Consider the following 122,110-nt stretch of genomic DNA (forward strand, 5'->3'; position numbering starts at 1 on the left):
AGGGACACGTGGGGACAGGGTATGTCCAGCCCTAAGACAGGGATCACTCACTTTTGGGTGGGTAAGTAAAGGTGCTAAGATCTGGTAAAACACAAAGATAAAATCCTGAAGTACCTACATAGGTGCTTTGTAATTCTGAATTCTGCAAGGCCAAAGACTGTAAGCCTGTTCATTTGTAGCCAAACCTGCTTGTATTATAACATTTTACACCTGTTTATATTATATACTGCACTGACAACATTTAAATGCTGTATTAGCAACAAGTCTAATCATAATAATCTACATAATCAGTGTCATATTGCTTGTGCCTGACCAAGAGTCTTCTCTCTATCACTCTGCTACACATACATATAAGAAGGTCATATCCATTAATAGGAGGATTACTCCTTTACAAATTATATTGACCAAATACAAACATTCAAAACTTAAAAAAAAAGCAAAACAAAACCAAAACCCATGAACAAACAAAAAACAACACCAAAAAACCCAAACAAACAACAACAACAAAAAAAAAAACCCACAAAAAATACAAACCTAATTCTTTTTTTCATTTAAGAATTTAAGTTTAAAATTAAAAACTAAAAGTGGCATGGTTATTGTATTGCTGCTAGGAAACATCTGACTGCTGTCAGGCATTTTTTTCTTACAAGATGGATCAGGGAATGTTACGTGATTCATATAGGAGTCTTTCATTCTGATATGAATTTTTTTGAGAAAATAAATTAAGAGTTAGATAGTATTGTTATTAAGAGGTATTGCTGAAGTTATAACACCTGAGAATACACAATATCTGTGCTCCTTACATGTTGGAAGAGGTTGTCTATGCCTGTGATGTTTTTTACATTTTGTATATTATTTGTGATTTACCAGCAGCATGTGGTGATCTGACAGCCCTCTGATTCTGGCTTCAGTGGACTGTGACAGAATTTGAATCTCCTAATCAGAACTTTGTGATTATCACACATGGTCTTTAGGCTTCCTCTTTTGGCTTCATAGTCCACTAAAGCGCCACAATGAAAGTCACCAGGCTTACATTCTCTGAGCAGTGAATAAAGGAAATAGAAGACGTAGGAAGAATGGGGAGTCTCATTGTTAGAGAAAATGCTGTAGATGAAGAAGCCTTTGTCCTTGTCCACAGACACAACTAAAAATCAGGTCTGATATTCAAAGCTGGTTCAGTGCCCTTTTATATATGAATATTTTTCAGTAATAAATTTAGTTCTAAATAAAAATAATACTAGGTCAAAACACCAGTTCTTCTTGTTTTGGAGAATGTCTGACCTGTATTTCTTACCTTGTAAATCTATTTCACTTTGCATATGCTGTCAAAAGCAGTTTACATATTTAACTTATGTGAATTTAATGAGTGTTAGAGTTATTCAGCACTTTCTTACATTCTTGGGCAAGTGAACCTTATTAGTCAATTCAGAGAATTACGCAAACAAGATGAATGCCTTTCTGTAACTGAAAGTTTAATTGGCTAACCAAGTTGTGAATTCCAGACAGCTTGCCCTGCATGAATGATAAAGTAGGAATTAAAATAGCTGAAGTAGGAAGTGATACTGTATGGGTTTAGGTTTGTTTTTTTTTTTTCCCTAGGAGAGAAAGTGCTGTTCTTCCAATGTTGAGAGGATATGGAAATATAATTCCTTGAGATATTCTATCTGGTAGTTTCCACAGTATTCTATTATAGTTTATCAGTATGGTTACCAAGACTTTCATAGTCATGAATTAGGTGTTAAGCTAAAATCCAATAGAATTACACAGATATAAGTCTGTAAGTAAAAGGAAAATTAGGCCCATCAATTCTTAGCATTAACTCAAGAACCCATTTAATTATAGGATTTGGAAAGTTTGTAATTATCTTCTAAATGGGATATTTACTGATAAATTATTATCTAAGTGTCATGTGTGTGTGAAATTTTACTGACATCTGATTGCTAGTTCTACAACAGGGGCATCTACAGTCAAGAGGAATGCCACTGACACAGAAATGGTGATTTATTTTTCCCTCAGGGGTCTCTGGGCCTTTGTAGTTGCTGGGAAAAAAAACTTCTATTTGTACAGGCTTTGAGGAGGTACTTCAATTTACTGACTTAGGAACATATTTTTAAGAAATGAACTCAAATTTATGTTCCTATAAAAATCTTTCCTCTTTAAATAATTATTCTCATTTTCATTTGCTATTTTTCTCTATAACATGATTTTCCTTAGTGAAATGGCAAAGTCTGAGAACTTTACCTGAAACAAATGTCTTGCTTTAAATATTAAACAAGAGATAATGCTGAGATTTTTCATTCCCTATGATGGATGGTGTTTTCTTTTTACATAAATGGTATACATTCCTTTTTGACTAAAGGTTGAGAACATTGTTTTGTAAACACGGGAATGCACATGACCTGTACCTATTAACTACTTATTTCAGACTTTTCCCTGAAATGTAATGGAGGAAAGGAAAATCCTTTAAAATGTCAGACTGTATGTGTAGTTTACTTTGGTAGTCATATGGGTGTTTTGTTGCTAGGACACCTAATTGACTTTTTAAAAAACTCGTTCGTGGTCAGTAATACTGTTCAAATACTGTTTTCTTTTGTAATTTTGTTTGGGGTTTTTGGGCGTATCCTGTCTTTGCTGGAAAATTCAGGCAAGGAAAGAATGTATACTAAAGGAGCCATATTCAAAAGATCAGCAAAGCTGAGATCTAAGTTAATTCCGAAAGACTTTGAGTTTTGCATTTAGTAAAGCAGCATGATACCAAATGCAGAATAAGGAATCCATTCCCATTGCAGCTGGTACACGTTCCAGGGAAGCCTTTTTCCTTCCTTTGTGTGTAAGCCTGTGCCATCCATCGCACCATCACAAACGGAACCCACCTCAGGGGGAACTGAAAAAAGCACAATAGGACCACGTGATACAAAGTGCTATTAGCCTTTCAAGGCACACATTAAGAAGACTATTAAATTATCTCAGAATATTGCTCTGTATTTGCTGAGGTATAGAAATTGTATGAGCATTTAATTGCCACGTGCCATATTCCCCATTGTGCTTTTAACACACTTCTTCCAGCCCGTCTGGCACGACAAGTGCATGGTAAGTAATTTTAACGGGGGGGTGCTACAAATCCTTTGTTGTCATCCCTACACAGTCTGCGGCACACGCTCGGGAAGCTCGTTGTATTGCCAAGCCTTAGATCGAGCTGTAGGATCCCTGCAATTGTGTGAGCCGCGCGCAGGAGCAGGACAACACCTGGAAAACCAGAACTGTCAGAATTAGCCTTCTCGCCAGAGACACGGGATTGGCGGGGCAGCAGAACTCGGGTGCTGTCCGCTCAGAGCCCCGTGCCGCAGTCCAGCGAGCGCCGGGTGCCTCGGCAGCGCTGTTCTTTTGTGGGCAGCGGGAGCCCCCGCCTCTGCCCGCAGGGCGCGGGGGTGTGGAGGGGGGTGTGCCCACCGGTGCTGTCCGCGCCCGCTGCCCCGGCGCCGCCGCCGCCCTGCAGGGGTCAAACCCTCTCCTCCGGGGGCGGCTCCGGCGGGACTTGGCGACAGCCGGGCGGGCGGGGGTCACCGGCGGGCAGAGGGGCCGGGAGCGGCCAGGGCTCGGGGAGGAGGGGCCGGCGGCGGCGGGAGGAGGAGCGGGCGGCCACACGTCACTTTCCCCGGCCGCGTGTTTACGTGGAGCTGAAGATGGCGGCGCCGGTGGCCCCGCCACGGCAGCTGTCGTCGCTGTGAGGCGGGACGGGACCGGACCGGACCGGACAGCGAGCGTGTGCGCCCCGGCTGAGGGGAGGGCGCGGGGCGAGCCCCTGCTCCTGCTGCTGGTAACACCCTGCTCTCCCGCACAGACGCCATGGAGGACGAGGAGCGGCTGAAGAAGCTGGAGGCTGGGAAAGCCAAGGTAGGAGGAGGAGGCGGTGGCGTGGCGGGGAGACAGCAGGGTGAGGGTGAGGGCTGGGGAGGTTGTCAGCGGGGCCGGGCCGAGCTGCGCGGTGCGGCGGCGGAGCGGGGCTGCGGCAGGGGCTTGGCGCGAGGCCCCGCCGCGAACAAAGCCGCGGGCGGAGGAGGCGCTTTGTGCCGCCCGCCCCGCGCTCCCCCGCCCGCCGCAGGGCCGGGCTGCGCTCCCGGCCGGGCGGAGGGTGCCGGTGCCCGGCCACACCGGCCCCCGACACCTGGCATGCCACAGGTGCCGGTCAGGGGGCCGGACGGTGACAGCCCGGACAGCGCCCGCTGCGGCGCCGGACGGAGGAAGAGCCAAGGAGGAAGGGGAGAAGGAGCCTTAACCTCATTACCCTTCGCAGCCGAGGCGCGAATCCCGTTTACCTCATAAGCCTGGGAAACCCTGTGAACCCTTAAGGAAGTTTATGAAACCGACAAGCTGTTCTCAGTGTGGAACTAATGCCGTGAGAGAGGATTAGCGGTGCCTCCAGTGGTGCGGCGCGGCGCCCGTGCCGGCGGGCTGGGAATGCCGTGACTCCCCCGCGGGACCCCGCCGTGCGCGCCGGCACCCCCGGTGCCCGCAGAGCTGCGCGCAGCCGTCACCGCCTCGGGGCTGTCCGGCGGCTCAGACGCTGCTCTGCGGGCTAACCCAAGGGTTAGTCGGGGAGTTTAGCATTTTCTTCTAAGAATGGCTCAGTACACGCCGGCTACACAGCATTTTGCCTTCTGGGCAGCAGACCAGACTACACTTCAGGAGGACCTCTTTTTAACTTCAAAGAAAGCTTTGGTGTGTTCAACGAGATAAGCTAATTAATGGCATTCTAGATAAAATTAGTGTTTTGGCGTTAGGTATCATCTATTTCCTTCCTGTAGTCATAGCTAAATGATAAGAGTTCAGTAGTTGGTCAGTCATTCATGCTAAAGATACGCATGTAACTTGGCAGGAGCTAATAGCAGAGGCGAAACGAAGACAGGCTAAAGATGAAACTATGAAACATCATTTTCACGTCTTATTTATGTGGACTATAGAAAAGATATAGTTCAATCTGCAAAGTATTGAATAGGTATTTTGCTGTATTAGTAAAATCTTCTTTACTTAGTGTGTTTCTATTGGAGTTCAAATTGTCTGTTGGGAAAATCTCCTAGATGGAGTTGTATGCTTATATAGAAAAACCTGTTCCTTAAATGCTTAGTGCAAGAGTTCTGCTGGCACAACATTATATAGTACTCATAAAAGGCACTGGGACAAATTAGATCCTGGTGGCAGTACATTCTGTCACAGACTGGCTAATTCTTTTGCAGAAAATTAGAAAGTAGTTCATAAATGAAATGGTTGAAGTAGATTTGCCAGTATTGTAAAGCACAGTGAAGAATTTAGATTTTTCTGCCCATGTTGGCCTGGGGTTAACACAGAAAATTAATGACGATTACTGAAAATTGAACCAAAAGACAGTACTCTAGCAGGAATTCAGTGGCTTCCTTCAAACTTTGAGAAAAGACATGTACAGTTTACTAATTTATTCTGTATTTTAAGAGTGCTGTCATAACTTTCACTATTGTTCTAGTCTTTTCTGTCTAAAACCTAATGCTGTTCATGTAAGTTTTTGCCTGAAGACTTTAGTATTCTGTGCTTTTAAATGTCCCCTGTGATCTAAGTCATTATCACTCTTTAAAGCTATACATGGTTTATGTGAAAAGGGACTATAAAAGCACTGTGAGTTTTTTCAGATTTTTTGTTTGTGTTCTGTGTTGCATTTACCCCATTTTTACATGTGAATGTAAAAATGTGTTGTGTAGTGGAGATTAGGTCACAGTCTTTTAGTGACAAATGTCACTGATAAAAGCAGAGAAGAAGAAATTGTGTTAGCAGAGAGTGAAAGCAGGAGTTGATCCTGCCGTTGCTTTTCTCATTTTCAGGCACATTTGCAGTAGTGTAATAAGTGCGTCCCCTAAAATTGCTTGGCTCCAGTGGGTATTTTCTGCATACCACAGCAACATGCATCGAGAAAACCTTTGCGCTTTATCACTTGAGAGTTATTTAAATAAAGTAGCTGAGAAAATGTGTTTAAGTGTATGTTGTTATTGTGCCAAAAAGTGAAGGTACTGCTATACTGCAGATGCCTTAAACCATCCACCTGAAATTACAAACTTCAAATAAGATGTTCCATAAACTGCAGGATGAATGTAGGTAATTGGGAATCTGGTAAAAGAGCCTAATAGATGCCATGAAGGTGGCTAGTACACTGCTAACTGTGGAGTTATTATACACTGTGGAGTTATTATTCACAATTGAGACCACGATTCTGGTTTGGTTTGGTTTGGTTTTTTCCTTGTAAAGTCGGCACTGCTAAATCTCAGTGTCTGCATATTAAGCCATATGAACTCTCTTGTAAAGCAACCATTTGGTTGTTTTCTAATATCAAGTAGACAAATGTAGCATTTGGTTTTGTGTGCATTGATCTACAATGGAACTTCTTCTTGATGACTTCTAAGACACTGTCCCCCCACATAGATCTTTTACAGAGAAGTGTATTAAAAGTGGATTTTCTGCAAATTAATTTTCTACTGAGTCCTCCTTTCTTGTTACTGGAAATGAGAAGCTCTCTTGTGAATCTTACCTTGACTGAATGGTGCTAAGTGTACTCAAGCCTGGCAGAATAGGTCTCAGTGTGAGCACACAGCCTTTGCCAGTACATGATTTGAAAATTGAAATAAAAAGTCTTGATGTAGGCTCACCAATATTCATGTGTCCCTGCTGATCTTCGGGGACTACACCCAAGCGTGCATGATGAAGCAGTTTGCACCATGTGTTGTTGTTCTGTCTGTTACAAGTCTGCAAAGGCAAGGGAGGCACAAAGTTAAATTCAGTAAATTACATGCTCCCTTTTCCAGACCTGTAGTCATTAATTTTCTTTTGCCGTGAGTAAATCTGCTGAATATTAACCCAGCCTCTCTAAATGTCTGTCTCCCTTCCATTGAAAATGATGTCTCAGTTCCTCTGTAGAACTCCCTTCTCTCCCAAACAGGTCGTTTCTTTATCTTATCTCATGCTGTCATTATGGAAGCAAGAAGAGTGTGTTAGAAAGCCACTTAAGGCAAACAGTGTTGACTGTGGTGGAAAGTGGAAGGGAGAAGATGTGTGCCAGCAACAGAAATATAGATGCATGCTGTAAGGTTGATCAGTGCCCTAAAACACAGTGACATTAGAAACACATCAGATGTGTTTTGTGCCTTGCTGAGGAGATTTTGTTGGTGGCCTGAGATAGTGAATGTGTATCTGGGGTTAAAAAAGAACTACGGAGGATGGTGGTTGAAGGTCTTGATGTGGCATACTATGTGTGGATTCCTGTGTGCATCAGTTTGCTTGGAAAGCTCATGTGACATTAAAGATTATTTATTGTAGTTGGGTTGGGTATTTTAATTTCATGTATGTATTTAGCAGCTTAGCAACTGGCTTTTCTTATTAGGGTGTGGGACTGTCTTGATCAACTTTCAGAACTACAGAGAGTAGTTTGCTAGCTTCAGAATGAAACCATGGTGATTGGATTCCCTTGTCAGAAAGTGGCTGAGGATATTTTGGTGCAAAGCTTTTGAAATTTACAAAAATATTTTAATTTCTATGCACACAGATGCACATGAAAGGCACAGCTGTTTTAACTGGCAAAATTGAGATGAAGCTATCAATAGCAAGTTTTATGGAATGATCCGTTTTACAGTACTGAAATTTAGTTAACAAAGTATTTAAATAAGTGTTTAAATTTCTAGTGAGCAAAGGGCACTCCTTGGCTGTATGCTTGTTTTTCCTATGGGAGGGGCAAACAAGTGAACGACACTAATAAACTTCATAAGTTCTCTTGTGTTGGTCTAGGATTTCAGGTCTAATGTTAAAAATACATAATTTAGTGTTTTGTTTTTCAGAGCTTTTATGAATGTTTGAAATGCATTGTTGCAGAGTTTTAACAAACTGTGTAATTGTTGGAGAACCTGAAGAAATTAGTGAACTGGTTTCGTTTAAACACTTGAGAACAGAGGCTGTTACTGCTTTTGATCTGTACCAGAAAATCACTGAGCAGATGGAGCAGTGATGTCGGCTGGGGAAGCTCTGATGGCTCTCAGTGGACAAGTATTACAGGTTGTATAACTAATTTGGCAAGTTATCTTCACAAATTGAATAGTCAAAAGAAATAATTGCATATTTTGTCATCTGGTCATGCATGTAAATATTTCAGATGGCTGAAGATGAAAATGATATGTATTATTAAAATAGCATTGTCTAAGAGTCTGGCAATGTTTGGTGTTTGCATTGCTATGTCTTTCTTTTTTGAGGGGAGAAAGAGATTTTCCTCACTCATCTCTAGCCTCTTTGGACTGAGTAGTTTCGGAAGTCTCAAGGAAAGGGATTGATACATTTAGGGCTTTTTTTAAATAAAACACTCATGCAAACATGGAATAATTATGTGATTCAGTGATTAAAGCTGTAATTTAAATCCCCCAGAAGTATAGATTGTGTGTAAAACGCAGTCTTTTTAAACTCCCTGTGATTTACCTGAAGAGGAAAAAGGCAGTATCTCAGTAGTTATTAAAGGGTTTTTCATCACTGAAGTCACAGACCTCAGAATATTCTGTGTTGAAACGGACCTACAAGGATGATCAAGTTCAACTCTTAAGTGACTTAAGACAGTTACATGTGGGGATTGAACCCACAGGAGTGGTGTCAGCACCATGCTCTAACCAACAGAGCTAATTTAAGGGTCAGTCAAATTAAATAGATTTCAAACTTACATGTCATTAAATAGCTGGGCTATTGACACATCATCTTTTGCTTTCAAGTGTAGACTGTTCATTTTGTTTATCCTATCAACCTCAAATAACTTGAGCAAAAATAAATTATGGAAGGAAGAATTTACTTTTCAGTCTGCATTTTCCTACTCTCATTTTCTCTTAAAAGAAATCATATTTGCCATATCACAAGTGCTGATTTCATCATAAAGCCCTAGTTATTGTGGTCGCTCTTCATAAATTAAGGACAGAAGAAGCTTTTTGAGTTAAAAGTTCACAGCATGGCAGTGGTGCTTTCTATATCTGAAAATGCTGGTGTGTATTAATGGACAAGACAGGAAGCAACTGGATCTTTCAAAAGTTTCCTGGAAAGATGTGGGAAGGCTTTGGCTTGAGAGTACAGTGAAACTGAAAAAATACTATAATGAACAGTTTATTTTAAGGAACTCTTTTTCTTGCACATGAAGATCCTCAGAAATCTGTATCAAGTCTCGTTCCTAGGCATTCTTTTGTTCTACTGCAAAGCTGTTTCTTTTTCTAGGCCCTTCTGAACTTGTGGGGTTTGACTTCTTTTTGTTTACAGGCTTCAGTCTGCTCTCCAGTCTGCATCTCTGTCAATTTTAAATGCAAATCATAGAAGGTATATGGAATTGCATGTGTATATTTTGATTATGAATATGAGTAAGCTTAAAAGCTTACTTTGTGTTGCAGAGAAAATCACAGATATAAGGACTGAACATTGCCCGGGAGAGAGCACATGTGGTTTTAAAACTTTTTTGAGTAAAAGAAGATAGGAAAGAAATGGAGTAGAGGTGAGGAAGGAGCAAAGTGTGAGGTGTTAAGCTTGTTGTGCGTGCATTTATTTTTGTTCAAAACAGTGTTTATCTATGTTGTAGAAAAAGAGATTTTATATACATTTGAGATATAAATATATTCAGTCTAGATAATTGATTGCTACGGGGGTGGTACATAAGCTTGGGTGAGAGATTAAATGGAAATCTCTGAGACTATTTTCAAGACATTATATGCCTAATAGCAGAAAAATTGGAATGACTAGTGTAATTTTTCTTTTGAGGATAATAGGACTATCAGCTCATTACAGTTTACTCAGTGTTCTTTTTTTATGCTTTGAAAAAATAAAATTTAATTTATTTTTCACATGTTCAAATTTTTATCGACTCTGTTGGGTATTTGTTTAAAAAAATGTACTTCAACTGAAATCTGGGATTTCAACTCTGTTTCAAATTGAAACTACTAGAAGTCTTCCTGTTTCCGAGTGTGCGGTTTTTTTTCATACTGTTGTTTTGATGTCCATTTTCCTCATTCCAGAGGTCTGTTCTTGCTTTTGATACAGGGCTTGATTATTGGTTTTAGATGTTATTATCAATGTTGCCTTTTATTCAAGTCTTTAAAGTAGCTCTCTACTTTCCAATGGTGGTGCAAGGTAGAACAAGCTGCAATTTATACTTCTTTTCTTCTGTGAATACAGAGAAGTACCACTTCAAAATAATCTTTGTTCTTTTGCCAGTTTAGAGAGAATTGTTCTTTAATCCAAAAGGCTAGTGAATTTCACAAAAATAGAGAAATAAGCACAGTATTGTTGATAGCACAGTGAAAACAATAAATGGCATTGCAAAACTGCAGTTTAAAATGTTTTCTTGTTCCTTTTGTAAGGAGAAGGAATTACAGAAAAGAAATCACAAAGTTGCTCTTCGCCTACTTTCAAGGCATTCTTAATTTTTGTGTGAGTCTCTCTCATTTCTGTGGTCTTTACAACTACTTATTTTCTTAGTATGTGTGTTGCAATAGCAAAACAGAGATGACTGCAACATTTGTTTCCCTGTTATAACTAGAATCTAGAAAAGTTTGTTGGTACTTACTTGAAATAAGTAAATAAGCTTGATCAACACCACAAATTAATTCTAAAGGGCTTTCAGTAAAGTGTATCTGATACTCCCAGGAAATTGGACTTTGTAGGTGTTGCCAGAAAATCCTGTATTTTTTCCTGACAGGGAATAACCAAACAACTAGATGCTTTTAAATACTGATGTACAAAGGTATTGACTGTAGAATAATACATGGTTACTCCAGCATCTTAGAGTTTGGAATAGTGAAAAATCTGATAAAAATGAGGGCAAAAGAAAATAAGGTTGCTGAAGTAGGTCCAACTTTGTTGAACCTACCATATATTGCAACATAAGATTATATACTAGTAGCACAATTGTTGGAAATCCTAATTGAGGATCTGAAAGCTCTGTCTTAAATTATCTGCCCCACAGAGAGAGATTTCAAGGTATTTCTAAGTATTTGTTTCAAAATTATTTTGTTACTGATACATGCTAGCATGTCGCTTTGAATTTGGAATGATAAATGTACCACAGTTCAGCAGAACACAATTGATAATCTCAGTCTTTTAACTGCTCTGCTGAAACATAAATAGTTCTTGAAATTTATGTTGATGAGATGCTTGTCTGTTGACTGCAAAGAGTTGGCACACCCTATTGTGTTGATGGTTGTGGTGTTCCTGTTTTTGAAGGAAACCTTGATCTTCGTTTTCTTGTGATTTCTTGAGAAGCCTACGTTTTATAACTACCTTTCCTACAACCAGTGGAGAAAGGACTGAACAATTAATAAAAATTTCTTAGAATTCTTAGTTTCTTGGAAGTATAGAATGAGTTCTCCTCCTTCTTTCCTCTTCTGAAAAGGAGCCCCAGCAAGCTCCCAGATGGAACAAATTCAACAGTTGTCAGCTGGCAAAGGAATGTGAGACTCTAGATAGCAAACACTAAGTTGAGGGTAGTGAGGGAGTGATCAAATCCCAGTTGTAACAACACTGAGTTGTAACATCATGGCAAAACAAAGAAGAGGTGGTCTATTGGACTATGCTTCTAAATCTCAAAACATGAAGAAATTTTAAAATTCTTGACAATGGGAGATAATAATGATAAAGAGAATATATACCATTTTTGTGATATTTTTAGAGGAAAGCCTAGATTTGATGAAAACTGTGCTGCCATGGCAAAATTACAGGATATCTCTAAAACTACAATAGCAAGCAAGACCCAAGAAGATTGTTGGAGTTAAAGAGATGGAGTAAATGGGATTGTTCTGGCACTGAACATGTTTCTGTGCAAATATTGATAAAACAGGTGTTCCAGAGAATAAGCAGAGTAAGTCGCATAACATTTTATTCAAATCTGCGTTCAGTGGTAGGCTGTGATTTGATAGAAGAGGTTATCCCTTAATCCTGGCTTTGTTTGCTGACCTTTTTACTTGTCATTAAACTCTTCTCTGTGAAGAAACCTCCAGTATCCAACCACAAAACAAGGGGAAAATATTTAAGTATTTCTAAATCCATTTAGATTGTTTAAGGGAGGTAATCAGTTTGATGTAAAACCTGTATATTTGCATTGAGAATATATATTTTCAGTTAAAAGGTATATAGGAAAAATGTCTTGCTATAACAGGTAATGCTCAATAGCAATGATAAGAAAACCTTGTCTGAGTCTGTTCAGTTGTATGCTCTGTTAGCTAGCCTGATTTGCTGTGTTAAAAGAAATAATGGATATCCTGATACAAGACTCCTTAAAGATGGATGTGTTAGATTTTCTTCATTATTTGGAATATATTCTAGGAATTCAATTTAGCTTTCTTAAAAAAAAAATCAAACAAAACCAAATAAAAAGCAAAAACAAGACTCCAGAGACAAGTGTAGTTTTGTGAGCAATATCAGTGTCTTTGTGAGCTTGCTTTTCTCATAATTCAGCAGCGTGTAAAAAGTGATAAAAGCCTGTCAAAATAGTACAAGCCTGTCAAGCCTTGCACACTGAGCATGAAATTCATACAGTTGGTTCTTCCCTTATGTCTGCTCAGCTCCTCTCAGAGCTGTCTCTCTCTCACAAGCTGCAGTTTGTGGGCTTTATTCTCACTCTGTCCATTCGGTGCCAGACGTGCCACATGGTGGGAGTTAATGTAAAAGTGATATAAACTAGGTGGGAAAATGGTGAAGTGCAACTGAGTTTGACTTGTTCTAAAAAAATATTTGCAATTTACTAGAAAAATATCAAAACTATAAACTTTTCTTAAAATGAAAATTTAAGTTTTGTTCATTTTCTATATGGAGTTGAAGCACAGAGGTGGCCAAAATGCGTATGAATAATAGCTTAAAAATGTATTGAAATTCTCCAGAATTTCTTCTTTTGACAACTGAACACAATGTTCCTGAAAAGATTGCATTGACAACTGGATGGAAGTCATCACATCACTTGTGTTTATTGACAAGGAATGGCTATTAGTTCCTGCTTAGCATGAACTGAATTTAAACAATTGATCTGTAGCTGAAAAGCTGATTGTCTTATTGACAAAGATGTAACCTTTCCAATTCTGTGCCAGTTGGCGCTTGTCAAGTTGAAAAAAATTATGATCTTGTGTTGGTTATTAATAACGCCTTATTTAGACATAGTCTGTTCATTCTAAAGGTGCCTCTTTCTTTCAGACTTCTTGGCTAATGAGAAATTAGATGCAAACACTACTCTTGAGATCTTGCTGTGCCTTTACATGTTTTCTCTACCTGTTGGGTTTTATTTCTCTCAGTTTTTGATCTTTAAATATCTGTGTCGTAGCTACATTTTTACTAAAGAGGACACTGTGGAGAGGAAAAATGTAGATCTATTCTACATAAATACAACTAAATTGTTTCCTGTTAAGATGAAAAAGTTAAATTTACATGGATCAGGATAATGTAAACAGTGCATAGAGACTTAAAGCAAATCAATAGTTTATGCTTTTTCTAACATCCAAAAATACTTTCGTCGGCCCTTCTCAGCCAATATCTAATAAACTCTTCTTCCTCTTTTTGTATAATGACTAAATGTTACCATGCAGGAGGAGGGAAAAATATGCATTGTTGGGCAGTGCAGGACTTCTGCTGATCAGGAAAAACATGCAGTGGGCTGCAGCCCCTTTCTTGAAGCATCAGCACAAATGACAAATGCTTTTGTCATTCAAGTTTTCTTCCATTAGTTACCTAGAGAAGTCTGGGCAAAGCCTCTTCAGATACAGATTCTCTCCATGCAATTCTCTATGTGTTGCAGTATTGTTGCATCTTTAAACCCTTTGCTCTAGAAATGGTAGTTTTTTAAAGTTAACTGTTTAGAATTTGCAGTTGAATAATTGCAGTGTGTTGTGGAAGGAGGAACTATGGGAGCTGGAATGGAGTATTTTATTAGGATCCCACAGGATGTAGTAGTTGCCTGACTACAACTTTCTGTAGATGTGTCAGGACTTTTGTTGTGGGATTCTAATCAGTATTCATGATTTTTGAGAAGCAGTTGATTATCCCCAAGCTTGGGTCGCTGGAAGCCACGCTGATGCTTGATACATACTCTGTAACCACAGCTGCAGTTATCAGTAAGACTCTGTATGTGCTCAATAGGGAGACTCAGAAGACTGGCAAAGACTGCTCTTTAAGCAAAACAGACTTAAACAAAACAGACTGCTCTTTAAACGAAACAAAACAAAACATTAAGGTCCTTGGAGATCTGCACAACTGTTAACAGGAGACCCCCTTTAGGTAACTAGGGCTGGTGTGACAGAACTCGCTGAAAGTGTTAAAGATTTTTGTCACTGTGTGATACCATCTTATAAGCAAACTAAAGACTTGGTTAAGGTACAATCATCATTTCATGTTACAAATGAATAGTGAATGCAAATGAATACAAATACATTTGACTTAGTGTTATTTGTTTTAATGGCTTACTCTCAAAGTAGGTGGTCATTCAGTCTTCCACAAAGCCTGTGTCACTCAGTATTTACATTATTAGCTGTGGAAAGAATGTGTGTATGTACACAGTACTAAACTGAAGTGGGTGGCAAACGCGGTGAAGAGGCTTAGACTTCAAAATAATCTGGTGCAAAAGGATGTGGAAGCAGCACTCAAGGCTTTTTTTACTTCTTTGTGGTAAGGGCTGTCCTTGGGCTTTCCAGGTCCCTGAGTTTAATGACAGAACTGGAGGGCTGAACTGTACAGATCAAACTGGGGAACACTTAAGCAATTTTGATGTATTGACATTTATGGGACTGAGTACAATGCATCCCAGCATCCTGCAGAAGCTGGGTGCTATTGTTACAAGGCTATTCCTTCGCTCATCTTTGAAAGGTCATTGCCTTCAGAGATTTCAAATGAAGCAGGAGGAAAAAAGCAAACATCAGCTCCATATTCAAGGAGGATGAGGAGTATCAGAATCTGTAGGCAGGTCAGCCTGGCTCTGGTGTCTGGGAAGATGATAGAGCAGATCTTCCTGGAACCTATGTTCAGGCACAGAAAGACCAAGAGCTTGACTGGAATTTATAAAGGGCAAGTCAATTGTCCTCTGTGATAAATCGAATGTCTCATAGATGGGGAGAGAATGGTGGATGTTGTTTACCTTGACTTTAGGAAGGCATTTGATGTGATCTCTTAGAGGCTGTTTGGACAAACTGGAGATAGGTGGCTTGGATACATGGTCTGCAAGGTGGGCAGAAAATTAGCTGGACTGCTCTGCTCAGATTGCTGAAAAGTAGTGTTCTTCAGGTGTCCAGTTGGATGTTTGTAAATGACCTGCATTGGAGGGAGTGTGCCTTCTGTGTGCTCATGGATGATACTGCCTTAGGGACATTAATGAATTGAGGCATAGGGCTTCTTATCAGAGACACTGACAGTCTGAAAGAACAGGCTGGCTGAAAACACATGACATCTTAGCAGCATGAAAGATGGTAGAGGAAAGTTCACACACTTTCCCATTGGCAGAAAGGAGGAATTTTTAATTCCATTTCATTACAGGGCTGTAAAAGTAGCCTACAGAATGTTCCAGTGACTAAAAGAAAGAGGTGATATTGTGTGATTCACTTTGAAGTCAGGAAGGGATCCTGTATTTCTCAGTAGTGGCCAGCAGTATCGTTTTCATATCCTGAAATAGGAGGAGGACCCCCAAAATTGATTTCTGCCTACAATCCCAATTTTGGAATTTTTTTTTTTTCTCACAACCTCTTTAAGCCAAGTTGTGCTTTTATGACGTGGTCAACTTGGGTAGGTAATATTCTTGGGTTTTACCTGAAAAAAAAGGTAAGAATAACTTGAGGAATAGAATTATGTTATTTAACAGCATCATAGCTGTTGTCTGGATGATAATGGGCTGATGTGATCAAGCACTGATTGAGAAATTAAGGGGTTCTGTTTTATCTCTCTCCTGCTCCTCCCCATGTAATTATTTCATTGCAGCATGTATTGGGGTGGCGGGAGAATGGAGGAAATGGATAGGTTCAAGTTTATTCTTCTCAAGCAACTGCAATAAGATAATCCTTTGTGTTGGGAGAAACACATTCAAATACTTGATTTCACAGTGCCAGATTAAACACAATATAAAGCTAATTAAAAAATACAAATAAATAGGCATGTATCAGTACTATACTATATCTTAAGGAGCTGGGTTATATATAACAAAAGGCTTATAAAAAACCTGCATTTTTCTGATGTAATGCATTAAGGTGACTAGCAATTAAGATAATTTATGATACTGTTTCACTCCTTCGATGCTCCCTAAAATAAGTCTTTATTTTCAGGTGTTATCTTCATCTATTCAGTTTGGGGAAGAACACCTCTTTAACTTGGACCATAATGTCCATGTAACTAGTTGTGTGAAGGAAATGGATTTCAAGTGTTTTGCAAGAAACCCACTTGAAGTAATGTGCAGAATGCTATAAAACAAGTGAAAGTGAATTTATTCTGGGGATTTTTCTTCAGTTGAAAACATAGATTTTGCCTACAGTTATGTCTTCCATAAATGCATGTAAGCAAAATGTAAATGAGTCTGGTAATGCTCAAAATTAGAAACATGATAATTATTTTTAAAAAATCATTTAAAAAAAGCTTCTCAAAGCTTTTTATTTTCTCGTCCCATAGTTTCAGTCTTAATAGTTCAATCTTTATAAAAATGAAAAATGTCAACCTTAACTTTTAAACATGTAAGAATTAATAAACAGAATGAAGTGTCTGTGTTACATACAAACTTGCAGGTTGCCAGTAATTTGATTGACAAGCACTGTATGGAGTTACTGGAGGCAACTGTTGATTCTGCATACTTTTGTATTTTTAGAGTTGCCTTCTAACTGGCAGGCACAGATGGCCATAGGTTATGATTTTTGTGTTTTCTGAATTAAATAAAACATTTATATGGTATTTTAAATTCCATTGTCTCAATATCTTGTGTTAATTACTCTATATGGGTTTTGATATTAATTGGGAAGTTAGAGTGTGGGATTTTTAGAACTAATAAGAAGAACATTTGTTCTCATTAAGCAGTAAGTGTTATTTTGTGGTAGTAGAAGTTGTTTAAAGTTTTCTTGAAAAAAATATTCCAATTTGACACCTTTATCATGCTGATAATAAAGAATGTTCTGCCACAAAGTCACAGTAAGTTGTTTCAGTGGTGTTAAAGTCAAAAGACCATGAGGTATTTAGGACTACTCTCACCTAGAGTTTAAAATGCTTTTAGAGAAACCCTGTGAACTTCTGTTTGAAATATCAAGCTTGTTCTGCTCGTCTATGAAGTTCAGTGTGGTATGCAACTTTTTCCCCCCTCTCAGATTCCTGTTAAAAATGAGGGCTAAAGTCTGTATTCTAGGATGTGATAAATTGTAGTTATGTGTGTTTAATACAAAGAAAATTTTAATTGAGAAGAAAAATTAGCACATAGGAAATATGAAAATAATTTCTCTTTTTCCTGAACCAGACTTGCCTCTTTCCGTCCATTATTACCAAAATTTAGATTGAAATTTAGCCTTGCTTTGGGCTCAAGGAAAAGGTAGACTCACTTTTTCACTCCCTTACAGTCTCAGGAGTGTTTTCCTAAGGTTATTTTTGAGGAAGAAGGGCAGCATGGGAAGAAAATTACAGAACAAGGCAGAAGTTTGCTGACCACCTGACTGCTTCTAGTATTTAATTACATAGGTTCATTGCTTTTTAGGCTGTACCTATTCTGTAAGACATTTCTTTTGAATTGCGTATTTTTTAAGATCTAAATATAGTGGAATTAACATGCTTATATGCTTAACCATGTTACTGTATTGCAGTTATTTTCTTAAAATAGTTACCCTGTAAGAACTCCAAGAGATTAATTAAAGGCTTCTCCAGCTGTTGATTTAACTATATTTAGTCAAACAGCTGATACAACTATATACTTATTAAAGAACAGGTGTTAAACTAGTTGCTTTAAGAAGGAATAAATTGAAGTTACTACATAAGCAATGCTCAGATTGGTAGTAAATTTATTTTGGTGATACATACCAATATATGTCTGATGACTCTGCTGCTTTCCAGAAATTGAAATTTTGAATAGATTAATGTTTTAATGCTTATATTTAGCCTCTAATTTGCTACTATGCTGTAAAAGAAATGTTTGGGGTTTATTTTTTTCATAAGCCTGACTGACACTCACTATCTGTGAAAGTCCATTACTTCTTTTTGTATTTCTTGTGGTTTGTGGCATATTCATCTTTGTGGTTTATTTAAATATTTAATTGTGAACAGTTCATGAAGTATGATTCTGCAAGTAAGAATGAGAAAAATTGATCCTATGTGTAGCTCACTGGATTTCACTGGGTCTGTAGAAATCAACTGCAGTAAATGTAAAGCCTAGCCTACAATTTTGTTGAATCAAACACAATATTGAAGGAAATAGCAGATATAAAATTGCAACCTAGTACATAGTTTTAATGCTCAAGTGCTTTTTCCCTTCTGCTCAGGAGGGCAGTATCTGCCTTTTACTTTCAGAAGATAACTTGTTTCACAAGGCTGAATTCATCAAGAATTGAGTGGGAGAAAAGTACTTAAAATCTTAGACATATTTGTAATTGTACAACCTTACAAAAAAATGTCAGTGCAGAAACCTGTTAAGGAGTTCACCTTTATGAAATATTGTACTAATTATGGCTTCTGTCTAATGATTTTTCTGTCAAATGTGTTTTGTAGGCAATTATTAATCTGTTCCAAAGGCTTTAAGATGTGATACCTTTTGCAAGTTCCAGGCATTTTTGATTGTTTGTTAGTTGTTTGCTTTTGTTTTACCTGTATCTTTATCTGATCAGATTTATTGAGCACAAGCTTTGTCTTGATTGCTGTGTATGCCTTAAGCCAGTAGAAACACACAGCAATCTACCTTCCATTTGGTTGGTGTCATGTATCACGTGTACCCTACCTAATTTAGTCTAATACATGCCACCAGTGGCTTAGTTTTATTAGTTATCCTTAAGTTTTAGCACAATATTTGACAACTTTTGTTGACAAATTTTGTCAACTTTTCATTAAGATGAAGGGGTAGCATGGTGTTAGATATCAAGACCATGATAGGTAGGGTTGGTCTCTTTTTGGAGCTCAAAAATTTCATGTATTATTCTGCCTGTCACAACCTCTGCCACTTACTGTTCAGCTGTTAAGTGTTTCTAAGATATGATCATTTGATAGCTTGACTTAAAACACCGGAGATCAAATTTTCTGTGCACTTCCTAAAGTCTGTATTTTGTTTGTGTCAGCAAAACATATTACATCCTGTGCTTTCATTCATAGGAAACTGATACTAAAATCATAGTGTAGACTTACGTACACCTTTAAAACAGCAGCTGTTCCAGTTAACAGAATCTCATCAACATTTACATCTTGTTTAGGGTCCTGCACTTCCGTGAGATTACTGTTCTTAAATGGAAGTCACAGTTGAAATTACCCATAGCCTTATGTGGATACCAAAACACCCCAGAAAAGTGCCTGAAGATAAATATTTATACTTTTGTTTCTGAAGGATGGCAGGATAAGGTGTTCGTACAGTCCAATTAACAGTACTGTAACTGTATGGAAAACAACTAATGGTTTCAGAGTATCTAAATCTAATATTAGGATGACTTTTTAAGAATTAATTAATATATAAACCCATCTTCTGGGTGCAGATTTTCAAAAGACTCTTGTGAGAAGTGAAGGATGACATGGCAAAGCAGTGAAGTTTTCTAGTTCAGAAAGCAGTGGAAAACATCATATAACTTACTAAAAACTCGCAGTTTAGCAAAGTAGTGAAACTTTTATTCACTCATTCTTTTATAAAAGTTACAATTAGTTGCAACATTTGTATCACCATTATTAACATTTATTCAGTAAAACTTTAACTATGGCCTGGAATTTACTTATTATGGCAAGTTGGATTGTTTTAGAAAAGCTTAGGGAGTAAAGGAAGAAACGTTTTCCATTAACTCATTTTGTTAACATTGTGGTAAATCCTCCTACTTCCCCACCTCCCCTCCAAAAGTTGTTTCAAAAGGTTTTAGGACATTGAAGACTTGACTTTGAGCCATTTGGCGTTTTTTAAGCCTAGCTGAAGAATATTTCAGAATCCAGTTTTTAATTAAAAGCTGGCGTTAAACAGAAACCTGGTGGAGCAAGAGTGCATTTCTGTTGGTGCAAAACTCTTTTGCTCTTTTGCCTTCCTGTTTTTCCTGAGCCTCTGAAACTTGGCAGAAGTGACTGATAGACAATGCCTTTTGAGACAACACCCAACTGGTGATCCTCATCACTTAGTGGAGAGTAAATGAGGCTTGGTTTTATGTCAGTGCCTTTAGCCTGGATGGCCAAAGATCCTAATGTTTCGGGCTTCAAGTATGGATGATCTGTGTTTTTTTAAGAAAGCAGCACGAAGCTTCTGTTGCCCTCTCATTTTTGTCACTAAGAGCTTCTCCCAATCCAGTTTTTTCCTCTTGGCTTTGGGGGCATTTGGTACCAATGTGGATCAGACGATTTTTTCACCCTCAGTATCACCAGAGAGGCAGCATTCAATATAAGAAGAGTAAAATTAAAAAGTAGGTAGGATCAGTATATAAATCATTAACGTGGAAGCAGTTTAGTTAAAGACCAGTTGAGCAATTTTTTTAGAAGTTAGTTTGAGACATGGCTTTTGTTGAAGCAGTCCAGCATTGAAATGTGCTTGGTATACTTGTGTCAGTCATTGTAACCTGACTTAGAGTGAATTTTCATACACTTCCATTCTGTGTTCAGAAAATAACCCAGCTGTAATGAACTTAGCTGGTCCTAGATCTGTTCTTATTTAAACTCTTGGGACGGGGAAAAGCAGACCAGATCAGAATTCCACTAATTCTGAGGCTTTCCAGCTCACAGTGCCATCTGGCGGGGTTCATTCCAGTTCAGCGCTCTCGGTAATTAGCACTGCCAGCAGTACTCTTAACTTGATAAAGACTGGCTAAAAAGAATTGCTGAGGTGCTGTTCCTCTCATTATCCTATGTTGTCCTTCAAGATACCATAGCTATCTATAATTGTAAATTCTGGTGATCCCGTTGGTTTTCTTCAGAGGACTCCAAAGGAATGGCTGTCTCTGAAGCAGAAAGACTCTCAGACTTTTATTTAGGAAGATGCTAGGTTTTCTTCTTTGGGAATTTTCTTTTTATCATCAACTAATACTCATGAGCTACTTAAGTTTCCATAAGGGGAGACATCCTAAGGTCTTGTTCAAGCTATTTGGGAAAACCTGGCTGTGAGTGCAACATAAAAATCAGTAGATTGAAAATTCTTCATTTCTGGGTGATTATTTCATGTTCATTCCGCCTAATGTTTCCCATTTAGTAAATTCAGCATCTATTGAATAGAACAAATAACCTAAAGCTCTGTTTGGCTCAACAGATAAGCAGATTGAAACTTGCAAAGAACATTAATTCTTTACTTACAGGTTGGATTTTCAGCTATGTGACATAATATGTTTAAAGTATTTGCAGGTTGCTTGCTCATTTATCTTCTTTTTGTGGGTTTTTATCTCAGGATTTGAAAAGAGTTGTGGTACTCTCTTATTTGTTGATTAGCAGAATAGAACCAGTAGACTTCACTAGGAAGACATCTGTTTATTCTGTGTTGGCAATTTTTCATTCACCTTACTTTCAGTTATCCTTTGCTTAGTATAGACATCAGGAACCTAGAAGAAGAAGGCACTATAAACTTACCTATACTTCAGGAGTTAGTACTTTGCCAAGACAACCCTTAGTGCTTAGATCTTCTGAGAATATGACAAAATGACAAAGTGCCACTTTCTTCTCTAATACCAGTTAACTGTTCAACATCTCTTCTGGGGACAGACTAGCTTTTAAAAAACTTGGTAGCCTAACAGCAGATGAATTTTAAACAGCTCAGGTGAGATTTACTGCCTAAATCTCAGTGTTGCTGTCTCCATGACTCTCTCTTGGGTGACAGAGATTATGGCAGGTATTTTTTCAGTTGTCCAGGGTAAGGTGAGATGGATAAGTTTAAACCACAGCAAATGTCCAACTTCTAAACCATGCCAAAATTTCAAATGCAGGTTGGCTTTTTTAGTTGGTCACTACTGGCTTGCAGGACACCCCAGTCAAGAATTCTTGGGATGTATATGTGCTTAATAAATGATCAGAACAAATGCCACTTCAGAGCTCTGCTTTTTGTGTTACTGAAATCTTCTGTAGGAATAATTACTTACCTGTGGTCAAAGGGAGTAGGCACTTGCCCTATCATTACTAGGGCAGGTGATTCTTAAATTAGTCCTTCACCTTATAAGACAGTCTGAGTCTACGTATTTTGGTTTCACTTTCACTCTCAGTAATCTTTCAGAATTTATGTGTTACTGTCATTCAGTGATGGGGGATTAGTAGCAATATCATTAGAAAAACCTGAGCCTTTCTATCACAGGACTGGTTATGATCTATCGTGATGAGTTTCATAATATATCCAAGTGTTACTGTGTACTTGCAGCCAGAGTCTGTCTGGGTCTGAGATATATCGTAGTTACCACTTACACAATACAGTTTGCCACAATGCATGTTGTACATTCAAGGTGCAGCTTAAAGTGGATTTAGTAGCATTTGCTCTTTATGCAGAATAACTATACCTTTCTGAGGCAAATTTGTGCCTTTTGTGTTGGTGGAAAGTTTCAAGCAACACCTGACAAAAAATTGTATTTCACTTTTTCTTCCCCTCATTATGCTCAGTTGCAGATACTGTTCCTGCAGAGACTTTCAGTCTGCTAAATTGGAAGTTCAAAATATGTTTTCTACACTTAAATAAAGCGTTTGCATTGAAGCACTGAAGCCAGGATTTGTTTGTTAGGCTTATTGGGCTTTTTCTGCTCTATTGTAAGGCAGTCTCAGATAAACAAATAATATTATTATTATCAAATTCTGTTCTGCAAAACACGACTGCATGGGGGCTTTTCAGTCATACCATAAGTATTTAATCACCAAACTGATATTTTGGTCATTTACTGTGGTAGACATTGAGAGTCATTTCAAAGTTGAACGGTTTCTCTTCATTGCTGCCAGGGCTTGCTGCTCACTCTGGGGTAGCTTGCCAGGTGAGCTCTCTAGTCCTCTTCAGCAGAGCTACACACCACCACGGTCAGTTCCCAGCTGTTACTGCCCTGTGGGATAATTCCACCCCGGGTGCAGGACGTGATGTTTATTTTTATTAACTCACATGCAGTTCTTGTTGGCTTCGGCTTCCAGCACAGTCTGGAAATGAGGTCTCACTGTATGGTGGCTCTTCCTTCTGCTGCGTCTGGCTTTCCACCATTTGTTGTGATCCATGAGCTTGCTTAAGATGCATTCAATTTTATTATCCAGATTATCTGTAAAGAATATTACAGGGCTGTCAGTTTGTCTTTCAGCCATTAACTACTGTTTTTAGCTAGAGACCAGAAGATTCAGAAGTCCTTGTCTTCTTACATTGGGTGAGTGATCTGAATATGACGTGGTTCAGCACAGAACATTTCTCATTGGACACCAGACTGTTTGAGAACTTCTGACAAAGAATAAGTCCTTCTATGTGAGGACATGTTAATCTGAAGTTTAAGCAGGGTCTGGAACATCTTTTGAAGTGACAGCAGTTGAGAAATGCAAAATCATGGTGTGGATCCTCCATTCGTGCTCTTTTTGTACTGTGTAAAAATAAAAAAAGTGTAATTACTTGATTGTAGCAGCTTGTCTGAGGTTCCTTTTTGTCTGTAAGTTTGTGACTCATCCTTTTATACTTCTTCCTTAAATGAATATAAAAAAAGAAATAGGGGTTTGTACTCAACAGAAGCTGTGAGAGATGAACAGACCCTGCTCTTTCTGTAAGAAGTGCCTGCGTGGCAATGAATTGGAGATGAGTTTGATTTTAGAAAGTTGAAGTTTGAATCTAATAATGTTTGTGTACAGGTACATGAAGTGTGACTGTACAGCTATACTTGTACAATATGTGCTGTACCTATGAATTTCTTCACTATTAGAAGAGGTTTTTTTGACTGTAACTACAACAAATATGTTTTATCTTATTTCCTAACATCCTTCTTTGGAAGCACTGAGCACTTTAAATTTCTGTTAAATGTAATACCTCTGAAATTGAGGCTGCCCAGATCTGTTACATTATCTGAGAATGTTAAGGAATAACAAGCATTCATAAAGCAGCATCCAGTTTTAAATGGTGTAGAATGTGTTTCTGTTCTAAAAAGTATTTTGTGCATGTGAACTAAAAATATAGCTACTGATGCTTTGCAAATGTAGCTTCATTGATTTTCAGGGATGTTTTTCAGTATTGTCTTCTACTGTTATATAGGCAGTGATTAAATGTTGCAGCTTTTGTTCAGACTTTTTAAATTGCTTAAGAGATTAAGTTTCACATTATGTTGGAGCCAAATTTTATTTTACCATGGACTTTTACTCTAGAAATAGTTCAGTCAGACCATATTTGAAACTAATCAATGGACAGTGTTACCCAGCAATCCAGATTGCTGGCACAAGTGCGAAATGTCAGAATCTGCTGAAGGTAGCTGAATAAATAAATAATGCTGCTGTTGTAATTGTAGCAGTACATTAACTATCATAACTTACATGATTTGCACAAGTAATCCCCTCCACTCTGCAAGTTAGTTCCCTTCTGTCTCAAGAGTAAGTATTTAGTTCCTAACAGCAATTGATTCTTCTCTGCATTTCTGACTTTCTGCCAGTTGAAGGACAAAAAGTGAAGGCAATGTTGTACCAGGGTACTGGTAATTTTGGTGCAGTCTATGATGTGGGAATTGGTGCTAGTATATTGGTTTGGGATTAATGAGTAGGAAGTTATAATTAGAACTAGATAAATGCAGATATCATCTAAATACCTAAGTTCTTCTATTCAATTGTTCTTTTACTGTGGGAAATGATTTTTAAAAGTATACCCATTGTCAGTCTGCATGCTGCTCTCTTGCAGTCCAGTGACTCTCAGTGTTTTTCTCTTTACAAGAGACAACACCTTGTGACAGAATTTAGTCCTAATATCCATTTCCTATTTTTCAAACTGATGGAAAGCTGAGTAGCTGTTGTAAATGGCACTTCTGAAAATCTGGAAATAAATAATTCTTCCTGCGCAATTTTATTGTCCCTTTTTGTGCATTAAAGGGAAAGAAACATATTTTCATTCTCATTTCATTGTACACTGGATATTTGATAGAAATATTTCAGACAATAATTTACTTTTTTCTAAATGCTATGAAGTGAACATGCCTGTTTCCAAGGGTGTTGGGGTTTTGCCCAGAAGCAGGACTTGAAAAAACCTGTAAGCTGGGAATTGCAAGTTGTTAGTTTATTTAGTTGCAAAAGCTCAGAGTCAAGGAGTGAAATTGATTGCTCTTCACAGCTGAAAAATACAGATGAAATCTTTAACGTAATTCAGTACTGCTTGCAGGATCCAAGCAAGGTCTTACCAGCATGATGGGAGAAGCTGGAGGCAGTGTCTTGACAGATAGGTGAATAATGTTAAAAAATGCTCTGGATTGGCTTTCATATGTACTGAAAATGCATTAAGTGGATCGTGGCTGACTGTGTTCCCAATGCTTTCCCAGGGTAAGGGGCTCATTCTCTGTTGGTTCTCAGAGGTGTATCAATGGAGAGAGCCTCTTCTGAATGTCCTTCAGCTTCTGTTTCTTTGCATCCTTCCTCCTTGAGTACCTGCTGTGTTTACATACTTGGCTCTTGCTTGCAATTTTTGTAACTCAGTAGAAACTTGACATTGCATTGTTTCAAATCTGCAGATTCAGAACTGATGGAAGCAGCATTAAGTTCTCCACAGGCTTAGCTGTGGCATAATTAAACTGGTGTGCCTGGAAGACAGGATAAGACACTGTATCAGTGTGTACTTGTTTCACATTTTGTTCATGCTGGAAAAATCTATTTTTCTAGAAATACAAAATATGGAAGTATTTTTCTTTTTAATTGAAAAATTTAATTCTAAAGAATTTGTTTTCCTTGGCTTCCATGACTGCTGGTGGACTTTTCCCTGCTTATCATTGGAATAATGATAGATTCTCAACTGTAGTTAATGAGAAGGAATTTGATATCTGAGACTCCCCTGTTTTGATATGAGCATCACAGAATGCGTTTGGTCAGCAGTAGCTTTTTGCTGTACTGCTTCTCTTATTTCTAGCTTTTAAAATTTGATTAAAAATATTAATTTAAAGTTATGTTGCATTAGTAGCTGGACAGTTCTTTGTGTACCTGAATGTGTGGGGTTAAACATCTTATGATTTGTGCATGCATCCATCACTACTAGTGCAGTTATTTCCAAAGTCCTAGATTTTCATATGTAATTTGTCAGTTGAGAACTTGTGTAATAACAAGAATGTAACATTTTCTTTTTCACATGTGTTTAGCTTTCATATGTGCTCATCTTTGTCAGTGTTTAAACAGAAAAAAAATAGGATCTGCTTGTAACTGACATGGTAGATTTTAATCTGTTAATTCTGAAGAAGTGAAAGTCAACAACTTTGAAAGGAGGGAAATCTGGCATGCCCAGATGCTTCAGTTAAAATACGCAAAATACTTGAGGAGAGACAAGGCATAATTCATTCGTCCTTGAGCTACACATCTAATTTTGTAGACAAATAAAGACTGTAAAGCTGCTTTAAAGAAGCCAACTTAACTTTCTATTACAGAAGGTTTCAATCAAGTTGGGGGAGAGAGTTCTTGACTGGTGGCACTACATGTAATTTATTACTTAGTAATATAAACATTTGAAAAAGCAAAATTTCTCAGTAGTTGCACTTGAAGTCAGGTTGTTTGCTTTCTCTCATTGGGACATTTGAACAAATTCTGCTTTTCTTTTGGATAAACTGAAAATATTTTATTGAGGTAAACTTAGAGTTTTAGGAGGATGTAGTAATATACTAAGGGAACAACTGGAACCTTTACCCTTCCCATTTTTGAGAAACTAAATAATTTGAGAAACTAAATCTTTCATTATTTGGGTTTGGGCATGGTTGGTTGGCTGGTTTGGGGTTTTTTTCTCTTAAACTTTGAAGTAGAAGGAGACTTTTCTTTCTTTTCCTGTGTAGAATTTTTTAATTTAATGGATTTTTTCCGAAATAATAAAAGATACACGTTTAAAAAATAGAAAAAAAAATCACAAAGTTGAACTAATTAGAAAAGTAGTAGGGAGGAGGTAAGTATTAAGTACTTAGGTGAGCATATTTGGCTCAGCACATGTTCAGGTCCTCCTCCTGTAAACAGAGCAGGAGCCATATGCCAAGCTGTCGTCCTAAGAAAGGAGAGGAGGCTGAAGAAACCCACGAAGAAATACAGATAAAGGGGCAAAAGCTTAAACCAGCCACAAGTCAGAGCTGATCTCTCAGTGGTGTGTTTAGACTGGGCCTTCTGAGCTCTCTTGGGGCCAGATGAGAACTAGAAAGCCCTTCAGGTGACATCTTGCCCTGTAACCAAACGGTGACTGGGAAAGGGGATCCGTGTGCCCTGTTCAGTTTGGGTGTTCCTGAAGAAGTTGGATGGAAGCCTGGCTTTCTCGACTGGTGAATATCACGAGCAAATATGCTATCTTTTCTATATTTGTTTTCTTACACTTGCAGCGTATTTATTTAAGAAAACATGGTATTTGAGTATTAGTTGATGTTGACAGTTTAAAGCTTTATAGTCTTTATTTGTATGCTTTACACTGGAGCTACATTTATGAAAAGTATTGTAGTACATAATGTTGGATGCTTCAATTGGAAAGTAGTGATTCTTGTTTTCAGATTTTATTGGTAAGATCTTTTTAGTTTTGAATTTTAATTTATAAACTCCAGTGTGCTTATTTTACTTATTTGAACAAAACTTCTGTTCTTGTTAAGAAAAAAAATTAAATGGATTTCCTTGTAAACCACTGTAAAGTGATTAAAAGTGATAAGCTCTTCAAAAGGCAGTGTCTTACTGTATTTGAATAGCTTACATACTAATTGGTTTTTAAACTGTGTGCCTGGCTCACCTGTGACTTTTTGTTCATCAGCATGTTTTGCTACAAGGTAGTGTGTCGTGTAATCTGCTCACTTTCTGGTATTAGAGTATTCCCTTAATAAGTATTTTGCTACTTTGCTATTTCTTTGTGTTTTCAGTAACTTGATCAGCTTTTTGTGTTATAGTAAACTTTTTTAAAAGCTTTGTGTGATGCTTGAAGAGAAGTTTGCTTTTATCTGTCTCTGAAATAAAAATCAGAAGGAATTTCTGTAAATTATTTTAAGGTTCCTATGAAATTGAAAAGTGAGATCAGATTATTTAATTGCATTTGTCCTTTATAATGACATCTGTACCTTTACCTTTGAATGTTTTGATTTTTAGGTATCAGTCTGTGGAACAGTAACTTGCGAATATGAAACTGAAAAGGAGTTAATTAACTGAGTGTTGGTTTACAGTTAAGATTTTGTTAAAGCAAAGTATGCAAAAGGAAAAATAATCTGTGTCTGTCTCACATATGCAATATTAACTTGTTTTCACTAGTGATTAATTTGAAGCTTTATGTAGAATAGTGGGTAAAGCTTTGTAGAGGATGTCATTAGTAATGAAGAGGAAAACTTTCACCTTTAACAAGATTTTGTCTTCTCTACAGCTTGCCCAATTTAGGCAGCGGAAGGCACAAACTGATGGTCAAAATGGATCAAAGAAGCAGAAGAAGAAGAAGAAAACAGCAAGCATCAAAGATGAAGAATCAATACAAGATGGGATTGAAACTGATCGATCTCGAAGTGATGAAATATCCACATGCAGCAGTCGAAGGGGAGGCGCTGCTACTGCTGACTTTGCTATTATCAGGACTTTGCATAGTGGAGAAATTATCAAACATGCCCCAGCTTACACCATTGAGGTGAGTTTGTCTCAGGCTACAGTCACTTTTGTGAGTGAGTGGGCATAAAATAATCCTTCATTTTGAGAGTGGGAATAAGCAATTGAATGAGATTTTGCACACCATTTCCTCTCTTCTTCTGTCTGACTTAGTATGTCCAGTGAAGACACTTTCTACTTGCCTGCTGGCATAATTTTTTTATTGTAGTCAGTTCCCTGTAGAGTATGGATAGTGTGTTTGTACCGCTATACTCCTTAAATGTGCACAGATTAATTTTGTTTTATTAGCAGTTGCAAATTGAAGAGAATTTTTGATCTTTGCACTTATGGTTACACCAAAATGCAAAACTACACATCTTTCTTGTATTCATGATGTAATTTGAGTCGCTGTGGTTAATGAGGACAAGGAATGGATTTAGAAATCACTACTAAGAACTGAGTGGCTTAAGAGATTGACGAACAGTTACTCTACTTTTACTACTTAATGAAATATAATCCTAATTGCCATTGGCTGAAAGTACATGCTCTGGGAAGTTTGGAAGATGCTGTGTGACATACACTGGCCATGCAATTTAGTTCTGAGTGGACATGAATTCATGTAATGTCATTACAGATAGAAGGGACAAGAAAGACTGATATTATTTACAGAATAACTTACTCCATTTGTGAAATCAGTGATTCTAAAATGACATGAGTGGCATTCTGAGGAAGTATCTCAGTGCAGATTCCTAGCTCTGTGCAGATGAATGCAGTAATTTTTGAGAGATGTGGTACAGATGAATGCTCTGCATTTTGACTTGCCAGTCCTGTGCTGGGATAGACCATTTGTAACCATTTTGGTTCCATTATTGAATTTCCAGCAACTGAGGACTAACTGAGAAATTACACTTTTTGAAATGTTTTCTCATTTTGGTTAAAAAAACCAAACTTACTGTGGTGGAGGGGCAGACAGGCTAAATAATACATGCAAATGAAAACTTGTTAAGTAATTGATCCATTTATTTTACAGTTTTAGCCTATAATACACAAGATGATATATATCAATAATAGATATATCAATATATCAGTACACTAGACATTTTGAACCTTGTAATTATGTGCCTTTAACATGTAGCTTTTAATTCTTAGAAAACTTATGTTAGGACTTCAAAACTGTAGTAACTCAATAAAATTGTCTGTTCAACAATTTTCCTGAAGGAGGTAAGAAATTTGATAACAGAATAACTATTTTCTTCGATGAAGATATGACTTCTTTGCCTTCTAGGAAAAGAGAAAGATGTATTATATGAAATGAATCGGATTATCTACAAGTAATGAGAGAGGACTGCTAGGGAAGAGAGGAGTTTAGAGACCCACTTAAACTGTTGTTTTTATAATACAACAGCCTACATAAATATGACAACTGTATGAATTCATTTCCTTGATCAAATGTATTTTGAAGTTGCAGATGGACTCTGCTAGTGTATTTCCTTTGTTAGGATAAATGTCTCTAGTACAGCTGGAGAAACAGGGTAAAGTACAGAGTCATAGAATAACTTGGGTTCGAAGGGACCTTTGAGGTCGTCTAGTCTGATCCTGTGCTCAAGGAGGGTCTAATTAGATCAGATTGGTCCTAGTGGCCTGTGTTGGCCTCTAAATGCATACAGTACAAGACATAGATGATTTTAGAAATGGAAAAAATATCTGCATTGCAGTTGTAAAGATTGTATGCATAGATACATCTTAAGATGGGGTATAATTTTTCTGAGGTCTGTCTTATTCCCAAAGCAACTTATCTTTTGTTTAAATAAATAAATTTGGAGATGCACTGGTGTTTCTGGTTTGTTGGAGGGAGGTGGTTTGTTTCTTTATTTCTTTTTTAAAATTCTTTAAAATAATAAGCATTAGAATCATGTAAATTTGTAATTTGACTCTGTTGAGTTACTTAGTGACTTTTAAACCAGTCCACAAAAAAGGAAAAAAAACACCCCAGTCCCAATTTGGAGAGCATTTTTCTTTGTTAAATGTGGTCTGTAGCCTCCTTAGTCATATTACTTAAATAAATAATTGGTATTTTGTAGTTGGAAGGTGATGGCTAAAGTCTTTGCAATATTAAAAGAAGAGGAAAAACTCTGAAAGTGTTTCAGTGAATCTCATAATTTACTGGTTTTAGTTTTACAAGTGCAATGATTTGGACAGAGAGCCTGTATTACAGTAATTGGATTGGAGCTTGCTGGGTTGAAATGGCAGCCACTGTAATAGGCAGTTTCAGGCTAATCTCTGCCATGGAGAATTACAGCTTTGAGCTGTTTGCTTTTTCACCCAACATTAAGTCATTGTAGGTTGCTGTGTCAGAAGAGTGAGACAGGATTACTGGAAGCATTATGCGGGATCATTTTCTAGCTAAACTTTGATTCTACTTATTTATTTTATCTTTTACGGGAACTGATATTTAGAATTGTTCTTTCTGTACCACAAAATACAGACTCAGAACATCTGACTATACTGCCTGTTTATCTAAAAATCTTGGCTGGGCTTCTCTGTGGTAGTTTTGTGGGTAGAAGTTTATGTCCCTGCAGTTCTTCTAGTATGATTTTAAGTCCCCAGTGGAATTAGCATGTCCAAATACAAGTAAAAAAAGTGTTCTCTTACTCAATATGAATATCAGAAAGTGAAAGAGAGGTACTCCTCTGAGAGGTTATTTCCCTTGCGAAGGCAGAAGCGTGAGGACAAAAGCGTTTAGAGTACAAAGTGGTTTTTTTGCAGTCATCCAGCTGCCTTTTTTGTTTTTTCCTTCTGTGTTCCTAAGGGTGAATTCCTTTATCCCCCTGTGTTCTCTTCAGTTGCAGAAACTAATTGGAAGAACTCTGGAAGAACTATCATTGTTTAGCCATTACATTTTACATTCCGTCTGAACTCAATTGTAATCTCTAAGGTTTCCATCCACTGTCAGAGGAACAATGTACAAAATTTCTTAGAGAAGTGCCAGTTGGTATTTATTTGGTCTCTTTTTTCATGTTGAATGTTTTTGTCTTGTTTTCACAAAGAGAATATTTTTTGTCTTTATTCTGTTGCACCCTGATATCTTTAGGTGTTGACATCCATAGTGTCCTTTAGGTGTTGACATTCATAGTGTCCTTTTCCATATAGAGGTAAAAATAACCTAGACCACATCATAAAATGAACTGGAATCAATTAAAATATTGGGTTTAGGATTGATTTTTTTTGTGACTTCTGCAGCTAAAAATGGAAGAAAACAAAAGTCGCTTCTAACGTAGATAATTGCTGAGATCACCTTTTCTGGGAAGTCTTGAAATGATGGATTGGAGCACACTGCGTTGCAAGAATGTCCTAATGCCAGAAAAGCAAAAGAAATTAACCTGTCACAGTAAAATTGTCCTTGAGTCACCTGGGTAGTAAAAGCTATTATACAAAGCTTCTTAGAAAAGAAAAGTTCAAAGTTCTGTGATGAAGAATACCTGCTAATTGACTAAGGTTGGATTAGTAACTCGTCTTTTGGTTTTTAAAGGTCCTTTTGGTAATAGTTTTAGAATAGCTTAACTGTTAACTGAAATAGGTGGTAAAGCTCCATGTTCATTGTTTCATTTCTGTAAGGTATTCCAGTTGTTAGTTTCTGAGATTTTGACAAGGATCAGCAAGTGATTAAGAAGAAGACTCTGGATAGGATTCTTGAGAACCGATGAAGAAAAGTGAGAGAAATAAGAAAGTATGTAAGCAGTATGAAAAAACAGTGAAGATGCCTCAGTGAGAAAAGGTGTTAGTGGTGAATGTGGTAAGACATTCCTGTGATGGAAGCATGATAGCAAAGATCAACTAAGGGCTTTGACTAGAAAAGAGCTATTCTGGGATGTACAGTAAGGTGGAGGAATTGAAAAAAAAAAGTGGATAAATAAATGTGGTAAAAATTAGTCCAGTCTCTTCAGATAATACAGCACCCATTGAAACATGTTTTGAAATGGAAGAATGAAGAAAAGCAAATGTTTGTAAATAGTCTGTTCAGTAATAAAGTCAGTGCCACAAGAGAAGGGTAATAAATTCTCAGCAGCATATGGTTCTGATGGAAGCCAGTCATTCTTTCTATTCACAATCTGGCCAGAAAATTGCCAGGATAATTTGCCAACTTTATTTGATTCATAAGATAACCTCTGGTATAATGCCTTCCTTTATCTCTGTAAATACTCATATATAATAGATTTACTAGCACAGAAATTACCTGTATTGGAGAATGGTCTCTGCAATTACAGGGTATTTCACTTTAGATAAAACATTTATAAAGCCATGTTACCAAAGAATAGAAACATAATTGAATGCGTAGGTTACCACTGCTGATGGTGTTTTCTGATACCATCAGAGCTTTACACGCTGCAGAGTTCAGTACCTCGCTGCAGGTTATATTCGGCTTTATCTCCACTAAAATACACTCAGTTTAAATTTGATCATAGTAAATTGGTTTGGGTCATAAATTACCAGGGAATTTGAGTTGAATGTTTTTTGATATTAGGAGCTAAGGAAGACATGATAAGGCAATATAAAAGAATAGCCCTTCATATTCAGAATGTTTTACAAGTATTAAAGGCCCATGAGGTTCAGGATGACCTAAAGAGAGGGTTTTATGTCTGGGATATTCTGTTTACATTCTCTTTGCCTCACTTCTAGTCATGGTCTCCTTAATTAGACTTACTTGTGATCCTCTATGAATTGCTAGAAACCCATCTGAAAATGGCAAAGTCAAAATAACTTGGTCAATAATTAATCCAGCCTTTTGTAGTTACATTTTTATGACAGTTTTCACTGAGGTCATAAAAAAGTCAGTAGTTTCCTTCAGGTAGAATTCTGTTCCATGAATATTCAGTCTATGCCTTCATCCATTGCAATTCGAGTTATTTTGGAACCAACTGTATGTTGTTTCTTGCAAAACATTTTATTGTCACCTATGGATGTTTTCCAAAGAAATATGAAAATCACCTTGCAGTTTTTATGGCAAATTTTGTATATGAGTTCTTTTGTGAATCCTGGGGTATTGTTGGGCATCCAGCGTCCAAGAACATGACTTTTGATCAGTGCTTAACTGCATACAGAAACAAGTTACTCTAAAATGGGCCTGCTGTATTCTGCAGAATTTTGCAGTATTTCCTCTGATGTATATAGACAGAACTTTAAAAAATTTTCTGAGTACTGTTATCATTAAAGGCACCATCTGCAGAATTGATGGAGATAGTTGCATATACAGAGTCTTTGAGATGTCTCTTCAATGTATTTTAGCAATCAACTACATTGTCAGTGAAGAAAATACTAAATAAGGTGTTTAAGTGTTTTGCCAGAAGAGAGTAGCTGTTTGCAGCAAGAAAATGCTGTGGGACATAGTTCATAGAATACGTGCAAAACAGCTATGAGGATGTAACAAACACCTGTTTCAAATTCCTTGAAGCTTTGAGAGACCTGATAAGTAGCCTTCTTGGCATTATCCTGTCAAAGATTTTGTGTTGCTAAGAGTATGTCGTAAGAATTTTTTAAAATTATTTCCATTGAGACTGGACCCCTGTGGCTCAAATGAGCTGTGTAAAACCTAATTACTTTTGTTCACCAAAGAAGAATTGAAGCATACAGAACAGGTAGCTTGATAATGGAGGGAACTGTATTTGAAATAAAGTTGGTCAGGTCTCACTTAGGAAGTAACATAGCTGCTTGGAGGGCAAGATGACTGCCTGTAAAATGTTGACTATTTGTAATGTTACAGATTCTGATAGTGAAAGAATAACATGAAGTCTTACAGTCTGGAGTGTAATGTGTGAGCTCATAGGATTTAATTTTCTTTAACTGGTTTTTTAGCAGGGTTTGGATGATCCCCTTAGCACAGGAGACAGTGCATTTAACTGGAGTTCATTTGGCCATCTTTCTGTCCTTAAAAATCATAGAATCCGTTGGCAAAACTACTTGGTTTTAACATGCAAAGATACAGGACTAAAGTTGACAGTTTAGAAAGATTATTTATGCTGCTAATGGATATTGTACACCTAAACTGATGGAGCACTATGTGGTTTTGACAATTTTGTAAAAAAAAAAAAAAAATTTAGGCTTTTTTTTTAAATTTTATTTTAGATTGGTATGCAGAAGAGACCAGCAATATATAAACCTTTAAAAAATATCATATCTGGTAAAATTGCCATAATAAAACAAGAGAATTACTTTCAATTATCAACTTCCTATGAGAATTAATATTTTCTCACTCCAGCCTAAGCTTCAACCTACAAATTATTTGCCTTTTTCTATAACGATCTACTAGGTTTATCTGTCTATAGTTTATCTGAGGATGTGCAAATTAATTTTTCATCTTCCTTATGAACAAGAGACTGTTTTTATAATTTAAAAGCATTAAAAGGAAAACTATTGCAGAAGTGGGACTACTTGTTCCTGTTTTTTGCATGTTGGAGAAGTGCCTATATTTCATGCTGTATATAAAGATTTCTTGAAGAGTTCTTAGATCTAGCTATATATATACACATTTATAGTAACTCTTCTGAGCTTCTATAGGAATGCTTCTAATCATTCTTTGTGAAGACTCCTGAATTTGAACCATGAAAAACTGTGAGAAGATAACAACTATATATTTGTTATCTCTGTTATGAAAAAAAAAAAAGTGGTTTTCTCTGATTTTATTTCTTCCAGAGGATTTTGTCCTAGACCAAGGACATAGACTACAAACAAGATTTGTATTTCATACATATTTGTATTTCATAGCAGAAACACTTTTGTCACCCTAGAGTTTTAAAACATAATTTTGATTTCTCTTTCAGTTCGTGTCTTATTTTTGAGGCGGACCTGGGTTTATTTTTTAAAATTATATGCACTGTATGAATTTAAACTTCCAAATAAACATTTTAAGGTAATATTGTGCACTCTGTACATTAAACAATACCCTTTGCTTAGGTTAATTATATTCTCTAGCTGCATATTGGATTCAAAATATGTTGAATCAATGTTGTTAGGATTGTAAAAACTGCAGAACTTCAGGAGGTCTGAGTGGTAGATTACTTTGAAAAAAAACAAAACAAAACACAGTTGACATTCCAAATTTTATCTATGTCTACTGATTCAAAACATGCCATGTTCCTTTGAAAATAAGCCTGATAGAACTCAATATAAAATGGACACATTTAATGTGAGGCTGACTAACATGTTAAGTGAATTTTGGACAAGCTCTATTATGTGCACGTAATTTTTGCCAAAGCAGTTCTAACTCACGGTGACACTTCTCAAGTTTTCAGGTTTTTCTTTCAAGTGCACTTATTCCATGATAGTGTGCCTTATACAATATTTTATATATATATATATATAATGTATGCTATTATAAATACATAATTTGCATATTTTTCCCACAAACATTTTGGTTCTCAAACTTCATACAGTTTATGTAGTTCATCAGGATACACTGTGTTTCATTCAGGCATCTGCCATGGCACATCTATGCTTAGTTTGTTAAGGCTTTGTTCCCTTAATTCCTCTATTTCATTAGATCACAAGATTTGAGTCTTTGTCCACTTATTTTCTCTTGGTTTCCATGGAAGCTGAAGGATGAGTGTTGGTTTTAAAATATTAGTCAGCATCAAAAGTCTTGCATGTATGATAATTATGTTCTATACAAGATTGTGTTCTTAAGCCAGCAAAGTTCCTAATTAGGTAAAATAGATATAGCAGAGACAAATTCTTTTCATAGTACTTCTTAGTTCTTTTTAAAAAAAAAATAAAAATAAATCCCATAAAAGTAAGTTTAATTTTCAAAATATTGTTTTGTACCTGTAGTTATGTGAAGATTTTAGCAGGTGATTATAGTGTTTCTGTGATCATAGTTCAACAGCAAAATGACTTCGTTAAAGCTGGGGTTTCAAGCAAGTGAAGGTGACCTTTGCTGTACATAAACTCTTATTAAATTCACATACACCTTGGTGTTTTCAAATACTGTAAAATGTCTTCTTTAGTATTTTTAGAGTGCCATCATTGTAAATATTTTAATATTTTATTTTAGCCAGAAAGTGAAATTTCCACCACAGTAGAAGATTACAGTTCTGAGGTAAGACTGAAGTAATGCTTTTCCTAGCTTTTCTTTCAACCTTTTCTGTTACATGTTTGCTGCAATGCTGTGCATAGTTTGTCAGAAGGAGAAGGAAAGAAAGAGCAGACGTGATACTATGGACAAATCTGTTGCATGTTATTACTGGTATGATCAATGTACCATTAAAGCAAGCATTATGTCAACTCCATAATGGGATGGCTACTGTAATAAATAATGCAGTATATACGTGAACTGTTGTAGCAGTGTCATCCTTAAGGTCACATTAATGCTTTGCATTGCCAGGGAAGTATTGGCTGTGCGTAATCTCTACTAATTTTCTGTGATAGACTATTTAACAAGTCAATTACATTTTAATGAGTTTCAAAGCAGCCTCAGTGACTGGCTGAGTGTCGCTCTACTGGTGGGAGGTGATGAGTGATTACCTGTGCATCGTTTGTTGTTTAGCTGGTTTGCTTTCTTTCACTTATTAAGCTGACTGTATCTCATCCCATGAATTTCTGTTGCTTTTGCCCTTCCAGTTCTCTCTTCCACCCTGCTGGTGGGGGAGTGAGTGAATGGAGCAGGGGCTTAGCTGCTAGCCAGAGTCAGCCCACACATTGGCATCTACAGCTCTTCTCTGTCACACTGAAGGGTAGTTGTGTGTGTGGAATTTGGTTCCTGTCAGATAAAACAGTTATGTTTGTAAGGAGTAAACTACCTCATGCATAAATGCTGGTCGAGAACATGCCAGCAGGAAATAGCCATGGAACATCTGAATACAGTAGGAATTGGTTTTAGTTTGAAAATCTAATTTTTCACGTCTCAAACAATCACTTTGTGTAGGGACAGTCTGGGTTTTATTTTGCAGTTCTCTTTGCTAAACAGTTTAGAATAAACACACCCAGAATCTTAAGCTTGGCAACAAGTAAGAGGAGATGAAGTAAATCAAATTCATCTCATTGCTGTTTGCCATCAAGAGTGTGGCAGACATACTTTTGAAGAACTGCTGTGACTGTAGTGCACCTTTTTAGAATATGCATCACCATGGTATGTGAATACTTTTAAATGGAATTTGCAGTATGTGAAGAATGAACCCTTGAAAACAGTTGACAATGTCATTGATATTCATGTATTTTAACACGTGAGACATTACATATATAATGAAGTATGGATGAAATTCTGATCACTTCTAAGGTGGTAGGAAGCAGTGCTGGAGACTGATTGCAAAAGCTGAAGAAAACATGTCTTTGCACAGGGCAACAAGATATAGAAAACATCTGGTATAATGCCTCATGGTAATTGTGGGTGTGTTCTGATTTTAGTGTTTCAGGTTTCAGTTTCAGTTGAATTTAAAGCTATCATTTTAACATGAAGTTTCACATCTAAACACTTCATTCTTCAAAGATTTCAACAGATAACCTGCAGAGGATATTAGGGAGCAAATTTTCAAACACTGAATACAGGGAAGAGTAGAATTGCTGAATAGGAAGAGTAGGAATAGGAAGAATATCTGAATATTCCTTAAAAAAATTACAGATTTCCTAAAAAATGCAGTGGCAGATGTATTTCTAGGCAGTTCTTATTCCTGCAAAAAGACTTTTTACTTTGCTGAGAGTTATTTTCTAAGACATAAATATGCAGCACAAAACTCATGAATACTAGCATGATACTGGCTCTGGTGAACAGCAAGTTCAAGCAGTCAGATTTGTCATCTTTTCTAAACTCTTCTTAATTCCAGTTCATTACAATTAGTTGGTGTCTGAAATGGGGAGACATCACATTCAGGAATGCAGATATTTTAAGAGCTCATTTTTCAATATGTTTCATATCAGCTGTAATGTTACTTTTTACTCTGCTTCCATTCATGGACACACTGTAAATAAAATTATCTGAAGCCTTTTCAGTTGAAGGTGATAATAAATTAAATTTTGTCTGCAGTAGCATAATTATGCAGATATATAAAATATTGAGCTTATGTTTTTTTTTCAAATACGTTATTTCCTTTTCAGAACGCTAAGAAAACCCATATTTGAAGAGACATAGGCCTGGTCATCCATCTTTTTCCTTATAGATTAAACATCTATATTCTTTTTAGTGGTTTTGCCAGAAATTGAGTTGAATTGAAATTGTCATGCTTCAAATTCAAATAGGTTGTAAATAGTTTGTTTTGTTGTTGTTGATAAATTAAATCAGATGGTGTTAATTCCTCAGCCCCTTCTCCTGAGGAATTGATAAAACTAAGTGATAAGGTATTTCCCTCTTTAGGAGACTTACCTAATAAGGCAGTACAGTTAACTAGGCAAAACTGAATGTATGTTTTTATAAGAATTCTTGTATTGAAGGAAATTGATTGTAAATACAGTCTTTTGTTCCGTTTTGCTCAGCCACCTTTCTAATACCTACACTATCAAGGTACTAGCTGCCTGAAGACTGGTAAATCCTTCATATGTCTGGCTTGTCTTCTGGGACAAGTTCCTCAGTGTGAGCAGCAATGACACCTACCTGCATAGTCTTAAATTATGATGGTGGTTAGCTATTTAAGATTATGGTTTGAACTCAGAACTAAGGGAAGTTAGTCTTTTCCTTACAGTTGGAATTTTGAGGGATTTTATAACTCTGTAAGGTAAAGTTGCCCCCATACGTTTTCCATATGCCTCAGTTTTATGGTATAACTGAAAAGCTGTTCCATCTGATTTTTTTCTCTTCTTGGCTCTCTTTCCAAAATGCAAAGTATATCTCTGAAAAAATGATTAATACGAAGTCTAGGAAGTTGTCTGTTTTTATAAATTTTAGTGAAATTCTATATCTCAACCTTAACTACTGCATAAAGAATTAATATAGTAATGATCTATAATCTCTATAATAACTATTCTGTTATTATATAGAAAAATATATTAAGCCATGATATTTTAAAAAGTCATCAATGGTTCTCCTTTAGAAGTTATTAACCTCAGTTAGAGGATTGCAACTATTTTCATCACAATCTGAAAATGGCTTTTGTTTATGGAGTATAAATACTCTCCCACAAAACCCCCAAAATATGCTGAAATTCATTTTCCCAAGGTAACCTAATTGCTAATTTTAGCTAAGTCTCATATAGTCAGTTGTGACATAACTAGAAAATTCAGAAGAGGCTGAGAACATTGACGAGCGGTGATAGAAAGCTAAATATTAATTTTTAGGAAGGATTAAGGTATCTATAATGTACAAAAAAAGGTGCAGGAGGAAAGAAAACATGAGGTAAAATTGTTAATATGTTCCAGATACTTCTGTATGTTTCTACTACCAAATCAATCAAATCTTTTAAGCAGAACAGTATGTATTGATTTATGCTGAGCATGAATTTATTATTTATAGAGGGAAATCTCTGTAATAATAGTATTAACTTTGTAAGTAGCTACATGTTACATATTACTACTGCTATTTTTGAGATACAATTTCAGGTCTTCTGAGGTCTAAGGAACATTAGATAGGGTACAGTGATTTCATAAATGTAATCCTGACCTCTGGTGGCATTTGTCATGAATCACTGCCTTTATCCAGTGGTGGAAGTTGGTTTTCCTTGTGTTTCTCAGAAAGAAGATTCCTTTCATTTGCCTTAAGCCTATGTATTAACTGATGCAGTAGAAATGAAGCCTTTATTTTTATCTGTTAGACTACAGATTATATTTTACTTTATAATACTAAATAATATTTCTGTGAATTATTTTGAAAATGCAAGGAAGGAAGAACAATCAGACATAATGTCCTTTGAGACTTCCGTAACCTTCACTTGTTTTGTTTGTTCACCAAAACTGTGACTGCTGAGTAATGTATTGTAAAATTGAATCTATTCTTATTTTGTGATTATTTGTTCATGCGATTTTATCCAGAGCTCTTGTTACTTCTTGGTTCTGTTATGTTAAAATGGTATGTGGTTTGATTCTTTCAATGTTTAATTGTTTCTTGGGGTATGTAACTAAGCACATCATAAGTAATTAAGGCATAAGAATGTTTCAGTTTTAAAGGTGAACTGCAAAGCTTTTAAAGAAGAAATTGTAAGAATCTACATGAAGAGCACTTATAGACTTGCAGATCTCTAAATGGGTAAATCACTGGGACCATAAGTCAAAACAGAGGAGTCCTGCAGGCCTGGTTTAGCCATCTACTGACACTCAAGTTGGCATCTGAACTACTGAATTCATATATTTCAGATGAGTGGAAAATTAATTTTAAATTAAGATATTTTGAAGGTAGTTACTCATTGCCAGCTGTTTGTCTGCTCTTACACAGCAGAATTTGTCATGCTAGGGGTTGCCGGGCTGCTCCCAAGGTTTCCCTCAACACAGCACCCTGCTGTGGCTGTCTGGCTGGGGTTTTTTCACAGATTGCAGTCCAATTTGTTGCCTTGTCATGTTTCCCCTTGCACTTTGCCAGGAGACATTTGAAAGAAGAAGGTGTCAGATGAGAAAAGCATGGACTACCATGTTACTGTGTGGATCACTTGTGTGATGTCAAAGAGTTACACTCCCATGAAATGGAGCAGGATTTCTGATGTTCCACACAGTTGATTTGATGTGTGTAGCAAAATCTCTTAAGTTAAAGTCTTTTGTAGAATTTTCAGCTGCTGAGCAGTCTGGAACAGCTAATGAGATAAGACTTTCGTGCCTTTCCCGTTAGCTCTTGTTATAGTGTCTTTGATAGTCGCACATAGCCATGATTCATGGGAGAAGTGTATCCACTGTGGTAGATTACAGTGATTGTACACTGCATCTTTATCAATTGAGCCTGAGTAAAATGGGAGTTGCAAAGGGGAAAGGAAGGATTTCATAGTAGTTTCTATTAAACTACTAGTGTTGTTAATCTGGGACATGTGCCAAAATCAGAATAAAGATGTTGGTGCCAGGCACTGTGAAGACATTTGTGTGTCTGAAAGTAGAGCAAACATCTGGCAATACACAAATGATACACAGTGCCTCTATGAGTTGCCTGGACTGCTGTTTGCTGCAATTTTCTTTATTCCTTCTAAACTAAGGTAGTGATCTCTGTGCTGTCTTTTTTTTTTTTTTTTACTGGGAAAATCAGAAATTTAAAGGGCACTGTATCAACTCTGCAGCTTCTCTAATGCAGATTTATTCATTCGCCTAATACAAATTCAATGACTGTATTGATCCCATTTATAACAGTGCACTTATTGATTTGCTCAGGCGTGATAGTTATTTGTAAGTAAGCCCTGATCTAGGCTATGGCAGACATCTGAGCAGCACTGCTTCTTTTTTGATTTAAAGGTAATATTTGGATCTGAAATACTATGCTACCTTTCCATTTCTAGTACCATTATTTTTTGTTTCAGACTCTGATGTAATAATGAGCTCTGAGGAGAAATGCAGCTTTTCTTGCTTTCTCATTTTTGAACATTGGTCTGCTGTGTTAAAAGCATGCCTGTCTGTTTGATCGTTACTCATGTGTACACAGCATGCTCTTTCCATTTGAATTTTTTTTTTTTTACCTATAACTGCTGCTTTGGCTTGTGCTTGCTTTTTGGAGATTTTCTGGCTTTGGTTTGTACAGTCAGTAGAACCAAAATTCTCATAGAAGCTGAAAAGGCTTGCAGTCTTAGGTGAGTGAAAGAAAATTTATTTTCAAATGTCTTATGTCAAATGTATAATTTCTTTTTTTTTAATTTCATTAAATTCCTTCAAATTGAGAATTAAAGTCTTTGGTACTGCCTTTCATCCCCTATCAAGAGATAGATGACTTTCAGAAAGACTAAATCTTGTGGTGTATGAAAATCTTTCAGAAAGCATAACTATGTTTAATAATATATAAAAATACTAAAGTTGTAATTTAAAATGCAATAGTGCTGTATTTTAATGATTTAAAAGATAAAGCTTTGCATTGACCTTTAAATCTGAATTCCCTTGTTTTCTCTAGATGTTGATTGATTATCAGGTTTTTGTTTTTTGACAGTAGTTTTTATTTTTGCAATTTTGCGTGTTTTACCTGTTATCTATGCTTACTTTGATGCAATTTGCCACATAGAAAGCTATTTTTTATTTCAAATGAAATAAATTTTTGTAGCATAACAATTCCCGTGGGTCTGCAGAAATTGCCATATAAGATTCAAGTAAGTGGAAAATAAAAATCAAGCATTATTTCAAATAATGTATTTAGAAATTGTCTTTATACAGGTAAATGGTTGCAGTTTTGTGACAAGAACAGCTATACCTGCAGACTTAATCAGGGTACGGTATTGCAAATTGAATCGGAATACTAATGGAGAACACTAAACACCTCAATTTGTTTTGAACAAAACACTGTGTTGCTGACTAATACTTTATTTTGCATGCTGTGCTCTACATCTGCATTGTTTGCTATATTAATATAATGTATTATATTAAACTTGAAATGCAAACCAGTTTAGTCCATCTATTAAGGCTGAGGTTATAGAGCACAACTCGCAGAAATGTTTTGTGTCAGTGCTTTTGAGGTGTGAATTATACTAACAAAGGAGGTTACCATGGCAATAAGATCTTTGATGCTGTATTGTATGTTAATGTTCTAAGGTGGCATTTGGTACATAGTTTGATGCTTGACTTTACTGTGATAAAACATAAAAATTGGCATGTAAAGGAACTTGGATTGATTTAGGAAGAAGAATTTGGAGTTGAAGATCTTCATTCAGAACATGGAATGCAGCACTCACACACACAGCTAGAGGTGATGGAGAATCAGTTGGTTGGGAAACAACAAGAGATTGAAGAACTAAGCAGAGAGATAGAAGAAATGAGGGCAGCCTATGGTACAGAAGGATTGCAACAGGTATAATTACCTTACGTTGCTTTCTGCTTGCTATTTGGTTACATGCAAAAATGCAGAGCCTCACTGGAAAGAGTTCACAGTAATAGCAGCTGTGCAGAATGCAATCAGTGTGTGTTATAGAATTAATGAAATATAATTTCTTTCAGTCATATGCCATGTGTTCTGTTACTTTGAATGGCATTTCCATTGTGTGTCCTTTTTCTCTGTATTTTGTGACTAAAATTCGAATTGTCTTTGCAGTGGGATTCTTCAAATTAGGAATGGAAAGACAATTTTCTTCAAGAAAAGCCCTAATTCTTCTCTACTTATGCAAAGACTTTAATGTCTTCCTGCTCCTCCAAGATCAAAAAAACCTCAGGTTTTACTCCCTAAGGAATAACATAATTGAACCAAAATGTATTTGTATGTCAGACTTCACAGTGTGAAATACAAAAACGAGTGTCAGAATGTTTTAATTTAAAACACCTAATAATTTAGGTTTATAGGAAAGCATTTCTTACTTTAAAAATACCATTGGAATATAAACTTAAGTTTTAAAGTAAAGAATATTCTTCCAGTTTAAGCCAGTGGTGCAGTGCACTCAGGTCAGTGCTTTGTTGTGCGTTAAGTCTTACTTGTCTCTCTCTCTCAATTTGGATTCAGGTCATGTCACTGTATTTTGCTGGTTTTTTGCAAAGTACTGTAAAATTTTTTTTTTAATCTAATATTCAGTTATTTTTGCCATTGCATTACTACTACTACTACTATTATTATTATTATTATTATTATTATTATTTTAACTGTGGTAATAGATGTCATTTTATCCACCGTAGCACCAGTTAAGTGGTTGCCCCAGAAGAGGTGGTTTATTATTCCTTTGATAATAGATGTCATTTTATCCACCGTACCACCAGTATCCACTGGTTGCCCCAGAAGAGGTGGTTTATTATTCCTTTGTCTGGTGTTGAATTTTAATTACTGTGTCTTGAATCTGTTGTGCTAAACTTAATAGTCATGATCATAGCATAATAAAGAAAATAAGTACTTCTGATGATTGTAAGTGCTGTTATTTTTTCCTGAAAGAGTAGAAAGTGAAAATGTTTCTTAAAACTGCATTTTTAAAATGGCTATAATTACAATTTTTAAAATAAAATAAAAATTTACTTAAACAAAATTGAGCATTTTTGGGTTTGGGGCTGTGTACAATAATATTTTAATTCTTGCAGTGTATTTTTGTTTATAGTGATACAGTGCATAGTATCTCAATTGACAAATGCTTATGGTTTACTTTTCAGAAGAAACAAAAGAATTGTAAAAGGGGAGTGGGAAAGATAGTTGTGTGCTTTAGTTCTGCCTTTGTCAAGAACAAAGATTGAATTTAAAAAGTTGGAAATTATATAACATGATGTGCATTGGAACTAACATACATGCTCAGTTTCGTGATCTGTTATTAAGTTTCTCTACTATAACAAACTTTTAGTATTTTCATTAGGCCTGTGCTTTTTTTTTTGGAGTTGACTCCAGTGTTCTAAAAAGAACTTTATCTGGAAGCATTACTATGTTAACAGCCAAGATTCTGCATATAACGTGGCGACATTTTTTTTGGGAACATTGGAAACAATGCACTTAGAGGAGATTACTAATGGTTTAAGAAATTTGCAGTATGTAGAGAGGAGGCTTGCACTAGCCTTACATGAGTTCAAATTGAGAAAGAAACTTTCTACTGATACATGATGACATAAATGCACACAAAAATATTGCAAATCAATATTGTAGAATTTCTGACTGCTTGAATGTAATCCTACAAAAAATTAAAACAGTTGGCAAAGAATTTTTTTGTACTATTACAATTTCTTCATCATTACAATTTACAAAATATTCATCTGTTAAATATGCTGTATCCATTTTGCAGCTTGAACTGATTTTCTCATGTAGTTGTGAATGATTTCCCTGAGTTCACAGTGTAAGATACCGCATGGTATCTATTACCTGCTTTAGTACAATGAATGCTGTTTGTTGTACTTCAAGTGAGAGATGATATAACTTGCATTTTTGTGGGAAAAGTGTGTGAACATGAGTAGTTGTAAAAAACTGCTGAAACACTATTGGTAGATATTCTGGCTTCCTTTATGATGGTTTGTTTATGTGACCACACTTCTTATATTAAAAGCAAGTTATATATTTAACTAATTAACCTTCTTAAAAGTTCAGATTTTCTTATTTGTTAACTATATTTTATGGAGAGATCATGTATTGTTCAATGAAGGGGAAAACCTCTTTCTGAAATTTTTACAAATAGAGCTTGTGAAAAATATAAAAACTATACTAGTGATGGTATAGGTAGGAATGACTTATTCCTACCTAAAATCAGCTAGAATTTTTGACTGTGGTTTTCATGTGCATTAATAGTTTAAATTTTATCTTTTACAGCTGCAAGAATTTGAAGCTGCTATCAAAAAAAGAGATGACATTATCACTCAGCTCACTACTAACCTCCAGCAGGCACGGAAAGAGAAGGATGAAACCATGAGGGAGTTCTTGGAGCTTACTGAGCAAAGTCAAAAACTGCAAATTCAGTTTCAGCATGTAAGTTATAGAGCTGCCTACATTTACTTGGGTTTGACAATAGTTGTCACTTTGGAGGCTCCATAAATAGCTACTTCCTGTAAAAAATGGTTTTGTGCATTTTTCAAGGATCAGCCTCGTAGCATAGACCAGCAGTCATTTTCCTGGTCCTACAGTCCTATGTGTCACAGTACATAATAATTAACTATAAAGTGATAAATATTAGTCTGTTTTCTTTCCTATTATGTGGTAATAGCTTCTGATAAATGCTGAATTATTGCAGTTATCCTGGGGAAAAACACTTGGGTAATTAGTTCTCAGAGCTTTGAGCAGAAATGTTCCCTTTGAAATCAAAATGTCTAGCCATCACCTTCCATGGGCCACAGCTTCACGCTCCAGTCCTTATATTTTTGAATAAAAGCTTCCTTTGTGTGTTATTAAAAGGTCATTTAAATAACAAAGTGAAGCTTCAGAAAGACATTTCTTCTAAAAAGCATGGTGATTGAGGTGCCACAGGCACACAGAATACACCTTACAGTGTTGCAGTTGAATATTGAATATTATTCATGCTGTTTAAGTATATTATATAGCTTGTTTTGAGCTTCAAGTGGATTATATTCTGAAGCCTGAGATTTTATTATTAAAAATCTGATGGTGGGCTCTGTAGCTGCAGCTAGTTAGTTTTACTACATATTGATGTATCTGAGGCACTGCTGTCCTATGTTAGCTCACCATGAATATTTAATTAATACGAAATACCTTTTTATTGGTTGGCCATCCCAAATGAGTAAGGTTGTTTGACTTCCTCCAAAAGAACTTAGAAATCTTTGACTTGTGGTGTTGAAGAAGAAAGTAAAGATCACTATATCTGTATGTAGCAAAAGTGTTTTCTTAAAAACCTGCTGTATTTTAGGTTTTATTTCTTTCAAATTCAAGTTGCAGGCAAGTGAAGCCCTAAGGAACAGCAGCCATAGTTGCACAGCTGCTGATTTATTGCAAGCCAAGCAACAGATACTTTCACATCAGCAGCAACTAGAAGAACAAGAATGTCAGCTTAAGGATTACCGAAAAAAGAACGAAGAATTTGAAGAGCAGATTACACATCTTCAAGAGAAAATCATGACATATGAAATGGTATGTTCCTTACTCTAAAGATCTCTTTTCCTAAAGACTTTTCAGGATTTTGTAATTCCTTTGAAATAAAAAAGCCAAAGCACAAGCAGTGAGCGTGCTGCATAGAATGCATACAACGATTTTAAATTTTTGACACTGTTTCTGTTAACTAACACATAATATGTATATAATTTAAAACAGAAAATTTTATGTCAGTATTATATATTATTTTTATAAAAGTTGTGGAAATATTTAGAGCAAATTATGAAACTATGTTTCATGTGTTAAAAGATCTTCAATAAATGGCATTATTTTAGAAAAAAAATTATTTACCTGCTTGGACATTCTTCTTTGCATTAAGCAAAGACAGAATTTTTTCCTTTGTGTACTTTTTTAATTATCCTAATTAAAAAAGTATAATTTAAAAACCTAAAAAAAATCAAATATTATTAAAAGTGATAAAGACACTGGGGGTTGGAAAGAATAGGGGAGGAGCATGATGACATGGGTAGGGTAGGAGTTCTCAGTATTCCAAGGGTACAGGAAACCTCCAAATGAGGTCAACAAATAATTTATATTTATGTTTTATAACTAACATAGCCTCTCTAGACTTCAAAGAAAGACTAAATAGCTAAGTCTGTAATTGTTCTTACATATTCAGTTAATTAGCTAAAAATAAGAACATAAATTTCCTCTTTTTGTTTAAGGAAAAACAGAAGAAAGAGGGGGAAGATTTGAGTAAATTACAAGAAAAAGAAGCATTAGTTGAAGAGCTGGAAGCAAAACTTGGAGAAGAGGAAAAAAATTCATTTCAGCTAAAGGAAAAACTATCAGATGTCAGCAAATTACTTGAAGAATTGAAAGAAGAGATTTCCCTAAGGAACCAGCAGATAAGTAATATGAAAGCTGAACTTACCACCTACAAACAGAAAGAAAGACAATGTTCTGATGAAATAAAACAATTAATGGGAACTGTGGAAGAACTGCAGAAACGATGTTATAAAGACAGCCAGTCTGAAGCTGACATTGTGCAAAGAATGGAATTAGAAACACAAAGGAGACTGGCACAACTTCATGCTGAATTAGATGAAATGCACGGCCAGCAGATTGTACAAATGAAGCAAGAATTAATTAAGCAGCATGCAGTAGAAATAGAACGGCGTCTTTTGCAACAAAAAGTAGAATTGGAGCAAACTTCAAGTCTGTTTTTTAATGAGAATGTTAATAAAGATCAAATGCATTTAATGAATATTAAAATTAATGAATTGAATGTGAAATTGCAGGATGCTGATAAGGAAAGGGAAAAAATAAAACAAGAATTGTCACAACAGATGGAAGTTATTGCAACAGAGAAATCTCTTCAACAAACTAGAATTGAAGATCTTCTTCAGGAACTGAATTTTTCAAGAGAGCAGGTACAAAGAGCCAAGCAAACTATAGTGGATATGGAATGTAGATTAAATGAAGCTGAAAAATACCGGTTTGTGATTGAAGATTTAAAAACTCAGCTGGCTTCTGCCTCTGAATTTAGGAAAGACTTGGAAGTAAAACATGAGGCAGAAATCACAAATTACAAAATAAAACTTGAAATGCTAGAAAGGGAGAAGGATGCAGTTTTGGACAGGATGGCAGAATCTCAAGAAGCAGAATTAGAGAGACTGAGGACAAATCTTCTGTTTAGTCATGAAGAGGAACTTTCCAGGCTTAGAGAAGACTTAGAAAAGGAGCACCTGGTGAACATGGAAAGCCTTAAACACAACCTGAATATGCACCATAAGCAGCAGTTAGATGAAGTACAAAATGAAATGAGTCAAAAGATAGAAGCCATGCAACATGAAAAGGACAACTTAATCACAAAGCAAAATCAGTTGATTTTAGAGATTACAAACCTGAAAGATTTACAGCAGTCTATCGTAAATTCTAAATCTGAAGAAATGACACTTCAAATCCATGAACTGGAGAAGCAGATTGAAGTGCTTAGGCAAGAGGAGAAAGAGAAGGGTACCCTTGAACAAGAAATACAAGAGCTGCAGCTTAAAACTGAGTTGATGCAGGAACAAATGAGGGAGAGAGAAGATACCCTTCAAAAAAAATGTTCAGAACTAGAAACACAAAATAATGTTCTTAAGGGGGAAAATGAAACTCTGGAAGAGAAATTAAAAAATATGTTGGTATGCTCTGAAGAAAACTTACTTTGTAACAGTAATGTTAGCTCTAAGACAGAAATTTTGGACTTGCAAAAAAGAATAGAGAATCTGATTACTGAAAATGAGCAACTTAAAAACCAAAACAGTATCCTCCAAGAGGATACTGAAAGGCAGAAGAGTGCCTTTTCATTGACTGAGAAAAAACTTGAAGCTGGCTATAAGGAACTACAGAAAGAATGTGCAAGTCTTCTGAAGGCAAAAAATGAGTTAGAAGAGAGCAAGAAAAAGCAGGAAGCTGAATATAAAAGCAAACTCAAAGCTTTGAATGAGAAGATATGCCACTTACAAAGCAATAGACCAGTTTCATTTAAAACTAAACCCTCTGGTTTTGAAGGGAGTAAAGAAATAAAGGTGTCCAGGGAAGACATATCTGAGGCTGGAGAAGTTGTTGAGAAAGATGCAACAGAACTTATGGAAAAGCTCCAGACTACTCAGCGTGAGAAAGTGGAATTATCCCTGAGGCTTTCTGATCTTTCTGAACAGTTAAAGTCAAAGGATAGTGAAATCTGTCATTTAAATGAAAAAGTCAAATCCTTAAAAGATGAGAAAGAGCAAATTCTAGTAAAATGTAAAGAACTAGAAGTCACAATTAGTCATGCTCAGAGAAGAAATAGTAGTAGTAATGACTCTAAGAAAAAATGCTCTAAAGGAAAATCTCTAAAGACTGCTACTCCAGCATCTGAAAGTAGGAATAAACCGCCTGGTTCAAGGAGTAAAACTGATGGAGGAACAAATTCAAGAGGTAATCTAAGTTCTGGTAAAGACTGCAGCCAAGAGGTAACAAAAAGGAAGGAGGTCCAGCAAATGCTGAAACCAGAGCAGCAGTCTGTTGTGGAACATGTGCATGGGACGCCAGACAGGGTGACAGAGGAAGCATCATTACCAGCCATTACACAGAGTGAAAATAACCTTCAGCAGCAAGTGGATGCCTTAAAATCAGAACAGGTATGTGGTGTAAAACAGTGTAGAAAATACTTTAACTATGAAAATTTGTGGGAGGTTACCCTTAAAAATTTGCATCGTATTTTTTCCAGCTGGCTGCTTTGAAGTATAGGTATGTGTGTCAGTGGGGGAAAGGGTTGTGGCCAGTGGTTGAAAGAGGTTATATGAATGACCAGAATTATGAGCACAGTCAATGTGTATGAGGATGCTTTTTGAATGAAAAAAACCTCTTCCCTTGCATTTAGTTAAGTCAACAGCAACAACAAAAGACTACCAGACTACCAGAACACTTCATGTTTTGATACAGCATTTCACTTTCTTAAGAGAAAAACTTATTTTAGACATAACTTTTTATTCTGTGATTAGTTTTTCAGTTCTCTTAAGTACTCATTCAAACAGTATAAAGAATAATGAAATTTCATGAGTCATTTTTGACCAAACTTCTGAAATACCAAACTTGTGAAATACAAAAATTTTGAAATATAAATATTTTGTTTTAAGAAATGTATCTAGATGTGATAATGAGAATGAATATCATGCAATTCTAACTATTGTCATAAGTTTTGTTGGCACAATTTTGCTTGTATTTCTTGGTATTGTAAATTAATTGTAGGTAGCTTGGAATGAATTCTTATTTATCAATACAAATAGCTAAGTACTGAGTTACCAGTATTTAATTAGGTGGTAGAATCATAAATCTATATATAAATTTAAATTTATGTACACTGATGAAGTTCAGTAGCTTGCTGCAAGTTGCGTTCAACTAAGTGTTCTGTGGAAATAGATGTTAAGCAGACTTCTACTGGTTTTTAAACTTTTTTTTTGTTTTATGAAAGTCAACCTAACAGTGAACTAATACCACCAACTGCCTAATATTGCATTGTAGTTCATTTATTTCCTAAGAAATAAAATCACAAGCAAAGCCACATTGGAAACAGTTGTGAGATTATAAAAAAGAGCTTTAGCTTTGTGATGGTTTGGTTTAGGCTTTTTATTTGTTTTTTTTGTTTGGTTGGTTTGGTTTTTATAAGGCTGTGATAAGGGTCTTAGAATTTCCTGCCATACAACAAAACATCATTGTGGTCCAGAGGTGTCTAAAAACTTTTTCAGACTTCAGCTTTAAGTAGGTCCCAGTTGGCATATCCCAAACATCTTTTTTCTTTAGCAATAACATCCCCAAATTGCAGACTGGAACTACAAGCCTTGAAAATCAATGCTTTTAATGTCTGCTAATAACACAATCTTTTCTCTGTGTTTAGAGTGCACTTGCTTAACTGCTCCATTAATAATGATATTGCTCCTGCTTCACTGGGTTAAAATTCCTTGGGATTTTATTGCTGCGAAACAGGAATTGAAGCCTGTTGAGTTTTGTTGATTTTAATTTGATTTTTATTTTAAGTTGAATAAGTGTCCTACTATTTTGTTAAAACTGAATTTTCTAAACCATGTATACTTAAATTTACCTTATGCATACTATATATGATATCAGCATTCCATTCAACACATTACCAATCTCAGAAATTTCTAAAGATAGGTCTTTATATTTTCTTGTTTCTCACTCTTTTAAATTGTGTCTTTATATTCAAAGACTGATTTACAGCTGCAAATGGAAGCACAGCGGATTTGTCTATCCCTGGTTTATTCAGCTCATGTAGACCAGGTTTGTGAGTCCTTGAAGGCAGAAAAAGAGAGTGCACTTTGCACTCTTAAAGAGGAGCTTGTTCATAATCATATGCAAGAGATGACTGATCTTAAAAGAATGCATCAGCTGGAGCTCCAGACCCTGAAATTTCAACAAGGAGGTAAGTTGACCAAAATTATGAGAATGAAGCTCTATATGAAAAGCTGTCTTAAAAAACTCCAACCAAACAAGTGCAAGAGTTTGTGCATTTAGCTGTCCAATAAATTGTTTTTATATCATATTTTGAAGTATTTTTTTTCAACAAATTGTTTACCCAGTCTATTACTGAGGTAACTTGGAAAAAAAAGTATGTAAAAAATAAGGAATCAAAAGTATTACAACTCATTGTTTGCTGTTTATATTAGCTCAATTTATTGTGAAGAATAATATAGTAGATTCACCTATAAGGTGAAAAATAAGCAAATTCACCAGCAAAGTATTTTTGGACTTGTTCTTTTCTCTTTTCTTTGCATTGCTGCATTGACACCCTGCACACTTTAAGTAAACTTTGGTACTGCTTTTTGCCTCAGTGAACTTTTATGTTATCATGATGGTTTTCTGTCTCAGGTTTTCTGTTATACCATGTTTTGCCTTTGTTTAAATTTTTTGCACAAGTTCTTCTCCCTCCACTAGGTATCTGTATGCTTTTATCTTTCTGGAGGTCAGTAATACACAAAGCCATTTCTTATCTCTTGCTCCTCTAGAATGTGCAGCTCAGCTGTGATAATTGAAACTGTCCATGTGTTGTAAAAATAAAGAGGGGAACAAAAAAAGTGTCCTTCCTCAAGCTGAAGAGGCAGCCTTACTGAGGCAGGAAATTAGACCTTTGAAAAGTTGTTGTGCATCTAGTGTTTAAAAATAATATGAATAATTTGTATTCATAGATGATGAAGAGAAATCTACACAAAGACTTATAGAAAAACTGAATGAAGCTGTCACTGAGGAATGTTCCAGGCTCACTCAGGTGAGGCTTAACAAAAAGCCTTTTTCAAAATGAAAATTTAGAAAACAAAAAATGATGGTTAGTGAGTCATCATATTTTTCTACATTATTTTTGCATGTTTTCTTTGCAGCTTTTCTCTTTGCATTGATCTCAAAATAGCTGAGCTTCCAAAATAGTATTGCAAATGGTTTTGTATTTTTTTTTTCCTAAACTTATATTCTTGTCCAGACAAGTCTTTTGTCTTGCACACAGTCCTAATCTTCTAGCTAATGTTGATCTCATCTCTGCAAGTTTGGAAGTACTTTTTTCCTTTCTCTTTGTTTCTGGATATATCTTCTTAATTCAAGAGTCTGGTGTCACTCACAAGCATCTTGATGCACAGGACATCACCTCTCACATCTGCAATAGGATAGGAATTTCTTTCTTAGCTGCAGTTTATCTTTCAAAGACTTTAAAGTGTCAAACAATCTAAAAAAATTACTGTCCGTATTGTTTTTAGTAAATAAATATTACAATCAAAAATGGAAGCTTATATTTAGTCTTCATTCTAATATCTGCCACCTATAATAATATTTTGGCATATCTTTTTTTCTAGAGCAATAGTAATTGATGGCCCTTATGGGTGCTTTTTGACCGTCAATTGAGTTACGTATTAGACTTATTTCTAGATAAATTAAGCTGCTTTTGTCACTCACTGTAAGTTTTTAAGTCTAAAATACTTCCAATGGATGGGGTTTGGGGTTTGGAATTTTTTTCCTTCTTTGCTGGACGTTTTTCAACACCTTTTTGGGAAAGTGAATAGCAGAATTTTAACTTGAGATCTGCCATAGGAGAGATTAGGCAGGACTCCATGATAGCTCACAGAAAGTGGCAACTAAATGAGAGTGCTTGGCATGAGTTATTTCACAGCGTGAAAAATGCTGCCTGTTTGTATGATCCTTTTGTAGAGCTGTCGGAGAAATTATGGTTTTACTTTTCTAAGTTGAATTTGGGTTTTTTTGAGTACAAAATCTTTAAATAAAGAATCCCACAGTGCTTTGAGCAAGCAGTTTCTTTTCAAGTATCAGTTATCTTCAGAAATCATATGGATAAATCTTCTGTTTGCCTGCCCATTGTGAATATGGCAGTATTCTGCTGATCACATAGCACCAACAAACATAGGGTATTCTGTTCATTACTTGCTTTTTTCTGCCATACTCTTTTGTCTGATTTGTTCAGCACTTAAAGAACAAGATGAGCTGTAATTCCTATAAAGATACAAATTTCTGCTTTAAGGAATTTCTATTTTAAGTAAAATTGTAGCTTATGAGAATGAGACATTTAAAATGTAAAGTTGCTTTCCACATTAATAAAGAAGGCTTTTCTCTACAAGATTTTAATACATGGCAGTTCCAAATTAAAGACTGATTTGGAAACATATGTATTTATGCTTTAGCTGAAAAGTCTTTTCATATCTGTTTCTTTTATCAGGAGTTTTAAAGATTGTCTACATTCTTAGGATTCAACAGAACATTTATGCCATCATTTTCACAGAAGTTAATGCTCACAAAATACTACTTTTCCCTGGTTTTCTTGTTTTCTTTGTGGATTGTGATTGATAAAATAATGATCAATTGTTTACTCTTCACTTTGTTTGATTTGTTATGCAGGTTTTATGTGGCAGTCAGAATGAACATTCTTCAGCTGCTGTAGAAGCTGTTGACAGGGAACAGGAAAATTTCTGTAAACATGATGTGGAAGAAAAACTGAGTGTAGAATTACCAGTACACAGAGATCAAGCTCAAGGTAATGACTTTGTACTATCATGCTGGTTAAAAGTACTTATTTAAAGCATTTCAGACTGGCACTTTTGCCATTACGTTTTCAGGTACTAATTCATGTACTTAGATAGTCGTTTTAGAGATTTCCTCATTATTCTGAACCACTTTATTTTTTGTTATGGTTATTTTTTGTGCTGTTTCCATTTTCATGGATATTGGTGGAAAAATGTTTTTGGGTTTTTTTCTCTTCTTCCTTTTGTAGAAGAAGCTAGCAGTCCTACCAAAAAAAATACATGTGTATCAATACATACAAAAATTAGTTAATAATCTGGAAGGGCTTCATTTGTTTCAGTATTTTGTAATGTTTATCAGACAATTCTTCAGGGCAGAGCTTATGAACAAATCACTTGTGTTAAAATTTGTGGTAAAGTGTTTGTTTTCTTTTGTTAAAGTCCCTGGTTCTTTGTGTAATTTAACTGTGCAAGAACGTATGGATGCACTTCTCCAGAAGATAATGGAAGAGTACAGCAGGCTGAAAGCACTTCAAACACAGCTGATGGCAGAGTTTAAACAGGTAAACTTTTATAGCACAGGGTATATGAGCATTTGAATTTTGTCTGTTGCACGAATTCCTTCTGGATGGCTGAGGAAGTGTTTGAAAATGTGTGTATCCTGGTTGAGTGGCAGAGCAGGGCAGTGATTTGAGAACATGGGGAAAGCTGCTGTCCATGCCACAGAATCGTGGACTGGTTGAAATTAGGAAGCACCTCTGGAGTTCATCTAATCCAGCCCCTCGCCAAAGCAGTATCAGCTAGGAAAGACTGCCAAGGACTGTGTCCAGCTGCATTTTGATACTTCACAAGCCCAGTGGGCAACTTTGCCTTCTTCAGGTTATAAATACCCAGCTCTTCCACGTCTCCTAGTGCAACAAATGCTCCAAGATTCCCATCTCCTTTGTTACACTGTGCTGGACCCGTGCCAGTATATCCATTTCCCTTTCATACTGGAAGTGCAGCACTGGGTATAATATTTTTGTGCTACTGCTAGACAAATTGTTGTTAATTGCATTTACTTGGTTATTATTTAGGTCAAGGAATCAAGTCTGTCGTCTTCAGAAAGGAGGAAAGAAGAGGAACCTATCCATATGGAAACAAGAAAGGAAAGTCTGCAGACTCCTCCACAAAATCTAATGGGTAAAAAGATGTATATGCTGTTTTTAATGTATGTATATTTAGAGAAAAAGAAAAGACAATGACTTTCAATTTTAACTGATTTATATCTTACTACAGCTAGAACGTAAAAGATTTTTTCTGATTTTGCAGTACAATGCTCTGATTTTGTCAATTCTGTAAATTCTTTCAGAAGTATATTCTGTGATACATTTTTGGTTTAGTATTTTTTAGTTTTCCACAATAACAATTTGTTACCCATATCAAATATTGTTTTGCAAAATAGAAGATGAGGTTATAATTTTTTGTTACAGAAAAGTAGTTGACAGGATGTCAGAAATTTTTTTAACTACATTAATTATTCAGTCCATCACTGCTAGATATTTGTGAAGAAGTTAATATAGTTTCTTCTTTCTTTCTCTCTTTCTTTCTCTCTTTCTTTCTCTCTTTCTTTCTCTCTTTCTTTCTCTCTTTCTTTCTCTCTTTCTTTCTCTCTTTCTTTCTCTCTTTCTTTCTCTCTTTCTTTCTCTCTTTCTTTCTCTCTTTCTTTCTCTCTTTCTTTCTCTCTTTCTTTCTCTCTTTCTTTCTCTCTTTCTTTTCTTTCTTTTCTCTATATGTCCTTTTCACCCCCTGCTTCACACAACCTCTACACAGATCCTACAATTCAAGAATACTGTTCAAAGGAGATAGGGAACCTTAAGAAACAACTTGAGGAGCAGCATGCTCTAGAACTGGAACACCTCCGGTCCTATTTCCAGCAGCAGCTGAAAGAAAGTCAAGAGAGATACACTGCAGAGCTTGTCCATCTGCAGGATAAGCTTCAGATTACTGGGGTATCCTCTGACCACACAAGGTATTCATCAGTTTTGCAATGCTTATAATTTCACACTTGTTCAAGGAGTGTTTCAAATAACCATGTGTGTTCTTCTTCAGAATTGCAGAAATTCTTTATAAACATTTATATAATAAATATATATATATATATTTAATATATATAAACATATAATAAATATTGCTCTTCTGTAGTTTTGTTCCGTCAAGAGTTGTAAAGAGTCTTATGAAAAAATGACATAAACATTATGAATTAAGTAGTGTGGCATTTATAGTTACTAGAGGAATATTTTATAAATGGAATAATGTATAAAAGTAATTTCATATATATGAGCTTTATAGCAACAATTTCAAAACTTCAACTCAGTAGACTGCATTTAGTCTTCAAAACTCCAGGCACTATCCTTTACATCTAAAGACATCTTGTGCAGATGTAGTTGCCTGAAATTAATTATTTTCTAGAATAATAGATAATAATAAAGTTTGTGGTGAAGTTTAGGTCCATTTAACACATTCTGGTTTTCATCAAGTCATGGGCAAAATACTGATTTTTAAAAAAATTATTATTTCCCCTCTTTGCTTTTTGTACCTTTTTAGTGTATCCTCAGATTCCGAAAGAAGGTTAAAAGAAGTCTTCAGGAAAGTAAAGTGCACAGAAAATCTTCATCAGAGAAAAACAGATAAAGCATTAGAGGTATGATGTAACCCAGTTGATAGCATATATATATATATAAGAGTGATAATATATATATATATATATATATATATATATATATATATATGAGTGACATAATTTACATGCTTTGTCTCCTTAGATAAAATTGAAATATGGACTAATACTTAGTAGATTAAGGTAGTTATCATCTTAGTATTGTGCTGTACTATTAGACAGTCCATGTTAGGGGAAAAATACTTAATTTTTTCTGAAAAACGTATCTGGATATATATATATATAAGAGTGACATAATTTACATGTTTTGTCTCCTTAGATTAAATTGAAATATGGACTAATACTTAGTAGATTAAGGTAGTTATCATCTTAGTATTGTACTGTACTATTAGTCCATGTTAGGGGAAAAATACTTAATTTTTTCTGAAAAACGTATCTGGGAATTATGATCAAGAAAACTTGCTTTATTGATGCTGGGTTTAAGTTTATTTTCTTAATTTTATCTTTGAAACAAGACATTTCAGTTGTCTGCTTCTTATTAAAGTGGGAGACAATTCATGTTCAAATTCTGGGATATCTTTAGGAATCTTTAAAATATTGTGACCTTTCTTTAAATACGAGTTATGAAAGGAGCAATTTAAGTGAAATACCAGGATTTTTGTAGTACATGCTGCACAGTTTAGGATAAATTTTGGAAAGATTTTGGAAAAATTTTGGAAAATAGCCCCAAAGATTTTAAGAGACCAAGTGCAAATGGGACAGACCCCATGCATTCCTTCCCTAGGAGTGCTGGAAACCTGGCTGAAAAATTCTGCATTTTGCAAAATAATAATGTTTTTTATGCTGTGATTCTGTGCTTACTGACCTGGTTTCACTGCATTTGACATCTCAAATGTTGCAAACTCAACTTTTAAAATTCATTTTGAAGTAGAAACAAGGCAAAGTGGTCTACCCAGTTCTTCTGTGTTGTGATACAAAATTACGTGATTTGTATGAGATGAAGAAAACCTAACTGAGGGAAAAAATCTCTTGCTGGATTGAAACTTGAAACTGATGAAGTGAAATCACAAATACCTGATCTGAGATTTCATGTTTTTATTAACAGCTTGGTAGGGAGATGGAAATGCAGAATGATCTGGATGTTGTTCAATTACTCCAAAAACAATACCAAGAAAGATTAGAAGAAGAAGTAGCAAAGGTATTACTTCTATTTCTTTTCTTTAAAATATGTTTTAAAAATTTATCATTTTTATTTACCATTTTCAACTATTTAGGCAGTTCCTGTAGTATATACTAACATTTGTATGATTTATTTACAAAGAATAGTTTCATTTGGCTTCTGAATGAGAAAGCCTTAAAAAAATTCTGGAACATTTTGGGGTTTCTTAGTTATCAGTCCTATTCCTGACTCATAGTTTCTATTCATATGGGTTGTAGTGGTAGTGTTTAAAACTTAAGGAAATAGACAATATGCTACCATATTCTGCACTAGAATTTATTTTAAAAATTCAGAGACTTAGAGTGTATTTCTTGCTACCATAGGCTTATCAGTGGGTCAGTTCAAAAGCCTTTTACACTTAATAGTTTAATATTATTTTCTGATCATATTTTATTGTGCATATTAATATGTTGTGTAATAGTCATAGTTTTTCTTTGGATCTGCTGACTAAAACATGAAAAGTAAAAGTAAGATTTTATAGGTAGAGTATATTTGTTTATGGATTTACTTACTTTCTGATTTGAAAAAAATTTCCACTTTTTTACAGTGGAAAAAAATATATTCTCTAATCTGATGCCAAAAAAAACCCCTTCTTTGTGAGGAAGCAAATGTTGCATTGCTTAAGATCAGTTTAAGTTCTTAAGACAAACTCACATTTTCTGGAAGGGAAGAGTTTGGTGTTTTCAAGTGTAACAATTCTGTATTTATTATACTATTTTTCACACTTTTTGTAGCTTATGCTATAAATCACTGTATTCTAAATCTAGAATAGAATTACTCACATGATTGGGAAAGTGATTTATTTGTATTAGAGATATTAAGCAACACAAAAGTTATCAACCTGTTGTAACTGCAACTGCAGCTAGTTAGTGCCAGTAATTTCTTTCTGGTTAAGTAAAATTCCTGTGCTAAGTATCAAGCACATGGCACTGCTTTCTTTATACAGCCCAAAATTCCATGTCAGTCAAACTTTTACATAGGATGCTTGGCTAAATAGAAAAAGCTTAGCACAGCTGCTCCTAAGTCTGCTTGCCAGCACTTTTTGAAATCATCTAATAGGATCTTTTTAAAACAAGCAACAACTTGATATTTCCATGCTAAATAATCTATTGTAACTGAAAACAGCATTGTAGTTCATTAAACTACCTTAAATACAATATGTCTGTATTTTAAGACATGACCATTTTCAAGATGGACAAGATATCTTTGTCCTTTTATCTTTTTGTTTTCCTCTGGGAACTTTTGGTACTTACATTTTTATTGTTGATGGTCATCTGTGAGATTTCTTCAGTACTAGGAGATAATGTGAAGCATAAACTAATGCAGACTTCTCTTATTTTTTCAGGTTATTGTGTCAATGAGTGTAGCATTTGCCAAACAGACTGAATTGTCAGGAATTTCTAGGCAGAAGGAAGAAGCACCAACACAGATTGTACATCCAGAAAGAATACATTTTGGAATTAAGCAGCAGCACAGTGAGGAAGAGGTTGACAGCCTTCTTAGGAAAGCAACTGGAAAAGGCAGTAGGAATGAAGGAGGATTGAAATCACTTTGCAGTGAACTCAGTGAGGAGTCTGGAGAGACCAATTCACTTGGAGAACAGCTTCATTGTAATAGCAGCCCTGATTGCATATTAGGGCAGACGACACACAAGTCAGTGATTTCTGAAGGACTTCTTTCCCATAGCAAAGGTCTTACAGCAGAAGAAACACCAGTAAGTGTTAAAAAAAACAGCAAAGAAAAAATTAGGATGAAAATCCCATTTAAACGTTTCCTTTTCCCTTTCAAATGGTTGACAGATTCAGACCTAAATTATCTACACTTCTTTCCTGTGTGCTATGCCTGAGGAAGGGAATATGATGCCAGCTGTATTGCAGACAATAAATTGTTTAAGACTTTTTGTAAGCTAGGTTATCATTTAGTGGTTATAGAAAGAACAGATTGAAAATAGTGCTTAAACAGTTTGAGCCTCTTGTGATAAAGGATATCAACTGAACACAAAAATTATTGAAGTGATGTAAAGCATATAGTTAGCATTTCACAAACATGGGGTGGAGCCAAGCTAAAATAAATATGATAAAAAGGAGTCATAAAAAGCATGAAAGCTAATACTGTCAAGAGTAATTGGAAAAAAAAATCTTTTTAAATGCAGAATAGAATAATTCTAAGCCTGGACTGTCCAAGAAGCAGGCAACACGATAATGCTTTAATTCCGGCTACTTTCATTTATGAACGCATTTTCTGAAATTTATTTAAATATATCCTAGGAACAGTTGTTGAAAATAAGATGCTAAAGTGGTTGCACTGTTTCAGCACTCTGGTGAGGTGGTGGCCGCGGACACAGGCACAGACACATCCAGTCAGCTGCTGTTGTACGAGGAGCGCTTGGAGGACATGCGGCAGGAGCTCGTGCGGCAGTACCAGGAGCACCAGCAGGCGACTGAGTTACTGAGACAGGGGCACATGCAGCAAATGGAGCGTCAGAAGGAAAATCAAGATCAACTCTTAGCTGAGCTGGAGAGTCTTAAGGTGCAATTAGCTGAGGTAATACAGAATTCAACCAGTGAGTTAATATGGGTTAACAAAGGAACACCACCAGGCAGATTCATATTTATGCATTTATATCTATTTAGAGGGAGAGGGAGGCATGCGCGTATTTATCATGTGCATGCATACACACTTGTGCAGACACACATATCTTTTTGTGTGTGTGTTGTGTACATACAAACCCATATATGTATATATTTATAGAAGACATATTTCTTTAATCAAAGCTAAGGCTGTGATGGATTGATTTAGACTTCTGGAAACATGGAGCAAACCTGCAGTGCTGCACAGCAGCCAGAAGAGAGTGATTGTGGATGCACTGCCAATCGGGCCACCTTCCAGATACATGGCCCTGTGTAGGATGCAGGCTAGCAGCCATTTACATCAATGAAGCCACCAGCCATGACTAGAAATACTATAAAATTCTTCATTTTTCATCATTCTGATTTGAACCATATCAGTGGCTTCCTGCAACAATGTGTTTTGTCATTTTGGGTTTTTTTTTCCCCAGTTCTGGGAGATAAGTCCTTACCAGCTTTTAGAATGAAGCAATATCTGTGGGGCTTGGTGAGAAACATCAATGTTTCTTTGCCTTTTCAAACTTAACATGCTGTCACTCCATATCTATTCAGAGCCTACAGTAGGTGTGCTAATGAAACTCATTAGTTTCTCTTAATTAATAATACTTCAAAAATAATGCCATTTATAGACATGTCTTTCAAGGATTCCTTCCACTTAAAGACAAAGTAAAAAGAATCCAGAAGAATATATCTTGCTCTGATTTAATTTCAACAGTGTAACATTACCAAAATGCCCATGAAGCTAGTAATCAGTGATTTCTAGCATTCTTTGCTGTCACTGTGGAGTGGAGCTTCAGACCTTTCCAGACTTGGTTCTGCTCTGTTTAAGTTTGGGCTCAAGGTGTTCTGGAATCTAGAAAGCCAGTCACTTGTACCTTAGGAATCCTTTCCAGCAACACCAGCTGTCTCTCCTAGCTGCTTTGAAGGTGTCCTAGAATAATTTATCCTGATAATCCTTCCTTTTGATATATGTATACTTTCTCCTTTTACTTTTTTTTTTCAGTTTGTAACTGTATCTTTGTCAGGGTTGCAAACTCCTATAACTATAAAAATCACTAAGTAGAACTTAGGCTGCTGGGTTTTTTTTGGTTTTTAATACCTAGTATGTGTGTTCATAAGAACTACATACAAATGTATGCATTGTGTTTAAGCCATGAACACTTCTAGCTCTTCTAAAAGAGAATGTGTGTAGGGTTTTTATAAAAATAAGTTGCTATTATTATCTTTTTTTCTTGTGCAAAACATGTTATAGCATGTAATATTCAGAAATTCCCTCCAGTTTATATTGTGACCATTGTATTTCCTAAAGAGCATAAAAATGGTATGAAAATCTGAAGGAAGGTTTAAGTATTTTTAGAAAGCTTTCAGTGTTTTTGTAATGATTTAAAGAGATGGACTGAAATTTCGTTGTTCAGTGTCTGTAAAGAATTAGAAGTGACAGGACTCACTTGACTCAGAAGCTTAAAAAACTGTGAGCCTCTATAACACTTCTTTCTTAGCGTGTCTCAATGGAGAATGACAGCCTGGTTGCAGAGAGAGAGAGAATGCTTTTAGAAGAACTGGAATCTTTAAAACAACATTCTGTACCCGGAAAAGAGAGGCTGTTTTGCGAGTTACAAAACAACAGCACACAGACAGAGGTAAATATGGACTTTGACTTTCTGGGCAACCGTGGCATGTAAAACCAGTAAGAGATTCCTGTTGGCTGTTACTCGTTCTGTGTAATATATTTTCCTAAAAGATGTTGGGTATTGCTGGAAAAGAGCAGCTGTAAGATTCAAGAGGTGGTAGTGGTAAACATAGCTTTTTGACTTCAGGTAAGCAGAAGCTGGTTGAACAGCTTGAAGGTGGGGATTATTACTACTGCTATTTCCTTAAGTAAACTCACTTTTTCATATTGCTATAGCAACATAAACAGAAATACAACAGCTGCTTAATCAGTGTAACAAAGTTCTTTCTAATTGGCCCCGCCTTGGATTTCCTGGTTTGTTTTGTTAATATTTTTTTCCACATAGTAAGAGTATTACTTGATTTGTAATTTGGTGCAGAAGTATTAAAAAGGAAATGACAACTCATTTAGGTTTTAAATTCCAAATCCTGCCATATATAAGAAGAATATGTTGATTCTGACATGACAGGATTCCTGTCCTTTTTGTTTTCTCTCCCTCTGCCAAAACTTACTCAGAATGAAAATGAAAACCAAAATGATGCAAGAGAGCAGCTCTTTGAGCATGAAGATGGGGGAAGAAAGCCTGATGAAACACCTTCAGCTCTTCTTTCTAAAGAAAGGTGCTTAGAACTGTTAAAAAAATATTTTTCTTAAATTTTGTTAATCTTGTTCTTGCTGTTAGATTAATAATATTTATAAGCTTTATTCTGATTGATGATAATGTCCATCTTTTGTTCTAGAAAACCATATTTGTAAGTTTATGTACTTTAGGTTAAATAGTATCATATTTTTTATAAAGCCTAACAATGTAGTTTTGTAGAGGATGAGACAAATCTTAGCCTATTATACTATATATTTTGTATTACACACGTTGAATCATAAACATTATTTATACACATATATTTATATACATATTGTGTGTACATATGTGAATTAAGTTTATATTAGTACGATTGTTTCATTTTATAATACCAGTTGACTATTCTGTAAAGTTTTTGATCTGTGTAGAGGGGCAATTTTCTTAACTGTCATTTGAGAAAGGATTAATTTTATAATGAATACCAGGTGAAAGCAGACCTCTGCTTTAAAAGAATAACTAGATAAAATGCCAAGATAAAATTAGAAATAGTAATAAATACTTTGACTTTTTACATATTTTGTAAAAGGAACTGACTTTTAACACAATTGTGTATTTAGTATTTGTATGATGTGGGGTTGAGCCTTAAAAAGGAAATCTTAATTTTGTTATTTCAGTTGCAAATCTTCTTTTGTTGCAAGGGTGTATAAAGGCTATAACCCACTTGAAAATCAGAGAAAGATCAGAGGATTGATTAGTTTCTGTCCTGCAGGCATGTTTTTCAGAAGGCTAATGAAAAACTCATGAAGATTCTTTTAGAAGTTGTGAAGACAACTGTAGCAATGGAGGAGACAATTGGTCAGCATGTTCTTGGGTTACTGGATCGATCTGGGAAAGTCCAGGCTTCCAAACAAGCTGGTTGGGACACTGAGACAGAGGAGTCAATAAAACCCTGCATCCGTGTGGGGTATGAAAAAGGTACTGATTGCATGGTTTTATATTGCATAAAAGGTATAATTTACGTGTTTTAATGATATATTTAAATACTCTTAGCTATGATATTTTAAATTAAATTTTTTTTAAGGAAAAAACCCCCACAAGCTATTTTTCCTTTGAATGCATATGACATCTCTGCTTAAGAGACAACATTTCAGGAGTTGTTTGGATCATGTTCCACACCAGTTACAGCTCACATCTAGGGTCCTGTTGCAAAGCCTGCAAGAGAATGGGAAAGTGACTGAGAAGTCAAGAAAAATAAAAAGTTTCTGTTGATGGAGGCAAAAAGACTGAAACATAGCTCTATGGCACATTGCGTCACTTACACCCTCCTGTGTATGTGTGGGGAATGGGAGCTACTGTCAGGGGCTGTATCTCCACCACTGCACTAAAAGTACAGAGGCATGCTGCCGGTCACTGAGGGCGAGCTGGCAGGGGGCAAGCCTGTAAATGTGTGCTTACGGACTTCATTAGCTTCCTAAAGAAGTGTTTGCATGCAAATCCAGTTTTGGACACAGTTCCAAGAACTTCTCAACTGCCAACACTTGCCCATCAGCTGTTGCCAGGAGTGCTAGTTGGCACAAGACTGAAGGAGCATTTTGATGTTACAGTTAGTTGCATACCAGCGTCAAAGAACTCTACTGGGCTCTATTTTCTTGTGGCTGCACTAGGATAGTGTCTGTCCATTTCTCTTTTGGGCAAGAGTAGGTGCTCTGTTGTACTGCCATTTAGATGCATTAAGGTTGTGCACATGCATCCTGGATCTTGTGGGGACCTAACGACCAACAGATCAGTTCAACCTCAAACACATTATATATCTGGATTTGGCTGGAATTTTAACTACTAGGATTGAGAGAAAGAACTGGAAGTCAAACACTACATTTCAGTATTAAGAAAGTATCTATTACAGGATAATAATACAACTGGTAAATGCAAGTGAGCTTTACCTCTTTCTTTCGAAATGTAGATTATTGCAGGTTATTGATTCCATCTGGCTTTAAATATAGGTCACATTAAGCCTTGGGGAAAGTTAAGAAAGGTTGCATGAATTTGTAGCACAGGCACATCTTCAGTTGATCACTCAAAAGGTTATCTGCAATGAAATTTATAAAGTTGTAGTCTAACATTTTCTGAAGTTTTCAAGTTAACAGCAGTTTTTTTCTTGTACTTCTGTTTCATTTTAAAAAAAAGGTAACTTTTGTTGTCTAGACATACAACTGTATTTAGTTGTGAGAAAAATTATCTTTTCAGACTTCAGGCTTTTGAAGCTTTGCTTTTTTCCTCAAATAGCAGATTGAATAAGTAAGCTTCTGGTCTTATTTCTTGGTACATTCACTTTTTGCCTGCTCCTGCACATCAGTGTGTGTACTTGTGCATGTCACTAATTATTGTCATTAACAATTCTTAATATGGATTACTTGCATTACATATATTTAGCAAAACACAGTTAAAAATGCCTTTTTTTGTCATTTTGACTTACTTGGCTTTCATAATGCTACTGTCTAAGCATACAACGTGCCCTGTAATTGGAATGATTTGCTAATTTCTTGTGAAGTCTTCTGATGAAAGAGGACTCTCTTCAGGTAGAAAAAAGCTTTATTCCACTGTTAGTGACAGAATGTGTTTGCTCTTGTGTATTTTGAAGAGGTATGTAAGGTTTCACTCTCCTGTAAGAAAGCAGGTGTCTGTTCTTGTAATGCCCCTCCTTGGTACAGAGCAGTATTTGAGCTGCCCACCTACCAGTTGTTTATTCCAGTATCCTTTTTGCATGTTTCCTTACATTCAGAAATAACAATGAAAGAAGGAGTAACCAAAGTAAAAAGTGAAAATTAAAGAAGAGCTAAGCTTACAGTAGCTATAATGGCTGAATGTGTGGTTTGTATCTCTGGGGCTGTATTCACAGTTCTTCTTTTTTGCTCTCAAAAGGATGCTGGAGCATCCTTTCTGCCACTGGGGTCATGCAGCCATAGTAATAGTTGTACTGTTTCATCAGCTGAAATATTTGGTCTTTCTTCAAATGGAATTAGATGAACAATTTTGTTAGTGTTTTCAACAATGGGATTCTTGTTATTCATATTCTATACTAACACTTAAATGGCTTGAGAGGACAAATTTTAAAAATTTTCCCCATTATTTTATGGAAGTTAGAAATATGTAGACACTGTTGGGTTTGGGGTTTTTTTTAAACTGTGCATGCTATTGTATTTTCTAGTACCCAGCCAAACAGATCTTCCTTTTTAATTAGTTAGGAAATATGTAGGAATAAATTTATACTAATAAAAATCTAATAATAAAGTAGTAAAATAATGTATTTAATGAAGGGAATTCTCTCTGACCTTCTGAATGTAATCTGTATGTATTGACAAGCAAACTCAGCTTACTGCTTTTGCTGAGTTTCAGCATTTTTAAAAGCTGAATCATTAAGATCATATTCTTATAACCACACCTGATTTATAGAGAGCATTTATAGAGTGACATTGACTGGGTTATCTTGAAGCACAGGATTTTATTTCTAGAAGAGTGAGTAAAGTTCAAATTTCAGTCATAAAACATATCATTGGAATGGCATTTGTGCTCAGTAATCTGGTGAGTTCACTTGGGTAGAGGGACTGCAGTAATGCAGGTTGCTCTGGAGAAGCCTGCGAGGTTACAGCTTTCCTTGAATATTAAACCCTCTTGCCTTCTGAGCTTCTGAGCTCCTTATTTCTGATCAGTGTACCAGGAAAAAAAGGTAGTAAATAGCTAAACACTGCGCTCCCACAAAACTGATTTATTGTCTCCAACTTGTAACCCCTAAGCCCAATTCCTAAGTGGAATCCCAGGAGTAAACAGATACTGGCTCTACATGATGCAAAATATGTATTGGTTCATAAATGGCAGTTGGCAGCTCATAAACAACTTCTGTATCTGAAACTTCTGAGCAAGCACTGTATAATTAAGCACTTTTCTTAAGATTTAGTGGGCCATGACATCTGATGTGCTGAACTGCATGCTCCGTGGCAAAGGAAACAATATAAACCTTTGTTTCTTTGGTTGATTTTTTTTTTCATTACCAGGAAAGAGTTTACACAAAGAGATGACAGTTCTACTAAAGTCAGTTATGTTATATTTATTATTTTGTATTGACTGAAAAACAAAAGTACAGGACAGTGGAATTTGATTTAGTTCTGTTAGGGCGGGAGACTGAACAGGCAAATAAGGATAAACAAAATGGGGATTAGACATTAAGCTGCCAGGGGTGATTAATGAGACTGGGCAATGTTTCTGTTTCTTGTTTCCACCACTGAAAATCATGTGGAAAGATGCTGTACTGAGCTGCTGTGTACTAAGACCATTTTGAGGAGAAAAAGAGACTTTTACTGTGCAGTTAAGAAGACATTTAACGTGAATTTGTGTTCTTAAGTTCCACTTTGTAGAAATCATAATATGGTTGTCTACATTTATCATTTGGGTTGCCCAATCCAATTGTATAAGCAGAATTATTACAAGTTTTTTTTTGGCATTTGATACTTTTTGGGGTTTTTTGTTATCTTTGAGATTATTAAAGTTTCCATGTGCCTAATTATACTTGTGGTGACAGCTCACTTTTTCTTTCCTCATTTTTTATAGTTATGTTTCAGGCAAATTATGATGTTTTATTATGATATATTTCATGTAACAAAATTATGTTTTAATGTTGATTTGTTTTGTATTTATTGAAAAGAAATGGAAGCTAATTACAAAAGAATTGTCATAAACAAAACAGGAGTTTTGAGTCTTGGTATGAGTTCTTGGAGGCCTGTTGGTACTGTTGTTGTCACTGGCAAGAAGAAATAATATTAGTGACATTATTAATGTAAAATACATATTCTGAACCTGGCTTTTAAAATTTACATTCTGAGCTGCCATCAGTGTTTTTAAGTTTTTCTTCAGAAGTTTCCAGACAGTTTAGATGATTTTTGCAACCAACTGCACATTTCTGCAGTCATTATATATAATCTTTATTTTTGATTTTACACACAATCATCATTGCACAACCCAGATGTACCTCACAAGCAAATCATTTACTGAAATGGAAGGGTGACAGGACATGAATTATGGGTTAAACCTGAGAAAGAAAACAGGAACATTACCAAAATGACTTGTACTCCATCAGGAAAGCATTAGATTGTGCAATAACTAATATGTCATTGTTTTATCTTGTTTATAGCTGTGCTACTGTACAGTGGGCTTTTATTTTGTGAGATCTCTGAAGGTAAGCAGGGTCTTACCTGGTCAGTTCTTAAGATGGGTGGCCTCCAAAGAGCATCAGGTGCTGCAGTAAGTGCGTTGGTGGCTGAGTAGGGAATAATATTTTCCTTCAACTCAGTCTTTAACCAGTACTTTGGCACAGCATTTGGAAATACTTATGCTGCTCAGTATCCATCTCAAATGAAGGTCCTTTCTACTCTGAGGATATTAAAGCTTCTGCATCACTATTGATATATTTTGAAACACCCAAACACAGCCCAGATTTGGGTGGTAAGATATCAAAATGCTATCAAATATTAAAAAGTGAAATTGTTAATTTTGCAGCCTTCCTTATACTGCAGGGGGTTGGAATATCAGGGTGTTGTGGGAAAGCTTTTATGGTCTATAAACCCATTGCAGATATTTAGTGTGCTGGCAGAAAATGATTGCTAGCCACTGCTAGGGTGATTCTACTGCAGGAGTTTGACTGCCATTCCAAAGTGCAGTACTCAAAAGTGCTTTGAAATCCTGTGTAGATGAAAGGTGCCATGTGAATGTATCTTCTGTTCATCTGGTTATTCGTTCTGTTCATGCATATAGTGTGCTTCTGTTTTTTCCCTTTGGAATGTGAAAAGAGTTTGTAACATTATATCCCTCATATCTAAAAGGAGATATGAAACAGTAATAATACAACTAGAAGAAAAAAAATAATGCATCTGCATTTGAAAAATCTTAGCGATTTTAAGAAAAAAGTAAACCAAGGGAAACCTTCCTCAATTAAAATCACTATAGATTAGTTTGTTGTGCATAGATCACGTATATGGCTGCTGATATTATTGTCAGAATACTTGCAGGTAGGAATGTATATTAAGTACACCAGGTGGTTAATCATGTTGCAACTTGTTACAAAAATGCTAAAAACAAACCTCAAACTAGAATCTGACTTGCTTGATAGGTTCAAACAACATCAACAAGAGTGCTCATATTATTATATGCCTGCCAGTATTATTTGCCTGCCTGGTTAGGAGGCAAAACCAACAGGACCTACCTACATTTTTAAAGGCAATTTGTGAGATTGACCTGTTGTAATTTCAATTCAATTTCTGTAGCTAAACAAACTGTTCTAGTTCAGCAGTCACAATTCGTGCAGTAATCAGGAACTTGAATTCAAAGATAACCCAGTATTGAAACTTCATTGCTAAACAGGAATTGACTATTCTGAATTCATTTAGTCATAATGCTTTTCCTGAAAAATAAGATATTTTTGAGAAAATTCTAAGCAAAAGCATCTAATTGTTAAAAAATGCACCATACCAAAATATTTACTTTAAATATATTCCAGAAATGTACTTCATTTAAATAAATTGTCATTTAAAAAACTCTCCTCAGTAGCGTTTATTTCTGACATATCAGATCTAAGTCAGTCTAAGGGCATAACACTATTTTTAAAAGACTTTATCAACAATTGTTTCAACTGTCATGATATATCTACTGTATTGTTCTTTCATACCAAAAGTGTAATTTTAAAACATCTCAAGACTTTGCTTTCATTTGCATTGCTTAAATACAGCTTTGAATTCTAGATATGGCAGATTTGCTGTTTTCTAGAGGAATTGCTATCAGCCTAATACCATAGGCAAACCTTGTGTGTCTGGCTTTTCAGAAAGAATGGATAATGCCCTTAAATGGCATCAGACCTCAGGAAGATTGAGAAGCAGGCAGGTGCCAGGTGGCCCAGCAGCAGGAACAGTTGCAGTCCTGCTGCACTGTACTTGATTTGTTCAGCTACCCATTTTAGTAAATTTCAGTTTTTCACTAATCACTAATAACCATGCTGAATATTGTTGTTCTGTATTCCAGTGTGTTTGTCCTAAGAGGCTGTCTGAATTGCATGCATGCCTTTCCTTTTACTCACTTGAGTTTGATTCACTGACTTGAACAGTTTTGTGCTAATGCATAGTAACATAATTGGATGTTGGTGAAACAGGGACTGACAGTCTGGGGTTGGATTTGTTTGGGGTTTTTTAACTGATTTGTATTATAAAGACAATGTTGCAAGTATTATTGCAAGTTATTCTAAGTAGTAAGGGTTACTGATCATAACAAAGGTTCAAAGATTAGCGTCAGAGCCCCTCGGCATATTAGAAGTGTGTCTAAAATGTTGTCTGTTAATATCTCCTTTTCTCTTGCACTTCTGCTTCTTTTTAATTAACACATTGTTTATCTTGTTTGTGTGAATTTTAGTATGCAGTATTTCCCTTTCTGTTTTTGTGACAAAGATGAATATTTTAATCATTTTGGCCTTGTCTTTCTTATTGTAACTCAGTTGGACAGCTTTTCATGTTTGCAATTGCTTAGAGTCTTTGTGAAAAGGTAACCTCTTTTTTTCTTTTTCTCAGAGTCCTGCTCCTTATATCATGGTAGTAGTATGGGAGATGATGATATTAACATGTGGTCAGGAGCAGCAGGTGAAGAAGGACTGCTGAGCCAACATCTTGCAGAAAGTGGGATGGAAATAGACCCCGAAAATGAAGAGCTCATTCTGAATATTAGTTCTCGACTGCAGGCGGCTGTTGAAAAGCTTCTGGAAGCTATCAATGAAACTTCAAATCAGGTGGGGTGATTTAATAGAGATGCACTTTAATTTCTGTGTCTCAATTGAGCTTTTTTCTTTATTTTTCTTGTGATTGCGTTTTCATAAGTCTAAAACCCATAGGTTCATTTTGACAGCTGTAAAAATGCTTCAGGTGCCTCCACCCGAAAAAAAATTGCTCCAGCATGACTTTACTGATAAATTTACTTTCCTGCTAGAAATCTATTTTGGTCTGCAGAGGAAGCCTGAATTTGGGGCATTCTTACCAGTCTAGGGCAATCTTTCATTACTCATACGGATCATCTGCGTTCAGCTACAGCTGAGAGATGAGACAGGAGGTGTCAGAGCACATAGAGCTTGTCAAGAGGGAGGATTAAGGGGAACTGTGTCTAGTTCTCTTGACAAACATTTTAGTCAATTGACTAAAAAGATGGAGCTCTCCTGCTGTCTCTTCCAACTGTGAATTAAACGTGGCCAGTTAAGCACATATCTGCCTTGCTATGAGAAAAGGAGTCTGCAATCCAGCATTTATGTGAGGTATGTGATTCAGGAATAGTATCCAGAAAAGAGGCAGTTTGCTATCAGAGTACTTTCTATGGTGGGATGCTAGTTGCTGTCTGGAGTACTTCCTTGTTAACTGAAATAGGAACTATTAACTTAGATCAGTTCAAATTACTGTTTTTACCGTGTGCTTTACTTTTAGATTGTGTACATTGCAATTTGAAGATGTCAAAGTATTTTCCTTCATAGCATTGTAGCTGAGACTCTGCCAATACCAGCAAGAGTTACTGCTCAAACACATACAGACACATTTTCTTCATTAATACCTGTTACACAAAGATGGATTTATCCCTGATGATCACTTATATTTTTGGCTTTTTTTTTTCCCTTAAGTTAATAAAAAATCCTTCTGTTTACGCATTTTCTCACAGTATAAATATTGACACCTCTCTGGCTGTTGTGGAGAGGGACTTCTCAAGTTTGTCTGCTTTGCTATGTCTGCTTATTGGATTATATAATGTTCTTGTATATACTGTGGATATAAAGGTGACTTGAAAATTATTTTTAAATTTATTACAGGCAGAAAAGATTTTAACCTTTCCTCTAATCAGTTGTGTTTTGCATCCAGACATGTATCCATTTCTTCAAATAAACTTTAAAGAGCCAGAGAAAACCTGGCAAAATCTTCAAAGTAACTGCATGAGACCTGTCTGAACACACACTTTCAGACCTGAAGTGCAGTTTGAAACTTGAGGCAAGACATATAGTGGGTGTATTAATTCAAATTCCACCTGCTGGTGTTATGTATAGGTAAATAAACAGGGCCACTCCCCTGAACTCTTTCAGTTGGGAGAGACTAGCAGGAAGCCTTTAAACTAGCAGAGCTTGCGAAAGTTCTTCCTGTTGAATTAACTCCAGCAACAAGGATGAATGCAAATAATGACATATCTGTATTTTTCGTTCATATGCCGTAGTGGAGTTGGAAAATTTTTAGTTTGAGTTTTGTTAGCTTGCTTGTCTGCTGCAGCATTCCTGTGCGGGTAGAAGAAAATTCTGCTTCCTTGCCTTGGAAATTATTTGCCAGTTGCTGTTGGAAGATGTCTGCTGCCTTTTGATGTGAAACTTCTCTAAGAAGGGTTTTTTAGGAGTGACCATATGAAGTTTTCCTGTACCTCTGTGTTTGGGATTAATCCACCCCTGAATTACTCAGCTTGAAAAGTGATCTGAGGCTTCCTGCTGATTCTGAGTAGGTTTGTCACCGACTGTGCTGGTATGTGTCTCCAGACTGTTAAACGCATGTGTTCTGTTAGAAATTCCTGTCAGAAATTTCTAAAGCCAGCCTAGCTAGTGCCAAATACCCACGGGACAGTTGAGAAGACAGCAAGAGCAATATTTTTTGGAATGGATTCTTACCGCACCTACTGGGCATCTAATCTATTTAGTGGTTTGTGGACTGAAGGCCAAGAAGAAGATACATATGAGGTTGAATCTCGTGTGCCTTTGCCATACCCTTTTCCTTTCCCTGAACACTTGGATGAGAATAATTCTGTAGTTGTAAATACTTCAATTTTTCACTTCAGCCACAAAAAAAATGGGCACATTTTGAAAGTTGTCTCTAAAATCTCATTGCCTACACCTCCCTATTCAGTAAGTATGCAAGTTTTTAAAAGAAATTAAGCTTAAATAGAAGAGAATGCAGTGAAAAATTATCTAAACTTTTCTCTGTTGTTAAAATTGTACTGGTGAGAGGTCCTTTTCCTAGTCAGTTTTCAGTGGGCACTGAAGTGGGCACTTATTTATACAATTCTCTGGTCATTTCTAACATAAGAAATTTATCAGACACAGAAATATGTTAAATTCCAGATACTTGAGATCTTGTTTTAAAGCACTTCAATGTAACTTACTACATTTCATTTTTCTCACTGAGAGTAGTTCAGAGTGGGGGAGAGACTGCAATCCAAGTTGTTGCCTTTAACTTTGGTGCACTGACTAGTAACAGTAACTAGCACAAGCTGGCAGCTTGCTTTCAGTGATCCTGTGGAGAAATTGTTGATCTTAAAAAATCATGTTTGTGTTTGTGCCTCTTTTTGGTTATGCCCTGTGATATTTTTAACAATACTTTGTGTTGTTATTACTGAAAAAAGCTGGAGAATCATTTTTCTTGCGAGTTTCAACCGAAAAATTTCATGCATTTCAGGAAGCCACTTTCACAGTTGTCTATGTACAGTAAATCTATCATATGTTTCCCTTTTATCCAAGGTGGGTTTTTCATTAAGCACTAAAAAATATAAGGCTAAAGGAAGGGTGTGCTGTGATCTTTAAAAATATCTCAATCTAGTGCAGATAGTTGCCGTATTTAGATTTTTCTTTAACTCTTGTCAGAATAAATAATTAACATGAACATGTTAATGATGCCCATCTGAAAAGGAATGCTGTAGAAAAGAAATTGAGTATTTAAATTCAGTGTATTATGAAAGGGAATGTATTGATTATTCAGATTTTCTTTTCAAAGTGTAAGTGGATAATTTTGTGGACACTGTTCTATTTAATGTTCCTTAACCCATTTTTCTGAGCTTTTAAAGCAAACTCCTCATATATATGATCTTAGGGGAACTTAGTGAGAAAGCTTTTATAGTTTAAGAAATCAAGAGAGAGAATAATTTATAGAGACTGTAGATGTTACTATCTTTCAAATATCTGCCAGTAACCAGAATATTAAAAAGTTAAAAAAAAAAAAAAAAAAGCAGAACACATTTTGTTTAATCAAAACATTTTGTGTAATCAAAATTTCTAACAATGTTTAATCTTTATGCATTATTTTCTTTTGTAATTATAATTTTAATTAGTTTTGAAATTTTTATTTTGGATACATCTAAACTGAAAATATGCAATTTCACATGACATGGTTTTCCAGTACTTCAGGATAGTGGCACAGTGAAACTGTTCTGTCTGTGTCAGTACTAACCCACCAGACAAGTGGAGAAGAATAAAAAAAATCATTAGTAATTCTGCTAGGTTGACACTGTTGGAAGAAGCATTGCTTTACTCCCGTGTTGGTTGAAATGTGCAGTACTCTGAAAATTGACATTTCCCTGGTGTTCTCATCAACTTTCATGTTAAAGAGAAAAAGAGGAGAAGCACCATTTCAGTCAATTTATAATAAGGATTCTGCCAGTTTTATACAATGTTTTTGGCCATTCTAAGTGTATGGTGAGTGGTAGCTTACTCGTATTTATTGCAAAACTGGTGTAGACAAAGGTGAATCTAGTGTAAACTCATAAATCAGGAATTACCGGAACAAAGACACGGATTTAGCCAGGTGGCTCATGGAGTTCACTGTACTGACAAAGCCTGTTTGCTTAGACTTTTATAAGTCAGTCTTCATCTTGTACTCTGCAAATGAGTGTTCAATAAAGATTTTATCACATGTTTAGTGAAGTTATGTGAGGCTTCCAATCATACTGTAAAGCAACTGTGAATTAAATAGGAATGACAGAATTGGTGTTTATCTAATTTCTGTAATTTTTTTCCTGTGATAGCTTGAACATGCTAAAATTACTCAGACAGAACTCATGCGAGAGTCTTTCAAGAAGCAACAAGAGGCCACAGAATTTATCAGGTATCAGGAAGAGCTACAAGAACGTCTCAATGAGGAAACCAAAGCCAGAGAGCAGTTGGCTTTGGAGCTTAGTAAAGCTGAAGGTGAGTAGCTTTTTTGGTGAGTTGTTGGACTTTGCACCTACTTATTAAATGGGTAAAGAAATTGCAAATTTGATCAATTTCTTTGTAAATTTTAGAATGTTATGAGCCTTCTGATAGTTATGGACATGATAACCTCTGGAGGTCCCTACCAATGTCAACCACACTGTGATTCTGTTTTCCAATTTTGATTCATTTATTTTCTTAAAGTATACATGGCAATATTAAAAATAATAGGTTATATATGTGTTTGGATCCTCAGAATTATTGATTTCATCATAACATGTTTGTTTGTGCAGACAAGCTTAAATGTTAACAGCTTAAAATCATAAATAGTTGTGGCTGGAGGGCACTTCTGGAGACCAACTATTCCCTCCCCTTGCTCAAAGCAAGATCAGATAGAGCAGCTTGCCGAGGACCCTGTTCAGTCAGGTTTTGAATGTCCAGAGCCTCTCTGAGTGGCTGTTCCAGTGTTCAGCTAGCATCAGTGAGGGGAAAGGAGAAAAACCCCAAACTTATTTGCATACATTGAAGTGCAGTTTCTCGCATTTCAGTTTGTGTCTGCTGCGTCTTGACCTTGACACAGAATCTTTATTCTGATTGTGATAATATGGTGGTGATAAGTTTCAGTTTGCACTGTTTGAAGTGGTCTTTTAAAAAGTGTATTTGCACCTGCATTAAGGAAGCAATTAAAAATTACAGCATCTTACAATAGGGGAAATGTAATAATCTATTCTGACATCAGGAAAATATGTTAAAATCTGACAGACAATTTGTTCTCTTGTTTTGACAGCTCAATGTTTTGTAGCCACCCAGCATTTCTGTCATTATATCTGATTAGCATCTGGAAAATATGCAAAAAATACCTACTCTATAGATAAGATCTCCATAGTAGTAAGCAGAAAAATATTTTTTATAGTTTTGAAGTTCAGCAGACTTTTCTGTTTTAAAGTGGGAACATAGAGTGCAGTTTGATAGTCAGCTGTTACTCCTGGAGAATGCTACCCTGCCAGGCTTCCTCTTCTTTTTACACAGACAGATAATCCATCATGATTTCACATGCTATTAATAGCTAGGACACACATAAGCTGAAATGCAGTGCAGGTTTCTAAGTCACATGTCTAAAGTGTGCTGTGATGGAAAGTTGGTGACCTGTCAGTTCATACAGTATAAATGTTGTGTATCAGCAACAGTAGTACTGGCTGCAATTTTCAGTAGCTTTAGCAAAGCCAGAAAGGATGAAAATTGATTTAAGAGGGAATAGATTAAAATCTGATCTGTCAGTTCATACAGCATAAATGTTGTGTATCAGCAACAGCAGTACTGGCCAGAAAGGATGAAAATTGATTTAAGAGGGAATAGATTAAAATCTGAAGTAGGCATTACTGCTTTTTTTTTTTTTCAATATTTAATTGAGGGTGAAAAAGGATTGTTTGGAACACATCTTAACATGCAAAAATCTGAAGAACTCTTCAACAAGATGTAAATGACCTAAGAATATATATTCTGACACATACGGAGTAACAAAATGTTTAATATTGAAGAATTTCAGAATGTAGGCAGCTATATGTTGCTGCTTTCTTTGGAGTTTAATATTTTGTCTTGATAGAAATTTTATTCACAAATCTACACTAATAAAGTAAAAATGCCTAATATATTAGTACAGAATGGCTTTGTTGATTTAGTTCATGAACAGTTCTAGAATATAAGAGAGGATTAGATGTTAGTGTCAGCCTTTGATAAATATATTGCACAGTTGTAAGTTAGGCGCATTTGAAATTAATGCACTTTTAAATGACTGGCACTTTTTTTGTTGGTGTTGGTATAACAAAACAAAGATGCCGTAGAACTCTTTTTATTTGATTTCTGCCCATTGAACTGAGTTGTGAGCATACTCTGACAAACTACATTCTTTTATCAAGTTCCTTAGGTAGGTATGCAGAACAGTGTCTTAGTTCATTATACATCTGATGGTACTCTGTCTTCTCTGGAGATTAGATGTGTCATTTGTGATCATTTCTTTCTTATCACAAAAACTGCTGCAGCTGAGACATTTTCAAACCTCTTGTGTTTTAGTGGTGTCAGATATGACTTATGTGATGTGATGGAAAAGCTAATGCAAATTTGTTCACTGAACTCTGACAATTTTCATTACATCTCAAAAAAAACCAAACCTGGCAGAAGTAAATACCACAATGTGTGATTTTAGCAGACTTCATAACTTTTTTGTGGGAGTGTGCATTCCATTTAACCTGGGAATGCCCTCTCAACTTCAAATCTGTTAAGTATTCATTTTGAACAGCATCTGATATGGGTGGGAATAACCACTGGAGTTTGTATTGTCTTGAGGTTTTGAAATGTTATAAATGAAGTTACTTGTTCAGTGTTTTCTATTTCAATATCCAGTCCTGTATGTCCAGTCCTATGTATTCTCTATGAATTCAAATATAGAAAGAAAAGATGGGTCTACATGGTTAACAAATGTAAATACCTTTAGTTTTTCTACATTCTCAAGACAGAATAAAATCCATTTTAATACTGGCTCAAGACTGGACTTATAGTGATTTATACTGAATTTATTTAAATTTCTTATTTCTCATATTTTTCCTTGGCTTTGGAGTTCCTGTTTGCTCCAGAGGTTTTGTGCTGAGTAAAAATTAAGAGCTATATTTGGTGTTCTGGTATCTTTCCTGTAATTTGTTCATGCTGAAAGGATAGCAAGGACAGGAGTATAAATTGTCAGGTGTTGAGCATCTAACATACATGTGCATGCGTGCCAGAATACAATAGTGACTTCAACAAGAAAAAATTGGTTTTGATTGTCTATTAAATCTGCCCCCAAACTGATGTTTTACAGGCCTCATTGATGGTTATGCAGATGAGAAAGCATTTCTGGAAAAACAACTCCAGGAAAAAGTAGATATAATTGACCATCTAGAGCAAGAGCTGCTGTGTACAGGTAACAAATTGCAGGAGTTAGAGGCTGAGCAGCAGCAGGTCCAGGAAGAAAAGGAATTACTCTCCAGACAGAAGGACGCCATGAGAGCAGAGGCGGGGCCAGTAGAGCAGCGTATGTATTCGTCACAATCTTTCTATGAGATTTGCTTATACTTCCAAAATGCAATAAGTAGTCTTGGCAAAGGCTTCTCCCCATTGCCTTTGTGATCATTAGTAAAAATGTGATAGGGCCAATTGTGACATTTTCACACCTGTTGCCTAATGTTAGCATCATAACTTTTCTTGATTTTTAAACACGAAATGAGTGAATTTTTAGAAGTGTTGAGAAATTACAGTTGTTCTTTAAGCCAGAAAAAGCTTTATCTCCAAAAATCTTCTTTCATTTAGATTACCACTGGAGGTGGAATAGCAACAATGGATAAGAATACTGTCTAAATACTTTCCAAACAGACTTAAAGACAGACTAGGAAGTATACCTACCAGAACATGATTGCTCTACATGTGATAACTGTATTTATTTTAGTCACAGAAGATGAATTTTTCTAATAAAGTCCTCTTTCAGGGAAGAATAGCACAACAGTTGCATGATAAGGAAAGCCTTTTATCTACCAGTAATGAAAAATTTCAGCCCTGATGGTGAAAATTTCAGATATATACCATGTCAATGTAATCTAACTAACTGCTTACTCAAAAAAAGCATTTACCCTCATGAAGTAAAAGTGTCTTTTAATTCTTCCTTAAACCAATAACTGAAATTAATATTTCATGTTTGAGAGGGGAAGAAAATGAGAACTCTAGTGTTTTATGAAGTACTGATCTTTCAAGGATTGCAGTGCTTACATTGTAAATAGCAGGATGAAGTAATAATTGTATCTAATTTCTAGATGTTTATTCCAGTTTATAATGTTGCCATTTTTATAGATTGCACATCTTGTGTATTTGCAGTTTTCTGCAATTTTCTGCAATTATGAAATTTTCAGAGCAACCTGCTACTTCCTACTCTGTAATAAGGAAGATCCTTTTCTATGATTCCACTTCAGTTATTCTTTATATGGTTTAGGCTTCTAAATATATTAAAGTTATTTTCATGTTTAAGAGCTGTAAGGACAAACAATTCTATATGTGTAGGTACTTATATCATGCATACCAGAATAACTTGTCACATTCCCTAAGTTATCTCAACAACTTTGTCATTAAATGCCACATCTATCTTTGGCTTCATTTTCTCTTACATTGTTGCACCACAAGAATACTATAGCTGGCATGTGAATTACTTTGCTTCTTTTTTTTTGTTTTCTCTCTCTCTATTCTCCTAGGCCTAGTAGATGCTGCAATCGATGCAGCTTCCCAAGCAGGTGTGTTTGTATGTTGCATGGCCAATCTGTAACTGGGTGGAAGACTTACACGTACTGACATTGTTAATCAGGATTATTGGGCTTTTGGCTTACTGACGTTACTTGTAATTCTTACTGGCCTGCAGCTTTGATGTTGTATTTCATACTCAGTTCTACATTTTGCTAACAACATTTCTTATAATTTCTAAACATAATAAGCAAATTCATCAATAACCATCATCTTATTCACCTATGAATTACAGTTACTTAGATGGTATTTGAGAGATATTTTTGTAGTCTTTTATTTCTTTTTATTTCCAAATACAGCTGAGTCATTCACTGTGATAATTAAACATCTTATTATATTGGTATATAATGGTTACCTAGAAATGAGAATTGGTTAAATACGATGTAAGATGATGGTGCCTGAAGGATCTTTCTTCTGTAGTGAAAGTAAATTTTATTGTTTCTGTCTAAATATCAATCCTGTTTTTAAGATTCTCCAAAAGTAAGTGCACTTTGCCATTTGGGTTTTACCTCAAGGGGTTCGTATGGCTATTTAATAGGCACTTCAGTGGGCTGTGGCTTAAGAGTCTTAGAGTGGTTTGGGGCTTTCCTGTATATGTGCTTGCTGGCTTTTTCATGATGACTCAAAATTGGGCATTCATGCAGTCACTGATTTTGCAAGCTCCAGTTGCAGGTCAGTAATTTTCCTCTCTGTCTGCCCAGCAACCTCGCTAAATCTTTCAGTATTTCCCTCAAATTATTTATATGTATCACATTAAATAATGGAGTCTGGGAGTGGATTGATTTTACTGGCAATGGGGATGAGAAGAGGGTTGGGTTTTCTGTACATCACTGTTAACTCCTGTGCTGACTCTGGCTGTGGTTTGACCCCATACATTTTCTTTTCTTTATAATTGTACAAAGGCCTTTTAATTGATGTGAAAATTAAACAGGGGGGTGCTCTGATACAACTTCAGTAACAGTCCTTTGAAGACTACCTAAAGGAGAGTAATTTTAATACGAATTTGCTTCAGTCAATATCATGATTATTTCTCAGGAGAAAATATATTTTCAAAAAAGAAAAATAGTAAAAACCCAAGCCAGTTCACATCCTTCTGCAGATTACAGCATGGATACCTTGGGGAGTGGTTTTGCTTCATAACATTGCTTACTATTTGTATCTAAAAGTAACAATGCTTTGATTATACTCAGAATTACTGGAGGAAACAGAAAAGCTAATGAAGGAAAAAATTGAAGTACAACGTCAAGCTGAAAAAGAATATGATGACCTTCAGAAGCAAGTTAAAGTCTTGGAAATAGACTTGGAAGAACAAGTCAGTCGTTTTGTAGAGCTAGAACAAGAGAAAAATGCAGAACTAATGGATTTAAGGCAGCAAAACCAGGCCTTGGAGAAGCAGCTGGAGAAAACAAGAAAATTTCTAGATGTAAGTATGGTAAAAGGCAGATATCATGAAGATGTGGGGGTGGGTTGCACTTCTGCTGAAGTTTCATTCAGGGAGAAATGCTAATTTTTTTCAGATTTTGAGCAAACACAGGTAGATGATAGCAAACATCAGCCGTGTTGTAGGCTCCAGCCCAAGAATTTAATAACATTTTAAAAGTTGAAAATTAATTGGAAGTGCTTGCTTAGTACAGCTCTGTATTTCAAGCAATTTATAGGGTTTTTTTCTGGCTTTTCATAATATTAACCCAGAGTTAATTTCTGTTTTTAATGTCTGTTTATTCTGTGTTTATTAAAGACAAACAGTAGTGAAGAAATCATAAAATATTTGCTTGGTATATTTACATTTGTATGGTGTACCTGGAACAGAACAAACAAACATGCTATTTTTGTAAAATATTACTTGATGTGTCTGTGCTGTGCTTATTTTTTGATTGAAAATACGAAATTTATTGCCCCAAATAATTAAGAGGTTAATGATATCTGCAATAAAAGGTAGTAAGGTAGCAAAAGGTTCTGCTGATACTGATATTCCTGTTACCAGCCTCACATGAATGCAAGTTAGAAGTGATGACACTTAACTTGGATAGTTTTTAAATCAAATGGTGTATCCACATGATTTCTTAACTTTCAGGAGCAAGCAATTGACCGAGAGCATGAGAGAGATGTATTCCAGCAAGAGATACAGAAGCTGGAACAACAGCTTAAGATTCCACAAAGGAGTCAGCCTGTCAATGAACATCAAACCAGAGAGGTAACACATTTTGTTACTTGTACTCAATGAATATAAATGACAAGTTGATAGCTTTTAAGATATTATAATGAAGCTATTTTATGGTGTACCTACTCTGCATCCATTTGCAAGCCAGGAAAGTAAATTCCCTGAGGTTGAAGGTGAGGGGGAACTGTGTTTTTAGGGGGTTGTTTTAGGCTGTTTGGTTTTAGTAGCAGACATACATAATATAAAGTCTTATTGACTTTCAATAAGACTCTCTCCTATAACTTAACTTAGAAAATCCACTGTTCTCAAAAGTTTGTGGAAACATTCAAGACTATTTTAGCAATTTTACATGTTCTTATGTTGTTTTTTGACATCCTGTTTTTATAGCACAGGTACACCACTGGGGGAATCAAGTTACTGAGGTTTAACACCTGACATGTTGTAGCACTCTGTGCGTTCACCTGAACCTCCCCACTGAAAGTCTGTTGGCACTGAAACAAATGTAGTGACTGTAGAGCAGCAGCTCAAGGGAATCACAGAAAACTCTCAGACTCAGCAAAACCAAGAAGTGTCAGCAGTGTAAATGCTATCTATTATAATGCTTTTGCAGATTTTGTTTGATGAACTGGTAGTCAAATTACATTTTATTTTTTGTGGGTTTTCTTGTGTGCTGCTTTTTGATCAAGGCTGGTATTTCTGCATGATTTCTTGCTAGATTTTCAGGATTAAAATGTCCTCTTTTATGTTAGACTTTCATTTTCAAATCAAGTGCCTTACTGTAGTAGTTCAGTTGCTGTCATTCAATTCTTAAATATTAGCAATATTTAGTATTCTGTATTATATGAATAGGAAGGCGTCCCTGCCTGTGGCAGGTGTGTTGGAACGAGGTGACCTTTAAGGTCCCTTCCAACAAAAACCATTTTATGATTCTAGGCTATAGTTTAGGACCACGGTAATAGGACATACATTTCTATATATGAGAGGAGCATGCAAAGTACTTACCTATTTGGAATTTGCAGGTTTAGAACTGTGCTTCATGGGGTTTCTAAATGTATTTTAGTACGAAGGTTTGTATGAAATGTGACAGTGTTCAGTCATGATACCATGTGATATGATACTATGTGATATGGTTATCATCAACCTCTGTGAACAGTGAATCATCTGGAATTAGCTGGGTATGTGTTAAACAAAACATGCAGAGCAATTCTACATCTATTTCCTTCTGTTGCCAGGAGTGTGCACATTCCTCTCCTGCTGACATTTTACACAGAAGGAGGTGGCTCTAGCAGAATTCATTTTCCTGAATCCAGGATATTAATTTTCAGTTCATTTTGTTACATGTCTGTTTATTAGTTTCGGCATGGATAGCATATGAATTCCTGGTTAAAATTCTCACATTAAAAAATTCTCCCAAGAAAAGTTCAAATTTAATAGCATAATAAAAATTGTCCTGTTTGTTCAAAATCTATATCTAAAAATCATCCTGATTTATATGTACATGTACACATATGTGTACACTCTTAAGGTGGCAGATATACTACAATGGAGATTGAAAGCATGCTGTAAAGACATGCTTTAACTGTGATTAAAATTTTGAGATTTCTACTTGATGTTTTTAAATTACAATTTTTTAGTGGGTAGAAAGACAAGACAGTAAGATAATGTCTGCAAGCACCACAGATGTAGGAGCTGGTTTCGATATAGGTGATGTTAAATGTGATATGCTAGAAGTTACAGATGGGATTTTCAATAATTTATTAGATTTATATTCATCTTATCAAATGCAGTACATATCCTTACTATATAGTGAATTTTGATGTCACAGTGTTCCTTGAAATATTTTGTAAATATACATATTTTCATTATTTATCATGCTTTTGAGAGAGCTGTTTTATTTTTCATAGTTGCATATTTTTTAAAATCCTCTTCTGCTTTGAGGCCATTTTTGGTTGATAACTAAATTTGTTTCTTACTGTTGTTTCAGCTTTGTCAGCTTATTCCAGGGAGGGTTGTCATAAAGTCTGCTCTAGACTTGATTTTTATTTTTCCATTTCTCTCTCAGGACTTTTCTGAGGTCACTTCAGACTGTGATGTTACTCATGGATGGATAACGTCAGTAATACCATCCTGTCAGCTTTATGTTCTGGTCCTCTTCTCTCCTATCTCTTGAAATGCTTTGAGTCTTCTACCTTTTGGCTACATCGTAACTTCCTAATTGTAAATACTCAAATCAGTTTCTTGAGTGGGACAAAGATTCCTTTCCCTGTCTCTTGCTCAATTACTCAGGTCTTATCTCTGTACCTCATACTATGGATTTGTTATGCGTCTTTCTTATCTGTAATTTCAATTAATAATTTCTGAAATACAGCTAGAAATGGATAGATATTACTATCTCTGCTACTTTAGTTAATCTTTTAATATTTTGCTTCTGAGATAAATACATCTGACCTACTGAGATTCAGAATGTTCGATCCCCCATAGAAAGTGAATTTATTACATCCATGACATCTGTTTAGTCCCATTTAAGGAACACAGCAAGAAAACAAAGCTTCCTGTGTTTTGTGATTTAAGAATAGCTATTCTCTTCAATGTTAAAGATCCAGTGAGTTTTAGACTATTCCTGTATGTCACTAATCAGCTCATTCTTTTGAATAATTTTGTCACAGATTTTTAGAACTATGATTTTCCTCTGAGGCAAATAGCTTCTTGACCATAGGGTCAAGACATTCCATCTATAGGTGTTAAAGGCATCATTTTAGTGGGCTGCATAGGGATGTTGTGCTGCTGGCTTTTAACTGACTACAGAGTCTGAAGGCTTCAGAAGAACAAGATCAGATCTAGAGAGTAGGCGATGTGGCACAGAACATACCACTTCTTAAATAATGCTGTTTGTATTTGTTGGTTGTAGTACCACAGTATTCTGACTGTATGTTCTGTTTCACCTAAGGAGTAGGAGTTTCGTTATGGGAGAAAAAGAGGAATATTTTCTTCCCATCAGAAATGCATGGTGTTGCTATTGCTAGCCATGCAGTACAATATAATAATCTTGCCATCTTGTCATCAGGTTGAACAGTTAACAAATCATCTCAAAGAAAAAACAGACAAATGCAGTGAGCTTTTGCTCTCTAAGGAGCAGCTTCAGAGAGATGTACAAGAACGAAATGAAGAAATTGAGAAGCTAGAATGCAGGATAAGAGAACTGGAACAAGCCTTAATCATCAGTGCAGACCACTTGCAAAAGGTATTGCTTGGTTGAAATCTGGCAAGGATTTGCTGCTTTCTTATTTTCTTGAGACCAAAATAGTGTATTTTTTTAATCTGATAACTATTAGTATTATTTCTGTTTATAGGTGGAGGAAAGGAAACAGTTTGGCACCATCGTAGTAAAGGGAGAGTTACCTCTTGAAGTACAACTGCAAGCTGAACGAGAAGCTGTGGACAGAAAGGAAAAGGAGGTAAAATGCCTGTGAAAATTTCCATCTTTCCACTTAGATCTTGGTTTGTCAGTTTTTGCTTTTTGTTGAGCTTAGTGAACTATACAGATGAAATTTTTTACAGTTGGAGAGACAGCAGTCTAAATCCCTTGGAAATTCTCTCATGATCCATGATAATTATTGTTCTGTGTTAATATTTATGACTTGCATGAGTGTTTCTGAAATAAAAATTCAGCCCGATTAAGGAAAACTGAGTTTTTTAGCGGTGTTTAAAATTTCATTCAGTTTAGGAGCTCAGAATATCACCAAGTACCCATTCTTTTGTTTGTGCATAGCCAACCAGTTTACTGGTTTACATTATACTTGAAATTTATAGCATTTAATTTTTGGCATGGCTTCCTACTCCTTTTCCTGCTCCTTTTGTTGGAAACATAGGTCACGAACCTTGAGGAACAATTGGAGCAGTTTCGAGAGGAGCTAGAAAATAAAAATGAAGAAGTTCAGCAATTGCACATGCAGCTAGAAATTCAGCGAAAGGAGTCCACTACACACTTGCAGGAACTTGAACAAGAGAACAAATTATTTAAGGTAACTGTGCAACAGAGAAGCCTAAAGATATAGTCTTCTTCCTCCACAGAAATAACTTCTTTGAAAATGCCAAGACATCAAATTCTTTCTCTTTCTCAAGCTATTCCACCATTCAACTTGCCAAAATACTAAAAAGCTCATATGATTACTTGTCATTCCATGAAATTTGTGTATTTTAATTCCTACACTTGAAATACTCATACAAGAATGTGCAGAAAATGCTATATACAACTGTAACACTTTTTTTGGGGGGTTTTTGGGCAGGATGAAATGGAAGTACTAGGACTAGCTATCCAGAAATCTGAAGATGCTGCCATAAAGGACCATCACTTAGTGGCTGGGAGGCTCGCTCACATCATGCAAGAAAAGGATCAGGAAATATATCATCTTCATGAGCAAATAGCAAAACTGCAACAGCAGCTTGAAGTCCCAACTGACAACAAGGTACGTATTTCTGAAATCCTTTTCAGAGTCCTACTTTGTGCTCTTAGTTTAAAGGACAAAAAATCCTCTGTCCCCTACCAGTTGCATTATCTTCTGTTGCTGCCTTAATTTAAAAATGCAAATGCTTCTATTTCAAGCAGTGCTTTAAATCTATTTCTTTTTCCTTTTTAGTCTCATTTATGTCAGCTGCTTTTTTGCTTGCTTTTCTTTTTAATTACTCTCTTTTATTTCTGCTTGAGTTCTTGTCTCAAATTCTTCTTCATTCCTTGTTCCAGTACTTCTGAATATTTAGTAGTATTTAGGTAGCTGAATTCAATCTCCACATTCATTTTAGCATCTTCCCTCACGTGACTTACATTGTGTTGTGCTCCAGCGACATCTGCTGGATCATGTTAGATTTTAATGCATTTTTAGCAGTTAAACTTCTGAGCTCCATGAGCTTGTGTGAATGCTTTGTTCTCATGGTTGTGTTGACAACATCTTTTATCCAATTTCAAGCATGGAGGTGCAAACAGAATGCTGTGTTTTATAGAAAGAGAAAGAAAGAACGAAAGAAGCAGATTTATCTTTTATTTACTGAGCTTTAACACCTGTAGCTTTCTGTTATTTTTCAATTATGTTAGTTTTTTATTATCAGCATCATCTTCTTTTGGCTTACTTTCATTTTATACAGATAAAACACACTGATTTTTTCAGTGGCTGAATTTTGCATTCTGACTATTTTAAATGTTATTTATTACTCGAAAGCAAGTTAAGAACAGGATTTCTGTTATCCCTTGGTAGCTGAATGGACATTTAGGCTAACATTCTACTACAACATATTGAATCCACTAAAATAGGGCTCTGACTAAGCTGGATAATTTCACTGAGTCTTTAGTTCAAAATTCAGTTACAGTGAAACTCAGTTCATAATGATGAAACTTGGAATGGGATTTAGGAAACTGGATTTCAGAAATATCATACCTAAAGACTCCAGAACAGTTCTGCTCTATACAATGACCCCAGTAATAGAGTTACAGTTCTTGCCTTGAGAAAAATACCTAGGATTCAGTTATAATTAATTTTGATTAATTGCTTCTCCTGTTACATGAAGCTTAATTTTCTTAATTTCATCCTCTGACTTGGTTTTATTTTCCAGGACATTAAATAATTACTCTTCTTGGTTATGAGAGCATTATTAAATATTAATAGATTATTCTTAGGTTAATCCCTTTTCTAAGTCCCTTAGACATCTTCATCCCTCTAAGTGCTTTTCTTTTAATTACTGTATCTGCATTCTATGGGCCTTTATTCCATTATGTTATCAAGAACAGAAGCTGTTATGCTGAGTTGATAGCAATCACCAGGATCACTGTGCCTGTGGCAGTGGGGTTGAAACTATATGATCTTTAAGGTCCCTTCCAACCCAATCCATTTTACGATTTTATGATTCATTCAGATTTTATTTAGTGCTTCCTCTAGGCTGTGGATTTTTAAAATTAAGTTCTAGGTTGGCAAACCAGCCTTTCTAATTTGTATGGTCACATTTATTTTTGCACATATTATACTTATTAGAGAGTCATCTTATTATTCTACTTAACTAACTAAGCATAGTGAAGTACGAAGTCATAAAGGAAAAAATACGGTTATTTTGAGTAATGAATTTAGTAATCTTTCATCTTTTCTGCATGGTTTTTTCATATTTGAAAAGACTCTAATAGAGTTCTTACCTATGTCAGATACCATAACTGATTTTATTTTATTATATGTTTTTTGGATTATTTTTGATGTATCTTCTTCTGCCTTCTGCATTTCCACTGCAGAAGCACTGTTCACTTCAGATCTCCAGACATTCACTTAAAAAAAAAAAAATCAATTTTTTTTTCTTACCTTTACTACTTAAAATCTTGTCTGCCTTTATTTTGGCTTCGTAAAGACAACTTTTTTGTCATTCTTCTACACTCAAATGAAAATTACACTTGCACTGTAATTTAATAAGAAGGTTTTTAAACTAACTTTTATTCCTTTTGCTGAGACTTTTTTATTTATTGAATTTAGAGTTAATCAACACCAGTCATTCCATTTTTTTGTTTCTACTTCTTTATTAGAAGCCAATATAAGATGTCTTCTCTTTTCTGCATCATTAAGTCATCACCTTTGTATTTAATCAGTTACATAATTTTATCAATTTCTTGGAATTTTGATCCCCTTACACAGCATTTAATTTAAAGTGTCTGTAGAAGTAATCTAGGAAAGTATTATTCTTACTCTCTTCATGTTTTCATGAGTCTCTGATTTTTGTTTGGATAGTCGTATGCATTATCAAGCAAATACTTCTGTAACTTTGCCTCTTTACTTTGATTTAAACTATGGCACAAGGAAATTACTGTGCTCTGGGTCTGTGTGTACTATTTGCCCTGCGTGTTTGTGTGCACATCTGCATCCATGTGTGCGTGCACACATAAACACACAAACACATATTTAGGGTTGTGACAGAAAATGTCACAGTCAACTGATAAGTGTTTTCTATGGTCTCAGATTAAAAAGCATGTTATATTGGTATTTTTCAACACACCTAGTAAAAGGTCTTTTTTTATTTAAAATACATATTCATCTAAATTGGGTGTGTCTTATATAAGCAAGTATTTGCTTGAAATTCAGTGTTCCCTAGCTCTGTGAATGTTACAAATGCTTGCACATCATCTGATGCTTTAATACCTATTTTTCAGTTCTTTAAGGTCGTGGGCTGCTTTCTCAGTCCTATTTGAAGATGTCTCAATTCTCATTAAAGCTTTAGAAGAGATATCACATTAAGAAATTAATTGAGAACTTTCTTTTACGAGATCTTTCAAAGTTTGATTAAACTGTTTCTGGGAAGTCCAGGACAAACATGACATGGGTGGTTTTGTTTGGCTTTTTTTCCCCAGGTTATTGAAGAGCAAAATGAGCATATACGGGAGCTTGAAGCCCAGGTCGAATGTCTGAAAAGTGATCAAGAGCGTGTGAAGAAAAAAAACGATGAGGAAGTAGAGCAATTGAATGATGTCATTGATAAGCTTCAGCAGGAGCTGGCAATTATTGAACAAAAAGTACCAACAGACGTTGCTGATTTTCAAGAAGATGCTGACAGTCCAAAACACATACTTGAAGCAGTTTTGGCAGAAAAGGAAGCTTTGGAAAAGCAAGTAGAAAACATAAATGCAGAGGCGTCTCAAACAAAGAATGAGCTTGAGGAAACAAAGTTAAAAATGAGCCAGTTAAAGCAAGAAATAAGTATATTAAAAAAAGAGCATGCAAGAATAACAGAGAAATATAAGTGTGCACTGGTCCAAGGTGGTAAGTCAAAACCAGAAGACAGGAGCAATGGAAAAACTGAACAAATGGAAGGAGACTTGTGTCAGGAGATAGATTTGCCAGATCAGTCCCAGCTTAGGACTTCAGATGAGAATGCAAGAGTCACCATTAGCAGGATGGAGATACAACTGCAGCAACTTCAGGCATGCATTAAGCAAAAAGATTCAGAACTGTGCCGGTGCTACCATGAAATAAAAGACATGAAAGAGCAAAGCAAAGCTGAAAAAGAAACACTTAAAAAGAGGGTATTAGAACTGGAAAGGACACTAATGGAGAAAGTTGCTGCTGCTCTTGTGAGTCAGGTTCAGCTAAATGCAGTTCAAGAGCAGAGAAGATTCATGCAGGAAATTCAAGAAGCTTCAAAGTGTGTGGATGAAGCAAGCAAGAATGCCCAAACAGAGGGTTTGAGTGATAGAACTGAAAATGAGACAGAATCAAAATTATCACTCTTAACACAGAGGCTTAATGAGATGGAAGACCAACTGGCAATGGTAAATCGTAGCTTGGAGCTAGAAAAAGAAAATGTAAAAGTTGCACAAAGGGAAGCTACAGTGAAAGAAGAGAGGTTCTTAGAGCTTCAGCAATTACTAGAAGAGGTTAAAGAAAAACATAAGGAAGAGATTCAGAAATATATTAAGCAAGAAGAAATGCAGACATCTCAGGTAAATAGACGCCATTTTCTTTTGTCTTGTTTTCACTAAAACCTGTTATTTTATGTAAGTATAATGAATGAAACGGTTCTTAATGAGAATAAGTATAGGCATATTCTGCTCTGTGTAGAACTTTCATTTCTTTATTATTCCTGCAGTTACAAAGAAGAGAAGGATGTTAAGGATGTTATTTTAGGGGAACCCACTATCAATTTCCATTATGTATTAAAAACACCTTACCTTTCCATGATTGTAAGGTGGTTTTGAATTTTGGACATAAAATTTATTATTCTTAATTTGACTTGACATAGAATGGAATGTAGTACACCTTTACATGGTGTGGAGGTAGAGACATAGGAATTAAAATTATAAAAATTGTTTAATATAGGATTCAGAATGGTAAGAGACTATACAGGTGGTTTTGAGATGGAGGTTGTTTATTTATGTATGTTTTGATCTTGGTTTGTTTTCTTGTTTTCCTATCTAAATTCCAAAGATATTTCCCTTCTGTGGCTTTTCCAGTATTCATTTGTCCAGATTTCCATACACCAGTGGTTTATTGCCTCTCAATTTAGAACCATCCGTCAAAATTCACTATGTTTGACAGTCCAAAAATGGGCTTGATGTCTCTGAATATGAGAGTTTCAGCAGTCATTGAACCCTGTACTGGACAAGAAAAGGTTCTAAGATCTTTCATCCAAATACAAATTTAATGGATGTCATAAATGTCTTATAAGTTAAATAATATTATCAAACCTCATTTCCTATTCTCTGTTGACCTTCCTCCCTGTGCTGTGTGGTGTATCCAATTTATGCTTGAGTTCAGTGAACTGTATGATAGTCTTTCCTCCCATGGTCTTAGTCTTATTTTTTTGAAGCTGTGTTAACCCAAATTACATGCATTTGTTTTCCCCTTTGGTCTTTTCACTTTGTAAGTTGGTATGAAAGTGATCAGTGCTATTAAGACTTGAATCTTTACCATTTTCCATGTTTTGTGTTGCCATATAGGTAGAAGCACAGCTCATGGAAAGTCAAAAAGAAAAAGTGCTTATTACTGAACTTGAACAAGTGAAAGAAGAGGCAGCTGCTGCTAAGGAAGAACTGAACAGTTACAGAGAAAAGGCAGAAAAACTTCAGCAAGAACTGACAGTAAGAACCAGAGTGTTCCATATTGTATTTAAATCAAATAGTTGTACAGGACTTACCATTCAAATATGCATGCTATAGTTCGAAGGATTTTTTTATCTTTTACTGAAAATGCCACCAAGAAAAACAGCCACTCCGTGCCTACTGTGAGCTGCAGCTGTAGATCAAATATTCACTCATTGCCAAAGTACTTAGTTTTACTGAAGTGCAACAGTGGATCTAGAGCTGTATTTCTTAGGAGATAATATGTGCAGCCATGTGTCATAACTGCTTTAAAATAGAACTGAACTGAGCTGTAATGGTTTAGAGGATTGCTTGGATTTTAGCTGTTCTAGGTATTTGGAAGGATTGCAGTTGAGATTCTCCATATTTACAGGTAAAAGAGGCAAGTCTGATTCATCTTCAGGAAGACCTGTGCAAAGTCAAAGAGAACCTGGTTCAAGCAGAGGAGAAATTTGCAATTTACCTGAGAAAGAACAAAGAAATGGTGAAAACTGAAAGCAAGAAGGATGCAGAAATCTCGTGTGATTTGTCAGCCAGTGAGACTACTCTAACTGGAAACAGCTCTTCATCACAAACAGACAAGACTGTGGAAGTATCACCAGTCCTTGTTAAAAATGCAGAAATCCAAATTGATTTGCAAAATGGATGCTCTTCAGAAGAGATTGCAGAGATTGTAAGAGAATTTACTGAAAAAATTGACCAAATGCAGGAACTCCATGCTGCTGAAATCATGGACATGGAGACAAGGCATATCTCTGAATCTGAAGCATTAAAGAGAGAGAAGTTTGTTGCAGTACAAGTATTGACTGAAGAATGTAATACTTTAAAGGAAGTCATAGAAACTCTGCAAGCCAAAGAAGTATGTATTTTATTTTATAATTACTGAAATACTTTAGTTCAAGCTTTTGCTCTTGCTACAGAAACTCCCATTTAAAATCTGTAAAGTGTGAACCACCACATGCTCAGTAAAAAACTTTAAAGTGTTCTTATTTTTCCATGGCCCTGGGAGAGATTGTGAACTTCTTTCTCAGCATTGTAGTTTGCAAGTGTGCTCAACTATCCGGTGTTTCCTTGTGCTTCTGCCATGAACCTGCCCTGCTCTGGGAAATGTAGGTCACCCTGTAGAATGCCATCTCTCTCATATTCAGTTTTATTGCTTTGATTGCAGCAGAATTGGTTCACATTATTTCCTGCTCCTTAAAACTTTCTCCCTTTTTGAGTGTGGGTGAGGGGTTAAAGACTTGATTGTTTTCTTTTCTAAATACAGAGAATCCCAGTTTCTGGATTAGCACATTCTCCACCACATCAAGCTAGAGATGGAGCTTCTAGTGGTAAGAAATTTGTTTGTACAGATTTCAAACAGCATTATAAATTAAATCTCCTTTTTTGATATTAAGTTTACTGTTAAAGAGTTTGTGTTCTAAGAAATCAAAGCAGCTACTGCCCAGATTGAAGCAGAAACCTGTTGCACCAGCAAAAGACACGCTGTGTCTGTTAATCTGGTACAAAAGGAAAATGTCCAGAGCAGAGATGGGTTTTCGTTGGGGCATCAGATGCTAATTATTTTCCTTTCCATTGGCGTTTCTGTATCCTTCTTAGCTATTACATTGTCTCTTCAGCATAGCTTCATCACCTCCTGATAGTATTTAAAGCTACAGCTCCCTAGCAGTGGGAGATGATGACAGGGATTGACTTCTCCAAGTGTAATAAAATTATTCGAGTGATCTTTTACATAGGCAATGCTAAGCGTATTAAGAATGGGTCATTTGGCACAAGTGTTTATGCAAGTAGTTCTTTGTCTTGTAAAACTAAATAAGGATTTTTAAGTTTGGTTGTGGTTTTATTTTTTTAGTTTTGTTTTGCTGTTACTTCTCTGAAACCGAAAAAGAAAAACTATAAAACAGGTAGTCTCCAGGCTTAGAATGAACCCTTAGTGACATGCACCTACCTGTTAAAACAACAGATGAAAAATACTTTTTTGATGCCTGTTCTTCAAAGCTTCACAGTAATCCAGCTTTCATGTTTCTCTCTCTTTTTATATTAGACTCCAGTTCAGACTGGAGTCAAGGAATGTATCTTGCTCAGACCCAGGGATCTGACACAATATCTGAAGGAATAGATGAAGGTGAAACTTCAACAGATTTACTTCCAAAAAAAATTAAGGTAAAATGGACTCATTCTTTTTTTTTTTTTAAGGAACAGGAGTGATACTACTGAAAGTTGAAATTAGTTTCTGCTTGATCATTGATAACAGAACCATTTAGATAAGTTTTAGTGTTGACTATTTTAATACATTTTCTCACAGTGATGTGCATTTTTGCATTTTAAATTAGTCTAAATATGAGTTTTATATCTGTAGGTTTGTTCTCAGTTACGATTATGAGAAATAAAACTAGTTACAATTTATTGCAATTTTGTTGTATTAACAATAATGTCATGATCATATGTTACATAATTTTATAGATTCTATTTTTATAGCTATGTTATGAAGGCAAAGGTGTTTATCATAAACAGTAAGGGTATCATGCTTTGATTATATTTTTATTTTAAGTATTTTGTGACAAATCCCAAGCTTCATAATAATTTCAAAAAGTGAATTTCAAAGCTCACCTGGAAGCTTCCCACAACTGTTTTGAAAATGTCAGTTTCCATTAGTAGCTATTAAAAAAAAAATTATTTGACAGATGTACACTGGAAAACTTTATTTGAAACTGAGGAAAAATACAAGTATTTAATAAGTTTCTATGTGACACATATAAAGGGCTGGGTGACACTTTTGTCCTTGATATGAGGAAGCGTAGTTTCCTTGTGCTGATCAAATTAGAAGAACCAGTTTTCCAATACATATGAAATAAGATTGCAATTATTATTGTTATTAATATGTTGTTATTACTGGCATTACTGATTTTTTTTTGCTTTTATTGTAGGGTTTGCTGAGAGCAGTCCATCATGAAGGCATACAGGTGCTGTCTCTCACTGAATTTCCATACAGTGAAAAAGATCTCTCACCTCATAAGCAAGAGCCAGAATCTTGGCTAGAAGAAAGAAAAGCTTTCCTAAACACCATCTCATCTTTGAAAGATCTAATTGCAAAAATGCAAGTTCATAGAGAATCTGAGGTATAAATAATATAGTAAGATTCTGTCTGAATAAAAAATAATTTATTATAACCTTCTGACACATTCACTGTTCAGGTTTAAATGCTTAAATATTCTGTTACAATGAAAAATATTTTTTAAATATGCCATAAAACTCCATATTGCAGTTGATGGTATTACAGCTTATATTTGTTCTTCTGTGCATTGATAACTTTTGACTGTATAGGTCCACATAAGAATAATTTTATTTTGAAACATGTTTCAGTAGCAGTTTAAATATAATTTTTTAATGGTGTTATTTATTGGCTTATTAATCAGTAATCTGTTAAAACTTCTGCTTGTTAAATTACCCCAGTTAGACTCTTGGGTATATGCAGGTAGTTTCTATTACATCAGCATTTCCTTTAGCATGTAAAGTGGGCAGATGAACTTTGTGTCATTTAAAATGAAATCTTTTTCATACACAATATCTGCACAATACCACACAGCTCTGTGAGAGCCTAGGGAGTGACATGTAATATAGGAAAAATTAAAAGAATAGTGTGATATAGTGACCTCCATAGTAACTACACAGGGCTAAATTTTCAGTTACAAAAAGCTAAATCACCTCCATCTTAAACAAAGCTAAAAGTTTATGATTTGTGAATGCAAAAAATTTGTAAAGTGTACAGTAAATGCATCTACTTGGATGGATGAAATTTACACAATAATTAAGAAAAGCTATATATTCCACTGAAAACACACACTCTACATAGAAATTATAATGATGTAATCTTTCAATTTGGCTCTTTAAATTGTTTTTGTACCACTGCAGATCTATGCAAATACTGAATCTCCTGAAGGTGTGTCAGACTGGCGAGGAGAACTTCTGCATGCCATTCAACAGCTTTTTGTGAGGGAACAAAATGTTCTCCTTGCTGCATTTCAAACTGAACTTGCAGAAATGGGCACAAGAGATGCAGTGATGTTGATGAATCAGTTAGAGCACAGACTACAAGAGCAGGTAATATAAACCATACTGTAGTCAAAGTGTTTGTCTACGTTAGATTTTAATTTTAAATTTATAAACCCATTATAAATGTATGTTTTAATGGTAGTTTTGACAGTCTAAGGATGAAAATAAAGTCAGACTTGCAGAATGAACTGGTGTCTTTTAAAAGAAAAATTATGTGGCATGGGAAAGAAACTTTTGGGTGCACAAGTTACAGAATATATACAGCCTTCAGAGATCAATTTGAATTAAACACAGTTGTCCTGAGCTTGATGTCATTAAGTTAATTAGTATTATATTACACTGTCTAAGAGAAAAGGTAGCTTGTTTATAGAAAATAATTTGTGAGAAGAGAAGGTGATAAGGCTGCTATGGGACAGAGGGAAGTCAGTTATCTCCTCTGGAACATGGAAGGATTAGTGAGAAAATTGCAGTTTGCCAGAAAAGTGATAGCAGTTTTCAGTCTTTTTGATGCCTAGAAGAGAACTAAAAAATAACAAGTAGTTTTTCCAAATATTGTAATACTGACTTAATTGAAAATGTTTTGAATATGTGTGGCCTATGAATATATAAATAAATGTAATGTCAACACCATAGTTATTCTCATAAAATCTGGAGTTTTACTTTGACATGTTTCTAATGCTAATAGGCTACTAACCAGAGAGCAGCAATGGACAGTCTTCAGAATGCAGACAGAAGAAGTTTGCTGATGGAGATTCAAGTATTACATGCTCAGATGAACAGTAGGAAAAGTAACCCCAAGAGAGAACAAGAGATTGATTCAAAAAGCCAAGGTGACTTCTGTGATAATATATGTCTGTTTCCAAATGCTTGCAAGGCAGTGCTTATAATGTTGTGACAAAAATGGTGACTTTCTTTGGTCTCTGATTTTGATATGTGTGTTCTGAACATGCATACTTTTCATCTTCTTCAATCTTATTTGACGACTTTTGCAAAAATTAAGATATTATCTGTGTTCTTATGACTTGTATCAAACTGAAAGTGATACAAAGTTATGTTCAGTTGCTGTTGGATCTTGAATTTTAAGGCTGTTTTCCATGTATATGCTTCACTATTTAGGTTCAGCAGCTTTGAAATTATCTTAAGTTGGATAGTCAGTCATAATGCAGAAACTAAGAAGCAATTAGAATGAAGAACAAAAGGTTCAGAGAACAGGTATACTTTAAAATTAAGTAAAGCTCACTGTCAGTGTTTAGTTACAATTATTAGGTCACAAGTATACATATGTAATATAACTAACTTTAATTGTGTTAATCATTATCCAAATTATGCATATTGATATAGTTGCACACGTCTTACAGCCTTTAAGAAATAAAGAAGTTGAAGTGATTACTTCAAACTATGAAAGGTATTCAAGTATAAAAGTCATGGGTTTGCTTTTATTGCGCTACTGAAAGAAAATATTATTTTAAACTATCACTCTTAATAATAGCCTTGTGGTCATGCTCTGGCTAGGAGAAGCTTTACCCAAACACAGTGTTTTTTCATGAAGTAATTTCCATATGAATGGTGCTCTCATTAGAAATGCTGGAGTATAATATGCAGCAGAAGCAGTTGCAGATTCTGGAGATGCAAGTGGAGCTCCGGAGTATGAAGGACCGAGCAGCAGAGCTTCAGGAGCAGCTGAATTCAGAGAGGATGATGGGTGCAGAGATGAAGAATGAACTTGCACAAGCCAAACTAGAGCTTGAAGCAACCCTTAAAGCACAGCACAAGCACTTCAAGGACCTAGAAACCATCAGGTGTGGCTTTCAGTGCCAAGCTGTCTGTGTTGGCTGTGAAGATTATCTTTCCTAATCTGAAACCATAATACTGATTTTCTTAAGGGGCTTGATGTCATGTAGTATAATTGCTTATCAGTATTTCTGTAAAACCTACCTGACAAAAATAGACTTTCTACATTTGACAAAGAACATATTTCAGTTCATAATTTGATATAATACTCTATTAATTATCAAGTTCCTTTTTAAAATTTGTCACATTATGCTACTGTAAACAAGCTAATAAATGGACCGTATTTATTAAAGGTTTTTAATCTCTATGAAAATGAAGGAAAAAAATTGCAAAGTTAAGATGACTTTGCAAGTACTTCCATATAAAGTACTCTTAAATGTTGTTTTGATGTGGTTGATAGCAGAAGCCACAGATGTGGCACTTAGGAAAGCCATTATTATTTATGCCTGAGCTAGAGGGATGCACCCATGAAGTATCTTAATGTCCAGCTCAGAGATAACAAATTAGGCTGGGACTTAAATTGGGATTACTTTACCTATTACTTTATACCCTTTATACCTTTACAGACCATCAGGAGCAAGTTTCTTTTTCAAACAGATGCAAAATTGATTTGCAAAAAAAACCGAAAATTTGGGTCATAGATTTTTCCTTTTCCCCCAATATATTTTGTTCCCTTGAGAAACACGGCAGCAGGATGCGCTTCCATGGCATTACCTAAGATTTTGGCCCGTGACTGGATAAAGTTGAACAGTAACTGCCTCTGAGCCCCCACAAGTGGCAGCTACAGAGGTAGCAGGATGGACACACTTGTTTTAGTTCTTGAGCTATGCAACTCTTTTGGGTTTGAGTTAGTCTTGTTTTTCTGAATAGGCTTTTCACTGTTACTCTACTAGACTAGCAGTGTTTTCAGTGCACAGGATGGAATAAATATCAAGTAACTGACTGTATCATGACAGGATTAGAGTCACTGCCTAATGTAAAGTTTGTCCATTTTTCTTTTAGGACTGAAGTTAAAGAAAAAGCAGCTGAGCTAGATATTCTCAAGGATACAATGGCCAATGAACAGAAAAAATCAAGAGAGCTGCAGTGGGCTTTGGAAAAAGAAAAAGCTAAAATGGAACGCAGTGAGGAAAGAGGAAGAGAAGAGCTTGAGGTATTCCATAATCCCAAGAGGCCTGGGACATGAAGGAGCATGAAAATACTCTTTTGGTTAACATTACATCTCAGTTTACATTTTTTGTCCAATGCATGCTTCATTGTTCTGTCTTCAACTGTAGTATTATCTAGAGCTGAAGAAAAATGTATAGAAGCTGTGTGGCAAAGTATGAAAAAGGCCTGATGCGCATTCCATTTAAATAAATTGGAATTTTTCTGTGCTTTTTTAGGCCCAAGATTAAAAGATTCTATAATGGCTCTCAGTTATTCAAGGGGACAGGACACTGCTGATGGCTACACTCAGCCCCCACCACAGCCTAACTCATAAAATATAGTATCTAAGAATATGATTTAAGGAGACATACTGTTTGCCACAATTTAAAAAGTCTTCAGTTTCAGCTCATGAAAATCAAGCTAGGGAGTTTACTTTAGGAGAAAATGCTTCATTAGTATCTTCCTTGGTACCTCTTCAGTATTTGATGCAGTGAAGGGGAGAGCAGGTATCCTGGTACAAGACAAAAACAAAAAAGCCAAAAAAGCAATAACTTCAACAGCATCGATTTATTTATTTGAAATCCAAAGTTGAAAAATCATTTTCACAGTTTTAGAAAGTAAAAGCATCTGGCTGTCTTCAACTTCCGAACTACAGTTGTTTGTATGTCACTATAAAGTATGTGTTAAAAAGATTATTTTATGAAATAATCTGATTTTAGAATAAAGACATCTGTAATGTATTTTAGTATCAGATGTAACTACAGCATTCAGAGTACTGTTACATTACTTGGGAATAGCAAAACCTGTTAAAAGCAGCATGTGTAGAGACAGCATATTTGAAATTTACAGAAGATAATGGAAAGTATGCACAAATGGCTTTGATCAATTCTTATGTTTTCTTTTGAAAGGACTTAAAGTTTTCTCTTGAAGATCAAAAACAAAAGAACTTAGAGTTAAGTAAACTTCTGGAGCAAGAGAAACAGCTGTCAAGTGATCTGCAACAGAGAATTGAATCCCAAGAAGCACTCAGTGCTGCCCAGCTGTCACGTGAGCGAGGCCGTAATTCTGAGTTGCAGGTGCTTCTTGAATCAGAGAAGGTTCGAGCTCTCGAAATAAGCAGTGCCCTAGAAAGGGAAAAAGAGCTATGTGCTCAGCTTCAAAGTGCTGAAGATAAGGGGCAAGCTGGAACACGTAATCCATCTGAGGAATTGCTTAAAGAGCTACAGAAGCAAATGGATGAAAAGCATGACCGTATAGTGGAGTTAGTAAGTGAGATGGAAAAGTATAAACTGGAATCTGTGCAAGTGAGACAGCAAATGGAAAAAGAAAGGCAGATTCAGAGACAAGCACTACAAGCAGAACAAGATGCTAACATAATGGTACAAAAGAAACTCCATGAACTAGAATCCAAAGTAGAAGACCTTCAGTGGCAACTTGGAGAAAAGAAGCAAGAAGTTCATAAATTAGGGAATGAAACAAAGAAGTTGCAGGAAATAATCCAAGATCTACAGAAAAAAGAGCAGGAGGATGAAGGAAGAAAGGAAGCCAAAAGGACATCAAGCCACAAGCCAAATGAGGTACAGTAGGATTGAAAGTAATGTGTAATATTGAAATATACAATTTAGCTTTAATTCTTTTGCTCAATTATGTGTCACTGTGCCTTGACTCAATCTATAAAATAGCCTACAGATTATAGAACATGGGCACCAGAGAATGGAAAAGGGAAAGCATTCCAGTTTGCTTCCTAAAACTATTCTCATGCTCCCCCTGAGAGTGAAGTTATAGAAGTATATAAGGAGGAGCATGAGCAGCAGAAATGCATCTGAGTGTATACACACACTTTGTGTCTCAGTACAGAAGAAGAACATTGCTTGCAACCAGTTGCAGGAATGAGCTAGTCCTGCTCAGGAATGCCCCAGGCCACTGCCCTTAATCTTTAGTTCATAAACTGCAATAGGTCTTTGAAACATCATAAATGATCTTCCAACAGCTTCAGTAAAGAAATGAGTAAGCAATCAAACAAGCATATGTATGAATATGTGTATGTTAGCAAACAAAATAGAAGGAAGAAATCAAGATAAAAAATCAATTTAAGAATTATCCTAACTTTTAGATGAATTAAAGTGCTGTCTCTATTGCCTCTAAGTTTTTCACTGTCACAAAAGGTTAGGAGAGTTTTAAAATTCTTTTTAAATTACTTTTAGAACTTTTTTAGAAACTTGCCTGTAAGCGGTAATTGTTGCTGGGTGGGTCATTTATGAGTAATCGCAGAGAGGACTGACAGGAGACTTGCTTGCCTCTTTGCTGACCATGTTTTTGCCCATCCTGACATCATTTGTTTTACCAGTTATTTGTATGTGGAGCCAGGAAGGAAATTTTTCTTTTCATCTACTTTGGCTACTGGTTTTTGTCTTCTGAATCACTGGAAACTACCCACATCTAGAGGCAGGATATTGAGTGTATGGGTAACTGTGACAGCAGCAGCCTTCCTGCCATGCTCATTTTGTGCACCTTGTTCTTCTGCACAGAGGGAACTGCCAGCACTGTGGTCAGCAGAGTCTTCCCTAGGATCAGGTTAGCAGCAGCTGTTGGGGTTTTTTCCCTTCCTCATCAGCAGATAGTCTGATCTGCTTTCCAGGACCTGCCTGGAATTTCAAATAATTAATCTCCTGCTGTTTTCTGTGGCATTTGAAACACTTTGACTTTCTTCTGTGGTAGCACCCTGTAGGGGAAACAGCCAAAGGCAGAGCCATGGACTCATGTTTCTTTGTGAGGGATAGCAGTTCTTCCATGGCGGTGTTGGGAGGCTGGTACCTAGGAACACCTCTTCAGTGCATTGTTCTGCTTGTGGTAGCATCTGTGGTGTGGCTGCCTGTGAGTGGATTGGCCTCCATGACCATGGTGGTCTCTTTCTGCCCCTGTTCTTCTGACTATAAATTGGTTACCAAAACACATAGGCCCAGTTGCCCAAATTCCTTGCACAACTGGTAAAGGAGCTTCTGATGGAAGAAACAGAAAGGCTTGGTGGCATCCTGTGAGTTTTTTGACTGGATTCACACTGTAGCTCCATGATTGCTAGTTCTTAGTCAAGAAAGACACTAGATCTTCCATTAATGATAGTTTAGTGGTACGTTACAGCAGTGTTGTAGTCACACTAAATTTCTTTCTCTGTCAGAATTATCTGTTCTTCAGTTTCTGAGTATGTTTCAAAATCATATGTTTTCATTTTACAGCACTGGATCACATATTATATATATATATAAATGCATATTTCTTTCCAGACTACCTGGGATACACCCAATGACAGAACAAGAAATTGGGTTCTCCAGCAAAAAATGGAAGGGGCTGAGACAAATGAGTTGACTTACCGCACACTGACAGATCTCTCTGCTGCCACTGAAATTTTGGAAAAAGTCAGACAAAAGCTGCAAAATGCATCTCCAAAGCTGAAGCAGTTGGCTTGGAAAGCTGCTAGCAGGTTAGACCAGTTTTCAGCCATTTGGTTTAGTAAATAGCAGCCAGCAAGCTAATATATTGGGTTTGAATCCTAATTCACAGACTGCAGGACTTAATTGGGTTTGAGGTTGTTAGTTTTATTGTGTATGCTGTTACTTGAGATATATACTTGAGATACTGATGGAAGACAGGATCACAGAGTACCAAGTGCTGCTGTAAATCCTATGTGTTTTAATAGGGTCCTTTCTAAGACACAGCAAAATAGTATTTTTTTCTTCTGAAATGTGGTAAGGTTTATCTGGGTATGGTATAGGTAGATGAATTTAAAACAATAATTAAATAATTCATCATGCATAAGGGGATAAATATAGGGATTATTGTTCTGAATCATCCTCCTTGGGGAAAAAATTATTATGGTCAAGTGAAACTGATCTTGATTCTTATTTTTGGAAGGTTACTGTCTCCATAAGATTTTAAAATATCATGGTGCCAGGTCCATGGGAGGTTTGAATCTGTTTTTATTTTGCTGTGATGGTCGTTTAATATTAAACATTCCTTCTGAAACATTTGGGCAAAGCAGAATGCAGTATATCTGGAAAATACCCTAGGATTTTGATCACACAGATTCAACAGATTTTTGGGGAGCAGAACCACTATTTTAAATGTGCTTCATGTAGAATATCCCTGTCTACAAATTAGTGAAAACTGTTCTATACACTTTTTTTTTTTAAATCAAGACAATTTTGTTTAGAGTCACTTAGCAGTCTTGAAAATGTTGCCCTGTCTCCAGTAACTGCCAAAGTGACTTGCTATGGATCCAGTGCATAGGAATCCATGGAAAGTCCTGTTAGTCTGGTTTGTAGTGTCAGAGTTGATCTGCTGTTGAAACCTCTTTTGTTTCAGGTTGCAGTTTGAAACAGCAGATGATCAGGACTTCATTTCAGTACAAAATGCTATTGAAGAAGTTATTTCAGAACTGAAAATACTGCCTGGATTGCCCAGTCTGGAAGAGGTGAGTGTCAATGCTGTAACTTTGATGGGAGAGTTAGGATAAAGAGCTGTGAGCAGAAACTGCAAGGAGTTTGTAAGCCTGTACTTATTCAGGTCTTTATAGGGGAAAATTCCAGTGAGTATTTTGACTGGAGTTTGTAAAGTATAAAATCCCCTTTGCTTTTTTTTTTTTTTTTTTTTAAATTTTTGATACTTTAAAAGTGATTTTTCAACTTTCAAATCAAAACTTTTCCAGTTATATTTTAAATTTCTGCATCTCATGGCTTTTTCTTTAAGATGCTTTCCTTTCAACAGTAATCCTGTAACTGAGGAAACTTTTCTCAGTACTTCCTGATATTAAAATCAACATTTAGTATTTACTGTACTGTGTTGACACAATACATTTACTTAAACTGCCTTGTATTTACCAAATGAAAGGCCACTGAAGGTTGAGTGGCATGCACCTGTGTAAAAAAAAATGAAGTGAGGTAGTCTCTTGCAAAGAATTCGGCGATATTTGATTTTTAAGTGGGCTTGATTTGGTCCCTGTGTTTAGTCCTGTATTTTAAGCAGGATTTTCAATGTAACTTGAAAAAAGCTTTTTCATTTTCCTCTAAGTTAGATAAACATAAACATAGTAGAAAACTTGGCAAATTGTTTTAGCTGGTACAATTGAGCTAGTAGGAAAATACTTGGTTTTAATGTACAGGGTAAGTATAGACAAGAAAATCACCATGATTTGTAGTTTACATGTACGCTGAAGTTTTTTATAGGAAGTTGATACAAAGCTATTATGTTATCTATAAACGTTTTTCACTGTAAGCCAGTTATTTTCAGGCAGTTTGGATCCGATAGAAGTAGAGTTTGGTTTTCTTTCTTCCTTGTAGCTGAAGATGGTGCTGCCGCCGGGGACTCCATCCAGCTCTCTGACTGAGAGGCTGCTCAGGCAAAATGCTGAGCTGACAGGCTTTGTCAGCAGACTGAGTGAGGAGAAGAATAATTTGAGGAATGCTGTTATGAAACTGGAGGAAGAACTGAGAAGATACCAGCACAGACAGCCTTCTGCAGACTATGTATGTCCTTGCTGGTGCTGATCTCATGAGTTATGTATACAGACATCAAAGCCTAATTTCTTGTCCTGGTCACCCAGTTGAGAGTGATCAAGCTGTGTTTCTTGGCTTCCCTCTACAGAGTAAATTGGTGTGAGTTATTCTTGTCCAGTGGTCAGTATGTCTCAACTCACTCTGTTAAGTGTAAACTTAGTGATTTTACCCAGGTTCTTTTTGGTAACTACTCTTTTATTTTAAATGCTTTGTGCCTTTCTTTTTTATCTCTATCTCATCACCATGATAAGCAGATCCAGATAGATGCAGATAGCCTTCAAGATCATGAAGCTAGTATGATCCAGTTGAAGGGACTTTTTTTCAGAGAAGCTGTATTTTCTGGGACATTGATTGGGCTCCTAAAGTCACTGTTTTTGAGGTGTCAGAGTGCAAGGGTGGCCTCAGATCCAAGCACTGAATAGTTTTTCTCATTAATTTTCTGAGCTCTCCACCAAACCAGTGACTAGAATGACATGGCCTAAGCTTCTCCAAATCATATCATTCAAATTCAGTTTCCTTTGTCTTCAGTCTTCTAGGCACTTGTCAGATGTTGGAGTTAATATTGATACTCTTGTTGCTTCTGAGAAGGAAATTTGGAACAGAGAAAGGCTGTCGCTGCAGAAATCTTTGAAACAAGCTGATGCAGAACTCTCCAAGCTGAGAGCAGAGCTCAGGAGTGAGGCTTTCCTCAGAGAACTAGGATCAGATACTGAAAATGCTGTTTTAAGGGTAAGAAGATTTTTTTTTCCCACATACTAACTACAGCTGCTTTAAAATTTTTGATTTGGGCTTATTTTTCATTGTGTTCACTCTGCTTTATTCTGAGTAAAAAGATACTAATTCAGTTTTAAAAGTTTTATCTTCAAGTACCTATTATTTTTTCTCTCCAAAAATGACATGTGAACACTATGTTGTCCTTCTGTGTGTGCTCTATTTCTTGCTGTTAGGTGATCCTCAAGTTGCATTCAACAAGTGTGAGCAGCAGCACAGTCTTCCCCATGGTACTGATAAATTAATAATCACAGTAATGCTGTAGCAGTAACAATGTCAAAGGTCTTGGAACTGTTGTGATTCTTGGAGCTTATGGAGCTTTTTGTCTTTTTCTCTTGTTGCAGAGAATTTATGGCAAATACCTACGAGCAGAGAGCTTCCGGAAGGCTCTCATATATCAGAAAAAATATTTGCTGCTGTTACTAGGAGGATTCCAGGAGTGTGAAGAAGCCACGCTGGCCCTCATAGCACGGATGGGGGGACAGCCTTCCTACACAGACCTTGAAATCATCACACATCATTCAAAGGGTTTCACACGATTTCGCTCTGCAGTCAGAGTGTCCATTGCAATTTCAAGGTAACCTGGAGGAAGTTACATTTCAAACAGATAGGACTGTGCTGTTTGATATATACTTTTCTAGCTCTCTAGTGAAATCTAGAAATTGTCATATTCCATCCTGTTTAAATGGCATATTTTTGGTAGTCATGAATATAGTAGATACTTGTAGAGTGAGAAGGTGAGCAGAGTGTAGGTAAATTCTGCAGTAGGAATAAGCAGTGTGATTGTAGTTGAAAAGGGCTCAGTATCTGATAATCACAGATGGAGTGTACTGGGTAAAGTCATATTATTCAAAAAAATTATGAGCAGTTCTAAGGATTGCACTTATCTACAAAGGATTTTTCTGCGACTTAATTTCCTTTAAAGATTAAAATCTTAAATGTAAGTATAAAATAGATTTAGGAGTTAATTTTCTTAATCTAGGTAGTCCTTTGAATTTCACAAGACTAAGGATGAGCAGGAATGGAGAAGAAGAAAAAGTAAAGTTTATTACTGCATAGTACTGCCATGTATCTAACCTTCTTCACAAAGGTTTGAACCCCCAAGCACTTCTGCTTGCTATTGTTCTGAGCCTTGTGTGTCATATTAATTCAAGGAAGTGTTCACGTACCTGTTGTGAGAATTTCATTCATAGTGCTCTGCAGTTGCAGTTTTGGGGCTGCAACAGAGCAGAAAAAGTATACTTAGTATGCTATTAAAATACTGGTGTGCTGTAGCTTAGGTGTTTGAGCCATTTACTGTCCACTTGAACCTATACAGCACCTCTGGAATTGTACATTTGAAACTGAAAGCAGGTTTGGACAAAAGATGGTCTTTCTTAGGGATATGCAAAAGGATGTTTTGGATTTGATACTCAGGTTTTAGATGCCCATCTGTTAATTTTGCTTGCTGGTCAAGAAATTCTTACCATTTCTAGAATACAAGCAGTAGATTACTTTATGAGACTATTTCATTTATCCTGAAGCTGTTTGTTTTTTGGTTTTTTGGGTTTTTTTAATTTGAAATGCAGAATGAAGTTCCTGGTTCGTCGATGGCACAGAGTTACAGGTTCTGGTAATCTGACTGTCAATAGGGATGTCTTCAGCCAGAACACAGGTAAGTCACAGTCCACTAATGACTGAAAAAATTATATTCACAAGTCACACCACTGCTTAATGGAGATGGGTTTTATTTTTATTATCCTCATGTGGAATGAATGGGGGCTGTTCCCTCTTTCTTTTCCTATAATTGTTTGGATTAACCTATTTCTCAGTTTTCATGCTCAGCACAGACACTAACCTATTTGCTTTCTCTTCAGTTTTGTTTTGCTCCATCGTGGGTGGGATTAAAAAAAATATGGAAGGTTTCCCTATGGAGCATGTTCATGAAAGCAGTTTTAGCTGAGTCATTGGAGTTTACGTAGGAGATCTGCACCACGATCTTTTCCTTAGAACAAAAGCTTGTCATTCTTTTGTTATCGGTTTAAGTCTGGGAAATAACAGTTTTCTGTTTGCTTTTTGTAGGAGTCTAAGGAGAATCAGAAACTTTTTTATTATTTACTGTCTGTTTAGATCTGTAATAAAATCTCTGCTCAGTCTGTGGGAGTTTTCTCATTGACGTCAGTGAGGCCAGGATTTCACCTCTGCTTTTGCTTGAGGGAGTCTGAAAGTGGTCTACACTTGTTACATGCCATTTTTGTGATATGCAAACAGAAAACTCATATCTGAGATTCCCAGAAAGGTGCAAAAGGTCTTACTTTTTTTTAGTTTTCAAGACACTGCTTTTTGTATTTCTAGGTAATGAATTACGGCCTGATTCATTTTCTGGTGGCATGGATCTTTATGGAGAACAGAGGCATTCTTCTAGATCCAGGTGAGGCATAGAATGTCCTGGATCTCCTATAAACTTTCAATATATTTGGGGTTTTTTTTATTATTGGCCTTCAGATACTGTTTAAATAACTGAAAGCTTCAGTGTTTACTGCTAAGGTTTGTAACCTCTGATGCTGCAAGATTTAACTTTTTTGTAAGAATGTCAAAAATCATGTCTCAGGCATTGAGTGTGTGATTACTCATCACATGACTGAGGCCAAAGCTCACACACCCCTGCCAGTGAAACCGGGCATTTTTTATCAAAGGCAACATTTTTATGAGTGCCATCATACTTTGAGGAGCTTATATGAAGTTGCGAGTTCAGATCTTCACTGAATATCAAATTCAAGCCATTTTTGGGTTTCATTTTCATGTAAACCACCTCAATATTTGTACTGTCTTAGTTTGTCATAACCGTAACAGTTTACATGGTAAAAACCTTTAATCTATTTTAGCCAGTATTGACTTTTACTTACAGAGAGTAATGACAAGAGGCAGAATCCTGTAAAGATGGCCGTGTCCTTGTTGACACAAGCTTCTTAATAGAAAACAAAACTTCAGTCTACCGTGGATTCTGCTGCAATCTCACTAGGCATTTGCTGGTCAGTCTTTGTCTCAAAAGAAAGCAGCAACAAATCCTGTGCAGTAGAAAGAAAAGGCCACGGGGAAGAGTGGTTTCTCTGGCTTGGGCAGTAAGAGGCAGGGAGGTTAAATGGGTTTGATGTGCTGGCTACCACACGGATACGCTAAGGGCCATGCAGGCCATAAGGTGTTTCTGCCTACAGTATTTTGATGTGTTGCTGATTTTTACTCCAAATTTCCCTTTTTGAAACGGTGTGTGTTGTTCTGCCCCTAGGCTCCACGGGATGCATGCTGATTTAAACCCAGTCTCCTTCGCCTGTCCCCAGCTGCAGAACTACGATCCCGAAAGGGCTCTGACGGATTACATCCATCGCCTGGAGGCACTGCAGAAGCGGCTCGGCAGCGTGCAGTCAGGTGGGGCTCAGGCACCCTCCCCAGCACTCCTGGGCAGCACAGGGCCCACTGCCACATGGGGGCTGGTTCTCTGAGATACAGAAAAAACAACTTCCATTTCAAATTTCAGCCTTAAACAAGAGGCATTTCTGAGCTGTAGCAAAAAGCTCACTTAAAATAAGATTGTAAAATTCTTTAAAAAGAGGTATACAAGCATGCTGTCACTATAGGTTTTGAGATTATTGGTAACTGTTTACTTCCTGATCTCTAATAAATGCACAACAAGGATTCAGTTGGCATCTTGTTAGGAGTTTAAGTTATATAGAGAAAAATGTACCCAAAAGATTGGGATGTGGGAGAGGCATTTTTTCTCCTACCACTTCTGTTACAGAAGTTACAGTCAATTTGTCCCATAGATGATGACAATTTTTGTACTGAAAGAGGAATACATCAAGAAAATTGTCAGAACAATGGGATAAAATTTATCAAACTTGAATTTTGAAGTTCTTGTGTTTGTCTTCCCCATCATTTGGGAAAGTTTTGTTCTTAAAAGATTTGATCTATAAAGACCCTATTCTATGATTTCCCATTAAAATCTTTCACACTTACTCAGCTGAATGTACAGACTTGTTCCAAGTAATCCTGATTACAATTTTTCTCCATCTTACAGGTTCGACTTCATACACTCAGTTGCACATGGGTATAAGAAGATAATAATACCCTTCAACATCTCCAGCACTGGCAGTGATGCTAACAGATTGCCTTCTGTAAATCTGTGCTCTTTCTGTGCTTTTGTATAATGTGTATATTGTGGGACCAATATGAACACAGCTATACGATTGTATACAGTTCCATCCTGGCACACCCACAGAGACTGGGATTTAGGGATGTAGGCACTTTGTGTTTATGGGAAAAAAAAATCTGAACAAAAAAAAATCCCCAAACAAAACCCCCCCAAAAAAACCTCCAAACCCAAAACAAATCCCCCCACCATTAAATTACATGTATATTTGTGGAATGCTAATTTAAATGATTAACTTATGAAGTGTGTATTTATCAAAAGGGTGCGAAGATGAAACTTGTGTATTAATTAAATTGAGCTACATTCAGCAAAGTTTACTTGCACTTTTTCTGGCAAGGCTACTAAGTTACATTGACTCTCGTAATATTTGCTACCGGCAGTGCAGACAGAATATCACTTGTAGAGACCTATTTTTGTAATGGTAGAAGTTTTGAATTTTATGGGTATTTTGTCAAAGTACTGAAATAAACATGACTTCATGCTTCTAACTGTGTTCAAGAACCGCTCCCTTATTCACATGGAACAGGTTGCTCCTGCCTGAGTTCCTCCTGCTTGCAGTGACTGCTACACAGCTAGACTTTTTACAGATTCCAAAGTGTTGCTATCAGAGAGAGTGACAGGGACAAGCCTGGCTTCTGTAGACTCTGGTCACATCTGACAGGGCTGGGAGGGAAGAGCCTGTGCTCCCTCACCTGCCATGACTGATACAAACACAAGGTTTTAGAACAGTTACACTGAATTTAGACCAGGAAGGACACGACAAAACCCTGGTTACATGGAGCACTGCTGAGGGGGCACTGCCCACTCCAAGAGAGAGTTAAAAATTTACTGATTAAATCTTTTCAAAAAGAAGTACAACTGAGTTGAGCATGGAAAACTTACCCAAGGGGTTTGTTTACAAATTTAATTCAAAATTCCCATGAGCCAGAGTTCATTACCATTTATCATAAGCACTCTTGAACAAAACACCATTTAACAATCCTGCATGAATCAGTACAAACCCAGACAACATTCAGCTATTTCACCTTTTTATACACAAACGTTATTTACAAAATTCATGTTGTTGGTATCTCCATATTGTTACTCTTACACTTGACATCAAGCTTCCCGAGATCACCACTTTCAAATTTTTTTTAGAGAATTATTTGTTGCTTTCTGAACTTAAGCATTTTACAACTACTTCAAGTTAGACAGTTAAATGGCTCATTGTTGAAATGACTTACCTGTGAACACTTTGAACTCTGCCTACCACTTAGCTGTACAGTAACATTTTCTTAAACCAGCCAAGACCATCACTCGATTGGAACAGGATCATAAATGCCAAAGGAAGGGCACCACCAAGTACAGTCCCCTGTGGTGCCTGTTCCCAGCTGGGTTTGCTGAAATTGAGTACAGAGGCAAGGGGCAAGGTTATCTGAGGAAAGTAATCTTCAATTATTTTTCAAAAGGAAAGAGTTCCACTTGTAGAAATTACTTTTTTCTTCATTAAGAGGATCTGGCATGCACCTTAAAAGTGTTACATCAATAGAAAAGATGCTTTTGCTTTAAAAATGCAATGAGAAAATTGTAGAACAAGCAATTATACACAGCAGCAGTAAACACTGTGGGCAAACAAAATAGATGCAAAACTTACACATTTGGTAGACTGCTGCTTTCCTAACAGTAGATTCATCAGCTTTCATATGCCACTTATTCTGTCACAATTTTATTCAGAAGTCTGTTAGTTCACACAACTTTAAAAAGTAAGGTTTTAGCGCCAGAGTTTACAGTGACCGCCTCTTGTATCTGATAACAGGGTTGTTAGGTGTGTGTATCATTGTTGTATAATTTATAGTTGGAAAATAGTCATTGACGAGATCAAATTCATACAAACGAAGCAAAGTAGACCAAATAGTCTTAATTTGAACATAAGCGAAGTTTTCTCCAATGCAGCGATGACGGCCTAAAAAGAAAGCCATAAAATGCAGTTAGAATATTTTATTGGATTGCCTTTGACAATCAGAAAACTTCAGAAGTTTTATGCAGACACTAGTATTGCCCCTTTCTCAACAATCTGAGGCTCTGATGTTTCACATACCCCATTCTATTATTCCACCCAAGTCTTATTTTTCCAAGTTGTCACTGCCTAAAACAGACGAGTAAGTGGAATGAGATTGTATTGTTCTGTCCCCACTAGAAAGCATTAATTTATGTATCAGGAAAGAAGCATTAACAACACAGAAATGAGATCAGCTCTAAGTCCATCACAGCAATATTTGCAAACTGTTCTGAAAGTTGGGACTCTGCAGACTTTTTCTTTGCATTCAACTAAACTTGTGTTACCAGATTTGTCCTTTATTTGAAAAGATGTGAGTCAAGCTGGTGTAAGCCACCTCACAGAAAGTGCTGCATTCTCTTACTCACCAGCCCCAAATGGAATGTATATAAACTTCTCTCCAGCTGCTGGGTTATCTTGGAGGTATCTGTCAGGCTTGAAATCCAGAGCATCAGTCCAGGAGTCTCTGAGTCTCTGATTAACAGTGGGAGATACACACACTTGATGGCCGCGGGGAATATTATATCCAGCAACAGTCTACAAGAGAAAAAAACAAGACCCCACATGACAAAATATCTCAATTTTTCTTTTTAAAATGTTACCTGAAGTGTTACATCATGAGGCTTTAAATTTCAAGAGTTTTTGGCCAAGTGCATTTAAAATTACTGGAACCTAACACTTCCTCTCATACTTGAACAGGACACAGTGCTCAAGTAGTTGCAGGAACGTTCCAGCTGTTTTAATAAGGCTGACAATTCTACAGAAGGAGGTTGTAAAAAAAAAAAAGAAAGAATGAAATTAAAATTTATTGAAAGCCTTTGACATTGAAGGGACATAGTTAAAAAAAATTTGAATTTTTTTACATGGTACCGTACTTGTAAAAACAGCAAGTTTTCTTTCAGATTTACCCAACTTGTATTAAATGCATGCCAAATTTTTCCATTACAACAATTAAAAGTATCTGGCAAACAAAAAAATGGTGGCACCAAACTAAGCTCAAATAAGACTAGTAACTACAAGAAAGGGCCAGATGGAACAATCCCTGTTCCCTCAGCCTCTCACCACCAGTGCTGCAGCTCCCTCCCAGCCAGGTGGCCCTCTGTGTGTTTCACTTCAGTCTTTTGCTTGCTGGGGGCTGCAGGGGTCTGAAACTGGGCACAATTCCACATGAAGGTAAAAAATACCAAGTTCAATGTATTAATTGCTTTTGTAACTCAACGCTGGCTATGCTACCACTGACAGAACCCCAGAATGCCATCAGCTTTCCTCCCTGCCAGCAAACACGGCTCACTTGTGTTTCCTTCTGCCAGCTGAGATACCTCTGACCTGTGCCTGTGCTGCTGCAGTGAAAGTAGCTCCAAAAGGTGTCCTCACCTGAGGAGTTCTGGCCATTCTCATAATGGTCATTATAGGAGGTCTAAGCCTAAAAGTTTCTTTTAGACAGCGATCCAGCAAACTGAGATCCTTGAGCTGAAAATAGAGATAAAATTATGTATCAAAATATAGCCAAGTTTATTCAACACAAACAAAATGCTATTTTATACCGTTTAAAAACAGTGAAGAGTAAGCAGCTTATATTTACATGTACATCATTAGCTACACTGATTATTTCTTTTCCATTGGATTCAATTAAGAAGGAAAAAATCACCGACCATTGCAATCAGATACAACTACTGTCTTTGTGATTTTTCTCTTAAGTATTTTCTGTTGCCTAATTAAAGAACAATGTTACACTGCATTGCTTTTCTCAATGGAAATATGAGGATCTTCCTCTGGTACAGAACTGTCACTTATTAAATAAACATAGGAACTGCAGCTTTCCTAATGAACACTGATTAAAAAACAGTATCAAGCTGAAAATTTACTTAGACAGGAAGAGAAGAAGAAATGTACTGGCAAACAGCATTATCAGAAAAATTACTGTGCCAATTATTATTTTAACACAAAAGCATGTCACTGTATTTTATGTCTGATGAGCTTTTAATTTTTTCCCTAAATAAGCATCTAAAAGTATAAAAATACCCCTCAGGACTAATGTAACATACAAACCAACCTGGTCGTAAGTTAAGGGTGGCAAGTCCTCCCCGCACACTGCTTTCTGTTCTGCATAGCACTGCTCCTGCAGGGCTTTGTCCCTGGCCAGGAAGAAGCCGAGCCAGGCGCTGGTGGTGGAGGACGTGTGCTGCCCTGCCATCAGCAGCCCGATCAGCATTCCCGCAATTTCATCGTCCGTCAGCGCGCGCCCATCCCTGCATCGAACGGAACCACGTGGGAGTTTCATTTGGTCACATTTCACTATTTAGCATTGTTATTTACACAGTAGCATTTACAATTTCTTCTAATGTTACTTCTTACTCCTTCTACTCTTTTACTGTCTACCCTAAATGAAGGGGCAAAAGATCTCAGGGTAGGGAGAAGGGAGGACAGAGGAAGAGAGACTCTTTAGGGGCCTTAAAGAAAATCATTCCTCAACAGCCAGCAAAGAGAAAGGAAGCAACCTCAGTCACCTCATAACCACCAACGAAAATCTCAGACATCTGAATAGCCATTGACAACTGAAGTTTTAAACCTATTTTTAAGAATACAACTAGGACAAACTGCATGCAACAAAACCAATTCAGAATATGCGGGAGTGATTCTTGGGTTTTGGTAGACAGTTCTAACTAAAGAGCTCAAAGCTGAAGTAAATCTTCAAACAAGTCTTTAAACTCTTGGCTTACTTGTATGAAGCATCAAGTAAAGTTTGGAGCATGTCATCCTCCTTTTCCTCAGACTTTCGACGTTTCTGGATAACCTTGTAGAAAATATTCTTTATTTCTCTGTGTGCTCGATCTCGTCGTCTGCAATTCAAAGCACTTCCATTAGCAACTTTACACAATATAGCACAAAATGCTTATGAGCATTTACTGGGATATCTAGAATAGCTTACAAAGAAGAAGTGGTGGGGATGGGGGCAATCCAAACAACAATGATGTTTAGATAAAATGCTTAAGCTGCTTCCTCTGTTAGTGCTGGTACCTGAAGCTCGGCAGAGGCAGCCAGCCTGGCAGCAGCCAGGCAGTGTGAGTGAAACCCCCATCCAGGTCGGCGTACAGCTGAGCCACCTTCTCATCCAGCAAGCCTCGGATCTCCTTCCCATGCAAGCAATGACTTGCTGTCAAAATGATCAGTTCTGAAAGGGCTTCAAACAGGTCTGAGGAAAGATTTGAAAAACATTACTGAAATGTGTCTGATCAGATGTCTCTTTGAACAACTCTTTAATTAGATCACAGGTACCTTTTTTCTAAGGTATTTCTTTCTAGAAATTTTTCTAGCAGAGTTAGTAATTCTTCCAAAGCAAGCCATGCATCACAAGCTCAATCCTCAATAAATGTAAGTGAATTCATACAAAGACTTAACCCTGATATCCAAATCCACAGGATCCAAATCCAGTTGATTTTGCTGCTCACTGAATTATTTTTATATAGTAGTCCTTAGACTACCTACTTAAATATCAATTTATATATTACCATATTACTATGTTTACATATAAACCATATACATTCAAAATAATTCAATGTATTAAAATGTGACAAGTCTTATATAATTTTTATGCATTTAAAGATAAGTATGTATGTTTAAAGAATATTTGATACTGTTATGCAACTGTGAGCTTGCAATGATGATGACAGGCAAGTTGGGAATGAGAGAAAGTAACAATTTCACTTTGGTCACTAAGGTAACCATATCAGCTTCAAAGATGCAGTTTTTCACTGTAGAAACTCCCAGGGCCAAGATCTTTAGCAGAGGCTCTCTAGGAAGTCAGAACTGCAGCTTTTCCCAGGGACTAGGAAGTGGTTACACTGAGCTGACTGATCCAAAATGAGCAAAACAGGTGCACCACGAGCTGACTAGGAAAGCAAAACCAAGACAGCCCTTCATTCCTTTCAGTGATTTTCTGAGCAGTTTTAGTCTCCAATAGTCTTACATGTGATTTTAAAAAAATATGTATTTTCTTTCTTCTGATATTCAGTACACTTTTATACTGCAGTACCCCTTTTACAAAAATATACTGCACTGGCCTTAAGTACTTCCCAGAAAACTGGAAGAAAAATGCATTTCATCTTTCTTACTTTTTTCTCCACATTCTCCCCATGCTTTGAAATACTCCTTTGTTTCTTCTTCAATCACAGATACATGCTGTCTAAACTGGGCAATGTTTAACCCAGTTTTGAGCATCTTCTTCTGTTCCAAAAATACCTAAAAGAACCAAGACAGAATAAGCTATCAGTACAAGGATCATCATATTAATGTGATTAAAACTTATTAGAATTTCTACTATAAGAGCACCCAAAAGTAAATAGGGATTATGATTAGGGTACAACAGATACTCCGTTTTTACTAATGGGTAATACTCTGTTTTTCACCTTGTCTTTCAAGCAATAGTTCAGAAACATTCAAGGAAAATAATAGCTCAAAGGAGCTGCAGTTCTCTTTTGCAGTACCAAACAAAAAAATTAGTTCAGTATCTTAATGAAGCTTTATCCCTGAAGATACAAGATGCATGCAAAGTTGAACTATGAAATGCCCTTCAGATATAGAATCACAAACACAATCAGCCCCATCTTTGCAAAGTCTGGGTTTAGCCTGTGTCCCCTGATATGTGGCCTCCTCACTTTCTCTCCCTCTCCTGTGTTCTCTCAGGCAGAAGGACCCTGGGCTAGAGATGACCCTTTCTTTTACAGAGCCCTCTGATCTCCCTGCCCAGGAAGTCAGACACAGAAGCAGGAGGCAAACTTCTTCCTAGGAAAACAGTGAGTTTCAGACCCTTCTCACCTCTTCCTCTTTTTCTATGTATAGATTCACAGCTAACAAACCTACTGGTGAAAAGCCCTTCCTTAGATGAAACCATTCAATGTCATTGACAGGCCATTGACTCAGAAAATTATTTATTTCATTTTTAAGCCCTAATTATGAATGAGGCATCTGCCCTATAGCTCTGCACTGTACCGTGAGTAATACACCAAAAACTGTCTTCCCAGCAAGGGCTCTGCATATACAATACAGAACAAAAGGCATTAATAGAAAAGCTGCTTCCTAGAAACTCCTGTTTTGAGAATGCAGTGAGGACCTCAGCAGTCTGTCAGAGGGCACACATGCCAGAGAGCAAAGAGACAAGCACATTTTCCCTTGCAGCATGCTAGCCAGTCCCCAGCTTGATGGAGACAGGAATAGCACATAGGAGTGAACACATCCTAGGCAATTTCAGCTCCTCTCAACAAAAAACTATCTGCAAGAGGCTTGGAGGGAGAAGAGAGAGTGTGAAAATGAGTTCATATATTGACTATGGATATTAATAATTACCACATCACTGGAAAGTAAGCAATCTACTAATTTTGAAGAATAAGGGTGGTTCTTCCAAACACATGACTGAAAGTCACAGAATTAATAGACAGTTAGCAGCTTAAGCAGAGAAAAGGGGGTCTCAAAAGAAACTTCAGGATGACCCATCAATTGTAGAAAGCCAACAAAATTTTCCATGGCTCTCTAATTCCTATTATATGTCTGAAATGAAATCGTGGTGGTAACACAGTGCAAAAAAAAAAAAAACATCTTACCTCTTTCAGAATGCATTCTGGCCACAACTGGCTGTGCTACCTCTCTAGCTTCATAGAGGGAAACTAAAGATAATCAGTGTCAGAGATAATTTAAAGGTCAACAGCAAACCCCCTGCATCTCCCTGCTGTGGAAAAAGAGTAACTTTCGTGGGGAAAAAGGATTTTTTCTGAGGAAGGATTTTTCTGAATCTGCAGAGATAATAGGAAAGAAGTCCTTCTGGTATCAAAGGTGTGAATTAAGCAGACATATCCACAGATACCTAAGGCTTACTGAGTAATATGGTTCATCTCTAGACTAAAGCAGAACTCAAGTGCACTCTAGAGAAAAAGAAAATCTAGGGTGACTGTAAAAAAATACCTACTTTCAGAAAAAAAGCAACAAAAAGCTGTATATGGTGGGCCAATGAGGTAGGTCTTAATCATCCCTATGTGCCTGAAGTACCTGGTGGTAAGAAATGCCCATTTGCAAGGAGCTTACAGAAAATTCTATAAAACTGATGGATGAGATTAGTTCACATCAAAGAACTGGCTCTTGCATGAAGACAGACATTCAAATCCATCCACAAACTGAAGACCATGAAAGCAGAAGTCAAACCATCTGTAACAAGTGGGTAAACTTTCACAGAATTAAGGACAAACCATGACCTTTAAGTTTCAAGCAGACATCCCATGACAGTCAGAATCCACAAAACAAGCACAGTGAAACAACACAGTGAAAATCTGGCCAGCTTAGCAGCCTGATTCATAGATACTCTTCTGAAACAAGTATATACCAGAGAAGAACATGAGATGTATGCAGAGAATCATGCACCTTCCACACTCCAACAGCTGCAAAAGTGATTCACAATTCCATCCCTGACTTTTTGAGGAAGAACTCTGACTATGTGAACTGGTAGAAACAAATCTGTTAGAATGGCCCCACTCATGGAAGAGATCTCCCAGGACACAAGAAATTATCTCCTCCTTGTTATCCAGTTCTGCTGGTTCTCACAGGGATGAGGAGCTATGCAAATCCATCAAGTGGCAAAGAACATACCACCCAACCGAGCAATTCTCCCCAGATTGCTATCCACAATTTAGTACCTCCTGACAAAGGAGGAGACAACCAAGTTCTCCTTTACCTACTTAGAAAGTAGCAAGTTGTAGGTATTTAGCTGTGTATGAGATTTCCAAAAGAACAAGGTAAGGACAACATGTTTATTCTGGATCATGGCAAAATGCCAATGTGGAGGCAAAGAGAGTAGTGATTAGTGCCCCTAAGCCACATCATTAATAGGGCAACAATGACAGCACATAGGCAGGGATGAATGAAGAGGTATGCTAAGGAGGAAAATAAATTGATGGTCACAGAAACTAGTGAAATGACTGGCATTCATACAAAATGAGGCCAGAACTGAAGATCCAATAATAAATTATATCCCAGTGCTGTTTCTTCCACCCAACTACTCTGCTATACAACATGCACTGAACAGAGTGCCAGTGGAGCAGGTGTGGCCACAGAAAAGTTGGCTCCTGCAGTCTGAGAGTCTGGCATGACAGGCCACCCTCACAAATAAGAAAGCAGCCAATGCTCAGCTCAGATACAATGCCATGTGACACAGCCCCCGTGCTCCCATGCAGACTGTATGCTGCAAACATACACAGAATGATTTCTGTCTGAGCAAAACAAACCTTGTGGTTCAAACTGTTCAATTATTAGTCTTATGTCTAGATTTGGCATGGCATAAATATAAAGTTACCACTCTTAGGGCTTTCTCAGAAGAAACACCTGAAGTTGCTTGGAAGGAAAAAGTGAGCTGCAGGCAGTGGCATGCTGCAAGGGAAGAAAAACCGACTCACTAGTTTTTTCTCTATTGTGGTAGTCACATGCCCTCTGAAGAGAGGGAAGCTGTGAGACAAGCAGAGTAGAAGGAAAAACAGAATTCTTATCTCGCTTACTATGACAAAGTAGAATGCAATATGAAGACTGTTTACCCAAAGTGAGGATGTTTTGTTCCCTTGGCCTCTCAGGGGCAAGAGTCGTGTGTATGTCCGGACTGTCACAAGAGAATCAGAGATGAGTGCAGTTCTGTGCAGTTGTGAGCAAGGGTGAGTGCGAGGCAGATTCAGTTTAGATGCAATGTATATAGTATAGTATAATAAAGTAATTGTTTAGCCTTCTGATGATGGAGTCAGATGCATCATTTCCTCTCTCCAAAGTCTGAGTTGCCCTTGATTTAAAATACTCTATGGTGAGATTAGATGGTGTCAAGAACAAAAGATAACATCCAGAGTGATAAATGGCCAGGTGGTAAAGAAAACAACCTGAACATACCAGATTATCCAGATGAGGCTATTTACCTACTGCAGTATGCCACAGATCACATGAACACAACCCCATCCCACAGATCCAAGAGCTCAGGGCTGCCCACTCAGCATTGAAACTGCCCTGCTTTTCTACTGATCTGGAATTTAAAATACAAACCGCATTTGGGATGTCATAGGCAACTCCCTTGCCAAAGACCGGCGTCGTCAGCCGGGAGTACACATCCTCTGCGTTCAAATCTTCGTTCTTGCTGTTGAACAGCAGAGCAGCAGCATCACTGCCCAGCAGGTATGTGAATGTCTTGCCAACCATAGTGAAACTGAACACAGGTCCATACTAAGAGAGAGAATAAACAAAAAAAAAATTCTTTGAAAGAAGAACAAAAATCATTAAATCCCAATCTCGTACAGTCTTTCATGAGTTACTTTTTCTCCTAAGAAGTATCCAGATGTTTAATAAAGATAAATATATTTTTAATCACATTTAAATTAGTTCTCAGTGTATATACCAGTGATATCTAATGTTATAATGAACACATGTGAGCATGCACATTTTAAAACCATTTATTTTAGAAAACATTAGTAAAAGATCAGTCACACTAAAAAAACTGGCAGAGAGATTGCAGCATATATTGACCCCAGGAATCTATAAACACTGTCTCCAAAAATTCTGGATTTATGGAGTTATGTATAGATAATTAGGGGCAAATATGATTTTGAAGTTTAAAAGTCATCTCCAGCAGACCTTCATGCACCAGATTTGGCTTTCTCTAAGCTAACCAAGCTAAGGTTTAAGCTTATAACTCTACTTTTAGACAATGTGAAACAGCTTCACAAATTCAATTGAAATTAAGGATCTACTGATTTAATTAATTCCTTCTAGGCTGTTACAGTGTAAAAACTACTGAGGTTTTATACAGCAGTTCCTTTTAACATCAGAGAGGCCTTAAAATTCATCAAGTTGCCCACAGAGGTGGTCAGCTACATTTCAACCTGGCCACAGATTGGTAAAGAATGTGAGTAAAGGTTACCAATCACAGCAAGAAATAATTTCATGCAAATGACTTTTTAATTAACTTGTGATTCAGCTATGAGTATTACCCAAATGTACAAGCATATTTGTGACGTGAATCACAAGAGCTCAGAAAACACTACTGCTACATAAAGAGATCTGGTGATCACAAAGCCTACTGCGCACACTCCATTCCGTATTTGAGATGGTAAATGAGAATGAACTGATTTTAAACAGGCCCCTGACAGAGAACTTAATAGACACACAAAAATATGCTTGTATATGCTCAGCCAATCGCGGGAAAACATACCTTGTCATAAGCATTTTCCAAAAATTCAATGGGACTTTTTCCAAATGCAATTGCATGACCAAGGAAAGGGATGCCTGATGGAATAAAAGGTGGGTAGTTCTGCAGAAGAAAGAGAAAAATAAACACTGAATTTTCTTCAGATATTATTACAGACTCATGAACTAATAGACTACCCTAAGCTGGAAGGGACCCACAAGGATCAAAGTCCAACTCCTGGCCGTGCACAGGACCATGCACAAGGGTGACAGCATGTGCCTGACAGAGCTGTCCAAGAGCTTCTCGAACTCTGCCAGACTTGGTGCTCTGACCTCTTTTCTGGCACATGCCAGTGCCCAAAAGTAATAAAATCATGCCCATTTGCATATTAAGCAGAGGAAGTTTTTAATATATTTGTTTAAACTCTTTTGTGAAAAGGCCAACTTTAAAAAAATATTCAGCTGTTTAGATAGAGCTATATTTAAAAGCAGCAAAGGTTAAAATAAAGTGAACATGACAAAGAGTCTTCCCCCACTGTCTCTGAATGTGAAGCACAAAGATACTGAACTGAAAAGAAGGCAATCAGAACGAAATAGTGCTGGAGGATTTGTTAAACAGCCCCTCAAAAGCACCCGCAGCTTAGCACTGTGTTTCACACATCAGCGGGAACCTTCTCTTAAGCTCCATCGAGGAAACAGCACCGGGAATGCCCCTGGGTTCCGCGAGCGCCTCTGCTACCAGCGCGGTGCTGGGCGAGGCCGGCCGGGCTGCCCCACAGGCGGCCCCGGAGAGCCCGCTGGAAACGCCGCCCGTCCGCCCGCCCGCCGGAGCCCGCTCTGCCGCTTCCCCCGCGCTGCCGAGGGCTGTCCCGGGGCTGCTCCCGGCCCGCGGGAACCGTCCCTGCCGCTCACCTTCTGCTCGGAGCCGAGGTGTCGCCGGTACCCCAGCTGGAACAGGTAGCCGAGGCTGAGCGCGAAGGCGGAGGCGGCCAGCACCAGGGAGAGGGGGTTGCCGACGGCCACCCGCTCCAACAGGGACCCGCCGGCCTCCATGAGGTTCAGCATCTTCTCGGCGCCCGCCGCCATCCGCCGTGGCTCCGCGGGGCAGGGCGGCGCGGTGGGCCGGGCTGGTCCGAGCCCGTGCGGCGCCTCCCGGCGCTGGGCTGATCTCTGCCCATGTGACGATTGCCGGCGCCGCAGCCAACCCGCGGCCGCGCCGCGCGGGGTGACGGCATCGGCCGGGCTGCGCCTCGCGCCATTGGCGGACGGCGCGCGGGGGCCGGGCCGGGCCGGGCCGCCCCAGGGCTCGGCCGCCTCAGGGCTCGGCCCCAGCGGCGGCGGCCCCGCGGCGCTCGAGCTGCTGGGTGTGCTCGAACACCGGGACAACGCGGTTCTCCTCCGGGAAATGAGGCTGGTGACGGTGAGCCGTCCCTCGGGCATCACTGCCGGCGCCCCCGCTGACAGCCCGGGGCGCTGGTTTGTAAGGCTGCACAGCGCCCGGAGAACGAGGGCGGCTTATTTGTGTTTAATTCCAGATGCGCCAAATGTTTAATGTCAGAAAATCCGCGTATTGTTTTTGAAATGAGTTTCCACTAAGATCTAAGGGTTTAAGATCAAATA

At 36.5% G+C, this 122,110-nt stretch overlaps 2 protein-coding genes across 7 annotated transcripts; one reads left to right on the forward strand and one right to left on the reverse strand.

The window, feature by feature from the left end:
• The first annotated feature begins 3,585 nt into the window (after positions 1-3,585).
• On the forward strand, positions 3,586-109,742 carry AKAP9 (A-kinase anchoring protein 9). 6 transcript variants are annotated; one of them, XM_041466775.1, is made up of 51 exons: positions 3,586-3,894; positions 28,646-28,900; positions 36,902-36,946; positions 43,099-43,152; positions 43,559-43,729; positions 46,139-46,294; positions 47,210-47,407; positions 48,094-50,538; positions 52,124-52,337; positions 53,101-53,180; positions 54,809-54,944; positions 55,372-55,493; positions 56,007-56,112; positions 56,743-56,941; positions 57,517-57,613; positions 58,695-58,787; positions 60,154-60,522; positions 61,122-61,352; positions 62,935-63,075; positions 63,621-63,724; positions 64,454-64,659; positions 71,286-71,500; positions 75,520-75,682; positions 78,537-78,749; positions 79,954-79,992; positions 81,190-81,422; positions 82,074-82,193; positions 85,225-85,401; positions 85,511-85,615; positions 86,030-86,182; positions 86,447-86,626; positions 89,533-90,621; positions 91,618-91,758; positions 92,132-92,617; positions 93,026-93,089; positions 93,803-93,921; positions 94,686-94,877; positions 95,671-95,859; positions 96,497-96,641; positions 97,391-97,610; positions 98,605-98,755; positions 99,660-100,328; positions 102,033-102,229; positions 103,111-103,219; positions 104,085-104,270; positions 104,829-105,029; positions 105,416-105,648; positions 106,640-106,725; positions 107,406-107,481; positions 108,337-108,476; positions 109,126-109,742. In XM_041466775.1, the coding sequence occupies exons 1-51, from the start codon at positions 3,847-3,849 to the stop codon at positions 109,167-109,169; spliced, it is 11,805 nt and encodes a 3,934-aa protein (XP_041322709.1). In that variant the 5' UTR covers positions 3,586-3,846; the 3' UTR covers positions 109,170-109,742. The 6 variants fall into 6 exon arrangements, with proteins under 6 accessions (XP_041322709.1, XP_041322710.1, XP_041322711.1 ...); XM_041466776.1 differs by having other exon boundaries at positions 48,103-50,538; XM_041466777.1 differs by lacking the exon at positions 79,954-79,992.
• Positions 109,743-110,147: 405 nt separating this feature from the next.
• Positions 110,148-121,650, reverse strand: LOC121353175 (lanosterol 14-alpha demethylase). Its single transcript, XM_041466781.1, has 10 exons — positions 121,403-121,650; positions 120,516-120,614; positions 119,354-119,530; positions 115,405-115,531; positions 114,311-114,485; positions 114,013-114,132; positions 113,346-113,541; positions 112,667-112,762; positions 111,661-111,829; positions 110,148-111,199 (listed from the first exon to the last, which is right to left on the reverse strand). The coding sequence occupies exons 1-10, from the start codon at positions 121,574-121,576 to the stop codon at positions 111,021-111,023; spliced, it is 1,512 nt and encodes a 503-aa protein (XP_041322715.1). The 5' UTR covers positions 121,577-121,650; the 3' UTR covers positions 110,148-111,020.
• Between the last annotated feature and the right edge of the window lie 460 nt (positions 121,651-122,110).

Source organism: Pyrgilauda ruficollis, unplaced genomic scaffold (genome assembly GCF_017590135.1).
Source record: "Pyrgilauda ruficollis isolate IOZ18807 unplaced genomic scaffold, ASM1759013v1 scaffold2, whole genome shotgun sequence".
Taxonomy (NCBI): Eukaryota; Metazoa; Chordata; class Aves; order Passeriformes; family Passeridae; genus Pyrgilauda; species Pyrgilauda ruficollis.

Bases quoted from the DNA above. Each gene is read 5' to 3' on its own strand.
- AKAP9 (XM_041466775.1), top strand. From the start codon at position 3,847: ATGGAGGACGAGGAGCGGCTGAAGAAGCTGGAGGCTGGGAAAGCCAAG. The intron at 52,338-53,100 runs GTAAGTTGACCA...TTGTATTCATAG, and splicing joins CCTGAAATTTCAACAAGGAG to ATGATGAAGAGAAATCTACA. The intron at 56,113-56,742 runs GTAAAAAGATGT...ACCTCTACACAG, and splicing joins TCCTCCACAAAATCTAATGG to ATCCTACAATTCAAGAATAC.
- LOC121353175 (XM_041466781.1), bottom strand. From the start codon at position 121,576: ATGGCGGCGGGCGCCGAGAAGATGCTGAACCTCATGGAGGCCGGCGGG. The intron at 114,133-114,310 runs GTACCAGCACTA...TTTGAATTGCAG, and splicing joins CTGCCTCTGCCGAGCTTCAG to ACGACGAGATCGAGCACACA. The intron at 112,763-113,345 runs GTTGGTTTGTAT...CTCTATTTTCAG, and splicing joins CACCCTTAACTTACGACCAG to CTCAAGGATCTCAGTTTGCT.